Source organism: Elgaria multicarinata, chromosome 5 (genome assembly GCF_023053635.1).
Source record: "Elgaria multicarinata webbii isolate HBS135686 ecotype San Diego chromosome 5, rElgMul1.1.pri, whole genome shotgun sequence".
In the NCBI taxonomy this organism is placed as follows: Eukaryota; Metazoa; Chordata; class Lepidosauria; order Squamata; family Anguidae; genus Elgaria; species Elgaria multicarinata.
In genome coordinates this window covers 50,470,211-50,614,389 of record NC_086175.1, presented here as the reverse complement: position 1 = coordinate 50,614,389, position 144,179 = coordinate 50,470,211, and the positions used below count along the sequence as shown (strand labels likewise).

The 144,179-nt window shown below is 41.1% G+C and overlaps 1 protein-coding gene across 2 annotated transcripts; it reads left to right on the top strand.

Moving 5' to 3' along the window:
• The first annotated feature begins 50,940 nt into the window (after positions 1 to 50,940).
• On the top strand, positions 50,941 to 126,007 carry PRKX (protein kinase cAMP-dependent X-linked catalytic subunit). 2 transcript variants are annotated; one of them, XM_063127518.1, is made up of 9 exons: positions 50,941 to 51,180; positions 90,065 to 90,233; positions 95,027 to 95,290; positions 110,003 to 110,122; positions 117,494 to 117,589; positions 121,950 to 122,007; positions 123,956 to 124,033; positions 124,721 to 124,870; positions 125,332 to 126,007. In XM_063127518.1, exons 1-8 carry the CDS (start codon positions 51,000 to 51,002, stop codon positions 124,844 to 124,846), a joined length of 1,092 nt encoding a protein of 363 aa, XP_062983588.1. In that variant the 5' UTR covers positions 50,941 to 50,999; the 3' UTR covers positions 124,847 to 124,870; positions 125,332 to 126,007. The 2 variants fall into 2 exon arrangements, with proteins under 2 accessions (XP_062983588.1, XP_062983589.1); XM_063127519.1 differs by lacking the exon at positions 50,941 to 51,180 and adding an exon at positions 81,455 to 81,511.
• The last annotated feature ends 18,172 nt before the right edge of the window (positions 126,008 to 144,179 follow it).

The following is a 144,179-nucleotide window of genomic DNA, read 5'->3' as shown; positions in this document are numbered from 1 at the left end:
GCATGCCAGAGGCTTGTGGGGTTGAACCACAAAGCCCATCATCTAGTACATCTCCCAGGCACCAGTTGGGCAGAGAGGCAGGCAGAGAGGCAGGCAGAGATGTACAACTATGCCATAGATCTATGGGGAAGTAAGTCCCAGCAGATACCCCACAACAACAGCACCCAGGTGGAGGCGGGAAGGCAGGCATGCAGCAGACATTTCTGGGGGCACAAGGAAGTGAGCCAAGGATTGTTTCAAAGCCAGTAATGCAAACCATCCCTGTGAGGCAAGAGCAGCACAGAGATATGCCTTTTCTTTTGCATACCATAACTAGGGGTCTAGGAGGATAAGAGTAAAACTTTGTGATCCTTGCTTCAGAGTTGATTGACTGCACTGTGATCAAATAGCCATTAGTAAACAACAACAACAATACTAATGTTAATAATAGCAGTACTAGTAATAATAATAATAATCAACAATAAGTTTGTGAACCGCCCAGAGAGCTCCGGCTATTGGGCGGTATAGAGATGTAATAAATAAATAAATAAATAAATAAATAAGAAGTTAAACCACAATGAAAGCCTGCCTGACTTCACTGAAGAGGGAAAGCCAGGAGAGTTTTGGCTATGGGGTGGTATATAAATTTAATAAATAAATATAAATAAACACAGCAGGGGTGGAATTAAAAGCACTGCAGCAGTGTTGCTGAATCACAACAAGAAGATTTTTTTTTAAAAGGCTATGTCTGTCTTTTACCAATAAGAGGAAAGTGGACGTGCCCAGCGGGAGGGGGAACTGTACCAATTTGACTGCTCCTGTCTAGGTACCAGTCTTTCAGAAGCTACTGCACACTTCAACTCATGACAGGCATAGTAGCTTCACTGGCTAACCTTTGGAGGGTTCTGATGACCCTCCAAGGGCAGGAGTGTGCACTGGGCATGTCCCACATGCCCTAGGGGACCTCATCCCCTTGCACCACATCTATTCAGTTGTTCACCAAGGTTAGGGTGGGTAGCAGTGCTGTGTTTCCTATCTGTTATTTATTTGCTTAGTATATGATTTAAGGCTGTGTTTGTGCGTTTGGTGGGGCTACTGTTTAAAAAAACACTGGGAAAAGTCCGTTCAGAGACTAAGAAAGAAAAGTTTCCCACTATCCCAAGTTACTAAGTATCCCGTTTTGCTTATCCCACCCCCCTCCAACTTTGGGATTGGAGGATGCTTCATCAGGTGATCATGATTGGGAGTTGAATCTGCCTCTCATTGCTTCAAAAAAAGATATCCCCTCCCGCTTTTTTTACCCTATTTTAAAAAAAAATATAGCAAGCAAACCGCAGCACGAAAACTGCTGAAAATAGGCACAAATGACCCCCACCCACTACAAGGATGTAGCTTGAAAAACAAAAAAAGTTATACACTAATCTTTTCCGCAACGCAATCCTATGTGGAAAATATCCAAAATGGCGGGTGGAGCGCTCCGCGTAAAAGCGAATTATTCACTTTTGGTCGCTTCTCTTTGCTATGCTTCACTAGCCACCCGATCCACTTCTCCTCCACCTGTAATGGAGGTGAATCAGGCTGCTCTGCTATCACTTCTAAGAACCAAAGAGAAGCAGAGCACATCCCTAATAACTAGCCCTCTGAATTGTGCCTTGGAAATAGATAGGTAGCCTGGAAAACTCTTGTAAAAAGGAGTTGTGTGTTCTTGGTAAAAGCCCCCAGTTAACAGTTTTGCTGCAGCATTCTGGACCAGCTGAAATTTTGTGAACCCTTTTCAAAGGCAGCTCAAAGGAAAATCCATTACAGTGGTCCAAATGGGATGCAACTAAGGTATGTGTCAACATTGCCAGAATCAGCAACTCCAGGAACAGGTGCCATTGGCACATTAGCCTTAGGGGTGAAAACTAGGGCTGTGCAATAGGGCTGTGCTCCGCTTCGCTTCAGCTCTTAGAACCGATAGCAGAGCGGCCTGATTCACCTCCGATAAAGGCGGAGACAGGTCAGGTTGGGGGAGCTGCGGATCGAGACCAAGCGGATCGAGACCAAGCAGATCCTTTGCCTCAATCCGGAGCTCTGAAAAAAGGTAAGTATGGCAGGAGGGAGGCTTACCTGGCAGCGCCGCAGTCCATGCGGCAATGGCGGCAGAGCCAGGTAAGGAGGCAGGAAGGGAGGGGGGCTTACCTGCCTCTGTTGTGGTCCAGCGGCAGCTTCAATTGAGGCCCAGGCCTCAATCTGGAAGACCAGACCACAGCTTACATGTATAAGCTCTCATGGTGCTGACTTTGAGGTTTCTAACGTTAAAAGTAAAAATGTTATAGGTGTTTAATTTTCAATGCAAGGCTATGGGGGGGGGCACACAGTGCTCTACTCCAGATCCGGATCCCCAGAGTGAAGCAGAGCAGAGCAGAGGTGGATCAATGCTGGGCGGAGCAGACCTGATCTGGAAGTTGCGGATCGGGATACAGAGCAGATCGGGGATCTGTGCACAGCCCTACTGTGCAATGCTTTGGCTCTGGATCTGAATTCTTATATGAAGTGGGACAATTCAGACCTAACCAGTCCAGATCCAGAGTAGGCTGGATCCAGGCTGAAGTGACCTGATGGTTGGATGGGGTCCAAAGTGTTTCAGATTGCAGCAGCCCAGCCTGGACAGATGGGCGCCTGGCTTTCCTGGATGCCTGCTCAGCAGCTTCCCCCACCCGCACCTCCCCGCAAATGCCCTTCCCTCCATTCATGCCCACTAAGCTGCACGAGACCCCTTCTCCTTACCTGGACCTGTCACAAGCACTCACAGCTGTCCGTGCCTCTTCAAGGGAGTCTGTCCAGGCTGTCAGGTGTCTGAATAATTCTGAATCTCACTTCGGATCCGGATCTGAAGTGGGGTGGATCTGTGCCAAAGCAGACCAAGGCAGATCCGGGCCAATTCAGTAGCTCTGCATCAGCCTCCAAAGCAGGTTGCAAGGTCCATGCACAGCTCTACTGAAAACATACTACTGCAGCTACCAAAATTTGGGCTTCCAGGTTCAAAGCTGAATCCAGGACTACACTCAAACTGTGAACCTGAGTCGTCAACGAGAGTGTGACCTCATCCAGCACAGCTTGAAATTGAACACACTTAACCACAAAATGGTTAATGGAATGGATTAACATTAATGCATTCCATTAACCATTTTGTGGTTAAGCAGCATGGTTTAGTGTGTTGTCTGAACGGGGTTCTCAGCATTGGTTAGAAGAACTAGATTCAATAGATTCAATATACTATTTACTAGTAGCAAAAGTGTTCAGTGATACGTAAACTTATTATGGGGAAATAAACACATTAATCCAGCATTTTTTAAAAAATATGCTAGAGGGAACACAGCCCAAGTAATTTAATGTAAGAATTATTCTGATCCCCACAGTAATTTGAAACTGTGGATCAAATCCTTCCTTTGTCTCTGGGTGAATTCTCCACCAAGTCAATTAATTTGCGAGTTGAAGACGTTCAACTTTTAAGCCTTTGGGGATGCTAGGCACTCTAAGACTACACTGAAGAGGGACGACAGCTTTCCAAAATAAGCATGCTGACGTCAGAAGCTTTTGTGTTGCTAAGAGAAAGAATGAGCATGGCTTGGGAAAAGCATGCCGTTTCAATAAATCCATTCGATTTGCAGCCAACACTGGCTAAAGAGAATGGAAGGAGTTCACAGCAATACACATCAGATTCTTACATCAGCCTCAGTTACATGAGCTAGCAACAAGCACAAGGTTATTGACAATGGTACCAATGAAGATTATCATCCTCTCATTGATGCTGATTTCAGGATTATTATTGTTATTGTTATTTTTGTAGTTATTAAATCTATCCATTGCTCAGGCAGCACAGGAGGGGGTGTCTTATCAAAGAGTATTACTCTGTGAAGGTTATTTAACAAAAGCGAAGGAATTTCCAGATCGCTTGCTTTTAATCAGCAAGTGTTCCATGTATCCATGCTCCATTAACTTTTAAGAAGTGATCATTAGATAGCCCTTGGCTTGATTTTTCTAATTCTTTCTAATGGTTATATGTTATATGAGTTCCATATTACCATTTAAATAGCATCATGGTTCACGGAGCGATATGCATCTCATCTCTTCTGCTCCTAACTCTCTAGTTATTTCACCTCCTTTCCTTTAACAAACAAACAAAAAAACGTCCATAGATTACCCTGTGCTGCATCCTTTTTACAAAATATTGTTAAACAGCACCATATACTGAAAAGAGAGCAAAATGCAGCTTTTGGGGGCAATACAACCAGCTGAGATACTGAGGATCTGAGTGGAAATTGAGGCTGTAATCCTGTACAAATATATCTGGGAGAAAACCAGGTTGAATTTGGTAGGTGGTCTGAGAAGGCATGGATTTCACTGTAAAAAGTCGGGCTCTGCACTGCCCCACAATTTGCCTTGGAATCTGATTTGGAGCTCTTTCGAGTTGGGACACTTTGGAACTCTCCAGACCCATTTCGGATTCGGTTCCAAATCCAAAGCAGGTTGGCTGTTGCAATTTCCCAGGAAAGCTGGGCATGAAGGTGACTGGGAGTCCATGGGATTTCCCTCTTCTCCTGCTTGCCCCCTGAACCTGGCGAGCTGCTGCACCCCACCTGTGGGACTTACCTGAAGCCTCTAATCCTGCTGGTGAGCTGCCCATGCTCTAAGTTAGCCACTCTGACCTGCCATAGATCAACTTTTGTAAACTACAGTGACCAGAAAAGGGGTTCAGCTGCTTTGGGCCAAGGTGGTCCAATCTGCTCCTGAACCATTTTTGGGTGAAGGTGGGCCAAATCGGCCTGCTTCGACTCAGATTCAGGATTCGGGACTGAGGCGGTGCACACCCCTAGTAAAAAGCAAATTTGGGCAATTTCAGGAGCTTCATATAAAATTATAGATTCTCTCTCTCTCTCTCTCTCTCTCTCTCTCTCTCTCTCTCTCTCTCTCTCTCACACACACACACACACACACACACACATTCTGATTTAGGTAGCTAAAATGGCACCATCCACTAAGAATGGAGGAAACTGAGTGAAATTCAGTTTTTCTTTGTTTCTTCTTTTTTTAATCTTAAGATTCTTCTATCCTCTGTTTCCACATCAGTTTGTAACTTTAAAAAAGAGTCCAAACAAAAATTTGTATGCATTTTTGTGCATGTTTTCCTAATATACGCACTCTTGTATGCAATTCTGGCTAATATACAGATTTTTGAAAACAATTTCTTGTAGTATGTTGTTTGTGATTCCACCCCCATCCACCAATATACATATTTTATGCACACTTTCTCCCAATACAGTTCCCTGCTAAGTCATGAAAGAAGGCACAGACTGTTAGGTTAGAAGATCCAAGTGATTAAGAATATGTATCCCCTTCTTGGTTTAGTAAATGAGGATAAACTGTGCTTAATTGCATAGTATATAATATTTAGATCCCTGAAAGTGACTGTGTAGATTGTAAGACAGCAAAGAACTGTGTATTTTAACTTTATTTTGAGCCTCTGGATATGCCACATAGAAGCAAAAGTTGGACTGTCCCTTGATTTCCATTTATGATTACACAGAACATCTGTGCAGTTTGTATTCACCGGCAACCTGATTAATGCCTTGTAATGTGCTATCCCATGGTAGGTTTGTACACTTGGCAAAGAATCACAGGCAAGCTCAACTCCCTGATGAATGTATCTATATAATTTACAAGTGCAAGCACACACTTGTCGCATCCAAACGTTGCACTTTTACACATATATTCACACATTTGTAAGGGTATACCTCAAAATGTAATGTGTGAAGAAGCCTTTAGACTACAGCCTCATCTACACCAAACAAGATATTGCACTTTGAAAGTGATATATAAAGGGCAGGAGCCACACTACTGCTTTTTAGTGGTATTGAAGTGCACTGACAACAGTTGGGGCCATTGACACATACCATATACTGTTTCGTAGTGTTATATCATGCTTGGTGTGACTCCTGTCTTTTATATACCGCATTCATACCACTTTCATAGTGCAATGTTCTGCTTGGTGTAGATGAGGCCTACTTTTAACTTAATGACTGCAATCTAGCCATTAACAGTGCAATCTTATGCACAGCTACTCAGAAATAAGTTCAATTAGGTTATTCCCAGGAAAGTGTGTATATTATTATTTATTTGAGTTATTTATTATTATTTATTTTGAGAACCACCCAGAGAGCTTCGGCTATTGGGCGGTATAAAAATGTAATAAATAAATAAATAAATAAATAAATATCCTGCCTTTCCTCACAGGGAGCCCAAGGGGCTAAAAACCCATATAAAATAATACACCATATAAACATCAGTCTAATCATAACCCTTAAGTTGCAAACATAATAAAATACAATAAAATCATCATTAAAACAAATTTGCCTATACTCCAAAAGTTTGTACAAATAAATACACCTTTAGCAGGTGCCTCCATGGAAACATTGGCTGAGTTCGGACAACACACTAATCAACTTGGGGGGGGGGGGGGTAATAGGAACAGAATGTTAAACAACCATTGATTAGCGTGTCATCTGAATTCAGCCAATGTTGGGGACAGCCAAATCTCTGCTGGAAGGGAGTGCCACCACTAAGAAGGTGTGGTAATGCCTGGAGCCATATTAATCAAGGGCTCCACAAGCAGAGCTTTGGTATGATGCAGCAGGGCCCTTTGTATGTTCTTGTGCAATTTAGGTGTCATCTAAAACAAAAGAAAGATAATATTGACTACCTTATCTGCAGCGACTATATAAACTTCATTTGTGTTCCCGTTAGCAGTGGGAGTGTGATTGCCTCAACTACTATGGTAGCAACTATAAAAACAAGTTATACTGTATGCAGTTTGATGTGTGGTTTAGATAGAAACATCCATGTCATACTTAAATCAAATGCTCTATATCAACACAGAGACTGCTATGCAAAGTTAGAATTGCTCATTTTTGTCCTCTGAGACAGCTTATGGCTATAGTTCAGACAGATGTGTGAATATAATGCATGCAAGCAACAGTGTAGCAATGATATATTGATGTTATTACCTATTGGACTAATCCAGTGTTTTCCATCCCTATAAAAAACTCAATGATAAATTGCATGCATGTCCCTATTGGTTGTGTGATTACACAGATTTGACTTTACCTTTCTCTTCCATATGGTTAGTATATGTCTTGGTTAAAATAACTCGATGATGATGATTAAAAAAACCAAGAACAGCTGCTTGACCTCTTATAATCAGCACTTAAATTCACTGAAATGAATTTGGAGTCAAGAGCAGTTTGTGTAGCATGAGGACTGCCAACAAAGGAAAACAGTGTTCTGAACATCTTTTTTCCCCAGTAAAAGGTGTGTGCGTGTGGGGGGTGGGAGAGAAATATTGAATTCAATCTAGAAATGCCCAGGTGGCTAGGAGGTTTTTGGATGGAAAGGTGTTTCTCAGAAAAAGAAATCTACATAAGGGAAAACACCTGACCAATATCCCATGCTCCTTTCTCTTCCAACTTGCATAGCATACTACTTTCCAGTGACTGAGCCATGTAACAGACACATCCCTGCACAGCAAAACCAGCCAAGTTATAAGATTTTTCTTTTGTTTTTTTCCCTCCTTTCTGTGAACAAAGAGCACTGAGGTTCATTATTCATAGTAAAGAGGGGGGTTGGTAGTAGGGTGACCATATGTTCAGTTTTTCCCGGATATGTCCGGACATGGGGGGGGCAAAACATGTCTGGGGGAAAATCCCAGTTTCCCCCGTTTTGTCTGGGCAAACGCTGTGGCCAAAAAAAGGGGGGGAGCGGGGTTTAAGGCCCTCCTCAAGGCTTCCATCCAGGCCTCTCCTTTGACTCTGTGATGTCAACTAGCCCCTGGATGAAAGCCTGGAAGGCCTTAAACTGTGCATTTCCAAACTGCAGAAACACACAGGTTAAGGCCTTCCAGGCTTCCAACCAGGGGCTGGTCGACGTTGCAGTAGCAATGGAGGGGCCCGGATAGAAGCCTAGAGGAGGGCTCTAAACTGTGCATTTTGAGGCCCACCCACACTTCCATCCAGGCTCTCGACGGTCATCACTGTGATGTCACAGCAGTGACAATTGAGAACCTGGATGGAAGCATGGGCGGGCCTTAAAACACGCGTTTCCAAAACATGTGGTTTGAGGCTCTCCTCCAGGCTTCCATCCGGGCTCTCGACAATCGCTGCTGTGACATCGCAGCCCTCCCAGAGCCACTCTAGGCTTCAGTTGTGTGGGCACTATCGCACGGTTTGAGGCCCTCCTCCAAGCTTCCATCTGGGCTCTTGACAGCCGCTGCTGTGATGTCACAGCCTTCCCAGAGCTGCTCTAGGCTTCAGTTGGGCGGGTACCATCACTCCTGCCCAGACAAAGCCTAGAGCGACGCTGGGGTGGGGGGCGGTGCACGCATACTCAGACCTCTGGGAACATGTGCAGCAGATTCTGCTCCCCTTGCCCAGGAAAAGAGCAAAATCAGCTTGAGAAGGCAGAGGACATGTTCCATCCACCAGCAACCCACCCCCAGCTCAATCTAGCCGTCTCCTCCTGGGCTGGTGCAATCACCAGCTGAGAAGGAGGAGGAGGAGGAGGAGAAGAAGAAAGAAAAGAAAGGAAGAAGCAAGCAAGAAACAGCAGCAGCAAGAAGAAGAAAGCAGCAGGAGAAGGAGGAGGAGAAGCAGCAACTAGGAGGTAAGACTGAGTTGTGTGTGAGAGCGAGAGAGTGTATGGGTGAATGGGGCGCATGGGGTGTTTGAGTGAATGGATTTATTTATTTATTTATTTATTACACTTATATACCGCTCCCATAGCCAGGGCTCTCTGGGCGGTTTACAGAAATTCTAAAATTGAGATAAAAACAAGTATTTTTATCTCAATGGATGTGTGTGTGTGTGCATATGTTTTGGAGTGGGGGATCCTGAATGTGTGTGTGTGTGTTCACGTGCACACGTGTGTTGGCGGTGTATAAGTGTATTGATGTCTGAATGGGATGCCTGGTTGTTTGACTATGAATTGATGCATGTGCATGTTTGCAGTGGGGGGGAGGGCTGTAGTTTTCTGTGAGTTTGGGGAATGATTTAGAGGTGATATTCCTATTAAATAATGCATTTTAGACCATAGACCTTCCTTTCCAATTTGTTTGATATAATTGGCATGATGTATATTTTGTAACAATGGCTGATAATTGTTCATCCTTCTTAAAAACCTTTTAAAAAATTAACAGGGTTGCCGTTATCATCATCATCTTTCTCTCTTTTCTTGCTTGTGGTGGTTTTTCTCGATGAACATGATGGGCTTTTCCAAGTCATGCTGTCTTTTACTGATTCATAAATTTCTTGACTATTGAATATGTCTTAAGTATGACTGCTTTCTGGATGTTGGCATACATGTATTTTGGTAGGCCTAATTTCTGAAGGGTTCATGTAGAAAAAAAATGATGTGATGCTGGTGACTGATGTGATAACAGAATAATTGCAGCTTTTTCCTGTTGCCATAGTTCTTTAACTTCCATAGCCAGTGGTGATATTTTTCTCTCTTGTCCTCTTCCTTTTCTGCAACATTTTTGTCATTAGGGATTTCTATGTCAATTAGGTAGGTGTGTTTTTCTTGGTTGTTTTTGACTGTTATGTCTGGTTGAAGTTGAAACAAGCTAAGAGGTGCTAGCCTTTAATCCATTTTGTTCCATGGCTAATGTTTGCAGGGGAATAGTAGTTTATACACTTTCTGAATGTTTGGTTGCTGGTTCGTTGTACTAAATTTTTCTGTACTTGTCAACTGCTTTATTTGTTCAGTGGTAGCAGTATGCTGAATGTGTGAGTATGGATATGAGAAAGGTGATGGGGAAAAAGTGTTAAATGTTAGGAAAGGTGAGACTATGGTCATCCAGTAAAGGACTTTCAGTCAGAAAATATATTTGAGGGAAGGGGAGACTGTATCATACAGAGTATAGCAATAGCTTCAAAGTACAGCAAAAGCTACAAAAGTAGGAATGAGTGAAGTTAATTTCAGATACATTGAATGTCTCACTTGTTCTTTATTCCAGTGATTTTAACATTAAAATTTTATGTAGAAAAGTTTTGTCTTGTGTGCTGTGAAATCAGACATGTGACCATGGCCATGTTTGGGTGGGCATGACATTTTGGGGGCTGGACATGTTGGTGGGCACCCCCCTTGGGGGCGGACATGTTGTCCTCCTTTTTGGTTTCCAAAATATGGTCATCCTAGTAGGTAGTCAAACTTTGGAGTAGGGTGTTCATCTGCAAAAGACAAGGGGGTGCCTTGAATAATCATCTAGGAGAGGCATATCATATTTTGCATCTGGCCACCGTATTTTAGAGCTAAGTTTTAGTTATTGCAAACCGAGGCCAGATCTACACCAAGCAGGATACAACACTTTAAAAACGGTTTGAAAACAGTATATGTAATGTGTCCTGGGCCTGAGCAGTTGTCAAAACCATTATAAACCATTATAAGCAGTAGTGTAGATCCTGCCTGAGATTCAGAACATGTTTAGAATAATAAATAGCAGTATGGGATGAACTGTAATCGTGGATTATGTAGGCTCACCATATGAAAAGGAGGACAGGGCTGCTGTATCTTTAACAGTTGTATAGACAAGGGAATTTCAGCAGGTGTCATTTGTATATATGGAGAACCTGGCGAAATTCCCTCTTCATCACCAGTTAAAGCTGCAGGAGCTATACTAGAGTGACCGGATTTAAAAGAGGGCAGGGCACCTGCAGCTTTAACTGTTGTGACTAAGAGGAAATTTCACCAGGTTCTCCATATATACAAATGACACCAGCTGAAATTGCCTTGTCTATACAACTATTAAAGATACAGGAGCCCTGTCCTCCTTTTCATATGGTCACACTAGATTATGGATGGTCCTACCATATTCGCTTAGAGACCTGCTAGAGCTGAAGGTGGAGTTGAACGACTTTTATTATGTCCACTGAAGAAAGCAGCCTCATCCCCCCTCCAAATATATGATGCAAAATATGTGATAATGGCCTTGCTGTGCCATTTTCCTCATCCTACTTCATGGCTTTCAGGGGAAAAGAAAGAAACCCCCTGGTGGGTGATGATGTCATATCATGTGCTTTGCCTTCCTAAGTATTAGATCTATGGGAAGGAGGAAGAGGAGGAGGAGGAGACTTGGGTATTTGCTTTTGTTGCCTATGCTAAGCAGCATACTCATTCCCCTACCAGGTCTATTCACAAGTTTGGCAGGCCACTGTAACACTTCCAAAATGTGCAAGGGTTGTTGGCCAGAGATGACAGTGAAATGATCACATGAGTAAAGCACACCACAGGAAACTAGGTCTCTGTTAAAATACACACACACACACACACACACACTATTGTCTGTCTATAGCAGGTTGGGGGACGTGTGGCTCTCCATATATCATCCCTAGCCAGCATAGCCAATGGTGAGGGATAATGAGAGTTACAGTCCAACAATATGCAGTCCTAACATGTTCCCAAACTCTGGTCTATAGACTCTGGCTCAAAACAGTACATGAGTTGCCACAAAGAAGCTGAGAATAATCAGTGCTCTGAAGAACCTGAGGTAAACCTAAAAACTCCCATGTTCATTTTTGACTGTTCCCTTGTTCTTTGCAATTGATGTTTGAATACTGTGCCGTCATCCAATGTTAGGCTGCTCATACAAGACTCTAAGAGCACAATCCTATCCATGTTTGGACTGAAGTCCTATAACTCCCAGAATTCCCCAGCCAGATTCTGGGAGCAGAAGGACTTTTTTCTGTCTAAATATGCATAGGATTGTGCCTTAAACTGGTTAATGCTCAAATAAGCAATGGAGATTAAAATGTACAAACCGTTTCAGATGTTTTTAACATGTGCTGAATTAGGATGACCATATGAAAAGGAGTACAGGGCTCCTGTATCTTTAACAGTTGTATAGAAAAGGAGATTTCAGCACGTATCATTTGTATGTATACAGTACCTGGTGAAATTACCTGTTCATCACAACAGCTGTAACTGTTGTGCTGACGAGGGAATTTCACCAGGTACTGTGTGCATACAAATGACACATACTAAAATTCCCTTTATTATACAACTGTTAAAGGTACAGGAGCCCTTTCCTCCTTTCCGTATGGTCACCCTAGCTGAATAGCAATAGTCACTCTAGAGGTTGTGAAGTTCCAAGTGACCCCAACATTCCACTCTAAACTCTATATTGCATTCTAGAGGTGCCACAGATAATTAGTTCTAAGTTGTAGCATGGGAAATATAAATTTTAAAATCACATGTGAATCACATTCCAATAATAATGATAATAATAATATGATGATGATGATGCTGACATGCTCACAAACACAAAAGCAGGCCCATCCTATAGCCAAATAAACACATTTATAATAAATATACAATCACAGCAGAACTATGACTCAGAGACATGTCTCACAGCACATTTTAGGGTCAAATGTCATTGGGCTGATAGGGGATGTATTTCCGCAAACCTCAGGATTCCCTTCAGCATACTAATACGTCCCTCTTGTTTCACTGTGGCCCTCTTTTAGCTACACTTCTACTGGCACACACCAGATGACTTTGCTATTAAAAGAAGTGATGCCTCTTTTTCAAATGGGGGAAAAAACTTACAAAGATTGCAGCAACTTCCAGAACTTTACTGGGTATGCATCTCCTCAAGAGATAGAATTGGAAAACCAGACTACGGATGGCTGTGTCATGTTCTTCTGGCGTGTGTGAGAGAGAGAGTGTAAAAAGAGACTCATTAGAGAGCACCTGCATGTATTAGTAAGCAATGTAAGAAGCAAATCTGAATCCCAGTAGATTTCAGGAAATACTCAAAGTATTCCACTGGTAAAAATCCAGCTGAAATGGCTGGCGCTTGAGATACTGAACCACTTTTCAGGGTCAGGCTGGTCATCAAACAGGGGAAGGAAAGATAAACCCTATGCACTTTGTTATTTTATTTCCCTCATTGTTTCTTCTTCCTTTCAGTCAATAATGTTATACGCTGTAGACATTTTAAAAAAAACACATATAAGTAAAATGGATCACTTTTTGTAAGGCAATTTTATTTGTTTGTTTTCTGAACTTCCTTAAGCACAATCTATTGCAAGAGTCATTTGTACAATTCTGCTTCTGAACTAGCAACAGCAGAAGCCTGGTTAGAAACACACACATTGAAATTTGAGCCCAGTGTTAGTATCTGCTATGCTCTAAGGGGGACTACAACTTTCCCTATTTTATCCATCCTGTTTTATCCACGCTGATGACACACAGCTCTACTTCTTTTCATCTTTATCAGGTGAAGCTGTAGATATGCTGAACCGACTGGATGAGGGTTAATAAACTGAAACTCAATCCAGACAAGACTGAGATGCTGCTGGTGGGTGGTTCTTCTGAGCGGATGGGGGGTGTTCAACCGGTTCTGGATGGGGTTGTACTCCCCCTGAAGGAGCAGGTTCATAGCTTGGGGTTCTCCTAGAACCATCTCTGTCACCCTTGGTGCCATGGAGTGCTTTTTTCCAACTCCGGTTGGTGGACCAGCTACGCCCCTATCTGGACAGGGATAACCTAGCTTCAGTTGTCCATACTCTGGTAACCTCCAAATTAGATTACTGCAATGCCCTCTACATGGGGCAGCCTTTGAAGACAGTTCGGAAGCTGCAGCTTGTGCAAAATGCGGCAGCCAGATTGATAGCTGGTGCAGGGAGGTCTGAGCATATAACACCGATTCTGGCCCGCTTGCATTGGCTGCCTATACGTTTCCGAGCCTAATTCAAGGCGCTGGTTTTAACCTATAAAGCCCTACATGGATTGGGACCGCAATACCTGATGGAACGCCTCTCCCGACATGAACCTACCCGTATACTGCACTCAACAGGGAAGCTCAGAGGATGGTAACAAGGGAGAGGGCCTTCTCGGTGGTGGCCCCCCGACTGTGAAATGATCTCCCTGATGAGGCTCGCCCGGTGCCAACACTGTTATCTTTAAGGTGCCAGGTCAAGACTTTTCTCTTCTCCAAGGCATTTAACAGCATTTAACAACGCTAAGTTTGTTTTCTAACGGACCCCAGAACTGTTGTTTTTTAAATGGATACTGTTGTTTTTATACTGTTGTTTTTATGTTTCTGATGTTTTTTGAATTTTGTATACTTTCTGATGTTTACTGTTTTGGCTTTTGTGAACCACCCAGGGAGCTTCAGCTGTGGGGCAGTATATAAATGTAATGAATAAATAAATAAATAAATAAATAAATCATGTAGTGTTTCTTTCTCATTACTCTAAGGCCATAGCTAGACAGTGCTTTATCCCGGGGCAATCCTCGGGATCATCCCTGTGCATTCACATGATGCACAGGGGATTCCTGGATCAGGGAGGGATGATCCTTCACTTGCCCTGGGATATGACCCTACACTTTAGGGGGTGGGGTGGGGGGGAGCAGGACTTTTTTTAAAAAAAACACTTACCTTTTGCACACAAGCGTTCATGCGCTGCTTCCTCTTTAAAAAAAAATGGTGGGTGCGACGTCCTCTCCCTCCGAGGTCATCGTGGCCATGTGTAAACAGAGGGGGAGATCTCGCAATAAAAATATCACAAGGTCTTCATCGGTAGGTCTAGCTAAGGCCTTTGTATTACTCTGATTTCTAGAATCGGCCAGGGTTAGTATATATGTTACTAGCATAGAAGTGCCTTCAGCACTTCCCCTTGGCCACATCTCAGTTGCTCCAGAAATGCTACTGATCTACATTCTCATTACACTGGGGCCAAATCTGGATCCATTTCAGTCGGATTATCTGGATCCATTTCAGTCGGGCTTCAGGCCTGGTTTTGGCACGGAAACAGCCTTGGTCACCCTGTATGATGACCTATGTCGGGAGAAAGACAGGAGAGGGAGTGTGACTCTGTTGATTCTCCTCAACCTCTCAGCGGCTTTTGATACCATTGACCATGGTATCCTTCTGGGACGACTCGCTGAGCTGGGAGTGGGAGGTACTGCTCTGCAGTGGTTCCGCTCTTACTTGGCGGGTCGGTTACAGAAGGTGGTGCTTGGGGAACATTACTCGGCCCCGTGGACTCTCAAGTATGGGGTCCCACAGGGGTCGGTTTGGTCCCCCATGTTGTTTAATATTTACATGAAGCCGCTGGGGGCGGTCATCTGGAGCTTTGGAGTGTGCTGTCATCAGTATGCTGATGACACGCAGCTCTATTTCTCCTTTTCATCTTCAGCAGGAGAGGCTGTGGATGTGTTGAATCCGTGCCTGGCTGCGACAATGGACTGGATGAGGGCTAATAAACTGAGACTCAATCCAGACAAGACTGAGAAGCTGTTAGTAGGTGATTCCGCTGACAGGATGGGGGGTGTTCTACTGGTTCTGGATGGGATTGCACTCACCCTGAAGGAGCAGGTTCATAGATTGGGGGTTCTTTTAGACCCATCATTGTCACTTGAGGCTCAGGTGACCTCAGTGGCACCGAGTGCCTTCTACAAACTCCGGTTGGTGGCCCAGCTACGCCCCTATCTAGACAGGGATAACCTGGCTTCAGTTGTCCATGCTCTGGTAACCTCCAAGTTAGATTACTGCAATGTGCTCTACGTAGGGCTGCCTTTGAAGACAGTTCGGAAGCTGCAGCTCGTGCAAAATGCAGCGGCCAGACTGATTTCAGGAACCAGAAGGTTTGACCATATAACACCTGCTCTGGTCCGCTAGCACTGGCTGCCTGTATGTTTCCAAGCCCAATTCAAGGTGCTGGTTTTGACCTATAAAGCCTTACACGGCTTGGGACCACAAAACCTGACGGAACGTCTCTCCCGACATGAATATACCCGGTCACTACGTTCAACATCTAAGGTCCTCCTCCGGGTGCCTACTCCGAGAGAGGCTCGGAGTGTGGCAACGAGGGATAGGGCCTTTTCGGTGGTGGCCCCCAGACTGTGGAATGATCTCCCTGATGAGGCTCACCTGGCACCAACACTACTATCTTCCTGGTGCCAGGTTAAGACTTTCCTCTTTGCCCGGGCATATGGCGGCACATCCTAATTACCCACATGTTTAGTTTTTAATTGGTTTTTAATGCTCTATGTGTGTATGTACTGTGTTTTAGAGTTTTAAATTTTGTATTCTTGTTTTTATCTCAATTTTAGAATTTCTGTAAACCGCCTAGAGAGCCCTGGCTATGGGAGCGGTATATAAGTATAATAAATAAATAAATAAAATGTGCAACAGCCCAGGAACATTTTAAATAAAAATATAACTATCAAACTTTTTTTATAAAAATGATTATTTTGGTTTCTGTGCAGCAAAATCCCCACCACTAAAAAAAATAAAAATTCAACACCAAGTGTTCACTTTCAATATATTTCGGTTCTCAAAAAGCCAAGGTTCAAATGAACCCTGAGAAACAGTTTTAACTGGATGCCTGGCTTGAGGCATTTGATGAAGTAATTCATGAAGTAATTCATGCACCCCATATATGAAAATCATTAGGTGGAATGTTGCCAGTCTCAGGCTGAACTCATTTGTCTTCATGAGAAGGCGGTAATGTTTCTTCAGTTACCTGGTCCAAAGATATATACATATATCCAAGACTTGTGAACATACAAAGAGATGCTATGATTTCAGTCTGATCCATATTTCAAGCAATTTTAGAAGGAATGCATTATTTTAGATCTGCAAATATTACTGCTTTTCATTTTTGCAAATTTGCATTCAATATAAACAACAAAATTAAACAAGCAGCCTACCTCATTTCACCTACCCGAACTAGGGCTATAACTCCCATCATTTCTTAGCATTGCCTATGCTAACTAAGTATGATGGGAATTGTAAGGCAAAGCATCTAGGCAGCCATAAGTTGCCCACCCCTGGGCTAAACAGTGGTTTGACAAACTGAGCCAGTTGGCACAATCATCACAGCACACCATGGCTTATTTAAGCCACAATGGGTTGCGGCATGTGCCAGCTGCCCTTTTGAATATTCAAGCCTTGGCAGGCAATCTCTGTAGCTTATTGTGTCATGCAAACCCAGCAAGGATGGCTTATGTGAGGGTTAAACAATAGGGGTGTGTACGGACCCCCCCCCCCCGCTCCACTTCTCTTCCAGATCTATGATTTGCGGATCGGGCCGCTTCGCTCTGCCCCTGCTCTGCCTATATCCGCTCCGCTGCGGAGCTCCGGATCCAGATCGGAGCTTCGTTTTTTCCCCCATAGGCTTGCATTGAAAGCTAAAAAAGCATACAACTTTTTTTCGGTTAAAGTTAGAAACCTCAAGGTTGGCACCATGACACCTCATGGAGGTATACACACGCATGCCAAGTTTCAAGCCAATCCCATTATCCCCTGATTTTTGGGGAATTTTTGAAAATCAGGCACCCCATTCACACCCCTTTCGATAGCTCCGTCAATTTGCACGTTAGAAACCTCAAACTCGGCACCAGGGTTACACATGCATGCCAAGACTCAAGGCAATACCATCATCCCCTGATTTTTGGCGGGGCTTAAACCTTTTAACTCACCCCAAATCAAGTCCCATTTTACAACTACGTCAATTTGCATGTCAGAAACCTCTCCTTCGGTCCCATGACAGCTTACCCATGTGTACACATGCACGCCAAGACTCAAGGCAATCTCATCATCCCCTGATTTTTGGCGGGGCTCTAACCTTTTAACTCACCCCAAATCAAGTCCCATTTTACAACTACGTCAATTTGCACATCAGAAACCTCACCTTCGGTTTCATGAGAGCTTATCCATGTGCCCACATGGACGCCAAGTTTCAAGCCAATCCCATCATCCCCTGATTTTTGGAGAATTTATGAAAGTCGGATACCCCAGTATCTCAGGGATTTAAAGCTGCAGACAGCTCAATGGGCCCATTTCAAAGGAAATCCCAACATGCCATGAATTGGGGAGTAGAGATAAACCTAAAAATGAATCTTCTTCCACACTTGAAAAATTGATTTGGAATTTGAGCACAGGAAGGACTTCTCCCCTGAGTCAAAGCAAGACACACAAAAACCATCCCTGCGAGGTGGGCAGGGGAGGAGGGAGGGAAGGCAGGCAGGCAGCAGACATTTCTGGGGGCACAAGGAAGTGAGCCAAGGATAGTTTCAAAGCCAGAAATGCAAATAAAATGGAATAAATAAATAAATAAATAAATAAACAAACAAAGGAGGGGTGGAATTAAAAGCAGCAGTGTTGCTGAATAAACAACAAGAAGATTTTTTTTAAAAAAAGGCTATATCTGTCTTTTACCAGTAAGAGGGGAGTGGACGTGCCCAAGGGGAGGGGGAATCATCTGCCAATTTGACTGGTCCTGTCTAGGCAAAGAAGCAAACGCTCACTTCAACTCATGATAGGCATTCTCTCCAGTGATTTACCTTTGGCGGACTCTGATGATCCTCCAAGGGCAGGACAGTGCACTGGGCATGTCCTCATGCCGTAGGGGAGCTCATCCCCTTGCACCACATCTATTCAGTTGTTCCCCAAAGTTAGGGTGGGTAGTAGTGCTGTGTTTCCTATCTGTTAGTATATGATTTCAGGTTGTGTTTGTGCATTTGGTGGGGCTACTGTTTTAAAAAACACTGGGAAAAGTACCTTCAGACTAAGAAAGAGAAGTTCCCAGAATCCCAAGTTACCCATTTTGCCTATCCCCTCCTCCAACTTTGGGATCATGTGATCATGACAGGGAGTTGACTCTGCCCCCTCAGCCCTTCGAAAAAGGTACATTTTCCCGCTGTTTTACCCGATTTTTCCAAAAATTCTAGCAAGCGAACCGCAGCACGCAGAGAGCCTAGAGTAGGCTCAAAATGACCCCCCGCCACAACTCTCTACGCACAAGAAGTTTCAGAAAGATAGCTTAAAAACAACACAGTTATCCCCTATTCTTTTCCACAATGCAATCCTATAGGCAAATTTTTTCAAAATGGCCATCGGATCGGTCCGCAAAAAGAGAAGCGCTCCGCGTATGGGCGCTTCTCTTCGCCGTGCTTCTACAGGTCCCTGGTCCACTTCTACTCCGCCTCTGGGCAAGGCGGAGCAGGCCAATTCGCTTCTGATTCTCCGATTCTAATCGGAGCGGAGCACATCCCTATTAAACAACCCATGGGTTATGTGAATCCTAATCAGGTTTGCATGACTTAGACCTTAGCTAGACCTAAGGTTTATCCCGGGATCGTCCCAGGGTTGTTGCTGCCTGCTCCCAGGATCCCCTGTGTGTCATTTACATGAACAGGGATGACCTCGGGATTTTTAGTAGAATGTAAGCCTATGCGGCAGGGTCTTGCTATTTACTGTTTTACGCTGTACAGCACCATGTACATTGATGGTGCTATATAAATAAATAAATAATAATAATAATCCTGGGATAAACCTTAGGTCTAGCTAAAGCCATAGTAAACCATGGTGACTGACCACCATGGCTTGAATATTCAAAATCACTGCTGGCATGCACTGCAACCCAACATGACTTAAATAAGCCATGGAGGGCTGTGATGTTCATGTGAACCAGCCCAGTATGTCAAACCATGGTTTAACCAAGGGTTGGGCAACTTGTGGCCATCCAGTTGTTTTCCCCTATAACTCCCATCATCCCTCATTATTGGCTATGCAATAGCTAGGGCTGATGAGAGTTGTAAGCCAAAACATGTAAAGGACAATTTGCCCACCCTGGTTTAGCCTTACGTAAGAACTATTAGGAGCCTCTGGCTTGCACACTCCACCATCGCTCTCATCTCATGCTTTTTTTCTTCTTCTGTTGTATCAGAGAGAGTCTGTTGTGCCATATATAATATCGTAAGGAATTTAGCTTTATAGCTAAAGGGCACTATAAAAAGGATGGGAAACCTCCACCACAGTTTGTCATCATGACAATAAAAAAATCTGATGCCTGGGAAAGGCCATGTACCGACTAAAGAGTGTTACTGAATGACCTTTTTCGCACATGCACACAAACTCGCATCTGTACCTGCATGTCCCACAAACCTGGAAATATGGTCTACATCAAGCAGGATATTTCACTATGAAAGTGGTATGAAAATGGTATATAAAAGGCAGGAGCCACACTACTGCTTTATAGCGGTATTGAAGTGCACTGAGAACTGTTGGGGCCCATTGACACATACCATATACTGCTTTCATAGTGCAATATCCTGGTTGGTGTAGATTAGGCCATGGAGACCTTTTGAAAATATGTGGCACACAGTAGATTATACACTGTTACTTCAACAAAATGGGGAAACTATTTTGAGAACACTGACAGTTGAAACAAAGATTTTTATTTCACCAGCTATGTTTACAGAAAGAAAAGGAATTGAGAACTGTGGTTAGCCAAATAAGGAGCAGGGAGAGTGCCAGGGAAATGGGAGCTTGCTGCAACAAGGGAACTTGAGGGGCAAAATGAAGGACAATTTCAAGGAAAGGAGGGAGAAATAAATCAAAGTGGGTATATTTACCTTATTTTAGAGGCAACACACAGCATTGTAAGAAGGTGCATGATGAGACAGAAAGGAGCTGAGGGAACAGAAGGACAGATAAGAGGAAGTTGGAGCAAGGAGAGTTCCATGTTTCAAAGATCTGAAACAGTTCTCATAGGGTGTTAGGACAGAAGCACTATATCGTTGACAGATACTGGGATAGAGGAGAAACAAGAGGGTTGGGCAGCCAGGGAGGTTAGCTGGGAGTCAGAGAGCCTAAAGGAAATGGAACAAAGAGAGTTGACTGGGAACCAGGAGCTGATGAAATTATAATTGTGGAAATATGAGGTGAAAGAAAGAAGTCCCAAGAAGAAAATGGGGCTGCTAGGGGGAAAGCCCAACACAGGGTCTAAGGACCAGCAGAGCAGTGAGTTATTGCAAAAAAGGGAGAGAATAGGCAAGGATGAATGAGGACTATGGGCAAGGGAGCCATGGGCGGAATTGCTGCAGCCTCATCCTGAGAAATCTCTTGTACCTTCTAAGAGCTGCATACAAAGGAGAATTCCACCAGGTTTGCTTCCACCCAACTTCACAGGACTTCACAGAGCTGCAAACCTTAAGAGTGGCAGCAAGAGCTAAGAGGCCATGGAATGCAAATAGGGTTAAATTTCATAGATTGTAGCAATCATTTAAAACAATAGCAATAGTGTAAGATAGCAGCACAGTGCAATGGAAATGCTGCATATGCCTGCCAGAATGCATTTTAATTCTGAGAATTAATCTTTTATGGTTCCAAATGGCTTTCGAGTTTAAAGTCACTGACGACACCAGAGACCATAGGAGCCGCTTCGTTTCTGCTGTTGCACATCAGCAGAGGCTCTAATCTGTGGATTACTTACATGATTAAAGATATCCTCATCTCAATAGGATTTTAAGTGTCTTTTTGAAAGAAGTATAATCTGTGTGCTGTAATTACAATAATGCAAAATCCTAAAGCTAAAAGCAGATATTGCCTACACAATCTAGTGAAGGTAATTTTAAATTAGAAACAAAAACTATTGCAGCTTTGTTTTTGGGTTTTGTTAATTATTCTGAAAGTGTGATGCCTACTGAATTTCTTGTTCAGTCCTAATCCCATATCCATTTACCTGGATGTAAACCCCATTTATCTCAGTGGAGCTTACTCCTTAGTAGAGATGTAAAGGATTGTAATGTAAAATTGCAATCCCATACACACATTGTTTGGAGTAAATTTCATTCAGTTTCTTGGGACTTAGTAGGCATGCATATGATTGCACAATCAGGCTATAGCCCAATCCCATTTAACTAGTAATAAATAAGCCCCGTTAAACATGACTTACTTCTGAGCAGACATGTATAGGATTGTACTGTAGGGATTCTCCCAAACGTGCTTTTCTTAAACAGGAGTGCTCCACACTGCTGTAGTGAAATTTGGATGTAAATTTTAAGGCTGTTAAGAATGTATTGTATTTTATATGAGTGGTTATTTCTATATATGCTATGAGCTAGCTATGAGTGCAAAATGTGGTCTTTGAAGGGTTTGAAGGGTTTTTAAAATCATCATCCTCATCATCCTCATCAATAAATAGAAATTAATGCTTATTCTATTTATAAGAATGCTTATTCACTTTCTTCCTAGACATAGGAGTGAGGCGTCTTTCACTTTCCTGGTATCCTAAATTCATGAAATAAGTAAGAGGGGGAGACCAACCTCACCTATCCATCGGCAAGAGAAGGAGCAAATTCAGAGTGCTCACTTGCCCCTCACTGTCAGAAAGAACACTTGGCTCCAATTGGCAGTTGCCCTGGGCCTGCAGAAGGAAGGGGGTAAACACTCTGGCTCTTTCCTTTGGTCAGAAGAACAAGAGCCATCAACTGCTATGCATGCAGGACCACCAACAAGGGAGCTTGCCTCAAAGTGCATGTATCCCTGTTGCCTACTTATAAGTCATCAGTTTGTTCTGGCCTTGAAGAACTGATCTCCCTACACTATGTTTTCCCTACACTCCATTTCTCTTGTGTATCTTGTCTTTTCAGTTTGTAAGACTGACAGCGGGGCCTGTTTCTCCCTTTTTTTATTGTTGTGAGCTGCTCTGGGAGACAACCATTGCATGAAAAATGGAATAAAAATACAGCGAACAAATAAATAAATATTATGCAAATATAGAGCTGAGCTAGAATTCCTTTCAAGAAGAATTTTCAGTGGGAAGGCAAGAGCAGGTGGGAGGGAGAAAGGTCTCACACAGCCATGGGCACTCATTGCTTTCACTGCTGTTTGCGTGCATGAGTATCACAATGCTCCCCAGTGTTACTGGCTTACTTTTTTTTTAATGTTTACAGAGTGAGGGCAGGAAGCATTGCTGCCTACTTCTGTCCTCGCTCTGATTTGGCTTCTCAGCAATGCCCCTATTCAAACTATCTGTCAAGACTAGGCTTGCTTCCCTTAGGCTGGGGGAAGGAGTTTCAGGCAATCAATCAGAATCAGATTCTGAAGCAGAAGAGATGGCACCGGAAATATACCAGCCTATATGGGGAGTGGAGGAGGTCACTCTCATGGGCTCTTCACCAGCTGGGAATGAACTTTCTCCAGACCTTTTCTCTGAAAATGTTAACAACACACAGTCTGTGAGGAATCAGTATTCTTCTGGGTGGGAGGGCACTGCAAGGCAAGCTGATCCTAGAGTATGCTGCAGACTCAAACAGGAGGAGCTAAAGGAAGGCAATTGAAGGTCAGCCTGGCTAGCTTATCGCCAAAGGCTTCTTCAGAACCAGTCTCCCTGAAGTTAAAGCATTTGGGGGAAAGTCTTTCCGTTCTTCTTGAAAGGACAATTGTCTCACTTAGTTTGCATAGTTTTGCCTAGAGTAAAGTTTATTTATTTATTATTTATTTATTTAAAACATTTATATCCTGCCCTATACCATTAAGATCTCAGAGCAGCGTACAGATAAAAACATACAGTATAAAACAATAAATATGCACAGTTAAAAACAAATTAAACCTAGAGGTTGCACTCTCTTCAGGTCGGAAGAGACGTTTATTGCCTGAATAAAGCTTTGTGGATTATGTGGCAGACCTCTTTATTGTCTCCCAATAAGGCGGGAGGTTTTGAGAAACACAACACTACCATCTAAATCACCAAAATTCCTCCCAACTTCACAGCCTGTGAACATTGTGGTAAAATGGTGTATAGAGGGGTGGGGGAGATTTCAGCTCAGTTCTAATATAAATTTTGAAAACCTTTAAATAATCATGTCACAGTTAGAATGTAGCACATATGCTATTTACCTGAAGCTTTACCAGAGCTAGTGCATATCCACAGTTCAGATTCACACATTCACTCACCCACTCTTTTGAAATTAAGAAGAAAACAAAGTGGAATTGCTAGGGCACATCCCGATATCACATCTAATAATATTCACACCAGAATGTCAAGGCAGGCACAAATACAATGGTCTAGATAAAGCATACAACATAAGAAATTAGGGGAGAAAGTGCATTCTTGGATGGCATAGAATTGGTTTTTCCTTAAAAAAAACAAAAACCCAACCTTCTTTGTGAATAGAAATATATATTGTCTCGCCATTAGGGGAAATAAGGAAATATTAAATTTAAAAGAGAATTCCCATTATTTTAACCAGGAGGACTTTAGTGTTCAGGCTGAAATCCACCCTAGCCACCTCAGACTCCATGTATAATAAAGAAGCTATCTAATTTACCTCAAAGGCAGGAAGCTCCCCACCCCGTCCCCCTCGTGGACATGCTGCATTAAATTGTTATTTACTAGCACGACCATTTTCCAAATCTTCTTCTATGGGTGAGTTTTATAATTTCAGCTCTCCAAAGATTACTTGGATTCATAAGATCTGCATTATATCATGGGTTAGCTACATATACTGCATGCAACTGGGGTGTCATGTAATATTGCCTGGCTCTGAAGAAGCCCCCCCAACCCTCAAAGCCAGGCATTTGGGCCTGGCCTGATCTCTGAAGAGCTATGTTGGGTGCTTTTTTTAGTGGCTGTGGCTCTTTTGAGAGCAAACTAGAAGGCAGGCGGTAGCAGAGGTGGTAGGGGTTGATGGGAAAGGTGAGGGATGGTGGGTATGACAAGTGGTAGCCTATTTGAGTTCTCCCACTTCAAACAGTGGAAAAGTTTGCACTGGGGTATGTTGGGAGTTGTAGGACATTTTTTTCTGTCTAAACATGCATATGATTACACCTTCGGTAACTATTGTAATAAACAATTAATAGAATCTCCATACAACAAAAAGCTTCACTTACTGATTTCTACATATCAGACCTCTGTTAAAGGTATAGGCCTTATTTAGACAACACGCTAAAACATGATAGTTAAGTGTTTTGAGCTAAACATTAGGGCTTAGTGTGTCATGTGAACCATGATTTAGCATGTTATGTGAACCATTCCTACCCATGGTGACTACATAACCATGGTTTAAACATGCTCACTACTTGTTGCAAAAGGGTTGGCAGCCTAACCAGGAGAGGATCTACAGAGTACTGAAGGCGCTTGCATGCGCCCCCAGTGCACCCCCAAAGCGATTGTGTAGATACCGCCCTGGAAGAGACGGAGGAAGAGGTGAAGGAGGAGGCGGCTGGGGAATTCGGCCGCGTCCTTGCCGCCGCCGCCCACCTCCCTGCCGGCCTCCTGCTGCCGGCGAAAGAGCCAGCCGGGTCGGAGAGCTTCTTCCGCTCTCCGCCCCGCCTTCTTCCGCTGAGCTCTCTGACCTGGCCGGCGGGGAAGTGGACGGTGGCGGCAAGGACGCGGCCGGATTCCCCAGCCTCCTCCTCCTCCGCCTCTTCCTCTGTCTCTTCCAGGGCGGTATCTACACAATCGCTTTGGGGGCGCACTGGGGGCACATGCAAGCGCCTTCAGTACTCTGTGTAGATTTGCCCCAGGTCTTAGCGTATTGTCTGAACAGTCCCATAGAAGAAAGCCAGGCTGGGTGTTCGTTTGTTTGTTTTTCTGGCCAGTTAGCAACCATAACAAACTTTTCACACTTTAAATTACTGAATGATCCTCATAGGGATTACATGGCCTATGTTAAGCAGTGAATATTTAAAGAGTTAAATAGGTTCAGCTGTCTGACTCTGATGTGATTTGCTGGGTTTTGTTAGCTGATTCAGACAAACATGTGGCTTATGTGACTGTGAAGTTTGCAATTGCTGCTGCGAACCCATTAGCAAGAGTTATGTTCTGGCTTTCTGTAGTACCTTGGGATAATCACCTTATGCAAGTGTTTGACACCTCTGCTGATGCATTTTACCTGTTAATTGGACCTGTAAATTTTATGCAGCTTTGCACTCACCGTTGGTTATAAGCAAACAAATGACTGTCTGACTTTGCTGAAATGTCTAACATAAGGCTGTTTGAACATAAGAGATGAGAAGAACAATATGCATAGGTAGAACGTTCTCAATTTGGCATCTGTAAGCCAAAGTACTCAGGGCCCATCCCTGCAGAGTGGGAAAGAAAACTACAGTGCTCTTGAGGATTTCTTTGTTGAATAGCCATGACAAGGTATTAGGCCTAGAGATGGGCAAGCACAGCTATGGATTCCTTTTGTGATCCGGTGGCCTGGATTGTTGTACAGATAATCCTGAGAAAGAAAAAACACACCCAGAAACAAAAAACGAAACAAGCACTCTGGCCTGGCTTTGCCAAATGCCACATTACAGCCTCATCACTCAGGGCATTCTGGCTTGCCTGAATGGAGGCCAGTCAGTGACTAATGCGATTACATATCCAGGATCCTTTTAAGAGGAAAATGGTTTAGAAACCTGCAATTGGATTGAACTCATAATCCCCCTGAAAGCAAGGTGGCATTTCAAATCCTGATGCTGAACTAATATGTTTCTAGGGAAGGCGGCTGCAGAAGCCACAAGCCCCAGTGTAAAGCTGTTCCTTTATTTTTCTTACAAGGTTATAATATCTTTAAATGCTTTATGTGTTTGGCTCAAATCAAGCCAGTGTTCACCTTGCAGTGTTCACAGGCATCTCTCTGAGGAAAGAGAAAGGAACCATTCGATGCGGTGGACAGCATCTCTTGAAGAGCTCACAGATAGGCTGGGGCCCTTTAGAATCGGTGTAAGCTCCAGTCCATTTAGTTATGTTAGAAAGCAACCATTGGCACAAAGTGCTTCCATCCAGCAGTGTGTCTTCTATACAGCCCAGTTGGAATTATGTGTATTGGAAAACTATTATCTCTGCGTGAAGATACAAAATATTGGAACCTGTTTACTCAAACCTGCACAGTTTAATCAAGCCACTTATGCTCACTTCATGTGAAACAGAAGCTTGAGTGGATTGGATTTTGCTACTTTTCTTACTGGCCATCCCCACCCCTGACTCACACTTTAACAATACTCTCTCTCTCTCTCTCTCTCTCTCTCTCTCTCTCTCTCTCTCTCTCTCACACACACACACACACACACACACACACACCAAGTGAAGTTTTCCCTGGCATGGAGAGAACTGGAAGGGGAAGTTTCACCTACTAATTCCTGTATGACTGACACAATTATATATATAGACCCTGAAAATTGCGTATGTGGAGAGGCGGGTAAGAAATTGATGATGATGATGATGATGATGATGATGATGTTTGCTTGGTGCTCCTTGAGGTGATAGTTTCACTCCATTGGCTCTTCAGTCAACTGCTTATGCCAAATATCTGAACCTGAGGTTGGCTGAGGAACCAATGGGTGAAGCCACCATCTGTGGAGATTATGATTTTGCTCCTTGAGGTGAGCTGTTTTTGTTCAGCAGTTTGCCACACGATTGTTCTGTGTGGTTTGCCTGAATTATGGCACCACAAATCATTTCTGTTGAGAATGTGTGTGCGGTAGCACCGGCAAAGTTTGGTGGCAGCTGCCAATCCATACATACTAATGACAAGAGTGGAGCAGCCACTATGTGGATGCCATTTCAAGTGACTTCCAGCTGGTGAGCAAAGGCAGCCTTCAGTTACAGCAGGATAAACTCTAGAGAAACATGTGGCTAAGTCCCTGTTGACTCCCAAGGGATTTCTGTTTCATGAATTTGGTGTTTGAAACACATCACGTTTTTCAGCTCAGAGAATTAGATATTCATTCAGCTTGTGACTGGAATCAACCAGCCACCTTCAGGAATGTAGTCAAATGCCTATACAGCTGGGTCATGCCTACTTAAATCCCCTAACAAACACTATCTAATTTTCATTGGAGTATTTTGTGTAATGTAATCATAATATTGTGATTTTCTGTAGTTTGTCGTGGTCATGCTAGAGCATCATACCATTAAAAAAAAGATTATATTAACAAAGAACTGTGTTAGTCACTAAAAATTCCATAGTATTTGACTCAAGAGTATAGTAGCTAGCCAAACTGGAATGTGGCCAGAACTCTGGAGCTATTTTTACACACTGCCCACGTACATTCCTCTTACGGTGTCAGTCAGTTTGGGGATGTGTCATTTCTTGCCCTGGATATCTTGTCAGATGCAAGCCTGTGCAGTGTGAAAAAGACACTGACATGATCCCTACTGCAGCAATGGCTGGTATGGAAGGAAACAATGGTGCAATGGTTCAGCTCTGCTGAAAGGTCACCAACGTAAAGGCTCCTCCTTCCTCAGTTGTCACCACCACCAGCCCTCCCACCAGGCTGTGCTATAGGGATGTGACGAGAGGAAGCAGGGCTGTTCTACCAGCCTTGCTGAAAGATTACTTCATTTGTTCCTTTTCCGTTCCCATCCCGTTTTGCTTGTGTGTCATGTCTTTTCAGTCTGTAAGTCTGTAGGCTGGGACTGTCTTGCCCGAATGATTGCAGATAAACTGTTCTGGAAGACTTTTGGCTGCGGAGCAGGATAAAAATACTTTAAATAAATAAATACATTTCAGCAGGTGGGGCAGGGTGGAGTGATCCGTAACAGCTTAACCTAGAGAACTGGTTTGCCAGCAGTAGCACTGGCCCCCACTACTACTGAGCAGCTGCTGAAGGGGAGGGCGGTCCTTACCAAGAGAGACACCACATCATGGCAGCTTTGGGGGCACTGTCGGGGCTGGGGCAGGGGGAATGACTACCAAATGGTTAGCAGCACCATGCAGAGCTATGGATTCTGGCATTAGCAGCTGAACAAGACGAACAAGACGCTGCTGGCCATTTGGGACGCAATGTGCCTGCATGGTGCTGACAATGCCAGTTCCTCTCTCGGCCACTGCCTTGCATCTCTTTCTAGTCTGGATCATCCTTCCCTTCTGCTGTGGTGCTCAGGGGCAGTGGCAAAAAGCTGCCACCCAGATTGGGTTTCAAGGCAAAGCAGTTTTTTGCATTGCCAGCATGGCAACTCTAGGGCTAATATCCAACATGAGTCTTAATTAGAATCGAAATGAATGCATCTTAAGTTAAGTTTCAATGGGTCTACTCTAAGTAGGACTTATGTTGGATTTCACTTTTTGTTAAAGAATCTCAGTGCTGAAATTAACACACAGGCTGCAATGTGGAATGAACCATAAGTTGTTGATATTTTTGTTTATTATTTATTTATTTATTTATTTATTTCACTTATATACTGCTCCCATAGCCGGGGCTCTCTGGGCAGTTCACAGAAATTCTAAAATCAAGATAAAAATGAGTATACAAAATTAAAAATTCTAAAACGCAGAACATACACACATAAAGCATTAAAAACCGATTTAAAACTAAACATGTGGGTGATTAAGATGTGCCGCCATATGCCTGGGCAAAGAGGAAAGTCTTAACCTGGCGCCGGAAAGATAGCAGTGTTGGTGACAGGCAAGCCTCGTCAGGGAGATCATTCCATAGTCTGGGGGCCACCACCGATATTTTAAACAGTATGAGGTTGTGAAACCACCCAGTTCCCTACATTCTTGGCATCAAGATGTCCACTAGGCATCCAGTGCGGGGAATCATAGCATAAACCCCTAACCTGGCCTTCCCCAACCTGGTGCTGTCCTGATGTTTTGGACTACAGATCCCAAGATCTCTGAACATTGGTCATGCTGGCTGGGGCTGATGGGAATTGAAGTCCAAAATAGCTGGAGGGCATCATGTTGGAGAAGGCTGCCTTATCTGTTCTGGATCACCAACCTCCATATCCCTGTAGCTATCTATTCCCATCTTGTTTTTCTTCATTCATTGACTGTAATTCTGAGTGTGAAAATGGCTTGATGATACTAGAGCCTTTCCCAATACAAGTATGGCTTTGTAATCCTCTACCTACTTGCATAGAGGGAAGCCCCATTGAACTCGATGGGACATACGTTTGAGTAGACCAAATTGTAAATTGACTAAATAAATGTGGCTGGCAAAGCAATGAGAGGAGTAAGTTTGGTGTTCTGCAAAATTATTTCATTTATTTATTTATTGCATTTTTATACCGCCCAATAGCCAAAGCTCTCTGGGCAGTTTACAAATGAAGTGACATCTCTGGCAGGCCAGTTTTGGCCCCTGGGCCTGAGGTTCTGCACCCCTGCAGTAGGGCAAGATGAATACTAGAAGGGTAATGCATTATTCTGCAGCATTCACAGCTGACTCAAATACGAGCCCCTCTTCTCCCTAGGATCTGGGGGCTGTCTATACATGCTCAAAGTCCCACAGTGGCTGTGAATTGGTACTGTAGCAGTTATATGACGCAACCACAAATTTGCAGCCACCGCAGGGCTTTTCCATGAAGCTGCATGGTAAAAAAATATTCAATTATTTTTTTCGGTGGGAAGGTCACCCCAGCTTTTCCACTGTCTGATCTCGCTCCATGGCCAATCCAGGCAATGGGTCACAAGAAACCAGGAAGGGGCTGCAGGGGGGGGGCTCCAGTATCCACTGGAAATCTCGTGCTCCCTTCTTGCCATGGGGATTACCCAATGCCACCCCGGAGGAGTGAAACCGCGGGGTTTACGGGGAATGTGGTGCCAAATCAACACTATGAAGACAGCCCCGTGGAGGGAAAAGAGGCCTGTTCCAATACGTTTGCAGAAAGACAGGAGCTCAGTCCTGCCCCACCCCCATCCCTAAAGGAGAAAATATGAGAGAGAGAGAGAGAGAGAGAGAGAGAGAGAGAGAGAGAGAGAGAGAGAAAGAAGTGGAACAATCTATAGTAGGATATTGCACTGTGCTTACTTTAAGTTGAAGCACATGAACAATAGTTGAAAATGTGTAAATGGAAGAAATGGTAGTGCTCACGTATACATACTTCACATGCCATCTCTTGTAAGACTTGCCTTTCAACAAGGTACATGGTTTTCAATCACTTGAGCACCCACCCCACCCTCAATCTTCATGCAAATTAAGCAGAACACATTGTAAATGGTGGCAGGAGTAGCCATGTTCACTTGCAAAAACATGATTATTCTACACATGTCATCCCAAGTGTAGATGTTGATCAGACTGTACGGTGCTTGAGGGACAGCAGTGTTTGGGCAAACCAACAATTATCCATGGGCAACCTAAAGTTATTATCATCTGGCAAACTCTTACCAAGGGCACTGAGTGCTAAAAATATCTCTCATGCACATCCCTAGGTTCTACTCTTAGGGTTTGTGCCAGATGCTATTATGAACATAAACTGGAACCCAGCTTTAGCAGATGTTAAAAATGCTGCTTATAATTGCATCACACAGAGACATACACAAACACAGAGACAATCAAGATTTTGTTTAGGTCACTGTCTGTAGAGTTGCAAGAACATTGCTCTGAACGAAGACACTTTATTTTTGGCTGATAAATCTTCATGCTGAATAAGTCTTCAGACCTATTCTCAATGGCATATTTCTCTCCACCTCTGAGGAAGAGCTTTGTTCTGGCCATTCTATTCTAACAGTTTTGTTACAGTTTGATACTTGAGAAATACCAAACCAACATCATAATTTCTCATGACAGAATATAATTGCAGGTACTGAAAAGGGCAATCTATGAACTGTCTTGCTGAGTGAAATTTTAAAAAGAAGTTTAAAACACCCTGAAAGGGAATGGAACCCTCCTGATAGATATTCATTTTGTGCAATTTCACCTGGCATTGTTCTAGCAGATTTGAACATTGAACATGGTATCACAGAGAACTGGTACTTTCCCAGAGCTCCATCACACCTACTCACCCCCCTCCCCAGGTACGATGGTGATTTCCACCTCTGATTCATTAGCGTGACAACCGCTGATCCTGTCCACGTGCTTTCATTGTTGTGTTATTTAACCATTGTTTATCTTTCCACCTGTGCTGGCTCGCACTTCCTTGTATCGCCAGTGTCCCAGCGAAATGCCTTTTCACTTGTTTGTTCTCCCGCTATTGCACCTGCCCCATCCCACCCCTTCTCCTTCCCCCTGCAGTTCATCAGCCGTCGTGGTTGTGATAGACATTGTGATGGATGTGGGAGGCACCTCTCACTCTGGTTGAAATAAGTGGATGAGAGAGCAATGAGAGTGGGGTTGGAGCAGCAAAAATCTGTTCAACTGAGTCAGCACAAGTCTGTTCATTCAATTGACTCAGCACATGTCTCCAAGCAGAATGAGAGAAGGAATTCAAATGGTACTCTGGAGGAGAACCAACCCCGCCCTCCCTTTTCATCAACAAGACATGCCCCCACAAAAGCAGGATATTCTGATATAGTGCGAGGAGGGCAATACATGGGGATGGAATACTGGTTTTATCCCGCATGGAGAAAAAATACTGCACTTTCCCCACCCTAGAAAAACACAGAAAATGGAGGGGAAGAGGCGAGATGACTTCAGGACAGGGACAACATCATGTGGGGGTCACGGGACAAAATGGTAAACAAGGCAGGATGAAAGTGCAATAAAACACTGGTGTGATGGAGCTCCCAGTGTCTCATGAAAATTAGTGTCTAGACATGACCAACAGAGAGGCAAACAATGTCCTATCTGCAGTTACCTTTACAAGAGTCTTCACCACTTCCACTTTTCCTTTCTTTGCATACAAGCACAGATTTTAGTCTCATCTTGTTGGTTGGAGCCAATACTGTACATTCACATAGCCTTAGATCATATTTTTGGATTTTGGATCCCCTTGGGTCCAGCGTGCATATGAAACTCCTAATGATCAATGGTGTGTATGAGTGTATACACACATGGATGTTTTGTATGTATCCAGGTTTGGGAAGAAGTAGGCAAGGCCTGCTCATTTAAGTGGGGCAGGTAGCCACTGTGCAGCTGATCTACCTGATTCCTAACTCTCTCTCTCTCTCTCTCTCTTTCTTCAGCCTTTGGGATACATCCTTGGATGGGTTCCTGGAACTTCTCCACAGCATGGGATTCCTGCCAATGGGCTGCAAAAGGCATTCAGGATGGGACACACAGCTGTGCACTTATATTTCTTGGCCCATGGACAATAGGAATGGCTGAGAGACTGAATTCCCTCATTTGAGTGTCTCCTCAGCCATGAACTCACTAGCTAGACAAGCTAGTTCCTAGCTTACAGGGTTGTCATAAGGATACCACATTTGTATATTTCTCCATGGCAACCTTTCCCAACCTGGTGTCTTTCAGATGTTCTGAACTTCAGCTCCTATCAGCCCCAGCTAACATGATAAATGGTTAGAAATGCTTGGAGTCAGACATCAGAACATCTGTAGTTGTTGAAGTTGGAGAAGGCTGGTTCATGGCTTCATAATCCATATTTTTGAAGCTGTGGATGTGTGCCTCTCCTTTGCCCTTCCCTTCTTCCTCTTGCACACCATCGTCAGTGTAGACATCCTGACTTGTATGAGACAGGTTTCCCTGGAATTCCCCATTACATCTGAACCAGAGAACACTGGTTTAATGTCAGTAACAAACCAGTATAATTAAACAGGATCAGATCATGGTTTATGAAGCCAAGGATGAATGTCCAAACATGGTCAGTGCGTAAGTAGCACTTTGAATCAGAAGGCTATTTCTAATTAATATTCATGAAACGTACAGTAAATATCCCCCTCCTTCTCACATTGCTTGTGTGGAAATAATCAAGAGAGTGAAGATGCTGAAAGGTGATCAACAAATGTGTTCTTGGCAGCAAAGAAGAAAGGGGCAAGATTTATCTAGCTGTGGAGACAAGAGGACTCAGCAAGAGCAGAGTGCTTATGGCTTGTTTTGGAATCTAGCCTAAAATACCATAATAGAAACAATATTGTCTTTCAATAGTTTCAGAAGAGTAAGTGTCTTCATCACTATGAGATAATCGAGAGATGTAGTAAACAATTTAAAATGAAATGCTGAGTGAAGGGGTGGGGGAAAAGCAACAGACTGTAAAGATTAAAACAATATCTAACACTTGTCATGAAGAAAAGGAATCTCTAAAAGGACAAATCATAGTTGCATGGGATAGAAATGCACATTAAATAGCTAAGAGCCCTGGAATGTGTGAAGGCAGATCAGGGCAAAAGCTGGTTTGATAGTCTGGATAAATGCCTGGCTTATATCTGTAATGCATACAATCAATTCTATAATACCTTTGAGCCACATCTCAAAATTGAATAGGGGAATAAATAGTTGTAATGAGTTACTAAAAAATAAGAGTTTTGCACGTGACGAAGTTGAAAGTATTACCATCAGCTCATGGGTTTGACTCAGCTAGAACTGCAAGCAGGGGTCCCCAACCTTTTTGGACCTGTGGACACATTTGGGAATTCGAGAAACTGCTGTGGTCATCACCACAAATTGTTTTCATGAAGGGTGTGGCTAGTCACAAAATGGCTGTCTTGGAAGCCTGGCTAGTCAAAAGAGGTGTAGGGGAGACTAGAGGGTGGGAGGAACAGGGAAATAGCAAGGGAACAGGGTAAAGGGGAGAAAAAGAGCAAGGCTAGAAGCTAGGAGGGGGAGGAACTGCAAGGTAAAGAGGTGGAGGGAGAGGCTAGAAGCTGCAAGATAAAGCAGTGAGTGGGAAAGAAAGGGCAAGGCTACAGACTAGGGATGGGAAAGAGAGAGAAATAGCATTGAAAGAGGTTCAATGGGGGAAATAGCAAGAGTAGGAGTGGAGCAAAGGTGAAAGGTCTGTGTGGATGGAAGAAGATTAGGTGGGGAAAGGAGCTAACTACTTCTCGCTGAACAATTTATCAGTGGTAGGTTCATGAACAGGAAGAAGAACCTGGTGGCCTAATGGTTTTCAAGTTTGTTTGTTTTAAATTAAAGATAATGTTTTGAAGGGGGCAGGGGATGGAAAACTCCATGGGCACTGTTGGAGGTGACTGTGGAAACCAAGGTGACCACAGCCATTATGGGGACCTATTGTAAGTAGATCATCTGCACAGGAAGTTTCTTATCACTACCATGAAAGAGGCTCCAGCATGACTCAATAGAATGATCAGTTCCATATGCACATTCCTTAATGTGGCACAAATAAAGATGGAACCCAACATGTAGGAACAATGTCACATTTCTCACAAAGGCTGTCAAGTTCCATCAAGCAAATACTGCATTTGTTTTATTTTGTGTTGGGAAACAAGTGCTTTCAAATTGCATGATGCAGGCCAAGATAAACTTTTTTTATTGTTAGTCATTTACTTTGATCAATTTTGCCATTTTAAAAAAAACACTATCTAAATTTAAACCAGATATGTGGCGTTGTAAATATTCGTGTTGTGAAGAATTTGCAAGGGGCTTATACGTGTCTGCTCACCACTGTAAAAGGTAGGCTGGATATACGGCAAATAAGTACAGCCCGAGACTTGTATCCAGAAGAACAGAAGGTAATAGCTTCCAAACATGATGATGCAAAATACTAGTTGACAAGATGATGTCCTCTTCTTTGAGTAAGTTACAAAAGGAATGTAGATTGATATTAAAATTCTGAGCAATTCCTTCCAGTTGAAAACATTTTCCCGGCATCATGTTACAGAACTGAAGTTTTAAAAGCTCTTATCGTTCTTAGAAAATGCAAATACTCTTGCAAATAACACTTGCTCAAAACAGATGTCTTGTGTGAAGAAATGTGGGAAAGAAAACACAAGCAGACATTTTTGAGAACTAGTCTAAGTAAATAAAAAATGTTCTATGATGGAGCATTGTTTTTAAAGAAAAGTATGTATAGGAGTCATGGATAATAGTATATGATGAATTCTTTGGTAAAGAAAATAACTGGTTTTATTAGTTAAATTTGTTACTCCCACTACCAACCCCAGGTGGGACTTTTGTGCCTTTTTAGTTTTATGACAGGCAGAATTCAACATGTGCAAATTTTATTGTAACTGCAACTCTTTGTGATGGGAAAAGTAGCACCTACTGGTTTCTGTCCCTTAAGCAGCTAGGGACCAGAGTATCTAAAGGAACATCTCTTCCTGTGTCTACTTGCTTGACTCTTAGATCATCTCCAAAGGCCCTCTAGGCCCCATGCTGAAGGAAGTTAAGTGGGTGACTTCCAGAGAGAGGGCCGCCTCAATTGTGGCAACCCATTTATGGAATGCCTTCCCCGAGGAAGCTTGTCTGATGCCGACACTGAGATGACCCAGCAACCACCATGGGCAGATGGCCACTGTGGTTCTTGTATCATCACTTTGTGAACAAGTGATGCTGAGAACTCAGGCTTGTTGTAGGGTTGGTTGTGCCCATGGTGGGTCATTGTGTCATCTGAAACTGGGAGACCGATTTGATCATGAGTTGCTGGGATCAGCTACAGAACCGCTCAGCAAAAGCGGGGGGGGGGGAGTCCATGCTGCTCTTTGTGATCTCATCAGTGCAGCCTCCAGCCTCCCTTGCCAGTGACTGGCCTTCCACCAATGCTGAAACAGCATTTGAATGTCAATCACTCATTCTCTGTTTTTGTTTCCTCTTTCAGTGCCTCAAAATATGCAAATAGGGTGGGGTGGTTGTTGTTGTTTTCAAAGTTGGTCTTTTACAAGTGTGCACTTATGGCTATCAGATCTATGTTGCCTGATCAATTTCCATGTATGTTTCAGCTGTCAAAAGGAGCACTGAAATGAAATAGGTAACATACAAGAAAACTGATAAGACAAGGATGCATATGCTAATTTGCACACCATTTATTTATTTATTTATTTATTTATTACATTTATATCCTGCTTTTTTTTTCTCCAAGGAATGCACAATCACATACATAATCTTCCTCCTTGCTCCGTTTTATCCTCACAACAACAACCCTGTGAGATAGGTTGGGCTGAGAGTCTGTGACTGGCCCAAAGTCACCCAGTGAGCTTCCACGGCTGAGTGGAGACAAGAAACTAGATCTCCTGACTCCACTACATCACACTTGCTCACAGTTCCAAAGGCTGGGGAGAGAAATCATAATTAAAAGAAAGGAGGGACCCAGTAGCACAATTCAGAAGCTCCGAAAATGGTGGGAAATGGTGAATGGACCAAGGCCAACAAAAGAGGGCAATAATATCTCTCCCTTGACAATGTAATCCTCTCACTTTTAAATGCTTAACCAATGTTTCTCAGTTTCCTCCACCTTCTAAACATTTCCCGCAGTTTCCAGCTACTCCAAAAAGAGGAGATATTAACTGGTTTTGCTGTTGTTGTTGTTTGGTTTGTTGGTTTGGTTTGGTTTTGGAGCAGTTACCGCTGGAGTTACTGCACTTCAGTGGATGTGTGCAAATCTCCCTGGAGTTAAAAAACAAACAAACAGAGGAAGTGGCTGTATGGGATGGAGTGAATGGGGCCCCAATTGGGGCGGGGGGTAAATACTGCTGGCGTGGGCACCCCATTTGCTCTTCTAAGGGTTTTTTTTAAAAAAAAATGGGAATATTTGTGCAAATTTAAGAGCTGGGAAGTAAATGGAGAAGGAATTTGTGCACCTGCATTAAGTGCTCTGTCACTGCAGGTGCACAAATTTCCCCTTCATTTACTGTTAGGGAGATTTGCACATATCCATTGAAGTGCAGTAATGGCATCAGTAACTACTCTGCAAAGCGCTGTAGCTGTTAAAAATGCAGGAGCGAAAAACCAAAAAACAAAGAAGGAAAACATCCAAGTCAGGTGAAAAGAAGGGGAAAATGGGTTCTCAGGATGCAAAGGATTTATTGCTACAAAGCTCAACACATTTCAGCCTGTGTCCTTTCAAAAGGCCTTCTTCAGGGGATTGTAAGAAGAAGTCTGCAGATTTTCCTCTAACACTGGGCAACCCATTTATGGAATGCCCTCCCCAAGGAATCAATAAATCCTTTGCATCCTGAGAACCTGTTTCTCCCTTCTTTTCACCTAAAAATGCAGGAGACCTGTCATGAAAAGGCCACTGTATTGTGTTATTCTTAGCAACCTGCTATCCTATATACTTCCTGGAAACAGTTCAGGTTGGCAATAATAGCAGATGCTTTGGGAAGGCAGGATGTGGCCTGATTATATGGGATTACGAAAACCATCATTGGTCTAGCAAAGCATTAGCTGAGGAGTGGAGAATGTGTGCAGGTTCCATCAGCCCTAGTCAGCACAGCCCAAAGTGAGGCATGATGTGATCTGCAATTCAACACTGGAAGGCCACACGTTCCCCATCCTTGCTTTAGCCTGGGGAATCCCTGCTTGCCTCATCCAGCCTCTACACTACACTTGCCTGAATGAGACTTCTGGAGAGGCGAGGTCTTCAGTTGTTGGCTGCCATATTAACAACGTTCCATGTTTTAGTTAACCAAACACTTCTTTCACATGATAATAGATGGACTAACCTAAAATAAAAGTTGGCTTAAAACTTTAAGCAAGATCAGATATTTCAAACTAATTTTTCCATTGTACAATTTCCATCTCACATTTCTCCTTCTGTTTACCCAGCTTAATCCTTCCTAATTTTATCCACTGTTTTTAAATAGCAGTAAAGATTCAAGATTTTTTTTTTAAAAAAAATGGGTCTAGATTCTAATTAGACAGCTTTACAGAACCTATGAGGTTATAACACTAAACTAGCTAAAGATCCATGTCAGTACCCCCATAAACTCTCTATTCACTGCCATAATAATAATAATAATAATAATAATAATAATAATAATAATATCAATAGACTTGAAAAATGTTAGGGTGCCAGATTCTTGTTGTTCCTGAACCTTCCTGTTCCTGAACCTTTCACTGCTCAGTTGTTCAGCAAGCAGAAAGAGAAGAAGAGAGTTGTTTCCTGGCTCCACCGAATCTTTTCCCATCCAAACACATTTCCCCTTTGCTCTCTCTCGATCTCTCACCACTCCTAGCCTTTTACCCCACCCAACCCCTTTCCACACTATTTCTCTCCCTTCTCCCTCCCTAAGCTTCTTCTTTCATTTCCTAACCCTAGTCTTGCTCTTTCATGCATCTTACTGTTTTCTCTATGCTCAGCCTATAGTCTCTAGCCTTTAGTCTTGCTATTTCTCCCCCCAACCTCTTTAACTTGCTGTTTCTCCTTCCTCCTAGCTTCTGGTCTTGCTCTTTTTTACCTCCTACCCCTTTGCCTTGCTATTTCCCCCTCCCTCTCAGCCTTGCTATTTCTTCCCCTCTTGTTCTTTTGGATAGCTGCCCCAACCCCACCCCACCCCACCAGCCACATCCTCCATGGAAGCCATTTTATGGTGGTGGACCCAGCAGTTCCTCAAATTCCCATATGTGTCCACAGGTCCAAAAAGGTTGGGGACCCCTGCTGTAATGCACAGGTGGGGAGATCTCCAGGTGCTTTAGACTTCAACTCGCAGCATTCCTGACCATCGGTCATGCTGGCAGAGGCTTACTGGAGTTGAAGTCCAAAACATCTGGAGATCTACCTTTTGTCCATCCCTCCAGATGTTTTGGACTGAAACTCCCATCAGCCCCAGCCAGCATGGCCAGTGGCAAGGATTGCTGGGAGTTGGACTCTAACAAATCTGGAGGGTTCCAGGTTGGGGAAGCTGCTGTAGTGTAAGACAGGCTAGAGCTGGCTTTTCAGAAGATTTTCTATCTGAAAATTTGGGTTAAGTAGGATGCTAGCAGCAAATGACCAGGCTAGGATACCCCAGCTCATCGGTGCTGAAGTAGGGGCCTCTTCATTGGCACCATTGCACATATTTAACATCATACTTTCGTTCAAAACCCAATGACTTCTAAACTGAATCTAAGTAAAAATACAGTAACATAGCAGCAATGAGATGCTTTCAAACATAGTCGTACATTGTCACAACTAGGAAGGCAATCAACCTCGGCTTTCTAAAGAAATGACACTGATGCAAAAGTAAATATTTAATGTGCAATGCAGAAATGGGTGCTTAAATGTTAAGAGCTATGTACATTACTAAATCTGCAAGGGCAATTAACTTTTGGTCTGTTTACATGTTACTGGAGCTGTCTACATTAATAGCCTGATTTACAGAGTATACGTTCTAAGCTTTTGTACTAATGCCTATTTGATTGTACAATTATTGGAATTATTTACACTTGCCAGAACAATAAAATTTCAAAGACTGGTCTTTAAAGTATAGAATTTCCTTCTTGTGATATTCAGATTGGATTATACAGATTCACTGACTGACCCAGAAATTAGTTCCTTTTGCTGGGGTGGGATCACATTTCTGTTCTAGGTGATCATGCTAGATACAAGGCTTAATTACATGCTACATCATAATTAATCTCATATCTTAAAAAGAACCTGTTTTGCAAACACTTAAAACATGACTCATTGTCATCAAGAGCAAAGGATGTTGGCTTTGATGTTGAAAGACGAACAGGATTGACTGTATCATTAGCATACAACTCACATTGTGAGCATTTACTTCTAGAACTAAAAGGTGGAAATTTGTACCATAGAAAGGCAATAGGTGAATGGCCATGCAAGTCCCAGTCAACCTTGCTCTTGCTAGCTCAGTTTAAAGTATTGGCATACATAGCCCTATACAACTCGGGACCAGGATACCTCAAGGAACTTCTCCCCATATACCAAGCTCCTAGGCCACTACAATTGTCTAGGAAAGCCCTGGGGTCCACACCAGCCATATTTTTACTGTTCTTTCAGAGCTCTGCCACCTCCCCTTTCCTCCTTTTATATTGGTCTTAGTTTATGCATGGTTTGGAGAGTGTGGATAGGGAGACATTTTTCTCCTCCTCTTAATATACTAGAATGGGGAGTCAACCCATGAAACTGATTGGTGGAAGACTCAGGCAGATAAAAGGAATTGTTTCTTCACACAGTATATATTATATAGTCAAACTATGGAATTTGCTACCACAAGATGTAGTAATGTCCACCAATTTGGATGGCTTTAAAGGGAGTTAAATAAATTCCTGGAAGAGAAGGCTATCAATGGCTACTAATCCTGATGCTATGTGCTACCTCCATAATCAGAGGCAGTAAGCTTATGTACACCAGTTACTGGGGTGGGGTGGGTGGGTGGGAGAGTGCTGTTGCATTCATGTCCTGCATGTGGGTTCCTGGTCAACAGCTGGTTGGCCACTGTGTGAACAAAATGTTGGACTATGTGGACCGTTGGTCTGATCCAACATAGCTCTTACTTGTTCCTGCCCCACCTTCCCATTCCTTGGCCTTTGCCCCCCCCCCCCCCCCATACTTCTTTTCCTACAATACCTGCTTTCTTCATCTCTCTTTCTTCTTCATTTGGATTCCTTTCCTCTATCCTCTTATTTGTCTGGTCTAAAACCAGACCTCTCATTCCTCCTCAGCTATTGCCAATAAGAGTTAAATGTTTTGTAATCCTGCAAAGAAGTGTTGGTAGAAGAAGTGTATACATCTAATGCCTGCTCTTGTCACAAAGGCACTTAGGCCTGCTTACTTTGTCAGTAATACTTTGATTTTCAGTTTCTTAAAGGAAGGGGGATTTAAAAGCATCTTTCCTTCATCCCTGAAGGATAACCCCAGACTATTAACATTACCTGCCTTTTAGCTTTCTGAATAGATTACCTTTTATTAGCTGTAGTGCCTCACCTGTGGAGCTCCCGCCTTAGCAAAGCTAGCCTGGTGCCTACCCTGAAATCATTTAAGTGCTAGATAAAATAAAATAAAATAAATAAATAAATAAATGTTTGTGAACCGCCCAGAGAGCTTCAGCTATTGGGCGGTATAAAAATTCAATAAATAAATAAATAATAAATCCCAGGCCACCCAAATAGTTTTGTGAAATGCACCTTCTGTTCTTATATGATTTGATTTGTTATTGTTGATCATTGTTTTGATATGTTGTATACCTCCTTCGAATTGAAGATGAGAAGCAGTATAGAAATGTATCAAATTCTTAAATAAATGTTACTATTACCTGCAAAGTGGATGAACATATAAACACAGTTATGGGGAACATTATATAAATATAAGTAACTCAATCCACAAAAAAATTAAAATGGATGTCTTCTATTAAAGCTAAATTTTGACATAGGTAAATATCAAGTTGCCTATGCCCAAACAAATATGCCACTGGTTTTATATTATTCCATGCTTTACTACTTCCCCCCCCAACACACACACAATTCAGACATAATTCACAAACCTGATACTTTAAATATGATAGAAAATAAGGAAATATTTCAAAGAAGTGTAATAAAATGTCTTCATCTTTTGTCAGCATGTAATCGGTGTTAAGAAAAATGAACATTCAATTAGAAGATAAAACATTAACTGAAAACACATGTAAATTCTGAACTAGCACAATTGCCATCTGCAGAAGAAACTCTGACTCATTAATTTTATGTGTATGTTTGAACAAGGTCCAGAGTCTAGTGGTTGTGTTTATATGATAAATTGGATGGTAACTTGACCTACGTCATGAATCACAGAAGTCAAACAATGCAGTGTCACAAATAGTAACACGCTCCACACTCCACTCCCCATCCTTCTTCCTTATACATGAAAAGGAACTTGACCATGGTCCCTACATTTCATAATCACATGAACTTCATCAGTTTCCAAGCAAGTAACCACCGATTTGTGAAAGGGATCAAATGTCAAGCCTACGCACCTTGATTGTTGTCCTTTACTGTTCAGTTAGGCACATAGTTTGAAGAGGATCGAGCAATTATTTATTTATTTAAATAAATAATTGCTTTTCCTTACTTCTTTTCTTCCATCCTTCCAGAAAGAAAGATTTTGAAAGAAAGGATTGAGAGACTGGGTTTGCATGTTCAGCATAGCTTATTGTGCTTATTTAAGCCATGATGAGCCATGGCACTCAGGCCCTGCCCATGCCTTGTCATGTAGGGTGTGATCCCAATGGGGATGAGTTGTTGGCATAGTTAACACAAACCACTTGCAAACCTAAAACAGCCCATGGGTTCTGGGTAGTTTGTTAACCACCCAGACAACCCACCCTCATCAGGATCACATGACACAACAACACGTCATGGCTTGGGACCAAGTTACTTGAAGCACCACCTTCACCCATATCAGCCTGCCCACACTTTAAGATCAGAAAGAGAGGCCTTTCTCATTTGCCCACCTGTGAGGGCAATCAGGTGGGTGTCCACATGGGCCAGGGCCTTCTCTGCAGTGGCCCCAAACCTCTGGAACAAACTCCTGTTGGAGGTCCACCACGCACCATCCTTCCAGGCTTTCAAGAAGGCCTTAAAAACATTTTATTTGAACATGGCCTTCCCATGGTGAGTATTTTTATTGTTATTATTGCTGCTATTGTTGTTCCTGCTGGTTTTATTGTTGGTTTTATTGTTTTAATTGCTGTTTAATTGCTTTTAAATTTTATATATTTTTAATGTATTTTATTGCTGTAAGCAGCCTTGGGAGGGCCTCTGCCCTGGAAAATGTTATAAATAAAAAAGTCTTGAATATTCAAAATGACCACTCACATAAGCCCCAGGGGTTAATTAGCCAACAGCAGCTTAGTGTGACATACAAACAGGCCCAGAATGAGCAAAGGTACATCCCAAAGCCTTCTGAGAACATTGTTGTGTGTATTCTCACCTATAGGGTAGCCACTTATGAAATGCCAAAAAAAGAGGGCAAAAGAGGACACATGTTTGCGTAAAATAATTGCGTAAAATTAATTTGCATATGCTAAATTAAATGTGAACATGCAAATTTAGAAATAATTATTACAGTGTGAATGCAGATACAGTGAATTTCACCATAGTGTGGAAGACTGTAACCAGGTGGGCCATGGGCCTGCCTGTTCAGCCTGCTGTCCAGGTGCTAAATGTTGATGGGGAACAGTCCTTGTGGTTCTTTAGTTTAAAACTGGAATTGAACAGGACATTTGTTGAAGTAGAGGACATTTTCAAATGGAAATCAGTCCTCTGGCAACCCTTCAAACAGAGGACTGCTCTCTGTAAAAGAGGATATATGGCCACCCTAACAGCTACAAAGTCACAGCACTGCTAAAAGTGTTGGCACAGGTAAGCAGGAAATGTACAGATTGAATAATTTATCAATTTCTTAAACTATTTGAATTGTGTGCGGGCCAAATCCAAATGTAAACAGAAAAATGATGAACCATAACTACTGTAATGCCCATTAAATTGTCAGTGGGGAATCAAGCTGCTGGAGAAGCTCACCCCACCCCCACCCCCCACCCACACACCCATCACCTTCTAGACTCTTCTTCCCTTTCAACTTCCTGAATCAAGACCAGCCATGAAGAAGAATAAGCAAGGGATCACGTGGATTGGACATTGTGACAACAACAGTCAAGGGATGCTTTCAGGCATATTTTTTTAGATTCGTTCCACCTAACAGTGGAGCATCCCAGAACTTTGTGGGAACATTTGTTTGGTGCATTCTCATCTAGTATGAAAATCCTGTCAGGCTATGACAATTTGGTTGGAAACTCATATGAACTACGAGGCTGCATCACACCTTTGATTTTTAAAAGACATGTACACCTAAAAATGTAAAGCCTGAATAAGGAAAAGCCATTCTGGAATTACTTGCATCATACACTGCTTAGGGTTCTGGAATTCACTTCAGCTTCTGTCCCTGTTGAGTAGGTTTGGGCATTTGACTAGTCAAAAAAGACGTTGCGCATCAGCCAGATACGTTCATGGCAGCAAACTGATTCGATATGTAAGTAGCCCTGAAGATGCGCTCCAGAATGCAGCCAAAGCATTCTGGGTTTTTCTAATATTCTCTTTTAGTTTGTATGAGACACAAACCACATTAAATGGAAAATGAACTTTACTCCCAGTACTGAAGCATTGCCAAATAATGCCCACCATAGGTACAATCTTCATCATTTTGGTATGGCTGGGGAGGAGCGTGAGGAACAGAACTGGTCTTGAAGAACCGGCTTGCTTTGTACACCTTTTTCAAATGCATGCAAATTGTCATTTTTTCCCTTTCTTCCACAGAATGCTTCACAAGCATCCTGAAATGTATAGATTTCGAGCTGGAAACTGAATCTCTTTCTGCATTCAGTTCTTCAGGTGCAGATTGGGTAAACCCTCAACAGAAGGCATTTCTCATCTATCGTTTTATAAAAAGCCAGTCACACACATATTTATTTGGTCTCACTGAGCTTATCGGGGCTTACTCATAAGTAAAAATGCTTAGGATTGCGTCCATACAGCCATTGCTATGCATGTTTATGCAGAAGTAAGTTCCATTTTGTTCAATGGAGCTTACTCTGTATGTATTTATGGGATTGCAGCCTTAGTTTTGTAGTTAATTATCTACCTGGGACAACTGACAATTCCTTCTGGGCAACTAGCTTGCCATACCTGCAGACCAAGCTTCCATAGGCTACGACACATAAGAGCACATGACTGGTATGTTATTAGTTCTTGTTGGTTTTATGAAAATGAGACTCTGGCAAGATGCTTGGGCTTCTTTCTCCAGGTCAGGAAAGTAGGCAATGTCTGTGTCATGTCAGGAGAACTTGCATAAACATTAACCCTCCTGAGAAACAATGACATATGAATATATATATTTAGAAATATTCAACTTAAAAGCAAGATGTCAGGCTTCACAGCAAATCCTCCCCAAACGAAGCACTGGGTGGTTGAAGCAACTTGAGAGGGGAATCCCCACAGGAATTTTCAATCTCTTGCCAGAGGTTACAATACTGATTCTTCTCCCATCTCCTTTCTCAAGCCCTCATTAACCAGGAGGCAGGGCTTCAGGAAGGGATACAGCTTTGGGTAGGGGGTGCAGAGCCTCACCTGAGGCCCTGCAGGCTGGGTGGGCCAGCATGGTGGGCCAAACTGTCCCAGGGGCTGAAGGTTCCCCATCCCTGAGATAAGGGAATAGCTTTTGTGACCTGAAAGACCTAAAAGAGGGCTGGCATTTTAAACTGGGTTTATGGCATTTGGGGCAAGAATGTCCCCTTGGTTGTCTTGGGGATGGTTGTACACATAGCTTCTGAAAAACATGGAACATGTAAACTGAGCTAATGCTCCAGAGTCCTCAGAGACATTACTTGGTGCAGGTGTGCCCAGCCAGATCAAAAGCAGTGCACAAATAAATGAATGCAACCTCCTAGGCTACCTGTGCCATTACAGAGGATTCTGTGGTTGCAGTGCAGAGGCTAGCAATAGGAGTCAGCAAATACTACCTTCAATTAGGTTGGCTAGATGACTTCCTGAACTAGGAGCTTCCAGAACTCTTGATGTGCTCGAAAACTTATTTAACTGCTGTTTTTATTGTCACTTGGTATGAGCAAGGTTAGAAGAAGCATACTATGTACCTTACCTGACCAGGTTCCACCTAAACTCAGAGCAGACACCAAAGACTTCTGCACCATTCTGTCTGGAAAGTGCAAATACTGAATTTATATATTTGCCAGCTCAAAATGCAATTCATCAGGAACCAGCAGGGATATTTCATAGTCACTTTAGTCCTTTTCTTGTCTAGTATTATGCAGATGGGATCACAGGATTCAACATAACAAGTCTATGGGAAGTAAAGGAAAAACAATTGCTACTTAACTAAAATAAATACAAGTACTGTTGCTTGACTAAAACCTAACTAAAGCATTAAATGTATCATGTCTTGTTACTTGATTTATGATTGGTTTTAAAATAAAGTTTTATTTACCTATTTAACACGTATCCTGTGCTGTAATTCAGGCACCACTTCCTGATCACTTGTTTGCTAACATCCTGATTCCATCCTATTATTTGCCATGGTATGTACAATGACCCTTGCTCATTAGGTACCTCAGTCAATTACTAGGGTGAGAGGCATCTTCAAATATTTATGAACATTTGCATTATCAAGATTACTGCTCCTCATGAAAACTGCATTAGTACACAACAACAGTTCATAACATTGTTTTTAAATAAAATAAAATAAAAAGCAGACTGTATAATACACAGTGATTCAAGGTTAAAGATCTCCTTTTGTTTTGCAACATGGCAGTTTAGATGAATCTAGGGATGTTTTTTTATATAAAAAAATTCCAGGCTACAAGCTTACCCTAGGTCAGGTATGACTGGACACAATTTTATTTATGTATTAATTTGCAACATTCATATACCGCTCCATGTTTGAAATGGATTTTGCAGTAGTGAACAATAAAAGATAAAAGAATAAAACACATTTTTTTAAAAAATAAAATATATCAGGATACCAATAAGAATTATGAAGATGTTTTCAGGCGGCACCAAAAGCAACACAATGGTGGCACCTGCCTGACCTTCAGAGGCAGGGACTTCCATAGAAAGGGGACAGCCACACTGAAGGACCTTCTGCAGGTAGACTCCAATCAGGCGATAGGTCCATGACAAACCACTAGAAGTATGCCATCTGATGACCTCACTGACTGGGCAGGTTGATAAGGGAGAAGGCACTCTCTCAGTTATCCTTGTCCCAAGTTGTTTAGGGCTTTATACACTAGCACCAAAGCCTGAGACCTGGCCTGGTAGCTGGCAGGCAGCCAGTGCAGTTCCCTCAGCAAAGGAGTTGCATGCTTAAAAGGGACAACTGCTGAGCTGTTGCATTCTGCACTAGTTCCACCTTCCAGACCAGCCTTAAGGCCAGCCCAACACAGAGCACATTGCAGTCATCCAGTCCTGAGGTTACTAGCACCTGTACCACTGTGGCTAAGCTATCCCTGTGAGGCTGTAGCTGGTGAAGCAGCTGAAGCTGGTAAAAGGCACTCTGAGCTGCCGCAGCCACTTGGACCTCCAGCAACAATGATGGGTCTAAGAGTACCCACCAAGTCTGTAGGTGTACTCTACAGACCTGATCTTTCAAAGGGAGTGCAACCCCATCCAGAACAGGCAATAAGCCAATCTCTGGGTCTTGGGAACATCTGACCTATAGGGCTTCCATCTTGCCAGGATTCTAGGCACTGATCCAGGACTTGCACAGCCTCATCTGGTTCAGATGTCACAGGGAGATAAAGCTGTGTGTCATCAGCATACTGCTGGCACTTGGCTCCATATAGATTTTGAACAACATTGGGGACAAGATGGTACCCTGCAAAACCCAGAAGCTCAATTGCCAAGGACAAGGGGTGGTCCACCGATTTTACTTTCTGAAATCAGCTCCGTAGGTAAGACCAAACCACTGTAATGAGTGCTTCCAATACCCAGCCCACAGAGTGGATCCAGGAAGATACTATGGTTGGTGGTATCAAAAGCCAATAAGAGATTGAGCAGAATTAACAGGATTGCACTCTCTGTTCCTGTCCTGGTAAAGGTCATCCATCAGGGTGACCAAGGCTGATTTGGTCCCATAACCAGGTCAAATCCCAGACTGGAATGGGTCTAAATAATCTTCCAAGAGAAGCTGCAGTTGCTCTGCCACAACCTTCTCACATACCTTGCCAAAGAAAGGGGTATCTGCGATTGGGAGGTGGTCTTCAAATTCCATTGGATCCAGAGTGGGTTTCTTCAGGAGTGGTCGCACAACTGCTTCCCTAAGGATAGTAATGCCCTTAATATAGGATTGTGCAATAGGAGTAAACTTGCATACAGGTGTGTATTTTAAGACTCACACATTTTTGTTCTTATCTTTTATCATCTACAATAACATACCAAGAAAGCTCATTTTTATTGAGAGTGTCACAAAATTACAGTTCACGCTTTGGCCCTTTTAAAAATAGTTGCTTGTAACAATAGCTTCCTTTCCTTTCCTTCCCCTCCATTGCATTCATGTTTGCTTTCTATGCTTTTGAATATTTTAATTCCAAGAACTGTCATTCCCCAAAGATCAGGGGGAAAGTGCATATTGAAACATTTATGACTATTAGTCAAGGAAAGATGGGATCAGTTCTATATTCCTTTTGTTAGTTTCCTTGTTAATCAGTGGCTTTGGTTCAAATCTTCACTAATAATAATTTCTTGATTGACAGTTGCAATTCAGACCTGATTCCCAGGGTCCATAGAAGTCTCATGATTCCCCTCCTCTCCACAGGCAGAAAGGAAGGCCTGCTGCAGAAGTTTTCCCTTGCCTAGTGGCTGAAATCTCTGTCATGGTGGCTGCACTGCTGTTGGTGCTCTGAGGGCAGCAATGGCAAAATGGGGATTTCTGGTGGTATGTCAGGGCGGATCAGGAGAGGTTTTGGTTTTTTGTTTCATTTCCCACTTGTATGCTGGACATGCTCTGGAACAGCGGTGGAAGGATCTATACCAATACTGCAGCTGGCATATTTTCCCTACATTTAGAACTAATGGGAGGGGGGGGATTAAAAATAGTGAGAAAAGAAGGGGGAGGAATAAAAAGTCCCCTCCCAAAAAAAACCTTCTGCCTTCTCTGGCATTAGCCCCACATAGCCTAGGAAATGGCAGTTCCTCTGCTGCCCCCACCCATCACTATAGGATTCCTCTGTAAATGTAAGTAGCAGCGTTTGGGGGCATTTTGTTCTTAATTTTATCTTTCTCCTTTCCCATTGTTAACAGTTAACACAAGGACTCTGTAGGTTTTGTAGGCTCCCCCCCCCAAAAAAAAGGATACAGTGTCAGGAGGGCCGTCTCTCTCTCTCTCTCTCTCTCTCTCTCTCTCTCTCTCTCTCTCTCTCTCTCTCGCTATGTGGATCTGACTGAAAAGTTTTGCAGTTGCAGAAATCACAGCAGCCATGTGTAGATTGCTCCATGTGATAACTGCGCGTGAATGTATGTCACTGTATGCATACATTGCACAGGTACTGAGAGCTGTGGCCAACTATGCTTTTTTTAGTGTATACAAACACAATATATTTGCCTGTGCAATCACAGCACATTGCAATCTACCTGCAGGTTTCACTATGACAGTTTCCTATGGGGACATACAGTGCTGGAAGCTGATAGTTGATGGCTATGAGAATGTCAATGCCGCCCCCTTCTCCAAAGCAAAACTCACTTAACTAGGAGCAATCCCAATTGAACTCAATGGGGTTTACTTCTGGGTAGATATATAGAATTTTATTGGAAGTAAACTAGTGTAACCATCTTTGAACCGCTTTCTCCTAGTTCCTTGGCCCATTCCAGTTTCCAAACCATTTTCTTCTACCTCTTCCTACTGCCAATGTGATCATTGCCCCATTCTATGGAGCATTCGAGGTGATGCAATCTGAGACTTCACACGATTTTCACAACACTGTTGTTCTTGTTTGTTTTTCTTACACTACATTTGTCCCAGTTTCTTGTCCATCAAGATGGCATCAGCAACGGTGACAGGGGCATTTGACACACTGCGAACACCTGGTGAAAGCAGGTGGTGCGACCTGTGCCTTAAACACGCTACTAGGACAGAGGAGAGGGAGAGGCGCAGCGGACGTTCTGTTCCAAAACCTTCACCACGTTGTCGTCGTTTTGAGAGGGTTTTACCCTTCACGGGAAGAAATAAACACGGCAATTTCAAGCCTCTCCCCAGCGACTTCCCGCCCCTTGGCGTATGTGTGTGGTCCCTTCCCTCTTTGTATCCTCACTTATAAGAGAGGGAATTCGTAGTGGAATGGGGTGGGGGCGAAATCGAGCGCCGCAGGAACAAAACAAAACAGACATCGAAGAACTGAACATCAGCGCAGAGACTCTGGAATGACCCCAGTGCGTACAGCAGGGGAGGGCTCATCTCTGTCCAGGCAAGCCCTGCCGCGTCGGCACGTAGCTCCCTCAAAGCCCCCCCCCCCGCCTCCAAGCACCGAGAAAGGTGCATAGGTGTGCGTGTGAATGAGAGTCTGAAAGAAAGAGAAAGCCACAGGAGAGCCCCTCAACTACAGGCCAAAGGGGAGCCTGAACGGCTGCAGCAATCAAATCCATCTCTCCATTTAACCGGCAGTAGTGGCTTTATTTATTTATTTTCGAGGGGACCACAGCAGGTTTTCCCAGCCGCTTGGCTCTTGCCCCTCCCTCCCGCCTTTCTTTCTCCCCCGCTGCCCGCCCCGCCCTCTCAAGGGTTCTGCCGCAGCTGCAGGAAGCCAAACCCCGCCCTATTGTCCCCGCGTGCGACCGGCTGGCTGGCTGGCGAGCGAGCGAGCGAGACTGGGCGCTCTCTCTCGGCAAGCCCATTGTCTGCACGGAGGCGCCGGCGGGAAGCGCGCGAGGAGCGAGGGCGCACGACCTATCTCCAGAGGCGCGCCTGCGCGCGCGCACGCACCCACATACACACACACACACACCCAGGCGAGCGAGCACAGCCGGGCAAGGAAGCGGCGCCCGGGCACGATGCAGGGCGCCAACAGCCGCTTTGCAGCTGCTGAGAGGCTCAGCCAAGCCCTGGCCCGGGTTCGGGACAGCTGTAGCTGCTGAACTGGGGGGGAAAGAGGCCGGGCCGGCTCTGGCGACTCCAACGCTGCCCTTTGGCCTGACAGGACGAGTATTTCCCCACATGGAGACGCTGAGCGCCGTGAGGGCGAAAGTCGGGGCCAGAAGCCCCGGGGGTTGCGAGGCGGCAGGAACCGGCGAGCCCCAACCCGCTCCTTCTTCGAGCCCTGCTGGCCGAGGTTCTCCCGCACCGCCGGATTCGCCGGCTTATAGACTCGAGGATCTGGAGACCCTGGCCACTGTGGGTGAGTGAGGCTGGGCTTCAGCCAATGAAAAACAAAGGAAGCGGTAGTAGAACGTACTCTGTCTCTCCCCCCACCCCACCGCCGCGCGCCGCCCCATGACCACCCACTCGGCTCGCGAGGCGTCTCTTATTTGAAAGGGACACCCTTTATTTTGGCGCCCCCCCTTCCCCGCAGCACACAGTGACGGATGGGTCTTCGTTCCGAGTGCCAAAGACCCCCTCCCCTCCCACCGCTCCCCTTCACAGTCCAGGTAGTGAAATCTATTCCTGCGGTGTCCCTTGCTTTTGGAAATCATGATCTGAGAGCCAAGGTAACAGGAGAACGGTTGCTACCGCTTGTCTTCCCCTGGGCACAGCCCCAAAGGATGTTGCCAGCTGCTAACACTGTGAAAGTGCAATCTCGTTATTTAGACCTGGCTTTTTTGATCTTCACACAAGTGTGTGCACCTTTACACTCTGGAATAATTGTTTGTGGATGCCTAGGCTCCCTCTCTGCCCTTAACGTTATTTAGCCTTGGTGTCTTCCTTCCTGTTTTGTTTTGTTTTTAAATTCAGAAAACTCCTGCTATACTTTTATCAGAGTGAACAGAATAAGTTTTTACAGATGTCAGTTGAAAAACTGACAGGTGCCTGCTGTGGCTTGAGAACCGCCAACCCCAATGTGAAAAAGCCTGATAATGTCTCTCTGTGTGTATGCAAGTGATCCAGAGTTTGCTTTTTTCCTTCTCCATGTTGGCATAAAGCTAAACCAGTTTTGTAAACAGTGTGTGGTCCTGTTTATCCTGGAGTACTACAAACTACTCTGAGTTTGCAGCCCACAAACGCTTTGAACAAAAATATTTGCATGTAAATTGCTTAGCGTCCTGGCGACTTCAGTGGGTGTTCAGCCTATTTAACTTAATAATAAGCTGTTTAAGCAGCTCATGAATCGCAGCCTTGTGTTGCAAAGAATTTTCGTACTTGTTCTCATCAGAGCTCCGTGAGAAGTCATTGTATTATTACTGTTAAGTTATCATAATGCTCATTGCTCTTCAGGTTTATTGGGAGTATTTGCTAAATGTGTGTGCTCTTCGTACAGTTCACATACAAATTCCATCCCAGCTCTTGTTAATATTAAACATGGTTTGTAATTGTGGGCTTGCTGTTCTGCTTAGCTACTCAGGTTTCATTATATCTTAAGCACTTTAGCATTGCTCACATGATGAGCTGGAATGTGTTTATATATTCCTTTAAAAATGCAGGTAATCTGTGGAATTTTAAATAGCGCCAGTGATAGGGGAGCCCTCCTCTTGGATATAGCCTTCTTTCCCAGAGGGATGTTTGTTTCTGATCTGCGTAGATGATGGTATTAACAGGTCTTGGCTGCAATGGAAGAGGAAGGAGAAAAGACAGAAAAGTAAATGGAATTATGGAAGTGCCATATGACACATGGGAAAATCAGACGTGGAATAGTTTTCAAGACAGGGCACATAATGAAATTGAGCTCTCCTTTTGGTTGGGTTCAAACCTTTTCAGACATGATCTTGTGCAGAAATATGAATTTACGAAGGCAAGGCTAGAGAGCCCCTGCTAAAAGTGAGCAGCTACTGTGGAAAAAGAGAGAAAGAGTGAATGAGAGGGAGGGATAGAGAACATATGATTGGGAATTGCCACTAGGCCTTGGGCCCTGCACTGAAGAACACTGCCCTATATGTACATAGGCTCACTTCAGTTAATTAGTGGCCATTAAGTCGGAGGCAGAGCCTACCATGTTGTTGACACTCTTCCCCCCCCCCCCCGTCCTATCCCGCCTACAGATGTTAATATCTGTATAGAATAATTTCTTAAAAGGGCTATATCAGCCTAGCATTTAATAACTAACCTGGTCAACATAGAGGACAAGTATTTTCTTGTAAGTGAGTGAGCAGGCTGGTAGCAAAGGCATGGATCTGTCCATCTCTCTTCTGTCCGTCCACTATATTACCAAATAGCTAAGAGGCTAATGCCTGTGTTTCCAGAGAAGAGAGCTTCCTGTTCTCTATGGCCAACATGGAAGCACAGGCTAGTCACTCTTGTGGGCTTATTTACAATGCTGGGCTAAAATTGTCCACCTATAGCTTTTGGGAAGTTATTTTGGGTTTTGCACATTCAGAAAAAAAAAGGCTTCGGACAAAAATGGAAAAAATATGTTTCTTTCTGAATTTTTCTGGGGTTTTTTTTGGGCCATCACATCTCTAGTTACAAATCCTTGAGTCAAGGGATAAGAATTTAACCATCAGCAAAACCAGAGTTGGTCAGAGTAATTGTTTATTCGTTCAGTCGTTTCCGACTCTTCGTGACTTCATGGACCAGCCCACGCCAGAGCTTTCTGTCGGCTGTTTTTTTTTTCCCCTGATTTTTTTTTTAAAAAATGAAGGAAAAAATGTATTATGGAATGTTTTATTTTAGTATGATGAATAAAATGTTTAAGAAAAGGTGTTCATATATTTACTTCTCCAAATGATTTCCGAAAACTATGTACAATATCAGATTATTACAATTTCTGTGCACCAAGGACTAGCAAATCCTAAATTGCAAACTGAGACTGCAACTCTCAAATGCAAGAGTGAGATGCATTTCTGCCCCTAGGGGACACTGCCATTGAAGCAGAGACTGAAACTGATAGTGATAGCTATAGCTCAGAAAATGAGACTGCTTAAATTTCATGCATATTCATTGAACCTTGGTTCCCTCCCCCTTTTTCTCAGTTCTTTTTTTTCAGAATAGGTGCTTTATGTCTGCTGGACACTGTGGAGGACTAGTGGATACATAAATATTTTTTTAAATTTTTCTGAAAATTTCCATCCGTCCATCTCCCGGAAATGTTACATCTCTATTTGTGACCTGACTTGGTTTGCCTACAAGTATAAATTTCAAACTAAGATGAACCTGAGTGGTTGGTATGGAGGTGTGAGCTGTTCTGTGTTGCCTCCTCTTGTATCTCTTTTTCCATATGTGTTGAACAATAAGCCAAGAGGCAAACATGTTTCTGGTTCCTACAGACAGTGCTGTGGGTTCACGTCCCATTAATTTATTTTGTCACCAGATGAGGAAAGAATGAGCAGTATTAGTGGAACTGCCTGTCTTTTCTTATTAATCTTGAGGAAATTTAGAATGGGTTAATTACATTGTTTGATAATTTCCTGTGTAAGAGCTGGGTTGATATTTCAGTTGGAGCAGTAATGCTGAACATTGCAAAAAGTTATTCAAAAAAATTGTAATGACAACAGTCCCCTTTCACATGCTATATTTAAGAAAGGAATACACACACTGAAAGGAGTCCCCAGCGTCATGTGGCTTCCCTGGCCCAATCCCTTGATGCCCACTTATGAGACCTGGACATCTCAGCTCAGTTGCTTGTGCCTAACGTGTGGACATTGTGGGGTGAGGCTGATGAAGCTGACCATGTTGAAGATGAGATAGCAGTATGGTCTCACAGCCCTTATCAATGCCTAGAGCGCCTTCACGTGTATAATGTATGAATGGGCTTATGCATTTATATTCCCTTGTTAAAAATGCTGTCATGTTCTCCCCCCCCCCCGACCCAAATAGTTTAATTTAATGTTTCAGCATAGAGTGAGAGCTAATATTGATACTTAAAAATAAATACATAGACACAATCAGCTCTTTGAATGTAAATGAAAAACAACGAATACATTTTTGGAGAAGGGGTGCAAAATGAGTATTTTTCTGACAAACTTTTACAATTCTGTATGCTTGTTTATGCTGGAAAGGATATGAATTCAATTCTTTTTCAATATGGTTCTGCCTGCATTTGAAGCTGCTCATGTTTGCAACCATGTCTTAAGTTTTGGTTTATTAATACCTATTTTTTCTTTAAATACATCAGACAAGTTCTTTTGTCTATTGTTTTGAATGAATACGTGAGTAAATGTCTGCAATTGTATCCCTTTCACTGTACAACTGGGGAACCATTCTTTTGAATTAGAGTTTTCATCTTTGATTCTGCGAACACCTGGGGTTTCTTTCATTGATATTAAAAACATTGAATTCTCCCAAAAAATTGAATTCTGCTTGCATTCAGTATAGCGTACGCCATAGGTGCATTCATTTTAATGCTCTAGATTCTAATGTTTGAATCTAACATTCTAGCAATCATTCATTTGCTAATTAGGCTCTGGGCCAGTTTGCACAACATGGCTGGCTGAAGCTGGACATCTGTGGCTGCAGTTTTGATTGTGCAATTCTCGATTGGCCCGATTGGAGTAGCACTGTGTCATCTGAACTTATCATCTTGGGTTATTTGAAGGTTAAGCAACCCTTGTTTAACACATAGTGCAAATTGTGTGTTAAGTAAGTGTTATTTAACCCTTGAATAACCCTTGATACAGGGTTCGGATGACATGGCACAATCCCTGATCGGTGGTTGCACAATCAAAAAGATTGCAGCATGCACCTGGCATATTGCAGCATGCACCTGGGTCTATATGTATTTGTGAATGTATAAGAGGTTTTTTAAAAAGGCATACTAAAATTAATCTGCACAAAAATTCTAATCCCTTTTAAGTGACTATTTTCATCTAAAGTTCGGGATTTATCTTCAAATATTGTCATTGTTTACATTTCTTTCTAATCGGTGTAACACTTGAACTGAATACAAATGGTGTGTGTGTGCTTTCCTCAGTTTCTGAGAAAACCGATATCAGGAAGGGGTGCCTTTGAGCATGTCCAGAGTTTGGCCTCTCAAAGACATTCTGTTGTAACTAGTTATGATTTTAAAACCACACATGGCAGGTGGGAGGAGGCACCGCAAATGGATGCAGCCCATTTATGTGGGTTGTTTCCTTTTATGTGGAATTGGGTTGACTGACTTTAGGGATCACAATGGCCACCAAAGGCCAGTAAGTTTGGCCTCCTATGCAAGGTATGCTGGGAGTTCTGCCCAAGGCATGCTGAAAATTGTAGGCGTAAACCTAGGTTTTTTAATTAAATTCTTAAAAAATACTTACATCCCAAACTTAATGTTTTTAGATTTTTTCTGATCCATTTACACAAAGACCTCTCTGGGTGAACAGCATTAAAGTAGCACCATATGTGGAAGTGGGTAGACATTTCCGGACATACGTGACACACACACACACTCTTTCCGTTTTATAGGTAAAATGCTTCCCTGGGGGTAAGCCCTGTTGAACAAGGTGGGATTTATTTCTGAGTAAAAATGTGTAGGATTGCACTATAAATCTGTGACATCACCAGTAGCTGTCATGGTGATAGCAGAATGTTCTTTTAATATAGGTTAATATAAGAATAGAGAGAGGCAGCCACATCTAGGCATCATGTTAAGCTGATTCTGAATGAGCAAGCATACCGATGTACACTGCTCAATTTCTCTCCCTCTTGGCTCCTACTGTCAGCAGGAGTCACTAAACAAGTGAGATACTCTTCCATTCATGGTTTGTTTAGTGGTGAAGTCCCAACAAGCCAGAGTCATAAGCTTAGGTTAGGACTTCCCAGTTCAGAGTTCACACTAAACAAACCATTGGCAAAGAGTTCCTGGTGTTTTTAGCTGCTCCTGCTGGTAGGAAGAACCAACTGGGAAGTAATCAAGTAGCATGCACCAGCACACTTGTTCATTCACAATGAACCAGACATGGCATCTCAATGTGGCCCATGGATTGGCCACTCCTAGAGGCAGTTTGTTGATATCCCATAGACTTTACTGGGTTTGAACCAGCCTAAGTGTGCTAGATTTCAGACTTTATCTCAAGAAATAAAGACTCAATTGTCATGCAGGCATTCCTGTGAATAACAAGGAAATTAAAATTTGGCTGCTACAATACTTCTTAAGGATACTTTTAAATTATGAATTGGGTGATTGTTTCAGCTTTAGCAATAAGACAGATAGATTGAATCTCCACATCATACTGCATAGTGTACTATACTAAAAAGTGCTGTAGAAAGTGGAAGGGAGAGAGTACAAGGATAGATGAGTTGAAAATGAATTCCTATAGCTTTTTGTTTGCCCATCCATTTCCAATGTAGTTAACGTTTCAGTTAATAGAAATAGCTCCTTTTGGTTTGTACTGAGCGGAGTCCTCTAGCACATAAGGATAGGCTGTGCCATGTCTCACTTTGCAACAGGAATTGCGGAAGGTGAGACACTTGCTGCTGATTACCTTTTCCTAAGCCTTCTGTGAAGTGGGAGAAAGATCTGGCCCTCCTCTGATAATCCTACATCAGAGATGGGGAATGTGTTTTAGACTGCAACTCCCATTATCCCTCCCTATTGGCTATGCTTGCTAGAGTTGCAGTCCAGCACATCTAGAGGGACACATTTTCCCAACTCTGCCCCTATACCCACTGGCAGTGGTCTTGTATGACGTCTCATTGAGCTTTTGGAGAAGCTAGAAGCAACATAAGTTTCTCACGCCAGTCTTAAGCCGAGTGCAAAATAAGAGAAGACCTTGCTCCAGGTCTCCCCTGGTGGCCATAATTAAGGTCTGGTATAAAGTTACTGACTAAATGCATGTATTGGCATAGTACAATTTAGACGACCATTTTTTCTCCTGCAAGGTAGGGAAAATGGGTCTTTTCAATGGGTCATAGATGTGGCTGAACCTTGTTTCCTTTGATGTCCTTCAGTGTCTGCTGTCCTCCTCAAATTCCAGCCTCAGTGCAAGCTCTCCTGCTGCCTGAGGTGGGAGAGCACACATGCTGCCATATCATGCTCCCTTTCCTTCACTGTGTGTGGCTGCCCACTACCTCCTTCCCTTGTTGGGTGCCTCCAACCCCTTCTGCTGGTCTTGTTGCACTTTTTCCACCCATTGCCTTGTCATGTGATCCCTTGCCCCACCCATTCCCCATCACATGCATCCTTGCCCTTCCCTCGTTGCATGCACCCCTTCCCTCATTGTGACCCCCTTCTTCTTGACACCCCCACCCTACCTTTACTGCTGCTACATCAACTCTCAGAAGAAGTGGCTGGTGTAGCTCTCAGAAGAGCCTTCCCACTTGCCATCTGGATCCTGCTAAGGGGATCCCCTCAATGAAACAGAGGGTTGGGAAGCTGCTCCAGACAGCCCTGCTGGCCTTGCTGTCCCACTGTGGCCAATGCTGTGGCAGGAGAGCAGCTGGCTTAGCTCTCTGGAGTGCCCGTTGGAGGAGGAGGGGACAGTGACAGCAGGTCCTCCTGGCCGAGGCTGGAAGTGGGAGGAGCAGCATAATTCTGTCTATTTTCTGTGCTTGGTCCAACTTTCTTGATACTATTAGCTAATGCTTTGTGTGTTTGTTTTTAGATTTGCCTGTCCCTATGTTTGCAAAGTGCATTGTAATATTACGTTTAAGGTGTCATGACCCCTTTCCACCTGCATTGCTTTGCTGTACTGACATTATGAAGGGCATTGTAAGAGTTGGATCAGGTTGCTGACTGCTTAGATGCATAAGCCAAACCTTTGATTCTCAGACACAAAACTATGCATTTCTTTGAAGATGTGTGTTGTCTTTAAATACATTTGTGTAAGTGATCCTTTAAAACAAATAGTTCACTTTTTTAAAAAGAAGTGCCACCTTCCCCAAATTGGATCAGGCCCAAAGCAGTGACAAAGGATTAACCCCACCACCTATCAACCTCTTACACTGGGTCTTGATCAGGATTAGGCCTCCTGTACTTACTTTAGAGTGAAAAATAGTAAGTCCAAATGAAAAGGTGTTGGAATGTGTTTACATCACATACTTCTTAATAACACCTTTTGGATGCAATGGTCTTGGAGCTGTAGTGTTACAGGTTTTTTTAGTCTTTTTTTTTAAAAAAAAAAAGACTGCATTTTTAGTTGATGGTACTTTTAAGCAAGTACTTTTGAGAGTGAAGAGTTATTGCAAAGGAGACTCAAGGGAGAAAAATGATTACTAACCAAATAACTTTGTTCCTTGGGAAAAACATAATTGCATAGCATGTGTATAAGATAGAGGAGTGAAGAGTTTCTAATACTGTGGGGATGTAACTTTTCTTCAACAGGAAGCTGGCTTATTTATAGCCTCATCCTATTTTTGATAGTTGAGATAGTGAGTTGTATCCTTCCCTTTTTCTCTTTCTGTCTTAAAATCTGCAGAGTCATATTAAAAATTCTGAAATTAGTTTTATTTCTTAATGTCACTTGTCACAGTTTCATGATTCAAAAAATGGAAACATAATTTTCTCTCTCGATACTTATTTGGAAAACTCATGTATAAATTAGAACCCAAGTATTTGAATTGAACTGGATATTTGAGAAATTACTGGAATTTTCATGGGTGGAATATAAATGTTGAAAAACTTTATTTTTACTTTTGTAAAAAACCAGATGTTACAAGTAAATTAAGTGCTTTAATTCTGATGCCTCTCTGGTGGTGATGATGATGATGCAAGACTGGGGTTGTGCTAATTTTTATCAACAGTGAAATCCTGTGCATGTCTACTCAGAAGTAAGCTCTGTTATGGTTAAAGAAACCTATTATGGTCTGTAGGATTGCAGGCTAAGGGTATTTGCTTGAAATTAGTTCTCCTTCATTGCCTATGTAGTTGATACTGCTCAAGGCACCTATGCTTTATAAAGAGTTTTTGGCTGTATGGCATACTTTCCCTTGAAGTATACCCAAAACAATGAAAGGTGAAAAGATTTGAATTAGGTAAGCAGGACACCACTTTCAGTGTATGAAAATTAGAATATTGTAAAATGTTTTATTATTCCTAACCTGATTTTTTTAAAAGGAAACTTCAACTGTTAATTCTTTTAAATATTCTGTGTACAGTGGTGTGGACAATATACAGAATAGTTGTTAAGATATTAGGAATTATTATTTTTATCATTAAATAAAATTGGTACAGATGTTGAAATGATAATTTAAAATGGAATAGTCTCACTGTGCATTGGTAGTAGAAATAGATGAGGCTACAGTGTCATATTGCTTTCTGAGCCAATACTCCTTAACTTAGTAAAAAGGTGACCCGGGAGACATGATAGAGTTGTATAAAATTATGCATGGACATGGAGACATTTTCATCCAATCCTCCTAATACTAGAAGCCAGAGTCTTCCAGTGAAGCTGAATTGAGGACAAATAAAAGGAAATACTTCTTTACACCATGAGAAGCATCTATAGAATTTACTGCCATTTAGGTTTGTAGTAATGGCCATAAACCTGAATGATTTAAAGGGGGATTAGACGTTATTATTATTATTATTATTATTATTATTATTATTATTTCCTGCCTTTTGCCCAATGCTGGGCCTCAAGGTGGCATCACAAAATTTAAAACATATACATTAAAAACCTATAAATAGAGATTTTAAAAAGTTAAAAGTATATTAAACATATTCCAATATTTAAAGATTTAAAATGACAATTTTTAAAAGTCCGTGATATGAACAACATGTCTGTCAACAGGAGGTATTCATGATGGCTAGATATTACCTCCCATATCAGAAGCAGTATGCCTCACAATACCAGTTGTTGTGTGGAAAAGAAAAGGGAAGATACTGTTGAGCTCTTGCCCTGCCTGTGGTCTTCCCATGGGCATCTGGCTGGCTGTTGTGTGAACAGAATGCTGGACTAGATAGGCCCTTGGTTTGATCAAGCATAGCTTTTCTTATATTCTTATGCCATAGTTAGAATCAACCTGTAATTCTCATTTATTTCAATAAATGTCCTGGCCCGCCGCTCTGACCATGTCACTCCGCTTCTGAAATCTCTTCATTGGCTTCCAATTCACTCCAGAATCCAATATAAACTTCTCCTGTTGACCTTCAAAGCTTTTCACGGTCTAGCTCCTGCCTATCTCTCCTCTCTCATCTCACACTATTGCCCCGCTCGTGCTCTTCGCTCCTCTGATGCCATGCTTCTCACCTGCCCAAGGACCTCCACGTCCCTTACTCGGCTTCGTCCTTTTTCCTCTGCTGCCCCTCATGCCTGGAACGCTCTTCCAGAACACTTGAGAACTACCAACTCAATCACAGCTTTTAAAACTCAGCTAAAAACTTTTCTTTTCCCTATAGCTTTTAAACATTGAGTTTGTTCTGACTCTATACTGTTAGCTTCACCCTACCCGGTGCCTGTTTACACTTCCCTGTGCCTGTTTGCATTCTCTTTCCCTCCTTATTGTTTACTACAACTTTATTAGATTGTAAGCCTATGTGGCAGGGTCTTGCTATTTACTGTGTGGTCTGTGCAGCACCTTGTACATCGATAGTGCTATATAAATAAATAAATAATAATAATAATAATAATAATAATAATAATAATAATAATAATGGTCCAATTCATCCATAACTAAACCAATAGTGGGCAATTTGTGGTCCTCCAGATGTTTTGATCTACAACTCTAATCATCCCTCACCATTGGCTAAGCTGGCTAGGACTGATGAGAGTTGCAGGCAAAAACATCTGGAGGCTGCAAGTTGCCCATCCCTGTGATAAACCATGGTTTTAATGCTATGTCCACGAGCTGCAATTAACCCAAGCAAGACTCTACTTACCCCCACCCCATCCCCGAACTGCAGAAGAGTTTAGTTTCTCTTTCCCTGAATCAGTTTGTGTTGAACAGACAAGGGATTATCATTTATAACAAATTCTGGTTAGTTTAACAAGAAAGCTGCAGGAAAAATGGGACTCATCTACACCAAGCAGGATATTCCACAATGAAAGTAGTATATAAAAGTCAGGAGCCTTTTATATACCTGCAGTACTGCTTTATAGTGGTACTGAAGTGCACAGAATACGGTTGGGACCCATGACACATCTACAGCAAGCAGGATATAACACTATGAAAGTGGTGTATGGTATGTGTCATGGTCCCTAACAGTTGTCAGTGCACTTCAGTCCTGCTATAAAGCAGTAGTGTGGCTCCTGCCTTTCATATACCGCTTTCATATTGGAATATCCTGCTTGGTGTAGATGAGCCCATAGTTTGAGTTTGGCTTGTTCTAAAATTGACCAACATTTGTAATAAACTTTGATTCTTGGTCTGGATGATATCACAAGTTGATATTCAGGGAAATTAAAAGTAAGCACTGCAGAAGTTCTTCTTCCAGTACAGCTGAGGGAGGAGGGCATGAACCCAAATCTCATTTGTGCTCATTCCAGCTTGTGTATGTAGCACTATACTGTAGTTTAGCATGATGAATCAATGCCATTGTATTGTAGTGATGTTGATCTGCTGTGTCATTTCTAGCAAATGCTGGTTCCTTTTGTTTTATGTCTCCCCCCCCCCCTTTAAAGTTGGCACAATTATCTTCCACCATGGTCCTATCTTTGGCTTTTAAAATGCCCTCCCAGTGATAATTGGGAGGGCACCGTTCTTTATAACTGGATAACACCGTTCTTGTTCAGGAGGGACAAGTAGCCAGGCAGGCATCAACAGAGGTGTCTGCAGATACATTGTTGAGGACCCCAGCTTTAGGAGGTATCCTTGAAATATGAGCTTGGGCATTTCAGAAAGCTAAATAAGATTTTAAACAAAGAAAGAAAGAAGGAAATAAACAAGCAAAGCTTCCTGTTTTCAATGTCTATGAATAAATTCAGGAAAATTCTCTTTGTGCATATACAATGTATTATTTAGACAAGTCTTTTAATATCCAGCCTGATCCAAAGTATTAAGCAGGGGTAGAAATAACATTCATAATAGCATCTTGCTTCTCTAGAAATGTGAGTTAACACAATTTCATCCCTCTACTCCTTTATAGCTGTCTCAGTGCTAAAATGATATGACTGCTACATGTCTTTGTTTTCTTTCTTCGCTAGTTCTTCCTTTACTAGTTTCATCTGAAGGTCTTGCAGTGAGCTAATACACATGTAATGCCAAATCATGGTTAGTGCTGTAGGAACTAGTCCTGTGCTTATTGATTAGTAATTAACATGCCAGTAATGTGAGAGAGGAAGATATTATTTTTGTGATTACGGAACAGAAACAAAAACTAAAGCAAGAATACTTGTCACCTTTTCTGGTGGCACATATCTTTTTACTAATAGGAAGTTGCTCCACACGTGGCTCTTCTTCTAATGAAACTGGTAAGAAATCAGAAGGTTGCTCATCCAAAGTCTTGATAAGAGCATTCACAGTGCAGTCCTGTATATCTATTTAGAAGTAAGCCCCATTTAGTTCAGTGGAACTTACTGTCAAGTAATTGTGTATAGGGCTGGAGCATTTGAGAAATAAGAATAGTCTTGATCTCACATTGAAAATTAGGGTAGATAGTTAAGTAAGTTGATTGTTTTTTGTGAGCATGGAAAATATTCAGATTTCTGTTTCCTATTATTGAAGGAATTACTGTTGTTTGATGTTTTAATTGCCAAGGATCATGTATGGTGCACTGTATCTTGAACTTGAGAATAGACACAGACTGGGCAGGGGCTGTTGCACTCATGTCCTGTTTGTGAGTTTCCCATAAGCAGCTGGTTGGCCACTGTGTGTGACTAGAATGCTGTACTAGATGGATCCATGGCTGGATCCAGCATGGCTCTTATGTTCTGAAATAAAGGCTTCAGTGGGCTGTGATGATAATGAGAACTGGCCCGTTTCATCAAACCTTAAAGCCAAGTTCTAGGATTACCGATAAAGTAATGACTAGCTGAAGTAGTTTCAGATAGCCTTTTAAAAATCAATGGGGCAGCTATAGCGAAGTTGTGTGGTTATTTATTTTTAAGTGTTGGAATGGAATATTTTCACAATTGCGCCATGATTTATTTATTTATTTTTAAAAAGTAGTCACTTTCAATGCTCTCCAAGATCAAATATTCATATGCCCTCTCAGACAAACTATAAATATCATTTGTTACACTTCAGAAAGATGGTGCAAACACGCAAGTTGGAAGAACTTTCTTCCCCACCTCCTACTTAGAAGCTTTTTCTAGAAGAAAAGTGTATTATAAGAACTGGAGATGTTTTTAATTGTTTTTTTTATTATATTTGAATGTTGTAATATTAAAAATACAGGGTTTGTTAATAAAGTCTGCATTTATATGCTTAACAATTTCAGTCAAGGTGAGTGTGTGACAATTTCCTTGATGCATCTTTCCAGTTGAGGTTTCTACTTTGGGAAATCTGTAGTTCACCCCTGTTCAAAGAGGTTTGGCTTTGAAACATGGAGTTAACATTTCTGAAGCGTACATGGTTAGCATTTCTGGGCCCGGTTTTAAACTGCTGGTTTTAACCTCTAAATAGTTTGGGACAAGGTGACCTGAAAGACCACCACCTCACATATGTATCAACCTAAATCTTAAGATCTTTGGTGTTCTTGTTCTGAGTGCCCTAACTTAATGAAGTGAAGTGGGTAACCATTAGGTAGAGGGCCTTTTCAGTAGTGGCACCCAGAGAAGTTAGCCTGGTGCCATGTTTATAGTCTTTTTTTGGTCCCAAGTGACTTTTTTTTCCCTACTTGGACCTTTTCATACTTTATGTTTTATTGTCTAGGCCGCTCACCTTAAAATTTATATTTTAGTTTTAATTATTTTTTAATGTTTTATATGGTATTTTAATGTTGTAAATTATGTGAGCCACTAAAGTACTTGTGATGTGGGGCAGCTATATGAATATACTAAGTTAATACATAAAATGTAATGACTGTGTCTAATATCTGTTGATAGGCTTATCCTGCATGAATTCATCAAAGCTTTTTAAAAAGCCTTTGAATGTTGTAACCACCACCACATTTTGTGCAGCTCAATTCCATCAGTTGATTATACTTTAACCTCAAACTAGTCCTGGAATAGATCTTGAAATTGGTGAGATTTACTGCGATGTGGTGTGAGGATTGCATCTTATGGCTGTATATCTTCAGTTTCAAGGCTAATGATATGGAAAGGGTGCTGTGTTGACAACTCTTCCCCTGTACTATCAATAAAGATTTGATAGGTCAAGGGTCACAATTCTTGCATACCTGCCTGCAATTAGAAAGGTATGGATGGGTGAACATCCTGGCGAAAGACAAGAAAAAACACTTCACTGAAAGGAATGGTAGAACTGCTTCCCCTTTCCCTGGCAATTGGCCATGAGCACTTGGGTGGCTCACATCACTCTACAAGAATTCTAGAGGAAATGTGGCATCTTCTATCTTTTCCAGCCTCTTTTGCAGTGTGTCTCCTTAATCATCTACTGACTTGTGTTAATAAGTAAGCTTGTATAATGTTAAATACTATAGTGCTGAACTGCAAATGATCTTGTTAACTATGTTTATTTTTATTAATCTCTGTGTAATGACTTGCCAATATATGTACCTGAATTGAGTTGGAGTTTTGAACTTTGTTGCCAACTGTTCCCTTACTCCAAGTAAAAACACGTTTAAAATAAGCGTTCAGTTTGAAGTGGTGTTCATTCAAGTTTTCCACAGGTGAAATGTTCTCCATGATATTTAGTTAAAGTGGCTATGAATTAATGTGTAACCTAGCCCATATGTATACACATATGTATGCATGCCACGCTGAAATCTTAATGGTATAGGATTGGATACAAATGTTTTAAATAAATAAATAAGCTCTAGTACTTTTTGCGCAGGATTGTAGCTTTAAACTATGCTTTGTTTTGCCAAAAACTTGTAATTTCAATAACTGATGGACTCTAAGTGGATAAATTGCTGTGTAATTTTATACTACTTCTTGGCATAAGAAAACATAACTATCCCTTACCTTCTCTTGAAATGTCTGCTTGAGCTTGCAATACCGTGTGCCAAATTTTATACTCTGAAGACCAGTGCAAATCAGATTTTTGCTTGCAAACTCCTATATTTAAAGAAGTAAGTAGCTTGGCAACTTACAATCTACGTACATGAAGACTACCAAACCACCTCAGCAGCATTTTATCTGAGATCATTTTCTACAATGTTCAAAGTGTGGCTACTGTTGCATGTTGGTGATTTCAGTGATACCACTACAATGTTTCCTTAATGTTTGTTATTAAGTAGAGTTCTTGTACAATTTTTGGATCATTCTCCATATGCTTTCAGATGCAAGTGTAGAACTGAATTTGCAAAGCATGTACTTCATAGAAGCAAAAATACATATAGGTAAGCCTTGTGAATCACACCACAAAAATTACTAGCCCAAAAACATTTTTAATAACCCATGAATTTACATGTACCAAACTAAGCAATTTGTTGTTAACCAAGAGTGTAAAGGGGAAAACAATACATCCACTATGTCTGGTTGTCTGGAGGCAGTTCCTACTCAACTTAGGCTAATGGCTGTTTACAAGCTTGATATAGGCCAAAACTCTGCACTAGAGGACCCATTTCTTTGAGATCAGTTTCACATTAAACCTAAAAAGTAATACAATGCTATTTTGAGTGTTTCTGATCTAGATGCAGCTATGACTAAAGCCCTGTTCAGGTATTCGGTACCTGAACAGGGCAAACACATGACGAGAGGGAGCATGCTAGCCCTGCCCCTATCCTTTGTTGCACCCATTGCCTCTACTTGTGGAGGGTGACTCTCTCAAGAGGAAAGCCTCCTGTATTTATGGAGGCTCTCTCCATGTGAACTAGAATGCAGATTTTCTAAGAAATGGGTTGGTTCTGATGAAATCATGACTTGTGGTGAGTGAATTTAAGAGAACAGCAGAGTTGGTTAAACACCTGTTAGAACGTTTCTGCCTTCTTTGCTGCAAAAATGCTGCCCTGTTCGCTGGGAGAAAAGCATTATTATATCTTGCTCTGATCTGTACTGCATTTATATTGATGTGAGCCAGGAAGTCCTGATGGTCATGTGCTATCTCCAGTATCAGAGGCAGTAAGCCTGTGTACACCAGTTGCTGAGGAACATGGGCGGGAGGGTGCTGTTGCACTCATGTTCTGCTTGTGGGTATCCCATCGACAGCTGGATGGCAACCGTGTGAACAGAAGGATGGACTGGATGGACCAGCAGGGCTCTTTTGTTCTTAAATTATGGTTTTACTTTGATTTAGAAGTAAATGGGGTCAGGGAGGGGGAGTATATGTTAAATACTTGCGATCTTTATTTTAATACACTTTTATTTCTTTATGCTAAAGATGTGAGGCCCAGATAACAAACATGAAAATAATATTCTTAATAAAGACTTCAGCCTCTCCAATGATGCTTCAGGGAATATGATCCATGCAGTTCTGACTCTACTGGAGAACAGGATGGTGTTCTTCCAACTTGAATATCTAACCAGTTCTTGTAGTATCGCGTCAGGAATTTTAATTTGATTTAAGAGCAATGATATCTCCAGTAATTTAGGAGTCTCTTTAAAATGCATGGGAGTCTTGTTTTGGAGTTAGCAAAACTTGTTTAGTCACATTTAAATTAGGGAAGAAGGGTGGAAAATAAGATGCAAGTTGAGAAGACTCATCCACGTGATCCTACAATTGATGACAGCCACTTTTATTTTATTTTTATTTTTTGCTTTATCTAGTTGAATAACTATATAATATCCTCATTGGATCTAGATGGATAAAGTGTGGCACGTCTTCCTTCACAAGAGACATTGGCTAGTTTCACACCATGGGTTATTGTGTTGTCTGAACACAGTGCATCTAGGCAGTGTGATTTATTTTTCTTGAGCAAGCCTTCTTGAGAACCAATGGCTTGTTGTTGGGTTGTTCAGGGTGGTTAACAAGCCATACTGCTTGGTTAACAAACACCCTCATAGAAAATGTGCTGCATTCAGACAACACGATAACTCACCCTGCAGAAAACTGCTGCATTCACCCAATGGTTCAACAACAACCCACACTGGGCAGGTTAGCATGTTGGAGCATGAAGGTGTACCTTACAGTTAGGGATATATTATTTTTGTTTAATCTGTGTTCTATAGATTCCCTGGTGTCTTTGTTTCATCATCTGCTCATTGATAGAATAATATATTCTTTATCATAATTTTGTTGTACTTGCATTAATTCACATTAGTGCTAATGCTACTTAATGCAAATTTTTCCCCCAGAGTGAAAAACCAGTTTGCCAGTCCATGGTATTCATATAACCAGTTCACTGCAGAATCCATAGGTCAGATTCATCAAAATCCAAACTCATTTGGATCTGTTGCGGATTTCTCCGTCAACCCTACTCTCAGTGTTCTTCTAATTCCTGTTCTGAGCAGCTTGAATAAGACCTGTCAATTTCACTTCCACTGTCAAAACTGGGAAGTGAGACTGACAAGGTTTGACTTCCCCATAATACAAAGGAAAATTTGCAACCCCTCAGCAACTGCTGTGAGAGTGCAGTTTCCAGATTAAATTTGTCCATGCTAATATGAAACCAAAGCATGCCTGGCCACAATTATCTGCGTTGCCATTCATCACTTCTTGTTTTGCTTTAGGTTTTTTTTTAATAAAAGCTAAAGTTTCTAGATGAATGCTCCCATGCTAGGGATATATGAAAAGGAGAATACAGACCTTTCAAACAACAGCAAGAACTTCACAACATTTAAGCCTGCTTGCAAAAAACAGTAATATTTGCATGTTTTATTCTTAAAAAGAAAGAAAAAGCAGCTGGCAAAGTATTGTGTTCTATTCCTTTTAATTAATTAATTAGTGGGTGGGTTAATTTGACATTAGAAAGAACTTAGTCATATAATGACACTTGATAAGGCAGAAAGACGAAAGAAAGAAAGAAAGAAAGAAAGAAAGAAAGAAAGAAAAGTGTGGGGGTAGGGAGTATCACAGCATAAAATATGGTTCTGGTACTGTGTCAGAGGCACAGTGGTATGGTGTTGTAGGTAATTTCCAGTTCTTGGTGATGATAGCATCTGAAATACTTTACCTAGAGGGAATGTATTCGTTGGTATGCAAGATAAATAAAAATGTAATAAATAATAAATAATAATAAATAAATGTATACAGAGGTGCATACATTCTAGGAAAGGCAACCAGATATAGGGGTTTAAAAACACTTACTTGTTAATAGAGCATAACAGTAATGGGATGGAGTCTCTCATCATAGAGCAGCCTTTCCCAGGTTGGTGTTCTCCAAATGTGTTGGACTGCTTCATTGACCATGCTTGCTGGGGATGATGGGAGTTGTAGTACAACAGATTTAGAAGGCACCAGGCTAAGGAAGGCTCTCAGAGCCATTCGTAACCCGCCTCCTTCCCCAATTGCTGTGCGTGTTTGAAAGTGCATTTCAGATAATTGTACTGATTTGGCATATGGCGGCACATCTTAATCACCCACATGTTTAGTTTTTTAATGGTTTTTAAAGCTTTATGTGTGTATGTTCTGTGTTTTAGAATTTTAAATTTTGTATAATTGTTTTTATCTCAATTTTAGAATTTCTGTAAACCGCCCAGAGAGCCCTGGCTATGGGAGCAGTATATAAGTGTAATAAATAAATAAATAAATAAATTTGTAGTCCTTAGTATGAATTGCAAGCAATCCAGAGGCTCTACTTTTATGTAAGGAATATGTGGTTTATATGGTGTATACAATCATTCATCTGCCTGGAGGTGGCTACTAAAGTTTCCCCCCTCACCTTTTATATCCTGGATAACATACCAAATGAAGCAAGAGAGATTGGATAAGACAACCCAGAGAGGTGTCGATGTCAATATGTATGCATCCTTTGTGCACTTAATTCTAGAATAAACTGCAGTGTTTTCCTTTGAATTTTGTAGCAGAATATTATAAACTGTCTTCTCTCATAGTAAATGTTACACATATTCATAGTGCAGATGTTGTATGAAGGGCTTCATGAAAAAAAAAAAAAAAAAACCTCGCTGTGCTTCATAATACAAATTTAGTGCTAGGGAAGTCTAAATCCTGTAATAGCAGGTTTTGTAGCCGGGATGAATTATGCAAAATTCCATATATTTTCTTGTCTAATTTATCCTGCTTCTAAGATTCAAGTAGCATTTGAAAACTGTTGACAAGGATAGTGGGAAATGGGAAGAGTTAAGGGGATGAAGATTGTAATATTTGAGCTGCAGGGACCAGAAAGTAGTAATACCTGGTTAACATGTTATAAGAGAGGTTGGGAACTTTAAATTGTGAATTTAAAATATAGAAACACCTTAATTTTACTAAAAGTGATTATTAAATGAAACACTGTAATGCCACTATGCAGATTGGTTCTTAACTCATTCTTCCTTGTAAATAACCCTTTCAGTTAGCTTAATTATTTTTCAGGCAAAGTCTAATATCACACACCGAAGACCAGCCAGAGCTGGGAATTAACATATAATAAAACCAGGTTTCCCAGACTACATGGTGCATTGTATTACTTATAAGGAATGCAAATTTTGAAATGACAAATGCTGCTAAATTCTGAAACCACCTAGGGACATTTCAAGTCATCATTATGTTAAATATATCAGAATTTGGAGAATAACAAATATTTAATAGTATGACAAATATTTAATAGTATGACAACTTTAGAACTCTCAAGACCGGAAGCCATGGTAGGTGGGCCCATTATGCATCAAAAAGTGTATCTTCCATGGAAACTTATTGGATAGTGCATGTGGCATAGGGAATAAGAGAAGAAACCCACAAAACCCAAACCTCTTCCAGGCTCAATATGCCAAATACCCTGGCTCTGCCCCAGCTTGAGGAGTGGGAAAGAGGCAGGGGCTTGTCTCCATAGCTGCTCTGGGCCTCAGAGTTGCTTTGAGCACCATTTGAAATTTTGATGTCACAGTTGAGGTTCTCCCTTCTTGGATGAGAGGCACAATTTGTGAGAAGCAGAAATTTTGACTTGCTACTAGCATCATCTGAAATACTGTGGCCCACTGGATGAGAGATGCTGACTGGGTTCAGAAGTCATGATAACTAGGGATGTGCTCCGCTTCTCCTCGAACCGGAGAAGAAGGAGCGGAGCGGGGGGCTTCGCCTACCCTTAAGGCGGAGGCGAAGAGGATTGGGGGGGCGGTGGATCGAGGCGAAGAGGATCGCCTCAATCCGGAGCTTCGCCTGAAGATAAGTGGGAGGAGGGGGACTAATCTGGTGCTGCCGGCGGGCGGCGGCAGCACCAGGTAAGGGAGCAGGGAGGAGGGACGCTTACCTTCCTCCGTCGCTGGCTTCAATTGAGGTCCCGGTTGAAGCTGGAAGTGACCAGCTTCAACCGGGGCCTCAATTGAATCCCGCGACAGAGGAAGGTAAGGGGGCGGCGGCTGGGCTGGGGGCCGGGCCGGGGGTCTGGCCTACCTGGTGCCGCCGGCGCTGCCATCTGTGCAATGGCGGCAGCGCCGCCGCCAGGTAAGGGAGCAGGGAGGAGGGACGCTTACCTTCCTCCATCGCCGGCTTCAATTGAGGTCCCGGTTGAAGCTGGAAGTGAAGGCCGAGGCCTCTTCCGGCTTCAACTGGGGCCTCAATTGAATCCCGCGACGGAGGAAGGTAAGGGGGCGGGGTGGGTGGGTGATTTCTCTGGTGCCGCCAGCGCTGCCGCCGTCGATACAGTGACAGCGGCAAAGCCGGATCTCGCTCTGCGGAGCGGAGCGGGAGACGGGCGGAGCGGCACAAAGAGGATCAGGCCTGATCCAGATTTTCCAGATCGGGCCACGAAGCAGATTGGGGGGGTCCGTGCACACCCCTAATGATAACCCATGATGAGTTAAATAAGCCATGGGGATGCTGTGTATGAAGTTTGGTTCCTATCCTGCAAACTTCCAAAGGTTTATTTGTGCTGTCCTCTTTTTGGTGTACCCAGGGTTTCGCTCCTTTGTGTGTAATCATGCAGGCTTTTGATGGTGCATCGGATGCCTCCTGACTAGGGGAGGCTGTGTATAATGTTTTGTCCCAATCTTGCAAACCTCTAGAACTTTAAGTCACCATCCCCTTGTTGGGGTGATGCTAAAAGTACTGAATTAAGCCCCGGTATTTTACCCCACACCTCTTCCCTCTCATTGGGATATTGTGGAAGGTTAAAACAGGCTGCTGTGAAGTTATCAATGGGTGAACTGCACCACTGCTGGGGCAGGAGGATTGCAACAGGACAGGAGGTAGGGGGATGACTCAGATTATGTACAGTAGCTTATTAAACTATGCACAATAGATTATTTGTGTAATGGTGGGAGGGATAACCTATTAACCCAACATGACTTCTAAACACATCATGGCTTAAAGTGACATCTGAATGCAGTCATCTCTTCTCCCAATGACCATACTATTTTTGGCATTTAAAAGGATTTATTCCTCCCCCACCCCCCGGCACCATGGTGAATGCTTCTCTACTGAATCATATGTAAGCATTCATGTAGTTCTTTTAAATGGGTAAAAATGCTGAACGTAAGAAAGACTGCTCTGTTTTACCTCTCCAGATCACATCTTGCATTTGTTTAAGTAACGGGGGCAAAAGAGGAGTGGTTAAACACAATTATCTCTGCAGTAAGGCTGTGTCCCTCCACCACCAATTAAATTTTATGACTCTTCTGCTATTGTTACAGAATCAGGACTACACACTAATCTTGAACTTCCCTTCCACAAGTTGTAACATTTGATAAATCTGTTCAGAGTTTTATGACCTTGGCACTGTATGAGCATTTTATGACATCACATCACTTTGGCCAATGGCTAGATAGCTTTCAGTACCACTACACCACCATTGCATTATAGTTTGTGAAGAAGTCCTTGTAGAGAAATAAAATGGCACTTCTATATTTGTGTTTGGGGGTTTAATATCCAAACAGATTGCTAGGATATTGGTTCATATGCTGCTGTTCCATGTTTTTGTAAGCCATTTACTTAAATGTAAAGAGCAGGGAGATGACTCATTGGGAATTAAGTTTACTTTGAAGAACATGTGATTGCTTGATGAGCTTTCCCTGTAATATAAAGGAAAATGCTTCTCAGATAATTCAGAACTGGAAAGACGTCTTATTAAAAAATGCCCATTTTTAATTATATGAAGCAAATTCTAATAATATAAAAACAATACAAAATAACTTAACAAAAATTGCATCTCAAATATAACAAATTTGGGGTGTGAGCTAGATGAGTTAGTTTGGATTTATAGCATACCTCTGAAATACTTAGGATGCTTTCACACAGGGCTTTGATCCAGTTCTGGTGATATTCACATTGCAGTGTATGTGTGCAAAAGAGAGAAACTGGGTTCAGACATCACGATAACCAACAGTGGCTTAAATATTCAACAGTTGGTTATTTAACCCACTGTGGGTTAGAGTTGTGTGGAGTGCCTTTTTAAACCAACAGTTGGTTATTTGGCTGAAATAATCCATGCAAAGAACCAACGCTGTGCAGAGTTGGCTATTTGAACCACTGTTGGTTATTGTGTTGTGTGGCGGGCAGTGTTGGTTATTTCATTGCCAGTGTTGGTTACTTTGTCAGCCACTGAGTTGCAAGGCAAGGGTGGTCAAAGCGGCAACTGCTGCTCTAGTCCAGCCAGCAGGATTTTTTTTTGGCAGCAATGGCTGATGGGATACTAGTAGGAGGACTGAGGGGGGAGAGAGAGGGCGGGAGATGATTGAATCAACTCACCATGGGCTAATAGTCAATCCACACCATGGTTGACTATTGTCATGTTGTGTGGGGACCACTGTCGAGTTGATTATTGCCCCACTGTTGACTATCATGTTGTCTGGACATGAGCATAAACACAAACTGGCTGATTTCAGAGTTGGTGGACTAACCTAATGTGGTCCTGCTATAGGATGCCTTGTACTGAGTCAGACCATTGGCCCATCTAAGTCAGTGTTTTTGACACTGACTGGCAGCAGCTCTTCCAGGTATTGGACAGGATACTTTTCAAGCCCCACTACCTGGAGATCCCAGGGATTGAATTTGGAACCTTAAGCCTGCAAAGCATGTGCTCTACTGCCGAGCTATGGTATCTCTCCACCTTGGTGGGCAGGTTGCAGAAGATCCTAGAGACTTGCTGTTCCACTTCTTGCCCTGGGTTCTATCCTTTTTCCTGTATTGTGTAACATCTCCAAGAAAATGTTGGGGTGATTGTATTAGAATGTAGGGTGTTATCTCTCAGCTATGTTTCTTTTTTTAATTACCTTGGATGAAGTGGATAATACCTTTGCTAAGTATGTGCTTGAGCACATATTTTCATGGCAAAAGCAAAATAATTCTATCTGTGCAACCAGATATCATTGGAAAATGATGACTTCTCTGCCTAGGTCAGAATTACTTATTTGTAAAGACTAGGACTCTAGGGTTAGGTTCTGTCTACAAATTATAGGGACTTGTAATCAGGAAAACATTGCATGTAAATGTTGTTTTATTATTATTATTATTATTATTATTATTATTATTTATTTATATAGCACCATCGATGTACATGGTGCTGCACAGACCACACAGTAAATAGCAAGACCCTGCCGCATAGGCTTACAATCTAATAAAGTTGTAGTAAACAATAAGGAGGGAAAGAGAATGCAAACAGGCACAGGGAAGTGTAAACAGGCACCGGGTAGGGTGAAGCTAACAGTATAGAGTCAGAACAAACTCAAAGTTTAAAAGCTATAGGGAAAAGAAAAGTTTTTAGCTGAGTTTTAAAAGCTGTGATTGAGTTGGTAGTTCTCAAGTGTTCTGGAAGAGCGTTCCAGGCATGAGGGGCAGCAGAGGAAAAAGGACGAAGCCAAGTAAGGGAAGTGGAGGTCCTTGGGCAGGCGAGAAGCATGGCATCAGAGGAGCGAAGAGCACGAGCGGGGCAATAGTGTGAGATGAGAGAGGAGAGATAGGCAGGAGCTAGACCGTGAAAAGCTTTGAAGGTCAACAGGAGAAGTTTATATTGGATTCTGGAGTGAATTGGAAGCCAATGAAGAGATTTCAGAAGCGGAGTGACATGGTCAGAGCGGCGGGCCAGGAAGATGATCTTAGCGGCAGAGTGGTGGACAGAGACCAGCGGACTGATGTGAGATGAGGGGAGGCCAGAGAGAAGGAGGTTGCAGTAGTCCAACCGAGAGATAACCAGTGCGTGAACGAGAGTCTTGGCAGAAGAGACAGACAAAAATGGTCGAATCCTGGCAATATTATACAGGAAGAAACGACAAGATTTAGCTACTGCCTCGATATGAGGAATAAAGGAGAGCGAGGAATCAAATATAAAGCCAAGACTACAAGCTTCCTTGACCGGAGTAAGCGTGACATCGTTGACAGTAAGAGAGAATGAGAGGTGAGGAGAAGGTTTAGGAGGAAAAACAAGCAGTTCAGTTTTTGCCATATTGAGTTTCAAATGGCGATGAAGCAGCCAGGCTGAGATATCTGAAAGACATGCCGAGATACGATCGTGGACATCAGGAGAAAATTCCGGAGATGAGAGATATAGTTGTGTGTCATCGGCATACAGGTGATATTGGAGGCCATGAGATTGAATAAATTTACCCAAGGGCAGCATGTATAGAGAAAACAGCAGCGGGCCAAGCACCGAGCCTTGCGGAACCCCTACTGAGTTCTAAAGTTCTAAAAAAATGTAGAGGAAGAAAGGCCAGTTGGACTGTGGCAATCTTGTAGTCAGACTATCCTGAAAAAGAAATGATTCCTTCCAAGGCAAATACACTGCTAGTTTATTGTTTATGTTGCCCTATAATACAAAACAGTGAGGGGTTTGTATTTAACTACAAGGCTCATTACAACAAAAAGTTAAATTTAAAGAGTCCTGCTCAGTGTTGCTGTTTTTGGTTAAAAATTGTATTTTTTTTTTCATTCTAATCCAAGGAGTATGTTTCTAAACATTTTTGAGATCTATAAGCAGCCAGAAGATTGTATCTATCTGCTATTTAGTTTTGTTCAATATGTTGGATAAGTATATTACAAAGTAGAATAATACACTATGGCAATGTGGAAAACTAGTGAGAAGCCAGGTTCTACAAATGTTGATTGGGCTTGGTAGCCAACCGTTGTTTTGAATAAGTGGAGAGGCTTAGCTTCCTCGCTTCCTGTTCCACAGAGGCAAAATAGGTGCACCCGTTTTATACCTGCTGCTCAACAAATGGATTTTTCATGAAAAGAAGAGTGGGTGGGATGTGTGATTGTATAAACCTCACCCTTCCACCCATGACATTGATTTGCTGTCTTAGCCCATGATGCAGTCTGATGCCTGTTTGAAAGAGGTAGTTTATCCCTCTGGTAGGGCCTTGCTAGACAAGGGTTTAGCCCAGTGCAAGGCCCGGGCTCCCTGCTGTGCATCCAGATGATGCACAGGGGATCCCGGGCTCAGGCAGGGCTCAAACCTCCCTGGCACCGGGGTAACCAGCACCACTTTTGGCCCGGTTTTTCTGAGGCCGGGGCCACGGAAGGTCTAGCCATTTCCGCAGCTTTTCCTGGCTACGCCGCTTACACGTGAGTAGCCGGGAGAAGCCGCGCACCCATCGGGCCGGGGGGGGGAGGGAGATCGGGGCCAGGGAAGGAAATTGCGGACCCAGTGGGAGAGATGGGGGGAAGAGTGGAGCCAGGGTGGGGAGATCGCGGCCAGGGGGGAGGGAGATTGGGGGCAGGAGAAGCGGGGAAACCTTTTAAAAAACAAAACCACTTACCTGAGTGCTCCTGCTGCAGTCCCTTTAAAACATTTTTAAAAAATGGCGGATGCAACGGGGCTTCCTTAACTCCGTCGCGTCTGACATCTAGCTAGGACCGACAGCTCACTCTAGCTGCAGCACGAGCTGGCCCCTCTACACACCCGGATACACAGGTACAGTAGGTCTAGCAAAGCCCGTGGCTTTTTATAAAAAAGTAATTACTTATAGTGATGAGTTTCTAGAAACAAATTTATGGGTACTTCTAGTGAATTGGCAAGCATATTTTTGAACTCCTGGAGAACACTGTGTAGAAGTAAATATTTTTCAGTGCATTTCAGGTGATTCTGTTTTGTAAAACTTTGGACTGATCGGTTGTTTTAATGGCTAATTTTCTTCTTCTTTGGCTTTGACAGAATAAAAGCAATACTAAAAACAATTCACCACCATATTGCCAATAGCAATATCATTCAAATAGATGGAGGACTCACGTTGTATGAATGGGTGTGTGACATGATGAGCAAATTTCAGTGATTAAAAAATAATGCAGTAAGAATGCTTTGTGTTGACATTATTCTTCCAGGAATTGTAATTAGAACTAAGCCCAAGCGTCACACATGCTTGTCATATCTCATGTCATGTTTTGCTAATGTTTGATATCCTGTTTTCATATCCACTTGTCTCTTCAGGGAGAATCAGAGTTTATTTGTCCTGAGAGCCATTTTCCACATCTCAGCTGTTGTGAAATCAGGTATTAAGGTACAATCAGATGGCATTCAACTTGTCACTATTTCACTAACTTTGAACTTGTGACTTCTAGGGATGGAAATTTCTATAGCATCAGGTCTGTAGTCCAGGCAAGAAATATAATTGTCGTTGGAGATTATAGCAGTGGGACAAGTGATTATGTTCTGGTCCCAAGAAATGAAGAGTGGTCATAAATCAGGATATCAAATGTAAATAAAATCTGATGAACAATATGGCAGCTATACATGATGCTTGAGAGTTCAGTTCTAATTAAAATTCTAACAATATTGAAGCCAGATAAATGGACTGTGTAAGCAAATGGGTAGCAAAGACAATGAATTCTAGAAAAGGCTGGCGTGGAGAATAAACTATGTCCAGAGGCGCCTGGTGACTTACTTGAAGTAGAGAATTGATAAGATCAAAAAAAAAAAAAAAATCTGAAGGAGAATGGAATGTTTTTCTAACCTGTTGGTCATCTGACACGCTGGCTCAGCATGCTTTCTAGTTTTCTAGAGGCAGCTTTGCTTTGTCTGAAATACCTTGTTTTATCTTATGGCTAATGCCCTGTGGGGTAGGGAATAGCAAATGAGTGTCTGTTCCCCCACAGGGTAGGATTTGTGACATGTAAGCACATCTGACATTTGTCTGGAAATGTAGGATGTGCAGCAGAGCAAAGTGGAGAATCGTGTTAGGAAAGAATTATAAGGAAAATATTAAAAGTCAATTGGACACCCTGAGTTTATTTTCAGAGCTGAACCACACCAATGCGAGACAAGCACAAGTAGGAACACTAAGAGCCTGAATCCAAAGCAACTGTAGGGGTTGCAGAATAGGAAACAAAACGCTTGATGGCCCACAAGTTGGACTTATGATGAATTAAAGCATAGGGTACAATAGTTTGGGTTTGCAGAATGAATAGAAAGCTCAGGGAGGTTCCCTTCCTCTTGATTAATATTTCATCTAGCTTGCTATACAGAGTAGGATAGACCAATATTTAAAACAAAAGGATGCCATTAAGGATAGGGCTTGACCTGGCAGGGAGGTGGAATGCTTCAGGCCTGGAACATTTTTTCCACCAGGCCTTTAGATTGGTTAATTCAAAGATACCCTTCAGTGTTAGTCAGCTGGGTAAGTGGCACTGCAGTTATTGCATGTTTTCTCCAGACTCAGGAAACAATCTCCTTTAATTTAATCAAGGAGGAAGCGTGTACATTCTATGGCTCCTTTCTCCCTGTGGTAGTTTCACAGCCTTAGCAGCATTCCTTCCAGTGCCTTCCAGAACAAAATAGATTCCTGAATCAAGGTATCAAGGTAATGCCAATTAAGTGCATAATGCACAATACATGTGCCAGAGAACAAGCATGTCGAATTCTTCTGTAACACAGTGGAACATTTCAGCTGGCTATCTATACCATTCTCCCTGAGGTGCTCTTCTGGAGGGGGTAGTTGATAATGCTGTATGCCATGTTCTTTCAATAAAGTTGTAACTTCTTTTAATCCCAGGTATTAGTGTATGACATTTTGTTCTCCTGTCATCTGCAAAAGGAACTTTGATTAACAGAAAATGTTTTGCAAGGTTGTGCAAGGACCATTGTCCATGATGTGACTTTAGTCAGACAGGTTACGTTCTGCATGCTGTTGTGTGTCTGAAAACCCATAACATGGAAGTGGTCTTGACTTAATCATGAAACCCTCCTACCAATGTTCCCCAGCAACTGGTGTACATAGGCAACTGCCTCTGACAATGGAGGTAGCGCATAGCCATTGATAGCCTTCTCATCCATGAATTTCTCCACTCTCCTTTTAAAGCTACCCAAATTGGTGGCTATCACTACATCTGTGGTAGTGAATTCCATAGTTTAACTCTGCCCTGTGTGAAGAAGTATTTCCTTTTATTTGTCCTGAAGCTCCCACCAATCCCATTGCCCTCGAACTTGATAGCAACATAGTTACACTCATGCTAGAGTGTGAGTGGACTATGTGATCACATTTGAACATGTGGTTGTATCTGTATTCTAATGAGTATAGCAGATGCACTCAGTGAAGGCCACAAAACACTATTTCTTAAATTTGTAGAATTTGTGTTCCTGTTCCATGCAGAAGCCTCTTGTGTTCAGACAATTTCCTTTCTCTTCAATGAAAAGCTGAACAAAACTGTCCTCCATTCACTGCCTTTCACTGGCCATTTTGGTAATATCAGTGGGGGTTGCAAAATTTGGGGCTACATATGGTGTTACAGGAGTGGTTCTGTGTAGGCTGCCACAATGCTATCCCCCAACTACAAATATAAAAAACAGATCCAATCACAGATCTCCCCCAGTCACATGTAGTTTGGCCTTCGGGGCAGTCCAGTTAGCAAAAATCTGATTTGTAGTCTAGGAAACGACAGTGTTTCATATTTTCCAAAGAAAATAGTAAAACTAAATCAGTTGCAAACAACTTAGTGCCATCTCCTTCCAAAGGACCCTGAAACTAGTAGACTAGACAGTAGTTTGTTTTTAAGTGTTCCCTTGATTTTTGTCATAATACACTTACCAGAGGTTCTCATTGATTAAGCACACTTGAACTGAAGTAGAAAAACTGAATGTTAATCTAATGCAAATCTGCTATGACAAAGTTTCAATTTTGTTAAGAAAAGGCATCAGTTACACTTGTTCAACTAAAGTGTCTTTTTCAGAGGTACTTCATGTTTATTTCAGTTCATATCAATATAAATATTCTCCATGTTTTTCAAAGGTGTTTTAGTATCTAAATAACCTTGAACCACTTGATAGTTTTACATCAAGTATTGATTATATTATGTTTGTGACACTTTGCTTTCTAATTTCTACTTTCAGCCAAATTGTGGGTCTATTCGTTTTTTTGTCATATCTTTACTCATATAAACTGCAAGTTCTGTATATAAAGACTGAATACATCGTAACAAGCTAATTCTGAACGTTGAAATGTAAACAGTGCTTGCTATTCATGTATCTGAAGTGTTTGAACAATGAAGGGAGAAGGTTTCAAGTACGTAATTAAATGGTTAGATATCATCGAAATGTATAAGGACTGTCAACATTCAGCAGTTTGCAAAGCAACTTGAAATGCCAGTAGTTCCTCATTAAGTGTTGAGTTAAAGTTATTGTTTGTGACAGAATTTAGTTCCTGTGCTAGTGCTTGATTTAAAATGAAGATAAATTTGTGTAATATTTTAAGCTTTTCTATAGATAAGCTTCTATATAAAAGGGCAAAGCGGGACATTGTTCCAATATAATACAAAGTGGCTTTTTATTGCACTCCAAGAGTAATGAAAAACCTTTGTACCTGCCAAGATTTCTGTTTGCTTCTTTTAAAGGACCCAGTTAAGATTATTAGGTCAGATATTCTTGCATTAAAAATGACTATTATAATGTAAGATTTTGCCTTCTATTCAAATGAGTTCACCTGGCTTCAAAGTTTAGCAAATTTAGCAAATTTTCTGTCCATTTATTTACTGTGGAAAATGTCCAATGGGGTTAATAGTACCCACTTCCCAAACTAAGGTGCTGTTTTCTCCAGGGTTTTCACATACAACCATCACATCAGAATTACATATTTTGAAAGCTTTGATTTGACGGCATTTACAAACCCCGACTTAGCTGATTCTACACTATGCCCAGCAATAAGACCCATTATTCTTTTCCTGGTCTTTGGAAATTGAGAGGAAGTAGATAATCCTGGATGCTTAGTTAAACAAACATCTAGGAATGTGAAACTTTGGCCATGGCTAGACCAGGCCTATATCCCAGGATTGTCCCGAGATCATCTCTGTGCATCCAAATGACACACAGGGGATCCCAGTAGCAGGCAGGGATGAGTCGACCCCTCCATTTGCCTGGGATAATCCTTAGGTTTAGCTAAGGCCTTTGTTTGATCCTGCCTCTCAGTATAGCAGTGTAGCACTGTAATTAACTTTAGATATGGGAGACCCAAGTTCAAATTCCTTTGGGCCCTGAAGCTTGGATGGGTCTAGGATGGGTCTTTGCCTAATGCACCTTGCAAGGCTTTGTGAGTTTAAAATTGGAGAAGACTAGGTTGTAATCTGTCCTTACGATAGGATGGGAAACAAATCCAGCCCCACTCAGAAAAAAATGAAGGGAAGCTCCCCTTGTTTAAAAGTTCTTGGGTTATATCTTCTATATCTGAATGGGAGATTGTGAGGTCTTTGGGAGGTGATGCAAAGTCAGCGTAAGCTGATGTTGCCTGAATGGAAGGGAGTTATGGCTGTCCTTCTAAACTAAACCTGCACATGCCCAACATTTATTGTTGACTCTGTATGATCTAGGGGCACTTCTAGTGATGTGGGATTTCTGGGAAACTTTGAATTGGATTTCCCCCCCAATATACATTAGGCTAATTTGCATAGAATAATTTGCATCAGAACATTTTCTGGTTCCCTAGAGCAGCTTTCCCTAATTTGGTGCCTTCCAGATGTTTTGTACTTCAACACCCCTCAACTCCAGCCTACATGGCCAATAGTTGGCAATGCTTGGAGTTGGAGTTGAAAACATCTGGAGGGCATCAGGTTGGGGAAGGCTGCCTTAGAGAGTGATCTAAATTAGCATATTTATTTTACTTGTATTTAGTAAATAAGAACACTTTAAAATGTACTCCACATTAATTTTTAATTCGTGTCCCAGTACAGTGCAATTATATGTTTGAAGAACAAAATTAAAGCACACTTAATGTGATTTAAATGATATATTATGTAGTTTTTTATTGTAATACTTGTAGAACTGTAAAAACAATGTACTTCCCTTACATTGTTTACATTTGGGGGGGGGATGATGACAATAGTACTGAAAACTTTTGACACACTATTAAATTTTAGCAACAACTCATTTATTTCAACAGAGTTCAACTCTTTCCACTGAGGTTGTTGGGGCACCTTTAGTTTCACTGTCACTACTTATTGGTTCTGTTTTACACTGAGACATCTTTTTGTTTCAATGATGTCTAAGTATTCTTTCACATATTCACCTGAAAGACATTAATTAAAATCTTGAAATTGCCAAGTTTTCCCAATATTGTATTTGTAATTGACATCCATTCACTGCTGCTAGTGAACTTATGAAATGGAATGTTTTCTGTGAAAAAATAAAGCACTGAAAAAAATTCAGGGAATTTTTCCTATCTCACATCACTGAGCTGCTCACTTTTTTATTCTCATTGTGAAAGTGAATACTTCTCCACATGTGGGCAGAGTACTGCCTGTACTGGCATCAAACCCCACATTTTTTAATCATTCAACCACTGTATTTATACATGAGGTGACAGACCAGGGCTCAGGTAACTGCTGTGTGGAACATATGCTCCCGGGAGATAGGCTCATTATCATTGAGCCAGATATCTTGCAAGTCCTTACTTGTATGACCACATTGGACAGGGTTGGTTTTTTTGTTTTTGTTTTATTATTTAAGAACCTTTAATAATCAGTCCAAGCTTCCTCAGCAGAAAGACAAAGAGACAGGGCTTATTCTTGCCTTTTCGGGCTAGTATGTATTTTGGGACTGGTAAAGGCCTTAGGAACAGGCTAGGAGATTTCTTGAAGCCCTTGGGTTAAAAAACAATGACAACACAAATGAAACTTTCACAATAAGCCATCCTATAGATATACTGTTTTTCCCATTTGATATAAACACTTTGATATAAATAAAGAGGTATTTATACAAACTGGCTGCATACACGCAGAAATGTGTTATGCAAAAGATTCATTCATTCATTCATTCATTTAAAACGTTTGTATTCACCTATATCACCAGGATCTCAGGGCGGCGTTCTACTCACCAAAGATCCCTTTGGTAAGTAGAACTTGGAGTGTTGGGTGAAGGCAGGGTGGAGAAGAGTAGCCATACTAAAAGCTTACTGCATTGTTGTCTTACACGTTCCTGTGAGTACCAACGCTGTCCACTCATCTTTAATTGTTGCAGTATGTTTAAAGATCTTCAGTGCAGTAGCTTCCGTAAACATAAATATGAGTTTCATGCCTGAGGCATTCACCAAGCATATAATTAAGAGGACAAGTTCTGAAAGGTGTTTGAGTGACCATTGTTGTCTGCCTCTTTGTCGTTATAATGGCAACTTTGCCTTTGGCATATTTAATAACTCTTTGCATGCATTTTCCTCAAAGAAAAATAGGTTTGAGTGTAATTAGCTGAATTCCTCAATATCCTGGACTGGTCCTGGACCGATGCCAGGATTCAGTAATGGGCTGGATGAGGGCCAATAAACTGAAACTGAATCCTGGCAAGTCGGAAGCCCTGTGGGTGAGCGGTTCCCAAGTCCGGGAGATAGGCTCATTGCCTGTTCTGGATGGGGTTGCACTCCCTCTTAAAGATCAGGTTCATAGTTTGGGAGTATTCTTAGATCCATCTCTGTTACTGGAGGCTCAAATGGCCACGGCGACTCAGAGTGCCTTTTACCAGATTTGCCTGGTTCGCCAACTACAGCCTCTCTTGACCACGGTGGTACAGGCATTGGTAACCTCAAGATTGGATTACTGCAATGCACTGTATGTGGGGCTTCCTTTAAAGCTGCTCCGGAAGCTGGAGCTAGTGCAGAATGCTGCAGCTCGGCTGTTGTCTGGAGCTGCCCCTTTCCAGCATGTAACTCCTCTGCTGAGGGAACTACACTGGCTGCCTATTCGCTACCGGGCCAGGTTTAAGGTACTTGTGTAAAAAGCCCTAAACAACTTGGAACCAGGATACCTCAAAGAGCGCCTTCTCCCCTACCAACCTGCCTGGTCAATGAGGTCATCCAAGGGCATGCTCCTGGTGGTTCCACCTAGACCCATCCTCCGACTGGAGTCCACCAAGGGAAGAGCCTTCAGGGTGGTGGCCCCTCTCCTATGGAATTCCCTGCCTCTGGAGGTCAGGCTGGCACCAACTTTGTATTCCTTTCAGCGCCTCCTGAAAATGTCATTATTCCAGGAAGCCTTTCCTTGATGACCAGCCATGGTTCACTGTACATTTTGCTTCTTTAAAAACCTATTTTAAAGTGTTTATTCTGTTTTAATTTTATTTTATCTTGTACACCACTTCAAAATTTTGAATGGGGAGTGGTATATAAATATTGTAAATAAATAAATAATAAATTAGATAAAACTGAATTCTGTACACATGGCCTTGCTTGTTATATGTCTTTCTGTGTTAATATTGGCTCAGACATTTCTCTGTAGTCATTATAGCAGTGATAGGTTTGTTTTCAAGACCATGACCTTGTTTGGTCTCTCATGTTGAGCAGAAAGCTGCTTGGGAAGGTTGTGCATTCTTTCATGGTTATGGGCGGCTCCATTTTTCCCTGGAGCACTGGAAACAAAATGTGTGCCACATGACTGGAATAACCTGTCAAGTTGTTTCTAGAGCATTATAAATAGCAATACCAGTTTTATTTGTTGGCATGGTATTATAGCTTTGCTTGGACCAAGTCTATCAGTAACCATCATTTGGAAAGTTCCATTGAGAGATGACATATAAACTAGTACCAAATACAAAAATCCATGCCCTGGGACTTGTCGCAAACAAGGTGACTCCAGATGAGGCATTATTGTGCAGTCACATAGCCACATTCATTAAATATTCCTGGGAGATGAGTGGGTGTCCAGATGATGTATTCTTCCATGTTTTTCCACCCCCCTGTACCATCTTTTCTTTTACCATGAAAAAAGTGGTTAAGAAAATATGGAATAGCTGCATAATGCCTATTAATAGTTAGTGCTAAGAGTTCTCCATCTGGAAGCACCCTTACCCCATCATGGAGAGAGTAAGATCTGACATTTACTAGGGCGATAAAAAGGGATCTCACTTTGTAAGGGGTATCAGAGAAGACTATAGTCCATATGAGACATTTCTTGGTTTGTGCGTCCTGCCTTTTTCAAGTCAAGGGTGCTGGTTAAGGTGACTTGCCTAAGGGTATCCCAAATCTTGATGTCCCATAATGACTATTCCAGTTAGATATGGGAAAACTGCTTTTCATTTACGCATGGGAAAGCAGCTTGCACTAATGCTCCTTAATTCTTGATGAACACCTCTAGAAATAAATTTGTGGGCTTCCATTTTATGTCTCCTATAACTCTATTTTCAACTGCTTTGTTGATGTTTCTGATATTATTATTATTATTTTTTAAAAAATTCATAATTGCCAGCAGAAAAAAATTGAATAGTCTTCCAGTGTTAATCTATAAGTGACTATAAGTGATCTATAAAGCCTTAGCTAGACCTAAGGTTTATCCCGGGGTCGTCCCGGAGTCATCCCTGTTCATGTAAATGACACACAGGGGATCCCGGGAGCAGGCAGGATAAACCTTAGGTCTAGCTAAGGCCTAAGATTTACAGAGATTACTGTTGTAGTTAAGTTACCAAGGTACCGTGTTCACCAAGATAGTCTTGAATTGCAAGCCCACCATGAAAACAAAGTTGTTTGCTGGTATGTTGATGCAACCTGACAACAGTGTTCATGGATTTAATCACATGTTAAATTTCCCAGGGTGGATAGATAACATGGTTGAATATGTTAATAGGGCTTTTCTGAACAGTGTTTACCATTTTATGTTTAAATCAATGCACTGTAGGTCCAGCAAATTGTGATTTATTTATTTATTACATTTTATACTGCCCAGTAGCCGAAGCTCTCTGCTGTCAAATTAGGTTGCTTTTAGAAGGCTTTTGAGTATTTTATGACTTTGCTCGGCTTTTTTTTTTTTTTTTGATAAGTGAGTTAAATACTTCTTTAGCAGTCCTGCATAAAGGTATATACACTGAAATGGGCATAGTTTAAAGCAACTACCATTATTCTTCTTTGCTAACTTGCTTCTACTGTTTTTATCATACATGCATTGTAGTTTATAAAAAACAAACAAACCTTTTGTTAAAAGGATAGCTGTGAAATGAGTCAAAGATTTTAATCCAGTGAATACATGCAACAAATCTAGCTGTGGGCCTGTTCAGGCTCTGTGGTTAGCAAAACTAGGGTTAGCACTAACCACAAGCTGTGTTGTCGCACACAACATTTTAAGCCAGGGTTAGAGCCACTAACCCTGCTATAGACAGTCTGACTGTGGTTCATGGGTGAGCAGGGTTTAGCAAAACACATCACACAAGATACTGACTCTCTTCAGAAGACACCTTAAACCACTTCTTTAACCATGGTGAATAAGGCTTTTTGCCTTTTTCACCGTGGTTAAAGCTGTGGTTTAAGGTGTCTTCTGAACAGGCCCCTTGAGTTGTGTGTGGGGAAATCTTCATCTCAAGATCAACCTGTAGCCAGATGTGTTTGATTCCAACTCTCATCATTCCCAGCCAGCATAGCCATTGATATTTGGGAATGATGGAAGTTGGAAACTAAGGCCATGGCTAGACCAGACCTATATCCCAGGATCATCCCGGGATCATCCCTGTACATCCAAATGACACACAGGGGATACCAGGAGCAGGCAGGGACGACCCCTCCATTTGCCTGGGATAATCCTTAGGTCTAGCTAAGGCACAAGACACCTAGGAGGCATTGAACTGAGGAAGGCTGCTGCAGAGCTTTGGTTTAATCTTTAAGTTGGAAGAGCCTTTATCAGATTCTTAGTGTGTATTTACAGGGTGGAGCTTTCTGTAGACGGATAAAAATGCCATTAGAATTCAGGTCTTATCTGTGTTGTTTGTACAGTTTCGCTTACATGTGCCCTTTTTGTACTTGCATTAAAGCTAAGGTTAACTAATGATTCTGTATTCTTAAGAATTAATGTCTGGGTGGAGTGGAAGATGAATGTGCCCTTTTTAACCTTGCCATGTCTGCCTCAGGAAAGCTTCTGCCTTCAGCTTCTGCCCTCGTTAATTTGAGCTACCTTATTTTAGAGTACTGTGTTTTGATATCCTTCAGATGATTATAATCACTGGCTTAAATCTTGCATTTAAAGGTCTTATTTTGTATATTAAAAAATCCTACAAGTAATACTTTGAATTGGAGAAAGTATAAAGCCAGGAAACTTCCTAACAATGCCAACAATGGTATAGTAACTTGTTGCTAAGCTCTCAGCTATCGGAGGGAGGATTGCGGGATTTACATTACTGTACAATACTGTAAATGCCTTTAGCATTGCTGGGGGTGGGGGTGGGAAACCTTGCAGTTAGCTATTGTGTATGCTTTTCTGTTGGGTCCCTCATTAATTTTTGTGGTTTAAATTGCTGCAAAATGTTGATGGGACTGTGAAGTAAGGAAGACTGATCAAAGCTCACATCTTAAAATTACATTCACAGATTTGTGCATAATTAAAATCCTGTTATAAAAAGAGTCATCTTTTGTAATATTCTGCCAAATGAAGAGGTGCTTACTATCCATCCCATTAAAGGTGTGAGTCATGCAAATCATCACCCAGTGTTCTGTAAAAGTTGCTAGCTGGTAATACAAATGGATGTGCATACTATAAGTGGTAAAGTTCAAGAGAAGCATGTAATTTCCCCTCTCCTGTGTTATGTTGGTCACTGCAGGTGTAGAGAACAACCATAATTTCCTGTGAATTAAATTTCATACTAGGATTGTTATCCTCTGTCTGATCCATCTAGGTGCTTATTTTTCATGCAAAAAGAATGGAGGTTGCTTATACTGCAGGGGTGGAGAGCAAGCTGTTAGTGAAACAGCTCCATGTGTGGCTGTGAAGACTCTTTGCATCACTAAAATCCATGAAAAGTTGTTATAGTACTGCATCAGAACTGCGTGTTGAACTGGCTCACATGAACTGCTTGCTCCTCCATGGTTTCACTATATACTGCCATTTTGTTGCTGTTTATATGAATCAAATCTTACTCTTGTCAGAATAAGCAAACATCACTTGATGATATGGACTCCCAAATGCTTTCATAACAGTATTAAACCTTGATTGCTTTGTAGGCAAGACACTATAACGTGTTTAAGTCCGGATATAAAACAGGTACAGTTTGCTACCATGGTAATTACATAGCATGTAACTGAGCCCTTATTTCTTTTTACTCCAGTGTAAATCTCTATAGATTTGGATTGGGTCCACTATGCAGTGGGAGGGGAGGATTAAACCTCCCTACCCACACCAATTACTTCCAGAAATTCCCTACCATGGCAGTTCGAAAAAGAAAAAGGCTGCTTTCACACTAATGGAGGCTTTCCCCACTCCAAACCCCCATGGTGAAGAGGGAATTTCAGGAAGGAAATAACTATGAGGAAGAAGGTTTAATCTTCCTCTGCTGGTGCACAGTGGTTCTGATCCAAACTGGGGCCACAAGCACTTACTGTGGAGTAAAAGGAAAATGCAGCTACATGCTACTTAATTAACATAATGGGCCTGTTCAAATGTCACTTCAGGCTCTGTGGTTAGTAAAATGGGGTTTTCTGGGGTTAGCACTAACCACAAGCCATGCTGTCACACACAATACTTTAAGCCATGTTTAGATCCACTAACCCTGCTGCAGATGGTCCAACTGTGGTTGGTGAGTGAGCAGGGTTAAACAAAACACATTGCACAAGATACCTTAAACCCTGCTGCTTAACCAAAAGCCTTAACCAGCAGGGTTTAAGGTGTCTTCTGAACAGGCCCAACATGTAGTTTGACCCTAAGTCACCAGCTGCAGCAGCACCATTTAATACAAAATGTGTCAATACTTATGATTACCTGAGCAGAGAGACTGTCAAAGAATTTTCTTAATTTTCACACCATGGAAATATGGTTAAGAAAGTTTTTAGCAGAGCCATTATTATGTACAGTGTCAGCTCCATGGTTTTGAGGACCCTGAATGCCCCCCCTTTCTCAGTGGACCCACCTTCTCACTGTCATTGTCACCAGCTACTATGGCTTATCTTCTTCTTTCTCATTATTGCTATCATTTGCGTACTTGACAGGCCAGTGAGCAAGTTAGGCAGTGGCATCTACTACTACTCCTTCTGACCACCACTGTTGTTTGTGGGCCAGAGTGAGAGGAAATGAATTATCAGGTTGCAGTGGTGAAGAAGAGGAAGAAGTTCAGGGGGTTCTTGTCAGTGGGCCCCTGCTGGGGTGTGGGCCTTTGGCAGGTGCCCAACCATTCCTACTTCTGATGCCAGCCTTGATTATCTATCTCATCTGCACACTCCCATGAACAAATGAAGGGAAAGCAAATACCTAAAGCAGTTCCCCAACCTGGGGGAGATCTACACTACTGCTTTAAAGTGCTTTATAACAGTTTTGACAACTGTTGGGGCCCAGGACACACTGCATATACAGTTTTCAAAACGTTTTCAAAGTGCTTTAAAGCACTTTAAAAGCAGTAGTGTAGATCCCCCTGGTGTCCTCTATACGCATTAGGACAGCAATTCCCACCATTTCTGGGCTGTGTTGCCCCTAAAGGAAGCGCTCTAGTCTCTCTTTGTTACTATCCTCACTGGAGAAGAACACTTTAGATCCCCTTCCTTTGATAGATGTAAGAGTGAGTGAGGAAGCAGAGCTGATGTTAATTAATTTTAATTAATTTTATGATTCTGATTTATACTGTGTTGTTGTACTAATGTTGTTCCCCGCCTCAATCCAAAGGGAGAGGCGGTTAAGAAATAATAATAATAATAATAATAATAATAATAATAATAGCCACCAAGTAATTTAATATTTGAAAGGCCCAAGCAATATAGGAATGTATAATGTCTACCAATTGGATTTTTGCTTTGATTTTCATTTGTTGCTTTTACATTCCTTATACCTCTCAACTACAAGATGTTCTTTCCAACTGATGTATTCTTCTCTTTAATTTTTAGGGACAGGTACATTTGGGCGGGTTCATCTGGTGAAAGAGAAATCGGCCAAGTGCTACTTCGCGTTGAAAGTAATGAGCATTCCAGATGTCATTCGACTAAAACAAGAACAGCATGTGCACAATGAGAAATCGGTTTTGAAAGAAGTGAATCATCCATTTCTGATCAGATTGTAAGCATCTCCCCACTTTCAGGTTTTGTGTTATAATGTTCATTCTGGCGTTCATTCAGTCTCATGTCGGTTTGGATTAATCCAAAGTCTTTTTTGGTGGCAAATGTTACATTTGCTTTTTTGTTTTCTTTTGTTAGAAATTGGCTCATAAGGAATGTTACAGAAAATCTATATGAAGAGCTGCTCTTTGGATTGTGTGCAACATGATGTAGAGTTGTGTCTTTGTGTGCGTTTTCACTCCAAAGTGCATCTTTGTCTGTTTCCTAATGGGTGTTCACAAACTGCTCCACAACTTAAATGTGTGTATTTCCCCCCCACCCCCAGCCATAACAGGAATGAAATATGTGGTTTATGCCATTCCTAGTGGCATATTGATGGAAATTATTAATAATATGAGTCTCATGCTCCAATGATTCGAGCATGCCCTTCAATCTTTTAAAAATTTATATTCAATTTGGAGATGTGTAAATCTGGTCAAGATGTCTCATTGGCCCAGTTTGCACATAACGACAGCACAGATTGGGCTTTAAAAATAAAAAAATATGATGGGTTGTCATGAATGAGCCAGTGTGCTATTTTTCACTGCTCAATTGTTCCTGCTTGGCTTCCCTTGCCAGCTGGAGTGGCTGAACAACTCAGGGATGTGCCATCCCTTGGTAGTTTAGCATGACAGTCTAACTCAGAATTCCGGCTTGTCTTTCCCCTAACAAGCAAGAGTTGGAACCCAGGGAGCGTCCCTGGGTTGTTTAGCCAGTTGAGGATGAAGGAAGAGCAAAATGGGGACAACCAAGCAGCATGAACTAGCATGCTGGCTCATTCACAACAACTCAGAGTTTTTAAAAAAATCTGAATGGTGGTTATGTCTGAACTGGGCCAGAATAATTAATATGTCATTGGATTCCATTTTCTTCAACTTTCTTTTTTCTCTCTCACCTTTTTTTCTGTGTCTGTCTCGTGATGTTAGGCTTGAATCCTGAGATAGCATTCCATGAATGGAAGAACTCCTTTTATTCATGGCAGAGATTCCAATCCAGCAGAGGGTCTTTATTGGGAAGAATGGGTTTAGGATATTTTCCCCCACAGAAATAATATGGTATCCTTCCTTGAAGGGCATTAAGATTAATTATAGCACTTGCTGGTGAATATAGTGTGTTGAAAGATCATATATTCCAATTCCCTTTGAAACTGAATGTTATCTGTTCTTATATGTTCTTTATTGCTTGTTTTGAATATCTTGTGGCAATGGGTGGAGTAATGTACACCACCGGAAATGTCAGCATTTCACAAGTTAAGAGAGAGAGAGAGAGGTGGTGGGTATATATTGCAAAAGTAATTTCAACATAACAAGATTGCATCCTGATAAGTTGAAATGGAGGAAGAGAACAAAGACAAGCAAGTTCAGTAAAAAAAAATCAGCACTTCCTGTTCAGTAAATTAATACTTGCACAAAAAATGAGAAAACCCTGGGAGAATGAATATATATATATATATATATATATATATATATATATATATATATAATTTTAAATCACTTTGAGGCACCTTTAAGAGTAAAAAAACAAAAACCATTCATACATGTATAAGTAATATTTTTGAACTCTCCTCAACCAGTTTGTCATGGTAACTTGTTCAAGAATTACAGGTTAAATCATTCTGAAATTGTACAGAGAAAGTATAGCAGAGAAGCTCTGCAAAAAGAAAGAGTTATTCACTAGAGTTATAGAATTGTATCCAGTGGTTGCTTTATGCTATTGCAAGGGTGGGTAACCTCCGTCCTGCTCCCCCCCCCCCGAGGTTGAAAGAGAACTCGCTTCATCCCTGACTCTTAGAGCATGTCTACACCATGCCTATACTCCAGGGTCATCCCTGGATCGACCAGAGACTTTCCCTGGGATATCATGAACCGCAGAAAACCCAATTTTTCTGTGGTCCCAAGACTATCCCAAGGAGCATGGGCTGTGTGGCTGCTACTCCAGGGTTGTCCCTCCCTGTGAGTAGTGGGGCTCTTAAAAATGGGCACAGAGCTGTGTGGGGTTAAGTCTGTGCCCATCAGGGGTAGGGTGTGGGGAGCGGTTTCGGGAGTTGTTTTTTAACTCACTTTTGCAGAGGAGCACAATCGCACTTCTTCTCCTCCTGTAGGAAAAAAAATGGCGGCTGTGATGTCCCTCTTTTCTTCCAGCACCGCGTGGCCGTCAAGACACTAGGGGAGGATCGCAGAAGCAGTTAAGTCTCCGATCCTCCCCTTTCCCTCCCTCTACACCCTTAGGTGTAATCATGCCCTTGGTCACACTGGCTCAGAGTGAAGAGAGTTGGGAGTCCAGTAACAGGATGGTTTATAAGATAAAACCAATACAACAAAATAATAATAAAGAGACAACAAATATTCAGAACTCACTAAAGCCATTACTAAGAATCATATTTTGTTTTATTAGCATTATTTCATAATTATATCACCTTAGAATTAAGAAAATTAACTTACTCTAACCATACCTTCTGTAAGGTGCTGTTTTGCACCCTGTCTTGTGTTCCTGCTGACAAGTTTTAAATATATTTCTTTTGTTATTTAATTATTTGTATGACATGTGTTGATGGTGGCTTAATATTAAAAGCAATTGTTTGGGATTTAGCTATTAATGACAAACTGACTTGTAATATTAAATTGAGAAGAGGTATAGCTAAAACAAATGATTTTGAAGGAAACAGTTCCTAATATTTGTGTTTTTTAAGGGAAGTGGGAAGCCACCAGCAGAAGAAAGTATGAGATTTTGGAATCAGGAATGAGATCCCGAGGTGGGGGGAGCACTTATATGTTATGTTTGATTATGTTATATAGATATTATATTATTGTTATTCAACATTTATTCAACATTTATGTAGTATGTTGTTTCTTTAATTGTATTGGTGTATGTTTAAGTATTGTAGAAAAATAAAAATACTAAAAAAAAATTAAAAGCAATTAAAAGATATTCCATAAAAGAGTTTAGTAGTAAAACATACAAAAGCAGCATGTAGCATAGATAAAACAAGTAAGAGCTGGAGCAGTGGAGCAGATTAAAGGTTTTAAAATAAAAAAGCGAATTTGGGCACTGAAATGACATCACTGTAAAAGGACAACCGTGGGTAAACTTCAGACTTACAGGATTTTCTGTTTTGTTTTGTTTTTAATAGTTAACCATACTCAGATTTAATGGAGTGTGGGTTGTTTAACCATGGGCTAGCGTATTGTCTGAACCCAGAACATTTTCCGCAGGGTGGCTTGTTAACCATGCACTGTGGTTTGCCAACTACACTGAACAATCCAACAACAAACCATAAGTTTTCAAGGTGGCTTGTTTCAGAAAAATAAGCCACTCTGCATGGTCAGCAAGTCACCCTGCAGAAAATGTCCTGGGTTTAGACACATGCTAACCCATGGTTCAACAAGCAGCCCATAGTTAACAGCAACCCATACTCAACCACTGATAGTGGGTTAGTGTGTTGTGTGAACCCAGTCTGGAACTCCAAAGTTCTACCAACCAGAGCCTGGTGCAAATAAGATAAACTTAAGGACAAACAGAAGCTCTATTCAGGCATTCTTCTTACTGCCTTCATTGAATGGGTGAGAAGAAGAGTGGATAGCAGGGTAGCTTTCTGGCATGAAAAACTTGCTTGCTCTTTCCTAGAGTAAAATGCAACAGTTTAGCCTGTAAATAACATTTAGTTGTGCTAAACTCCACATAAGACAATATTATATGCTGATGAAAATTGGGTCCAATGGCTCTTGCATCATGTCAAGAGGTGAACTGGATGACCCTTATGATCTAGCACATTCTACAGACCTATGTAACTGAAATTATATAAATGGTCCAATATTTTGTTTCTTCTTCTTTACAATCTTTTTATTACAACAGAAACATCAAAAAAGCAAAAAAAAAAAGAGGTGTGTGTGGGGAAACATAGCATAAAATATATTCAATGGGATATTCAGGGAACCACATACTGGAAATGTTTAACATCTTTAAAATGATATGATGTCAAATGATGTGGACACATGTGGCTGACTAGGTAAGAGCACTTCTGGGTCCTCAGCTTGGACCAATTCTACCAGGCATACTCCCCTGCTCAACAGCCTCCTAGTTCTTCTGCCTGTTTTCTCTGGTAGTCTCTAGGGATAAGTGATCCTCAAAACCCACAGTTCCCAGTGGAGGGGTCTGCCACAAGGAAATATGGCGTGCAATTTATGTAGAAGTAAGTTCTTTATGCCAACAGCAGCCGCAATCTCACAATAGATTGGGGGAGGGTGCGGTCCACGGTGGACTCCAGAGGTAGGCTTCTTGGGGATCTGGCTTCATTGGAGTCCACAGTGGATTACGCCAGGATCCTTTGAGGTGACAGATTGCTCAGCAGAATTCACCCACTCCACCCAATGGCTGACATTTATCCCTGTTTAGACCTCTCTGAAAGATTCACAGAGCTCCTATGCATGGCAGTTCACCCAAAACTCCCTTGTTCCTTCTGCTGTAGTTATATGAAGCTCCTCTTCCCTTTCAAGCTGTGATGTTTCTGTCAACCCTCAGCCATTCCATGAATATACCTAGATCTGCTGCTGAAGCCTCCACAAATCGATAAATTATTTTAAGGTCTCTTAAGCCTGTGGTATGTGTTGAAAGTATGCTACGCTATACATTCTTTTTGAACACTTTAAGTTTTATTGCATGTTTGTATTTGAGGCCCTTAAATTATGAAATAATTTGTTTATGCTTTACTAATAAGTTCTCTTAGTATTTTCAATTTGTATATCTCTTTTATTACAGATTTTGGACTTACCATGATGAACGCTTTCTATATATGTTGATGGAATATGTACCTGGCGGTGAACTTTTTAGTTATCTGCGCAACATGGGACGCTTTAATAATAGCACTGGATTATTTTACTCTGCAGAGATTATTTGTGCAATAGAATATCTCCATTCGAAAGAAATTGTTTACAGAGACTTGAAGCCTGAAAATATTTTATTAGACAAAGAGGGACATATCAAGCTCACGGACTTTGGATTTGCTAAAAAGCTTGTTGATAGGTAAGCGCTTTCATACTGACTTTTGGGGAAGATGAGAAGAGGGCAGAAGATGGAACTTCATATAAAACTACTGGTATCAACTATGAAGCTGATTAACATGCTTAGTTTTAACAGATTGGTATAAGTATCCTCCCCATTGTGGAGAGAGTCAGGATAAGACATTCCCTCATATACACAAAACCACGCATCCAAGTAATGTGGTCAGGAAGTTCAAATTGGAAAAGGAGAATGATTATATTCATCATAGCTAATCGGCTGCCATCCTCCTTTCAGGCACCTTCAAGGATGTTGGCATGAACTGTTACCTTCTCCTCACAATGAGCAAACTTGTTCCTCTATTATTATTATTATTATTATTATTATTATTATTATTATTATTATTAGTGTTGTTAGGACCTGCAGATTACAAAATATTCTATTCCTGCCTAAAATTGCCTAATGTGCATGCTAAGCATTCCTGTTTACAAAAACAATATTTATTATAATTTGATTGTAGTTGTGAAGTTGTTGTTTTGGACAAATGATGATAGATCATAGCCTGTTTAAGTTTAAGGCAAGGTAAAAACATACAAGCTGTATTGCTATTTTAATTGCAAATGAAGCAAAGTGTTATATCATGGGGGGGGGGTGAATATCTGTACAATATGCTGTATAGATTAATTTCCTACAAATCTGGGAACTACAGACCAGTCAGTCTGAAATCCATCCCTAGGAAAATTTTGGAACAGATTATAAGGAAGCCAATCTGTAAGCATCTTGAAAATAATGCAGTGATTACTAGAAGCCAACATGGATTTGTCAAGAACAAATCCTGTCAGACTAAGCTGATCTCATTTTTTGACCGGGTAACCTCCCTTGTGGACTGTGGGAATGCTGTGGACGTAATATATCTTGACTTCAGCAACGCTTTTGACAAAGTGCTCCATGATATTCTGCTTAACAAACTAGCTAAAAGTGGGCTAGATGGAACAACTATTGGGTGGATTCACAGTTGGCTACAGAATCGAACTCAAAGAGTGCTTGTCAACGGTACCTTCTCAAACTGGGGGGAGGTAACAAGTGGGGTACCGCAGGGCTCAGTCCTGGGCCCAGTGCTCTTCAACATTTTTATTAATGATTTGGATGAGGAGGTGCAGGGAACACTTACCAAATTTGCAGATGACACAAAATTGGGTGGGATAGCTAATACCCTGGAAGACAGAAACAAACTTCAAAGTGATCATGATAGGCTGGAGTGCTGGGCTGCAAACAACAGAATGAAATTTAATTGGGATAAATGCCAAGTTCTACATCTAGGAAAAAGAAACCAAATGAACAGTTACAAGATGGGGGATACTTGGCTCAACAATACTACAAATGAGAAGTATCTTGGAATTGTTGTAGATCACAAGCTGAATATGAGCCAACAGTGTGATGTGGCTGCAAAAAAAGCAAATGCTATTTTGGGCTGCATTGATAGAAATATAGCTTCCAAATCGTGTGAGGTACTGGTTCCCCTCTATTCGGCTCTGGTAGGCCTCATCTTGAGTATTGTGTTCAGTTCTGGGCACTACCCTTCAAGAAGGACGCAGACATGCTGGAGCGTGTTCAGAGGAGGGCAACGAGATTAAGCAGGGCTCTGGAAACAATGCCTTATGAGGAGAGATTGAACTGGGCATGCTTTGTCTAGAGAAGAGAAGATTGAGGAGAGACATTATAGCAGCCTTCAACTGCTATACTTTACTTTAACTACTTGAAAGGTTGTCACACAGAGGAGGGCCAGGGTCTCTTTGATCATCCCAGAGTGCAGGACATGGAATAATGGGCTCAAGGTAGAGGAAGCCAGGTTTCGGCTGGACGTTAGGAAAAACTTCCTGACTGTTAGAGCAGTATGACAATGGAACCAGTTACCTAGGGAATTTGTGGGCTCTCCCACCCTAGAGGTATTCAAGAGGCAGCTGGACAACCATCTGTCAGGGATGCTTTACAGTGGATTCCTGCATTGAGCAGGGGGTTGGACTCAATGGCCTTATAGGCCCCTTCCAACTCTACTGTTCTATGATTCTGTGATTCCTTCTATTTTGATGGTTACTCTGTCCTTTCATGTGCACTGGCCAAGTCACCACTGGTGAGTCCGTATAGTTTTTTTCATACTAGCAAGAGCATCCCCCAACCTTTTTCCATTGGACTTCAAGAAAAGCAAGAGCTCTCCTTGACTTGTGAAGCCCATCTGTGAGACCTAGGAAAATATCAAAATATTCGCTGGTTTCTGAGCCCCTTTTAAGACTAAGCCCAACAGATATGGGCTCTCCTTTCCAGCTCAGAGCTGGGGAGTGGGGTGGCACTTCTCCTGCAGTTAATGCTGGATTTTAAAAGTGTATCCAAAGCCCAGAAAAAAGTCAGAAAAGATCAACACCAATCCCTTTCATCAGTGGAGTGCAGGGTTGGGGAAAAGCACAACCGATGGCCAGCCAAAATTGGTGTACTCCTTCCTTACTTAAATTTTATAGGTACCTCTTAAAACTACTAATTGACCAACAGTTATGATCAAAGCTTAGTAAACTTAGTCTACCTGGTTTAACATATTTTTAGGTATGCAGCACAGTTAAAGTTGAGCATTTTTAGTCTTATTGCTTGTTCATCTGTTACTGAAATCAGTTGAAAGTGCTTTCTTTCATGTGTGTGTTTTTATTCTTTCTTTCTTTTTTAAGGGCCACACTTTATCTAGAAAGCTAAGGCAGCCTGCATATGTGTTCATATGCAGTTTGTCTTCTATCCAGGCAATAAGATGCTTAACTTTGGCTGGATCTTGCTGAAAGACACAAAATAAAATGCCAGGTTGAAAATCCAGGCATGTTATTCAGTCTAATTTGTTAAACAGAAATGGTCTTTCTCAAGATTTTAAATAGCATATATATATTTCCAGAAGGAATTATTTGAATGGCTGTGCTAAACTGGGTGGGGAAATAGATGAAGGTTTACCTTTTGTGAATTACTGAAAGGCTTTCCTGGTTGTTTCAGGAAATATATATTGCGATGGTGTGGTTTGATCTCTGTTTTGCTATTTCTATCTCTGAAGTTAGCCTTGCTATTACAGATAATTTAAACGTTTGCTTTTAAGATTAAATTTTGACATCTGTACAGCAATTTACTACTTAGCACTATCTGGAATGTTTGCATTTGGTCTTTTTATTTATTTATGTGTTTTGACGGGAACATATACTTCCTTTTATAGTAAAATGTCTTAGTGTTGATTACAAGGTTTGTTTCAGTAGTAATAACAAGATTACCCCTTCATTAGAAAGTCAGCTTTGCTGTTGCCTTCTTTGAGAACCACACAACTATTGTAAAAGGTAACTTTGGGTTGCACAAGTAATCCAGTTCTCTAGCAATTTGTACCCCAGACATTGATGATGATCCTCTGTATGTCCTAAGAAGGAGGAGGCAGCAAACCTTCATTACATGTAATCCAATTTTTACTTTTAAAGTAAATTACTGTGTGGCTATTAATTTACACCTACGCACATTGGGAGGGAAAACATTGTTTACAAAAAGGCTTGTCTAGAAATAGGGGACATGAAGACTTTGATTGGCTTTGATGTATCCAGAGTTAAGTATTTCAATGAGAGGTATGCATGTTCTTTAATCAATGGAACTTGAAAGGGGTTAACATGTGGCTGGATCATGGCTTATATGGGAAATGATGTTGGCAATGCATCTAGATTTCTGTGTCATGCTTGTTGAAAATGAAAACAGCCCATAACCCCCACCCTATCTCCACAGAGTGATATCTCTCCAAAGGCGCTACAGTAGGGTGACCATATGAAAAGGAGGACAGGGCTCCTGTATCTTTTACAGTTATATTTATTTATTTATTTTACTTATTACATTTATATACTGCCCCATAGCCGAAGCTCTCTGAGCGGTTTACAAAAATTAAAAACAGTAAACATTAAAAATATTCAAAATTTAAAACCATCAAAAACACAAAACCAACAGTATAAAAACAACAGTATCCAGTTGTATTGAAAAGGGAATTTCAGCAGATGTCATTTGTATATATGGAGAACCTGGTGAAATTTCTTCTTCATCACAACAGTTAAAGTTGCAAGTGCACTGCCCTCTTTTAAATCTGGTCACTTGCAAGTATAGAGTCTCACAAGGGGAAACATACAAGTAAATACTCCACTGAAAGGAGTAGTAGGTCCCTAGTGACCACAAATTTTAGGTTGGGCACTGAGGAATATGTGAATCTGTTCTAAGGAGGGATGCTGGAGAAATTCAAGATGGACTAAAATGATTTTTGATTTCTAAGAACCCAACCTGTGGAATCTGCTATGGACTGGTCTCCCCAGGCCGCATGGAGTCCGCAGACTTCTAGATTTTTTTAAAAAATACATATTTTACTTTCCTGAATTTTACATAACTTAATTTGCAGGAAAATACACATGTTTTTGCAGGAAAATATATGGGGGAATGTTGAATGGAATGGGGGACAATATGCTATTTGTAACATACTGATGTGAAGTATGTACATTTTACAAACTTTCTTATATTTTTCTATACATAAAAAAAAAAAATTGAATCCCATCTGTGAACGGACTCCAGAATGAACAACACTGCAGAATCCACGAAACACAGACAGAATGGATTTTATACAATCCGTACATCCATCCCTAGCTCTAAGTACAGAATAAGTTCTGAATTTCCAATTATAGTTACTATACTACTCTCTTAGTATGTTACTTTACATTAATAGTATGCAGATATTGGTATTTTTTTATAGTTAAAGACTAGATTCAGTATGTGCTAGCAACCAGTTTTCTATGGCAGACTTCTCCAACCTCTGCCCTCCAGATGTTTTGGACTACAACTCCAATCAGATGCAGCTAGCATAACCAGTGGTCAGGAATCCAGGGAGTTGTAGTTCAAAATATTAGGGAGTCACCAGGTTAGGGGAAGGCTGTTCTATGCTGCCCTTTTCTTCTGTGATAGAACTAGAGGCATGCTGTAATACAACTGAATATAGAGAAGAAAGTCCATATTTTAGCCATATAGGATAAAAGAGAACTGCTAGGTTTCCATAACCCTTTACTACAAAGTCAAAGCCCCTGACTGTTATCTGTCCATTGAAGAATAGCCATTGACTCAGATATCCTTTCCTCCTGCATGGTATCTGCAGGTTTGTGTGCTTCTCTGGGGAGCTGAGCAATATGAAGTGGGAGGAAAAATGACTAAAGAGCAGTTGGTGTTTGACTCATGCTGATGACAACAGATTGGGCACCACGTGTATTTGTTTCTAAAGGGTCTGAATGCCTCTGTGTTTACAGAAGCAAAGAAGGCTAGCCCCTCTGCTGCTGTTAAGCCTGTGAAATATCATACAGCAGATCTGTTCTAGGTTATGAATGGCCAGAGAAACCTGGCCTGTCTCTATTTGAAGGTTAAATCATCATCAGCCTGTTGTAATATTTGCCAGCAGCTTTGTAGACTGCAGCTGCAATCCTATTTTATTTATTTATTTATTTATTGCACTTATATACCGCTCCCATAGCCAGGGCTCTCTGGGCAGTTTACAGAAATTCTAAAATTAAGATTGAAACGAGTATACAAAATTTAAAATCCTAAAACACAGAACATACACACATAAATCATTAAAAACTGTTAAAAAACTAAACATGTGGGTGATTAACAATCCTACACAGCCCTGCTGATGACAGTGTAACCAACTCCAAATTGAGCAAGTGTAGAGTTGCTCTATGAATCACTTATATGTGGCTTGGCTTGAGATTGCTGATTGAGACATTGGTAGAAGGGTAATTTTTTTAAAAAAAAAAAAAGTTTCTAACACATTTACAGCACTGCGAGCCCACCTTTGCAACTGTCTCAGCTGAGTCTTGCATCTCTCCCTCTCACTTGCTCAATGCTGCCACCTCCACATGGGGAAAGTTCACAAAGTTCCTTGCAGCTAAGTGCCTGAGATGGAAGCAGCATAGCCTCCCCCACAGCTTGTGCACCTGATTGCTGAGCATGTTAGCTTTAGCCAGATGGAAGCACCAGCAGTAAAGGACAAGATCTATCTGTACTTGTGACGATGGGCTCACAATGCTGTGAAGCCTCTGATATTATGTCTGTCTCCAACAGACGTAGGCTCTGAATTGAATACATTTAATTTGGTATGACCTTCTGAGGCTGTACCTGTGTTGCTATAGGTGATATTAAATGTTTGTTGGTGACCAATTCTTGTTGAAAGGCATGGTAGAAAATAGATTGCTTTTCTAGTTGAATGCAAGCTGGGGAAAACTATTATTTTCTGATTGTGGAAATCAGTTCGTCTTTAGATAGGGAAGAATGCCAGATGTCTTCAATTCTGTATTAGTTTAGCCCTATTTAAAGCAAAAACAAAATCAACTCTGAATGCTAATTCCCTTGCCTATTGCAAGCTGATCTACAAACCTCACTCTTGGGAAAAAGTTGTTGGGGGAGTGGTTGTTTATGTGGCTGCAGACACACCTGGATACATGAGGCAACATGAATGCTATTAGGATGCTGGTGATGCATAGCTGTACATCTTAATTTCTTATGATCTCAGTCCTACAGTCTTGGTTACCCAGTGTCTGCCCATGGTAGTGGATTGTGTACAGGTTAACCAATTAAATCTGAGATAATGCTGTTTGGCTGATTTAATGGTCTTTGTTAGGTCATGTGATTGAAGTAGTGGCTTCAGTTGATGAAGAATGTAGTGGCCTGCCTCCTGATGGATTACAGAAACATGTTACACTAGCATCTGTACTGGCTCTCAGTCAAACGTTGGCCTTTTTTCTTTTCTTTTTTAAACAAACATAACCTGCTTGGACCCTGTGTACATTAGAGATTGCTGCGTCGATTATGTATTTTTAAGATCTGTGACAAAAATACTTGACCATAGTAAGACAAAGATGGCCCCACATTCCACTTGCCACCCTTGACATGGTGTTTAAGCACCTCCTGGCAAGCAGGATGAGCAGAGTCCCAGCTCTCCCTCTCTAGCTTAGAGTTGGGTAGGAAGTGGGGTTTGTCCCCACAGTTGTGCTTAGCTTCAGAGGATCCCCACCCTTCTCTAGATACCAGCTAGAGAAGAATGTTTCCCTGACAGTTCTAGTAGTGGGTGGTTTAGGCACTTAGAGCATCTTGATTGGTCATCACCAAAACAAGGCCCTATTCTTTTTCATAATTCCAAAAGATTGGAGCTGCACAGGGGAGAGGGGGATTTTTCCCCCTAACTTTCCGAGGAGGTCCAGCATGAGCAAGCTTAGGGTTGAAGTCTGCATATTTACCTGGGTTACCCATTGAACACAGGTAGACTTACTTTTGAATGAAATTGCATGTGACAAGAGGTAGTATACAATACTGTCACTCTTCTTACTCAGTTGACATAGCGTTGGAATAAGCGACCTCTAGTGCTATACCAATAGCATATGAAGAACACCCATATCACTACTTTATGCAATTGGCATAGTGCTAGAGGTCGCTTACACTAATGCCACATCAGTAGCGTAACTGGAGTGGTAGCACTGGATGCTGCTCAACGTGTAGAACTGCACTGATTTCCCATTTCTGTCTTAGAGACTGAGTTCAAGGTTATTTTAGTGTTAAGTATTTCAGTGATTGTGCTGATGTTTGATTTCGTTGCTACTTTTCTTGGGCTCTTAGCATGGAAGAGGATAGAAATCCAGTAAGAAAAAGTTTGGCTTAAAAAAGGTAGTAGCATGAGGAAACAACCGAATTTCTTCGATTCTAAGACACACTTTTTTCCCATATAAACATCTCTAAAAATGGGGTGCATCTTAAAATCGTGGGTGCATTTATTATTTCTTAGAATCAACGCTTTTTTTCTGTTGGTGGTACTGAAATTAGTGTGCGTCTTACAATCGATGGCATATTAGAATCAAAGAAATACGAAATATATCCCACTCAAAACATTTCAACCTTCTGATTTGAATCTGCACTTTCCAGGGTGGATTGATTTTAAGTCAAAGTGATTTCTACCATGATTTGAACTGCTAAGCAAAAATGCCAATCTAAATAATTGATTTTTTTTTCATTTTGAAATTCTTATATATATTTTTAAGCATGTATACTAGCTATGAAAACATATTGGTTTGTAGGGGTGTGCTCTCCATCCCTAAATTATCTGGCAACTGTGAACATGTGCGGAGCATTCGATCTTCCAGAGTGGCAATTGGCCACTTCTAAACCCATCTAATAATATCAGAGCGGAGACGTGCCCAATCGAAACGCCTAATGTCTCTGAAATTATTCTACCATTTTGCGTGTGTGGTGTGTAATCAAAAACCTCCCAATAAGGAGCATGACCATTTTGTGTGTGTGGTGTGTCTAATTGAAAACCTCCCAATAAGGAACATGGAGTGATGGGTTGGGATAGTTTTGATAACTGATATTATTGACATCTGTGGCTAACCAATTAGGAATTGTCACAGTGTTCTCCCTCCCTGTTCTGTTCTCCAGTCGCAGTGTTTCGGGGAGGGAATTCCAATTAGTGAGATTAGGGGACATTTGTTTGCAAAGTGAGATTTAGAGAAGGAGAAGAGAGACAGAGAGAGATCTACAAGATCTGGTTGTGCCTTTCTGCTTGGACTCATAGAAGTGAGCCACAGTGTGAAAGTGCTGCTGGGCTGAGTTAGTAAGCTTCTACACCTGAGTGAGGTAGGCTGTTTTTCAGTTAAATGATTACTCCATTGGCTGGTTGGGCTTCCAGTGCAGGAGAGGGGGTCCTTGGCATCCTCCTCTTCCAAGCCATGCATTGCCTCCTATGGGGAAGCTGTTGTTGCTTTGACTCGACTCAATCCAGTGCCCGACTGACAGTGGGGGAGGGGTGCCTCGTCCTGTAAGCCTCCTGTCCTATTTGAGGATGGGCAACCTGTGTGCTGCTGTTTTGGCATTTTATTCATATATACTTACTTAATTATTATTGTGCTAAGTGCTTCCTGCTGCTTCGTTTCTCTCTCCCTTGCCATACAGATCAAGACACAAGAGGTGCCTGAGAGGTCATTTGGGGTTAGACTTCAAAAATTCCCTATAAAGCACTGCATGCAGGGAACTGCTCCACAGTTAGCATGCTTAAAGCCCTCTTTAAATGCTGTCATGCTGCCAATTCTCATGTGTTACCTTTAAAACTGAGGGAGCTGTGAGCATTTCTATTAATTCCCATTGATGAGAATGTACCTGTTACCTGAAAAGAGTGGTTTTTCATTGAACTATCCAGCAGAGCTGAGAGGGACCCGCTCTGGAAATCAGGGCAGAGAAACACCTCTATGGAGCTCTGGCTCGAATTTCAAGGTGGAGAAAACCCACTTTGCACACCCGTATTGGTTTGTCTAAGTACAGAGTCTGTACAGCACCATGTACACTGATGGTGCTATATAAATAAATAATAATAATAATAAGTACAAATGTAATAATGTCCCAACTCTGAAATGTCCTTTCCAAAGAGATAGGACTGACACTGGCATTACAATTTTTCCAGCACCTGATTATAATTTTTCTATTTGCTATGATATTTTAAAGGCTTATGTTTGAGTCTATGTTTAGCTCTAAAGTCTTTTGTTGCCTTTCACTTTGTAATTGTTATTAAGGAGCTTGCTTTATTGTATTTGTGCATTGTTTAAATAATTTTATGCCTATTGTACACCACCATGAAATCCATTCGATGGATGGCAATTTGAAATGTTTTAAATTAATCATTAATCCTTTGGTCAGGCAGCCTAAATGCACTGAGAATTATATGCTTTTAGAAGATACAGATTTCTATGTGTGTGATTCTGGTGACATGCCTAATGGTATCTTCTGGAACTTAGCATGTGTCACAATCTGCTAGTACCATGTGCAAGCTTCCATACCATCATCATCTTTGTATATAATTACTTACTGTTATGGACTGCTGCCAAATTAGAAGTAAATGTTGCTTTTCCACAGCCGTGGTGACCAGCTGTTGCTTCCCTAGCCCTACTTATGAGAACCTTCATGTTATAGAGGGATACAAGTAAAGAGGCAGACACAAATAACAGGAATTACACAGGTTGTAACTTTAATAAAGGAACATGGGAATACCATGCTAGAAATTAAGGCTGGGGGGAGGGGGTAAAACCCATCCTGTTAATAACCTGCCCATGCCAGCCAAGGGAGACCGCATGGACAGCTAGGCAAGATGTCCCTCTGGCACAATTCAGGTGATCCTGAAGCTACACCTTGCAGGGAAAGATCATTGTAAGGCAGATTCCCTGTTAATCTCTCCTGCAGATTCTGTTGAACATGCCATATCTTCACAGCCAGTCTTAAGTAATGTGACACCCCTTCTGAGCTCCAATGGGCCATCCCAGTCATCTTCATGTACTCATTTTGCTACAATCTCTTTAACACCTCCCTCCATAGTGAGTGAAGCTAGATTGGCATCTTCACTCCTCCTAGTAAGGTACCATTATATCTTCATTCCTTAATCAAGTCTTCCCCAACCTGATGCCTGCTAGATGTGTTGGACTACAACTCCCATCAGCTCCAGCTGGCATGACCAATGGTCAGGCCTGGTGGGAGTTGTAATCCAAAAAATCTGGAGGGTTCCAGGTTGGAGAAGTCTGCTGTAATCCCTGCTGACAGCTAATGCATCTCCTTTCCTGCTGTTATTCACCACAAGTCCATGGGAGTAGTTGTACCTGTTGTAATTGTGGGCCTGCCCTTGATCAAGGCAATCAAACCTGTTCCAATCCTTGTGAAGAAGAAAAATCCTCAACCTATTCTAGATCATTTGTAATCCTTAATTGGGGGTCGGGCAGCAATGCCATAGAATCCCCAGTGTGGATAGGGCAACCTGAAAGTACAAATCCTCTAACAGGGAGTTGCTGCTAACCATTCCAGCAAAGGAGCTGTTGTCTCAGGCACCTAGAGAGGTTGCCTTGCCCACAAAATGGAGCCCACTTACAATTCACACACAGACATGACTGACTGTTCTAGAGCATCCCTTTCCCTCTGAACAAGGCCAGGCATAGAGATTCACCATATCCTCATAGGCTATGTCCTTGCCTCCCTGTATCTGAACCACAAACACTGCACTAGGCAGTGTGCTTAATCAGGCCCTGCGAAAAGAGCTCTAAAGGACTAGATAAAAGTGCTCAATAGCTTAAAATGCTAGAAGGTCCCTCCCTAGACAGTGCAGTTCCTCTCCCACTGCTTAGCTTCCCCAACTAGTATATCGTTTGGGCATCAAGAGTGAAACTGGTGTTATTTCTGCCATTTGCCTGAGGTCTGAGAAGACCCCAGGTCCCACAATAAGTTGGATGATGTAGGCTCACAACAACCTTGCAGAACCCCAGCAACCTGTTATTTTTTTCCTTGTTCTTTTTGTTGTTGTTGTTAAATCTTTTTTATTTGCAACACAACACTATCAGCATGAAAAAAATGAAAAGAAACAGGGGGAAGGGGGAATCATTTCATGGAACATATCAATATACAATCATCATTAACATCTTCCTTAATATAAGAAAAAGAAGGGGGAAATGCAAAGGGCGGCAGGCGTAGGGGAAGGTTTAACATTTCCATTTCAAATATATACCACATAAGCAGTCCATATATCTAAATAAGCATCCATATACAATTGAAGTTAAAGGAGATGCGCTCAAATGTAGCAAGAGCAGTAAGACTTTCAGTCCATTGAGTGATATCAGTGGTGGATGTTTTTCCTTCCAAGCTGGGTGCAGAAGCCTCTGTTCTTTCCGCCCAGCAGCTCTCCTCTCCTGGATGGCTTATTCATGGTGAACCGAGGAGAGGGGGGGAGGGGTTCCTATCATTTCCGCAAAACAAAATTGAGTATAGCAGCAGCTAGTAGTCCTTTGCACCATGTGGAATACTTAGAAAGGGGTGGCAAGAGCACAATGAAAAACTGGCACTGCTATTTAGCTATGATGGTTAACAGTGGACGTCTTACAGGATCATTTTTGCCTTTCTTTAAATCTGTACAGCTGTACCCAGGCAAACATAGCTTTCAGTAGTACTCCATAGATTCCCACATGTCTCCAGTTACAGTATTACAGGTTAATTACCTGGTGATTTAAGTCAGCTTTAACTCTGTATTAATCTTGGATAAACTTCTGCAGATGAGCTTGGAATGGTAGAGTGCATTTCGCTGTGAAACCTATAATGTTCCTTCTTCCCCTTTTCAGTCTGTAAAACTTGTTGGCTAGTGCCTAACATATAAGTGAATATTAAATCCCAGGCTGTTCCTGGCTTGACACAATTTTAAAGGAAGTAGCTGTTGGTCTTTGAGTATTTATTTATTTCATTTCTATACTGCTCAATAGCCAAAGTTCTCTAAGTTGTTCACAAAAATTAAAACCACAAGGTACAGCATAAAATATGAAGCATGGAAGCTTAAAACCACTGTACAAAAGTACAACCAGAATAAAGCCTAGCAGTAATACTGTTTTAAAATTCAGTGTTAAAACAACTTTTGCCATTTTATTTTACTGTTTACTTTTGTAACATAAAAAAGTTTTTTGTGCAGTTACTATAGATACATTTAATATCTAAAAAGCTTTTTGAAAAAAAAGAAAAAGAAAAAAGAAACCCATCTTGTGTTTACGGAGAATATCTCACCAACCGCATTGTGAGTCAGTTCAGATGACCAGCTTACAACGTGACAAATCCCTGTATGCAGTGTTGTAAAGTGGCTTCCATTTGGCAGCTGTAATCAGTAGATCGGTCTTGGAGATGGTAGAATTGAATATAATAATGACTACAATTTTGTTAAAGCATCCTTACTCAGTGCACAAGCATGAGTGCTGCTAAGATCTCATGTTTCAAATGTCCATTGCACGTTCATGTTGAAGGATGCAATTGAATCCAAAGCTGATAAATAGGAGTTGACATTGTGGCTTAAAAAAAAAAGGGCTTGATCATCATCCTTGCTGCTAGATGGCACTAGAGTACAGTATTTTTGTTACAGGGACAAAACAAAAACAAAATACTTTCCCCAAAGTTAAAAATATGCCTCAGGTTTCAGGAAACAGAAATTTAAACAGCTAGCTTCTTGGGTTATTTTCCTTTTTGAATGTGTATTGATTTCTGTTTGACAAAAGTCTTAACCCTTTTTATATACTTCTAAAACTGTGAACCCTTTAAATTAAAATGCAACTGTAGTGCTGCCAACTCAGCTCCTGCAATGTGAAGATGACGGTGCTTAGACAACTTAGCCATATTTCTCTCATTACTAAACTTAAAAGGAAATGAGGGTATTTGGTTCAGATTAGTAACTGTTATCTGATAGTAAGTGGAGAAATGCATATCCTGGACCTTAAGCCGTTACATAAGAATACTTCCATGCAATACATCCTGCCACACATGTTCAAGCACAAATCTTGGCAATTGGATCTACATTTGTTATGTACTTTGGTTACAACTATAGTGAGGCACCATACTGTAAACATGAAGTATTATTCGGGGAATAACTGATTTGAAATGGAGAGGATTGTGTATGGGGAGCGATATGACCACTTTGATATTGATAAAACCTAATTTTCATCTAGTGCTGACACTTTCTAGAGGAAAGCCTTTTGGGGTTTCTTCCTAAGTTATAAAGGCTATTAATATAGAGGGAAGGGAGAGACCTAGCCTAAAAGGATCTCTTCAAACTGGGGAAATGGTTCGTACAATGGCAAATACTTATTAATTAATTAATTACATTTCTATGCCGCCCAATAGCCGGAGCTCTCATATAGAACTAAATAGTCAAGTGTAAAGTGATGCTCATTGTGGCAAAATATGTGATTTCACATATACGCTGATGGGGTATGAGCTGGTAGTGACTGACTCACAAAGGGATCTTGGCAGTGTGATGGATAGCTCAGTCAAGATGTTGACCCAATGTGTGGCTGCTGGGGAAAAAGGCAAATTCTGTGTTGTAGGTCATTAGGACTTCCCATAGGCATCTGGTTGACTACTGTGGGAACAGAATGCTGGACTAGATAGGCCTTTGGTCTGATCCAGCAGGAGTATTCTAATATAAAGAACCTTTACATAACTTGAAGGTTATCTCCGGTCTTATTATTAAGCAATTTGTTACCATAGATAGGGCTCATCTACACCAAGCAGGATATTGCACTATGAAAGCAGCATGAAAGCTGTATATAAAAGGAAGGAGCCACACTACTGACAACTGTTGGGGCCCATTGGCACATACCATATTCCGCTTTCATACTGCTATATCCTGCTTGGTGTGGCTCCTGCCTTTTATATACCACTTTCATAGTGCAATATCCTGCTTGGTGTAGATGAGCCCATAGTTAAATCTTTAGATAGATACTTGTGCCTCCTCCTTCAGATAATACAGTGGGTCCTTTAAAGTCAGTGCTTGTCTTAATCTGTGTTTACAAATGTTCATTTTCAAGTTATGTAGAGCATGAATTCCATGCATCCAGGAGCTTCCAATTGTCTTATAGTAAACGGAATCATATTTGCATGCACTATGCATTCCTCTCATCCTTTTACAAGAGATCAAAACAGCACCTACATGTACCAGAGTGCTATCATGTGGTTGTAATATTCATAAATATTTAAAACTTACTGAGCTATTTCTGCGTATTAGTCTTTCCTTTATACCTTGGAATTAGCCCAGTTTCTATGGAAACCTAATATGTAACCAGTATGAAACTTTATTCTAGTTTAATGTTCCTTATTATTTTTTCTTAGGACATGGACGCTGTGTGGAACCCCAGAGTACCTTGCCCCAGAAGTCATACAGAGTAAAGGTCATGGAAGAGCAGTAGACTGGTGGGCCCTGGGCATTCTGATATTTGAGATGTTGTCTGGGTAAGTTATTGGGCAATGTGGAATTAAATGAAGTACAAGTAATTCTACCTTTTCTCACAAATATGGAAAATCTAATTCTGTAACTTAATTGTCTTAAAATATTCCTTTCGTGAGGAAAATAAATTTGGAGACGGAGAATGAGACTGTTCTGCACAATATCAAAACACATAACCATGCAGAATGCCTATCTTCTAAAGATGAGAAGAGAATTTAAACCTTTGCTTTCTTGTGAGAAAATGATAACCTTTAAACATTCTCCTGGCCTCAAGGAAGTGTAGATCCATGAGTAGCTCCTATCCAACATCTAAATCACCCAATTTTGTGGTTGGGTTAATTGTGTGGGTCTTTCGCTTAAAACTAATACCTCTTTCCAAGCAAGGTGTCATTAGAAAAGGTCCATGCAATCAACTCCTCTACGTAGTTGGGTCATTTAGATAACAGCCCCCAACCACATGGTAGCCAGTGATGGATAAGTGGGAAAATACATTTCAACTGGGAGAACACTTCAAGGGCACCAATATTCACTTGGAATCCTAAGAAAATTCCTTGCTCAACAGCTTAACTGTTTTCCTAGAATTCAGTTGCATATTGTTTACCTCTGAAACATTTTGTTGAAACAATAAACCTTCAAGAGGCTCTGATGTTTATCCTAAAAGCTTTACTTAGTCAGGAATGTTTCCTGTGAACAAAAACTGTATTGAAGAAAAGAGAGACGACCCCATATATTGTTCTCAATTTGCCCTAGTCTAGATTCTCAGTGAAGGAATTTGTAGGCATTACGTCGATTCAGCTTATTGGCAACCTAGAAAGAGATTACCGGGGTCGCAAAGAGTGTTTTGCCCAAGCTGTGAAAGTTATACTCAGATTTGTTCTCGAGTTGTGATTCATCATGTCCTACCACCACAACATCCATGGTGTGGAGGGAAGTCAGGGTGCAGTGGATATGAAGGCACATTTAATGTTTGTAATAGGACTTATATCATGTTCACTAGATAATAGAAGCTTGTTATTTGCTTTTGCTGGACCTTCCTGTTGAATGTGGCACCAATTTTAACATAAAGCTGACGTGTGTGTGAGAGGGGGTGGGATGGGGTGGAGAGAGAAGAGAAGATTCAATATCCAATAAACCCAAGAATGTTTTGATTCCACTAGATGGCAGCATCCCCAGAATAATATATAAATGATTTAACTTGCTTTGTTGCAGGAAGGGTTTCTTAAAGGATAAATTGTGCAAACAAATGTTCAAATGCAAAACGCAAATATGTTTGTTTTTAAACTGAGCTTTGCAATTGAATGTTTTCTTATTACATCTTCTCGACAGTTGACATGAGTATGAGTAGAGTTGCTTGTGTGCTATCTTCCAAAGCTCTGAAGTATATGCTTTACCTTATCCTGTCTCCAATTCATTGTGTACGCTGGCACAATAAAATGGAATGTATGAATTATTCTACAGTTGAGTAAATGTCATTGCAAAAGAACAAATATTGAATCCAGTTTGCTATTATAGCAGTGTACAAAGTTTTTGTGTTTTACAATAGTCCACCGCATCTTCTTTTATCTGCCATTTGAATTATTTCATTGTTTTATTCTGTCTTTTAGTGACTTCTTTGTAAACCACCTTAGAAATATTTTTATTGCATAATGGCATATACATCATCAAAATAAATATATAAATAAATCTTCCCTACAATATCAAGGATTTTCTACCACAGAAAACTGTTTACAACTTCTTAGACCTCGTATAGGTAGCCCATCCCTGTGGCTGCTCATACCCCCACCAGTTTTTGCTGCAGTCATGCTGGAGAAGACGGGTGCAGGAAAGTCATTGCCACATGCCATCTTTCCCATTGAGTTTGCCTCCTCTACCCCACCATCCATCTGATTGGCATGGTGGGGGAAGCACAGTGTTATCTCAGTGTACAGGGGTAGCAGTGAGAGGTTTAAACTAGTGCTGTGCCAAAAATTCCTCTCACTTTTTTTTTTTTTTTTACTTTTCTCATTCAATTTGATAGAAAAGAAATTGCTTTCAAATAGAAATTTAAAGGAGAAGAAATTTTTGGATAAATTCTCCTTGGTTGGGTTCAGGGATCTTGGGTTAACCTTACTAATGATGTGGCTGAGGAGTGTGTGCAAGTGATCTGTTCTCCACTGTGCAATCATCTCTCTGACAGCCTGTACCCACCCACTGCAGGGCATGAAGTAACTGCTCCATAGGGCTTTTTCAGATCAGGAAGTGCAGGCAGCCTGGGAGGCTGCCGAGCAATGGAAAGATGGGTTGTACAAAGGAAAACGCAGAAACTGTGCCATCAATCACCCCAGCGATTACGTAAGATCAAAACCACAATAAAATACATTCAAAATGCGAGCACCCTGAGAATGAGGCAGAAAAATGGAATCCTCTTTCATGGGGGAGCGGGGGGAGGGCTTTCAGGAAATTGGAGATCAGATTTTGGCCCAGTACTAGCTCAGCCTCATCGTTGATTTTTTCCCCTGAATGCCTCCTTTCACATCTGCTACAGGGCTTGTGGAGAAGGAGTGGTATTAGCAGCAGCTGCACTAGAAACAAGATGAATCCACAATCAGATATTTAATATTTGGAGGACCCTGGGGAAGGTGCTAAACTTCAAAGACTGACAACTAGAGCTGGGACAAAAATTTCTTAGAAGACATTTTTTTTTATTTTTGTACCCCCTCCCTCAAAGTAAAAGGCAACTTTGAACAACTTTCTTCAACATTATTTTTGTGGTGACTACATTCCCCCACCTCCATGCCCTGTAATGATGCCAGGAATAGTGTACTATGGAGGATGTAAAATGGGGCCGGGCTGTCAACACAGTTGATGCTGTTCACACTTGCAGTGGCAGTGCAAAAAAACCAAAAAGCCCTTTGGGAAAAAATAAAGCAGCTGTTCTTCAGCCCTCTCAAATGCAAGCCTTACCTGTGAGAAATTGTTGAAGAATTTCTCTTCCACCTGACCACAAACAGAATGGAGAATTTCTAGAGGCCATTTGCTCTAGTTTAAACTTGCCTGCTCCCATACACTGAAATGGAGGGAAGAGATGAGGCTGGGGAAAAGGTGTGTATGTACGTAAGGGGCATGCTGTCCTTGGCCATGCCCATTGCGAGCCCCGGACTCAACCAGAACCGCCTTTGGCCATGCCCTTTACCAGCATATGCCTCCTGATTGCCACATGCAGCCTTTGGAGTCAAAATGGTTGCCCTGCTTTAAATGGAGGCCAAATGTTTACACAAACGTACAGAGACTATCTGCTTGCTCCTTCTTCCCCCTTTAAAACTGGGTTTTTGGCAAACTGTGTAATGATATCCTTATCACATAAAGAGAAATTATACATACCACCACTAATATGCTTCAGTGCTGAGATGACAATGGCATGCTCAGAGCCTGAACTACTTCCTTTCCTCTGATTTAAAAATAGTGATAGACTAGTGTAAATTCAATTTTTCTAGACTTGCAAAAAGCAGCTTGGCAAATTCATACTGAGGTCAAAGGGATCCCAGTGAAGTCATAGCATTAAATGTTAATAGGAGTTAATGTTACTTGCCATGATTTCAGTGGGACAGAACATCAACTAACCTTGTCTGAATCCAGCCCATTTTGGATTTAAAAAATGAGGTGTAGTTGACAATGACTCCAGCTGAACAAAAAAAAATGTATTAAGAATTATTGTATAATATCACAGCAGCACTACTATACAGACTATGTACTCCATAATGACCCTCTGTGTAAATCCCTCTGAACTCTCACAGATCCTCAGAACTTTTAAATGCATTTTTCTCCCTTGACCTAGTAAGGCACTTGTAATGTAGAACGGTGTCCTGAATGTTTACACCACATTTTATTCCAACACTTTAATGTTCAAAGGAGAGATTTGTCTTACAAATATGCAAGTTTAAAAGGGAAGTTAAACTGAAGGCATTGCTTCACTCAACAAACTACAAACAATGAACTTTCAGAAATCGGACAAAACACTGGTCTTAAATATTAATAGTCCTGGCCTTGAATAATATATATTCAGTATGTTTCCAATAGAATCATATGCTTTAATCATCAGTCTAAAATTGAGGGCCTGGGAACATAAGACTAAACTGATGGACTGTGGTCATAGATTGAGGTTGTTGTTTTTTTGCTGTCTTTGTCTTTCCTGTAGAACCCTCTTTAAAAAGATAAAACGAAAACTGACCAACATGTGGTCTGGTACTATCAAAGTCCTTCCTGCACAAACATCCCTATGAAACTGCTATAAAAATCAGTTAGACAAGTTTTTAAAGACAGAAGCAATTTCCTAAGAGGTACACAAACTCGCAAGATGTTGCTTGAGAAAACATACATTCAGAATAATGTTTTTTTAAAGCTGGTTTGAGCTATATTTTCCTATGAATTCTGATTAATGAATCTGAAAAGCTTGTTTAATGGAAGCTTACATTTAAGAGAATTCCACTTCTGCTTTGACTCACATGGCTGCAGTCAGAAGTTTGCACATTACAAAACCAAGCCCTAAATCCAGCTGTGCTTGTTTGATACCAAACTTGTATGACAAAGGAAATAATCACTTAAAGGAAGGACAGACCAGAGGGACTTGTTATTTTCTGGAGAACTTCATTACTTTTCTCAAAAACAAAAAAGGTTACTTGGTTGCATCAGAATGTTTAAGATGTGACCGCAAAAACTTTGCATGTTATGATCTGGACTGAACAAGTTAACTGTGAACTGGAAGAATACCTTCTGATAACCATGTTTGTACATGCAGACAGGTGCTGGGAGTCATATTTGGAAGCAAAAACGTGAAGACCTAGTAACATTCTGTATCCCGCAATTAATAATTTGCTCTTCCTGTTTTATGGAAGAGCCCTTTAATCAAATTTGGCAACTTGTTTCAAGCTTTTTAGGCATAGCAATCTAGTCTTACTCAATTATCCATTATGCATTTTTTTACACTTGTGGGAAATGGGCATTTGTGGGAAATGGGCATATCTTAAGTGGATGAGAACTGTCCAGTGCCTAACATCCTAAATCATCCGATGTCACCAGGGGCACTGGGGGCTGCACATGTATGCACACATACATCCCAGCTACGCATCCGCACACATACAGTATACACACTGGGGTGGAAGAGGCTTTCAACTTGGCCCATCTCAGTGATACTGCAGCAAGATTGCACTTTTAAATTGATAACTTTCTACCATTCATCCCAATAAGCAATTTATGCTTCCCTCAGATCCCACTTTTTTCTGCCTCCTGGCAGCAACAGCAGAGACAGCATGTATAACAAGATTGGGGTGGGTGAGCAGGGAGGAGTTTGTCTGGGGTATGTGGTTCAGCATCAGGGTAGGCTTGAGAGCTGCATTCTATAGGAGTTGCATCTTCAGGCTCCCTGTTCATCTGATTACTGGTCTGGAGTTTTTGCACCTTATGTTGGGTCAGCAGAATAGATTGGGGATTCTGTTAGTGTAAAAAAACAAAAAACAAGCGCTCCCAACAGACTCCCTAACTGGTGGCCTCAGGTTTGTTGTTCAGATCCCCCAAACTGTTGGTCAAGGGTGTCTCAGGATTTTGTGGTCTCCATGACAACCATGGGACTGTCCCAACATATGTAGGAGGGCATATGCTAGACTTGGGTTTCTCAGCTGTACATGGGTATGGTGATTTGAAGGTGGGTTTTTTTGAATCAGTCTCTTTGTCATGGTCAATTCCTTGCCTGTTGAGGTTTGGTATTACGACAGCTTTTCCCCTCTGCAAGGGTGGGGGACCAAGAGTGCCCTGCTTAAGTGTTCACCACCACCCCTTTGAGTTGTCCACTTTTTTGTGCTACGGCCAGTAATAAAAATGGAATTAATTGGCATTTTTACCATTTGATTTACTAAACACACTTAATACTTTGAGGGTGTAAAATAAAAGTTAAGTAAACAAAAATAATGTGGCATTTCCATGGACTCTCCAGTATGGGGTTCCACAGGGGTCAGTTTTGTCTCCAATGCTGTTCAACAACTACATGAAACTGTTCCTGAATCTGCCACCAATGCAGCTGTTCAGAAGGCAGGAAAAGAACGTTATGTGAAGGGGTAGAGGAGACAGAAAGATCAAGGCTAGGAAGGGGGAGAAAGTGTGGTAAAGATGTGGAGCTGAGATGAAGCTAGAGGCGGTGAGTGGAGAGAAAGAGGAAGATAAAGGGGTGAGTGGGAGAGAAATAATAACACCTCAGGCTAGTAAGACACAGAAAGCTAGTGATGGGGGAAGAGAGAAAAATAGCAAGGCTAGGAGCTGAGAATGGAAAGAGAGAAAGAACAAAGGAAAAAGGACTGTGTGGATGGAAAACCTCCTCCCCATTCCTCTTGACTAACCAAGCCCCATGGCAGCCATAATATGACTTGCCACATCCTCCATGAGACTCACTTTGTGGTGGTTCCCACAGCAGCTTTTTTCAAACTCTTTGATTTGACCACCGGTCTAAAAAGGTTGGGGACTCTTGGTTTAAGAGGAAAAAAATGAGTGAGGGGAGACATGATAGAGGGGTCAAGACTATCAGTAACTGCTAGCTATGGTGGTTTATACTACCTTCATTACCAGAGGCAGTATATCTTTGGCAGGAACTACACTACTGCTTTATAATGATATTGAAGTGCGCTGACAACTGTTGAGGCCCATGACACATTTCCATATACCATTTTCAAACCGCTTTCGAAGTGTTATATCCTGCTTGGCGTAGATCTGGCCTATGTATACCTGTTGCTGGGAAACATAAGTGGGAGGCTGCTATTGGACTAATTTCCTACTTATGGGTGTCCCACAGGCAGGTAGTTGGCTATTATATGAACAGAATGCTGGACTAGATGGGCCTTTGATCTGATCCAGCATGGCTCTTCATATGTTCTTACATTACTTTTTAAGAGACAATATTCATGGATATTTTTGAATGCTAGCAGTAGTTAGTAATTCAGACACTTCAGTGATTGGAGATGTTGACTCCAGGCTATTAGCTCTCACAATTTTAAGTCTAGTTATTGAAAAAATGCTGAAGTTAAAGCAAAAACAGAGGACCTGATTTGGCAAGAGGGTTTCTAATTGTTGCAGATATGGCTATTAGTTTTACAGAAGAATTATATGTATACAGCATTCTAGAAAGTGTATTCCATGGGGCCCAGGGGGAGCACAAGTAGTCAATATGTTTGTCCAAAACCACTTATCTTGTACAGCTTCATGCAAAAAAAATTGCAATGTAACATTTTCGTAGCAGACAATAGGTTAATGTTTTTATTATATGGTACGTTAATGCCTTTATTATATGTTCTTGTGTACATTTTCATTCTTTCTAAACTGATAGCTGTGTGGTGTTGTGTGTTCCCCACAAATAGGTTTCCTCCATTCTTTGATGACAACCCATTTGGAATATATCAGAAGATTCTTGCTGGTAAAATAGATTTTCCCAGACATTTGGATTTATATGTAAAGTAAGTGCATTGACTTTAATCATGGGCTTGTTTTCAAACTATACTGCAATGCATCATGTGCCAAATGTAGCCATGATTCAGTGATTTAGCATGCACTGATTCTTTCTGGATTCTAGGGAGATTTCTCCCCTCTCTGTTTTTAGAGTGTTATAGCTCTATAAATTCACTTGTAGCTATGTAAGACACATCCATGCACAATTTATCATTTTTAAATGCTCTTTTTGTCTTCTTTTTAAAAAATGGTTAGAGGGCTTTCTATTTATTATTTATGGAAAACAAACAATGCATTGGGAAAATGCACAGCATGGATGAAGGAAACAATCTGCTTAATAAGTCAAATCAATAGAATAGCTTTGCATCATCATGGATGCTTGTTTAAAAACAGTGTTTTGTTGAACATAGTCCTCTATGGATTGTAGCTCTAGGCCCAATCACACTTAGCAGTGATGTGACTTAACTTTCCTATGACTTTCCCCCATAAGTGTCTGTGAACATTTAGATATAGAAATCATTTGGGCAAGGTCAATTGTGTGATTCATCCCCATGCTGTCCAGAACGAAAAATGTTTGTAATGCAGACCTGTCCATACTAGTCTGTCTCCTCAAGAAAACTACAATAGAGCAGCTATACCTGTGCCTAGTCTACTACACATCTTTCCTATTTCCAAAAAAGGAACCCAGAGCAATCTCCTGGCTAATTAGCTCTTTCTTCTTCAATTAGCCCATTCTTTTTCATTATCACTTCCTAGTCTAAAAGTTATTGAGGGGGTCTTCCTGTTGAGTTATGGCTTTAGAAGCTGTTTAGTTATTGCACAGACTGGGTTTCTGGCACATAACCTTTTGTGTTAAGTCTCTGTCTGGGCCTTCCAGAGACTAGCAGAGACAGCGGTTCTCAGCCAAGTCAGCAAAGACGTGAATTAAGACAGAGATTTATGTAGGTTAAAACAAACCTTTTTACTGGCAAATAAATATATAATTTAGTTATGGCAGTACAGATACAAATACTTACAAACGGTCAGTCAATACAGCTCACATGAGGGACATGGAAGTTATACAGGAACTTGAAAATACATTTACTTTTATAGACAACCTGTACAATGATGCAACTCCTTGCAACCCTTAATTGAAGACAATCAGTTAGACAATTATTCAATTATGACACTCAATGTCCAGGTGTAGAGTTGACCTTTAAGTTTCTGCTGAGTCTTCTGTTCCTCCAGATCCTCAGCAATTAACAAATCAATGGAAAACATAACCAGGATCCATTCCAGGATCCAACACTTCCTGCCCATGTCCAATGTTTATGATTGGTGAAGCAGGTTAGGCAGTTCCCCGCTTTCCCCAAATAAATCATAACAAAAAGGGACTAGGCTCACTTTAATTTTTTGTCACCAAGGCCGGATCTACACTACTGCTTTAAAGCGCTTTATAACAGTTTTGACAACTGTATTTGGAGTGTGTCCTGGGCCTCAACATTTGTCAAAACTGTTATAAAGCCCTCTGAAGCAGTTTAAAGCAGTAGCGTAAATCCTGCCCATATCACCTCTCTGACTATCTAAGGATATGTTGTATGTTGACTTGTATTTTCCTTTAAGTGGTTAATGGAATTTATCAAAGTACTTACCTTGTACCATTATTATGTTGCTTATGAATACTTACCTCAAAGTCAAATAATTGGGCTTTAAGTCCCAGGAAAGTGAAAAGGGAGGGGATGAGTTGAAGCATGACTAGCTGGAGACTGGGAGCTTGAGCAGCAGTCCCCTTTCCTTTCAAGTACAGCAGCCTTACTTCAGGAGAAGCATACTCACGCTTGTCTCAACTGCCAAAGGATCCAAGGTGGCAGCTTTTTAAAAAAATAAAAATTAAGTGTTGGTGCTAGAACAGATTGCCCCAGTACTGTTCAGTAGGGGTGTGCAGAGTGTGTCAGATTACCCAGCAGAAAACTGCTCTGTTTTTGGAGAACCGCTCTATTATCTTCAATGGGAATTAACAAAAATGCATCTCCACCATTTTTAAAGATGAGATGAAACTTGGCACCTTGGTAGCTCTTAAGTAGGGCTTTTGTCATGCCAAGTTGGATGCAGATTCCTTCATCCCTTGATTATTAGGATTTTTTTAAAAAAAATACCTCCAACCATTCCCCACTCCATACACACACATATACACACTCACTCATGTTTCAGATGCACTTCATCTTCTCTCAAGAGAGCTTGCAAAAGTTTCAGAAACTAGAAACCTCCTACAAAAATTGAAGTCCCCTATCTCCATGTATGGAACAAGAACACACACACACCCAACCCAAAATTAGGTGCACCCTTTTCTCTGCTGCTGCTGCTCCTTCTGAAGTGCAGGAGAAGAAGTCAGGTGTGGGTGGTTTTGAGGCTCCATCCACACCCTCTGCTTCAAAACACAAGCCTAGTGCCTGGGATCATTTTTTATTTATTTTTTGGTGATGGAGTATCTGAGGTATGCTAGATCTTAAGAGGCTGCACTCCTTCAAGCCAGCGGTCAGTCTCAGGCTGGCAATAGCAGCAGCAGTGCTGTGGACATGGCTCCTGCCCCCCATGCCCAGAGAAAGGCCCTTGGTCCTGCTGGACCAGTGGGACAAGGGCAGAGGGGGCTTCAAAATCCCCCCAGATAAGTCCTCGGGAAAGCTGATGGAGCTTTCCCATTTCTGGGATGTTCAGTCAGCTTCAGCCACATTGTGAAAGAGCAGTGCTACGGGTTTTCTTTTATAATTTGCAATTCCTCCCCCTAAGCAACATGATTGGAGGGGAGACAGGGAGGAGACAGTGACTATGGTTATCCACAGGTGTCAGTCTCAGAACTATCCCTCCCTCACCCCTCAGCATCTTCCTAATATGGAAGTGTTCAGTTAGCCATCTGTCAACATGAAATGAGTCCTCACATCACCTAAAAAAACTTCAGATACCTATGGATCCATTCGGGGCTCTGAACAATCTTCTAACCACACCGTGATTTCGGAGGTCTGTTGGAATTCTGTCAGGGCCCCAGATTTTTGGTGCAGAGTGCACATCCCTAATGTTCGGATGATGCCATTGACCCAGTCCAGGTGTATTTTTACTCAAATATTCTCATAAAGATGTAAGAAGAAGCAATGGGAAAAGGGTTTTCCCACTCATACTGTCAGCTTGAATTGAATCTTAGTGGCTAGTTCAGGGCCAATGTTTAATTTCCCTACTTCTAACATATATTAAATTCCAAGGGACTCGAATGTATTCAGTATGCTAAGACTTTTAAATACTTAATTTTAATTAGAGCGGAGCCGAGCTTTCATTAAGTCTATTTTTTTTATTGGCAGTTGCATGTTCAACATTGGGGAACCTTTCATGCAACAGCTACGCAACTCACATTAAAATTGAAATTTTATCTGCTTTCTCTCCAAGTCTTGGACAGTAATTATAGTTCAAAGCTGTACAAAGGCTCTGCAGTCTTTTCCCCCCTCAAAAATGCAATCCCTATGGGCTAGCTCAGGGAATCTCCCAAACGCAGGAAGCAAGGGAGATGTACAATCTCTGAGCTCCTCTGAAGCTTGGGGGGCTTCCAATGTAATCTTAAACTTGGGTAATATCCCTTTAGCTGACTGATGAACATCTGCCTTAGGTTTAGCTCAGTCAGGTTAGGGAGCTTTCCCATGCATGGCCAGACCAGAGAAGTTTGCAGCTTGCACGGACTGTAGAGCTTCCTTATACATTAGCTCAGAGACTACAAAATTTCTTGGAGTCGTAAAAAAGCCATCTCTGGTACTCTTATGCACTTCTGCTAGTGTCCAGAACTTAGGGGGGAAGAATAGTTGCAATTTTTAGGGGTCAATTGAAGTGCACTGAAGAAGACTTTCTTCTTGGTTATTATGAAAACAAAACTCAGAAGACGATTTTGACTCTGCTCTAATTTTACTTTTTATTTTGATTTATTTTTTTAAAGAGGAGCAACAGCAAAGACGGAGAAAGGAGGAAATATGGTGTGTGGCTGAGAAATGATAAAACCACACAGCCAGTGGCTGTGGAATATTTATTATATATTTTTGAAAGGCCAATTATTCAAACTGGATGTTGACAAAATGATTTGAGTGGATGCATGAAGAATTCAGTACTTGGTGAAACATGTACTTGTCTCTCTACATGTTTGCTTTGCTACTCAGTTTACAGTTACTGTGCCATTGCATCACTGTCCCAAAGCATGCTGAAGGGTGGATTTATTGCTCACACAGCTTCCCCCAACTCCAGTTACCTGTATTGGAAGTGTCTTCCTATACTTGCCATTTCTTTTCAATCAAACGATAATGGCTATATGAAAAGTATATGCTTTGAACAACAACAAATCTTTTCTCACTTATCCAGGGACCTTATTAAAAAGCTTCTTGTGGTTGACAGAACAAGACGGCTAGGGAACATGAAGGTATGTTTTAAATATTTAAAAGATATTTTAATCTCTGCACATTCAAACCACTGCATAAATGTATTGCTTGGCTTTAAGGAAATGTGTTTTTTTGGCTCAAAAGCCAATTCTAATATATTAGAATATATTATACTAGAATATAATATATTAGAATACATTAGAATCTGAGGGCAAAAGAGAGAGAAAAAACTTAGTAACATTTCCATAATTCTGGGAAAGCTGCAAGAGTCTTCATTTGAGCTTAGGTAAATTACTTTCTGCATCTCATAATCATCTAGCAATGCAGTATTTCCAGTTTAAATGTAAAAAAATGAGATCTGTGTTCAGGTTTATATGGAGCCAGATGCTATTACATGGCCTCAAAGGCTGGCATGTTGTTGTTTCTGGAAGTATTTTCACTGGGCTACCAAAATAGCTTTATATATTAAGCTATAGGTGGGTGGGTGTTTTTTCCTGGAAGGAAGCCGTTCCTTTACTTCTTAATCCTAGGGGATCTCTGGGTGAGCATCTCAAGGTTCATAGGACAGCTTGGAAAACGCTTCTGAGGTCGGAGACAGAGCTCTCACCTAGGAAGGGGGAGTCGGAGGTCTGATCCCAGCCCCTCCCCCTTGCAGCTGGTGTGGAAAGAACTGCTCCAGCTGCCACTCCATAGTCCAAAAACAACCTTGGAGGAGGAGGAAAGGTGCATTCCAGTGGACAGGGATGGGAGGAGAGCAGAGTTGCCAGGATACAAGGTGAAGATTGCCTCCACTGCTCCTCCCTCTTTGCCAGCTTCAGCCTGGAAGGGCACAGGAAACTCAAAAGCCTTTGGGTTCAGGGGATTCCAAGTAGTGAGGGCACAATTGATACGATTGCACCTTTAATCACATTGTTTCTGTTCACAACAAGACAGCAACACCAATCACAATAAATAAAACAGTGACAACAAAACTAGAGTAGCTTAATAGTGCCATTTCTTGTAGAAAGGCAGGATACAAGTCAAATAAATAAATAAATAAATAAAGTATTAATGCTCCTGTAATAATGATATGCATCTGTCAGCCTTTCAGTTGCCATGATAGATGCCTACAAAATTGTATGGATGTGAACAATTCAAGAACTTGGTCTTCTTGTCTTGTGTTGAGAGGGAATAAGTGATATTCAAAATAAATTTAACAATATTTCATGTTGTTGCTGTTGTTTTTTTAAAAAACCAATTAGCAAAGCATTTATTTATTAAAGCACTTAGTGTGTCACTGTAGTACACTAGGTAGAGTGGTGGAAATTTTGATCCTTGATGAGCCATGAACCTTTTAAATTTTCTTCAGATTTTACAGCAAGCACTGAAAAGGTCACATGTGTTATTCATTCTTCTCATATAATGCCAAAAGGCGATATCATGTAGATGCATAAGTTGTCTCTCTTGGGGAAAGGGTTAGGATATCCCACAAACAATCCCTTCTGAATGCTTTCTTCTGCTGGATCCAGATAGTTCTGGGAGCCCAGTAAGACTCTGGGTTTCTCAAAAAGCAATGCTCCCATAGTTAACTATTTTAAAATTTGAGACAAGTTTCAAATGCTTGTAATATAGCATGTGGAATGGACTGCTAGTTTAAAAACCTCAATCGGAATACACTGCCCTTGGCCATATCTAGCGTAGCTTTTTAGCTCTCAACTCTGAACTAGCAATGTTACTTGTTTTTTTTAGAAAAACTAGATTGTGCCTAATATGTAAATGAATGATTTGTGAATAATAGAATCAAAATTTGGTATGAAAGACATTGCTATGAAATCCAATATTTGAGACCCAGAAAAATTGGTCAACTTATAGGATGCACATTAGATACATGGAATGTGCCCTTAAAATACAGGTGGAGAAAACCATACTGGATCACTGCAGCTTACTGAGTTTGTGCTATAATGTATTTTGGCACTTCCTGGCACTAAATTCAAATTAATTTTTCAAAAGAATGGAGCTGATGATGTGAAGAGGCACCGATGGTTCAGGTCCATAGACTGGGATGCTGTACCACAGAGAAAATTAAAGGTAAAGTGGACAAAAACACCAAATTCCGCTTTGGGGAGAATAAATTTATGATGCACTTATTTAATTTGAATCATTTGTACTTTTAAAAGTTCAGTTTGAAAGGTAAACATAGAATTATGTTATACAGTGAATGTCATTCAGTCCAGTTTCTTATGTTAAAGCTCAGAGTTTTCACACAACATCTTTCAAAATCCTATGTTAGGGTTATAATATGCAACAAATGAAAGGGCTGATCAACCAAGTAATTCTGCCAGCCTTCCTCAACCTGGTTCTCTCTAGATATGTTGGACTAAAACTCCCTCTCAGTTTAACTTCCGCCAGCAGGCAAAGACAGTTTTATCCAAGAAGGCCTTTGGCCTGTAAGGGGGTCTGCTGCGTTGGGTGCTATAGTTATTTTTGATTCTGGAGTTGTTATGTTTTGATTATATTTTAATGTATTTATTATAATCACTTTAATTATGCCTATAAGCCACATGGAATGCCATTTTAGGGTAGAAATGTGGGGTAGAAATCAAATAAATAAATATATTTTTAGATATCTAAAACCGAAGTCAGCAACTTGAGCTATTGTTATAGCTTGTAAATAAGGGTGAATCGAGGGAGGGGGGGACTTTAGATTCAGCTTCACTTGACCTGGGATTAAATTTATTAACTGAAGATAAATATTTTTTTCCTTTTTTCATTCAGCCTCCTATAGTGCCGAAGGTATCAAATGATGGTGATACATCTAATTTTGAAGCTTATCCTGAAGATGACTGGAACAAAACACCTCCTGTACCGCCTAAAGATTTAGAAATTTTCAAAAACTTTTAAGTCTTGGTATTGGATATTACTAAGGTATTGGATATTCGGCTCTCATTACTGTTATGTTTATAAATACATATAAGATCATTTTTATTGTTGTGTTAAAGGACAAACGTGTTATAGCAGATAGCATTTCTGAATACTTCCTCTGGTACTTTATAAAATTGCATTCTAATTTATTATCTTTGGAACCCCAAAGTCTTGGGACCCCTTTTGACTGAAAGGCGGTAAAAAAACTTAAACAATACTAATAATTTTCTTGCGTTATTTTGACTACTGTGAACAAAGAAAGGGTGAATACAATACACTAGATTGTGGGGTTTTCTGATAGTATAAATTATTTATAAATTATATGATTATAGGGATTATACATTTCTGCAGTTGGCAATTAAATTTGAAGTCAATTTTCCAGAACTTTAAATAATGAGGTGAGTCAAATATTTATTACACTTAAATACTAATAAATCAAATACTTATTTTTATTTATTTGCTAGAAACTGGAAGAAGATTGTGAAAGCTGGGAACTGGAAAAGAAGATCTGAAAATCTTACTGAAGAATTACTTTGAAATGAATGAAAGAATATTACTGTGTTATGCATAGGCTTTAAAGAAATATGTCAAAAGTTGGGGAAGGGACAATACATGTGTTTAGTTGTACAGATTTGGCATTAATTCAGTAAACTAAAATACAGAATTGCCTACACTGAGGTGTAGACATTCGAAATTGTTATGGGTTTTTTTTTAATTAAAAGTTATTTTTAGTTTTGTTTCTTGCTATGCCCAAATATCTTTTGCATAGTTATCTCATAGACTAACTTTATAAGTTTATACTAAGATTGTCATTTAAAGCACAAATTAGTATATATGTATATAATGAAATCGATACAGTTAAAGCACAGAAACTGTGCAGAATTGTAAATTTTGTACTTTACAGAGTCTATGGTTTTTATTCTTAAGTGTTTTTCAAGATGCTCTCTAGAAGTAAAAATATCTTGAAATGATAAATAGGTTTTTCAGCATCTTCTATACATTTTATAATTCTTTGTAAAAAGAAGTATACACATAATTTTTGAGAAAATGTTAACATTTCCAGTGCGTTACACCTTCAGCCATACTACTTGAAACTGAAAGATAAAAGGCCTTGTTATGTCTTACTTTTTTTCCTTTAGATTGCACCATGTTTTCTTTAAGAAGTTAGCTAAAATGATGTGTTTGCACATCATAATTCTTTTGTGACTACAGTCTTTGTAACATGTGTCTTTGTTGTTTTATTTCGTAAATATGAAATCCTGGCAAAGTATACTTTGCAACACATGTTGCTATTAGGGGTAAGATCTATTGTGTGACTCTAGATTTACTTAGAATTGTTGCACTTGCAGGGACTTTAAGATCATCTAAATCAACCCCCTACCATAAGAGTAGTTTCTCACATATATGTCCATCTTGGAATAACTGTGACTTCAAGTGATGGCTTGATGTGTGAAACAGTCAGCAATCAAGCACCACAATCAGAGATTTCATGTTAACTGAGATCACTTCAGAGATGCTGTTATGCATTCTGCTATGATATGCAAATGTGAAGTACCTTTGAAGCAGGAACATCTCCATATTAACCTCCCAGCCCTAAAAAAGTAGAAATATTCACACAATTTGCAAGAATAAGCCAGAAAAATGTAGAATGTAAGAGCTGTGAGAGGGAATGTACATTTATCAGATACCAGGCTTAAGCTAGAGATTGTTGATCTCTGCTGTTCAAGTTTAGGACCACTACTAGAGTTTGAACTTATCCGGGGTTACAGATATTCCGTCTGTGTACTTCTTAAAAATGTAATTTAAATTTCTCATGATTGTCCCCCTGTTCTCTAAGGCCTTGCCACTAATGGTCCCATACATGCTTGCTTTATCAATATAAAAGTTTGTCCACTTTTCTGTTCTATTCTGATCAACTTTCTCCAGAAAGTGAAACATGGATGTGATCAGTTGAACCCCCAAAATTCCAAGAATTGTAGATTTAACTTTTTGTAGAGACGAGGATGTGTTTCCACGCTGCGTTGTGGAAACCATGAGCAGTAAATCATGGAAAAGGTGTGTAGTGGTGGATGAACTGCCAGTGGATGAAACTTTTCACAGCAGCTTAATTTCATCTATCCAGTATCAAACAAGTTCTGGTCTATCTTCTTCTGTAATTTTATGCTATTTTCAATTAGTACAAATTATCTATCAGAGAACTTGTGTTCCTCCAGATGTTGCTGTTCAGCTGTTGCTACTTCTTCTGATTCTGGACACAGAGCATTTGCATGACTTACAAAACTCTTCCCAGAATGAACCTGCCAAATTGGGCTTTAGTGAAGAATCTTGACGTTTTGACTTGCTATAAAGCAGGGGTGAGAAACTTGTGGCCCTGCAAATGTTTCAGCCCTAGCCAGCATAGGCAATGGTGAAGGATGATGGAAGCTATAGGCCAAAACATCTGCAGGGACACAAGTTACCCACCACTGCTGTAAAGGAAGGTCCCTGCCAATAGAGTACTTCTGCTGTCTGTTCCCAATCTGTGCAGTTTGAATTACTGGAACCAGTCTAAACATCAGAATGGATAAACTACGCTGGACTATGTAATATGTGGTGATCTCTTCCATAAATTTATATACTCTGAACTCCATTATGTTATCATTGGCCTTTTTAAAATTCCAAAATATTGCTTCCAATAAGTGTTGTAGGCAACATCCTGGAACATGAACTATTTAGATTAGAAGTAAGGGTCTATTCAATCACTAGACTTCTCGTGTGGTTGATAGCTGATTTTAATTAAATGCAGTGGTCCACCCATCAGAGGAACAGAAACTACTGGCAGAATGCTGCACTCAATGGATTTCCCCTCTCCTGGATGCTATCCTTTCTGTTCTACAGCTATCAACTCTACCATTTCTATTTCCATTGAGAAGGATTGATGACTTCAGTAAAGGCTGCTAAAAATTACAAAGTTGATTATTATATGTACTATAAGTTCAGAAATTCACTTGGTTTCCAAGTCATTGAAACTGAACTACTTCTAACTTCAGTTAATATCCAGTTGTTGAAAAGGCTATCAGTTTTTCTTTCATTCTGCTATAAAAGTTGAACCACAGAGTTTTGGCTCTCATTTGGCAAGTTAATGATCCATAGAAATCAATGATGTGCTGTAAATTAAATTCATTGCAGGAAGAAACTTAACCTTCAATTGGATGAGTGACAGGTACATTTTAGATTATAGTTTACCCTAACATAATGTAAAAATATAGAGAAGCTTATGTGATCCATCTGTTCACAAGTCACTTATCATAATAAGCAACTTGTGTGCCCTGAAGTTAGATGATTCATCTACAGTTATTTTAGCAGTATACTACTAACCAGGAAATTGGGGTGTGGTGGTGGTGGTGAGGTACCTTAAGGGAGGGAACTGTCAACTAGTGTTATCATCCTCTGGGTTGGATCCAGACTAAGTTAGTCAAGCTTAGGTCTCATTGAAGCAAGTGGTACAAGTCAGTCATGACTTGACCTAGTTACCAATGAGATCAATATGTGTTAAGTTTAGTGAACTGAACTGGTCTTGCTGCCTCAATTGGCATGTGACTTGGCATTTTCCCTGTGTGGCTTTAAAGTGTCAAGTCATATAATAATACATCTAGATTTTTTGCCCAATTTTGTACTCCTATCTTGTTTGCAAGCAACAGGCACCCTGCTTAAAATTCTTATGTCAGAGTCTGACAAAAATACATTTAATTACTCAGGGGGGAAATTAAGCCTTTGTACCATTTCTGAAATAATTTAAGAACAGTTAACTGCTGGAGTTCCTTGTCATCAATTTTTACTAATTATTTTAGTAAAGAATATACCTTTGCTGTATGACATTCTCAATTTCAAGCTCCTGTAATTATAGTTTTAATAACTATTGCCTTTTGGAATTATATTTCCGTACCACCGCATTGAACAAAAGGCGTAACTGCACCAATCTCATTCACTATTGCAGTCTCGTGTTGTTTTCTTTTAAATTCTTTAGATTATTTTAGTGCAACTAACAGACTTTTAGCCCACTAGCAATGGGCTTTGCATGGTAGAATAGTACAGGTGCCCCTTTCTACAACCTTGCAGTTAATGTCACTCACTGGGTGGTCCACATGAACCCTTTATCTGTATGATCCTTCAGAAAGCAGGCATGACATCATGCAAATAGTCATCACGGCATTTGCCATTAAACACACAACTGTGCATTTGAGAACAGGCATTCACAAACTTCATTATGAAGTTAATTTGTTCTTGCATTTCTGCTATATCATACAAGCTGAGTATAAGACCAACATTTTATTGGGAATCTATAGAATAAGGCACAAAGTAAACCCTCTCAAAAATTGACAGTGCATATCAGTCTCTTAAACACAGATTCAAATACCAAAAATTGAATGCCCCAGCTCCGTATTGATATATTTTGTTAGAACTCATCCTTCATTGCTACCATAATTGTTTTATAATAGTTCGATACCATTTTTTCACAACAGAAAAAAGCTGTTGTGATGACCAATGGATGAAAACAAAATAAATCTTCTCTATGATGTATCTTCCCAAGGACCTTTCTAAACTCCCCTCTATAATGTGGATCATTGGCATAATGTAACTAAATATGATGCAGTATAATTTAAGTGGGGCACAAGCCATAGATTGTCCTGTAAATTTGCTTAATTGAATGAAAGCTTGTGCTGTTGAGTTTTAACCAAGGTGATCTGCTGTAGAAGAGCAATTTTAATTTATCAAAATGTAGGTACTAAACTATGTTTAATTGGATGAACAGATCTTGAAAAGCAAATAAGAGGTGGAATATAGCAAGCCACTCATCTTGCCATACAGGAGAATTAAGGTTCAGTGCTTCCTATATTACAGAATTTTTCCGCTTTCAAGAACTGTAGCATGATTCCTTTGTACTGTACTGTGTACAGATTTCCTATGTTTTGCACTTTTCTATGGCAAACATGACAGCTTTATAAATATTCTGTTGTATAGTAAGTAAGGGGTGGTTACATATGTACAAAACCAAATTGAGCAGATATGACTTCCAAGGCAGACTTGGACTGATGTCAGAGAAATTGCTTGCTAGTTCTATCTCATATGTGTATAATAAGTACTGTACAAATACATGTCAGTCCTCATTGCACAATGAAAATCACTGTGATCTGTAAATAAAACTTAGTCCAAAAATACTTCTGTTTAATTTTATGTCATCAAATAGCTTATGAGTTCTGAAATAATTACATTGCACCTTTAACCCTTTTTGTTGATACATAAATTTGAATCAATGAATGAGGGATTTCTGTCCCAGTTTCCAGTGGAGGAAAATGTCTTCAAGTGTTTTAAATCTCAACCCTTTTAGAAAGTTGGTGATTTACTTCTTTGCACAAGATGAAGGTGTACCTTCTATTGCGAAGATTTACTTAAACATTTCTGCTTAGCCAGATAGATAGCAGTGTGCTTTTTCTATTGGACTGTTCATATTGCTTGTGCTTGACACAATGAAAGGTCCCAGAAGCAGGCACCTGGCATGGCAACAACATACAGTGGAAAGCAGTGCTGCTGTTTGTGCTGGATAATGAATCCTTTCCAGACCTCAGGGAGTTAGCTATTCATATACCAGATCTAAGCATTCCATGTAGATATGTTCACACACCATAATGACTGATCAGGATTCTTAAAATGGCTGATCAGGGTAAATTAATCCTTCTAGAATTGGTAGGCAACATATATGCCAAAAAAAATCTGGAGGGACAGAACTCCCATGATCCCTCACCATTGGCTATGCTGATGGGAATTTTAGGCCAAAACATCTGGAGTGGCACAAGTTGTCCATCCCTGTTCTGCAAGTACCTTCAGTTAGGTCAGGGGCTGGGAACATCCAAATGTTGGTGAACTGCAATTCCCATCAGCATTTCTCAGTATAGCCAATGGTGATGGGAACTGGAGTCCACTAACAACAGGAGGGCCAAATATTCCCATGCCTGTTAGATAAAATATATTGATTCGGTTCCTATTATAAGATCAGATCTGCTGCTCTTTGAAGGCTTATGCATGCGTAGTCCTTTGGTATCACAGATTTTTTAAAAAAGTTTTAAATTAATGTTTATGAAATATCAAGGAACCATTTGAAGTGTAAGAGCTTTGAAAGTAAACGTTAAATTGTTCTTAAATCGAAACAAAGCTAGACAGCATATTTAGTTCATTAGCTACATTTATGTTGCCTTTCATTTCTCTACCTTGTAAATCTCCCACCCTGCCCTGCCCTGGAAGATTATTTGAATAATTGTCATGAAGTGGTAACTGTCAACTAAGTTTGCCTGCTGAAGTAACACGGTTTGTATTAAAGAGTTAGAATTATGATACAATTCTTTAGCAGTCAAGAAGCTCTGATGGCAGTGTGGCTGGAGTGTTTCTTTGGCTAGAAGCAGTGCTGGTTCCAGATTTTTGAGGGGGCTTGGGCAAGACACCCTCAATGGGACCCCTCCCTCACTGGGTTTTACCTTTTCACCACCATTTGCACTAGCTGCTATTGTTCCCCATCCTCTTATTATTGTTACCACTTTCTTGCATGACAGGCAAAGAGCTAGTGAGCAAGAATGCACTGACATCTATTATTCCTCTTTCTCACGTCACCGTTGTCTGAGCCAGAGCAAGAGGCAGTGAACAAGCAAATTCCAATGTGAGAAGAAGGAGGAGAAGGAAAATGAGGGGGCTTTTGTCAATGGACCCCTGCTCCAGGGCCTCTTGTGCTGGGTGGGCTAGGTGGGCGCAAGACAGAGTGGGAGCACACTTGGGGAGCCAAATCAAGCACATGTAAATGGCCAGCCTTCCCCGAACTGGTTTCCTCCAGATGTTTTGGGTGCTGGCTGGGGATGGTGGGAGTTGTTACCAGATATGAAAATATAATTAAGATAGGGGAAGTCAGATATTCCCTCACCAACTGATACAGGCATACTTTTGCAGAGTGGAAACAAATGGAAATTGGGAAGGGGGGGAGCTAAGCTGCAAAAGACACACACACACCACCAAAAAGTGAGGAGGTTCAACCTGAAGGGGATTTTTGAGCTTATTAAAAATATGGGGTGAGGAAATGACAGAGGTTTATAAAATTATTCAAAGTGTGGAGAGAGGGTTTTTTCTTAATCTCCCTTAACACTAGGACTTAAAGTCATTCAATAATATTTATGACAGTAGAACCAAGGAAGAGTTATATATAGAACTTCTTCACACACTAACATGTCACTAACCCATGAATTTTGGTGCCAGGAGAGGATGGTGATGGCCACTGCCCTAGATGTTGGATTGGCGGGAAACAGTTGAGAAGTGGGGAATAGGGGGGCTGTGGAGTTCCACACTCAGCTCAGCAGTGTCTCTTACAGCTCCATTTTCCACATTGCTCAGATGGCTGATCTCCAGCGATCACCTAAGCAGCATTGGGGAACGGATCATGGGGACGGTGAGGTGTAAACTTTACCTTCATTGCAACCTCCCCTTCCCTATGCAGCTTATTTGATTCCAGGAAACAGCTAAGCAGTGGAAGGAAGAGGGGTGTGTGTGTGGGGGTGTGGGTGTGTGTGTGTGTGTGTGTGTGTGTGTGTGAGAGAGAGAGAGAGAGAGAGAGAGAGAGAGAGAGAGAGAGAGAATGTGTGTGTGTGTGTGTGTGTGAATACTCTGTGTGTGAGAGAGAAAGAGAGAGAGAGAAGAGAGAAGGAAGGATGTGCAGATATGTATGTGTATGAATGAAGGGTGCAAGTATGTGTGTTTTTGCCACCCCACTGGCTTTCAGCTCCTGGTTTGCTCCCCGATCATTCCACAGTAATGTGGGCCTTGTCTGAAAAAAGGGAGGCACTGGAGGCCTCGGCACCCCCATGCACGTTGCAGCTGGAAAAACCAAATCAAGTCACACTGCGGCTGGAAAAAAGGGGAGCACAGAGGCCCAGGCAGCCTAAATCAAGCTGTGCCGCAGCTAGAAAAAAGGGCACTGGCCTGGGCAGGGGCCAGGCATTGTGAGCGCTACTGCGGGCTGCTTCATCCTTACCTCCTTCGCCCCTTGTGCTTTTTTTGCTACTGCTGCTGCCGCCATGCCTAGCTGGCCTCGCTAGTTCTGGTATTTCTCCACTGTCAGGGAACGTGCCTCACAGGACTGAGATCCAGCTGGAGGACCCAATCCCGGAAGTCCAGGAAAGCCAGCTCCTCCAGTCTTCCCAGGGGTGAGATCGGCCTTCTGCTGGGCAGGCACAATCGCACCAGCCTAGCAGAAGCCTAGATAGATGCCAGGGGCGGGGCTGGAGGACCCAATCCCGGAAGTCCAGGAACGGCTCCTCCAGCTCTTCCAGGGGCAAGATCGGCCTTCTGCTGGGCCGGCACGATCGCACTGGCCTAGCAGAAGCCTAGATCAATGCTGGGGGAGGGGCTGGAGGACGCATTTCTGGATGCGCTGGAAACACATCCTTCAAGCCCTTCTCCCGCACCAGTCCTGGTATTTTCTTGGCCTGCGCAATGGCGTCAGCCAAGGCAAAAGGCCTGGACTGGCGTGGGGAGATCCTGAACATTTAAATAAAATATTTAATTTCTCCCCAGACACCAGATTTCCTTTCCATTTCCGGACTTGTCCCAGGGGATCCAGATGTATGGTCACCCTAACTATGGCCATCTTGGACGAAAAAAAATGGATATGTGTGTAAGCATGTATTCGGTTTCAAAATGAAAAGGATGTTTTAATAACTGGATGTGCATTTTTCCTTTTTCCACAGCATGTCCCAAACAGCATAGTGTTTGTGATGGATTTTTTTCTCTTATGTAGGCCTCAACACTAAAATTAGAGGTTTATTGGGTTCTTGAAGGCTTCCCCCAGCTGTTACCACCAGCAGCCATTCTAGCAAGCTGTAATGAAGGAGTCGAGAGAAGAAGAACTGCATGGCCATTCCACCAACCCTGTTGAAAGACAATATTTTCCCCCTCAACTTGCTATTCCTTCTCCCATGTGTGTTGTGCCTTTTTAGATTGCAAGCCTGCAGCCAAAGACTGTCTTGTTTAATCAATTGTATGTAAGCCACTCTAGGAGACTTTTTGGCTGAGAAACAGTATAAAAATATTTCAGATAAATAAGATGTCCACTCTCTAATCCAGCCTTGTCCAACCTAGTGCCTTCCAGATGGTTTTGACTACAACTTCCAGCATTCCTGGCCATTGGTCACACTGGATGTAGCTCATGGGAGTTGAAGTCCATACCATTTGGAGGGCACCATTTTGGGAAAGGCTGCTGTAATCGGCCATTCAAACTAAAACATGGAGCACCTTTATTTTTGGTCACAGTGGTGGTAAGTGCAGAGCTGTGAAAGAATTAGATGGATCCCATCCCATTTATATTTGTCTGCTGCACTCAAGATAGTTCAGGAAGAAGAGGGGCCATCCTGCTCCTTCACAAGTCTGTAACTACCACTGCTTTGAAGGAGACAAAGGGACACTCACCATTTTTCCCCCCTAGTTCACCAGTTTGGAGAATCAGCTATGAATTGGGAAGATCCCTGTTCGAATATTGCTTCTGCTATGAACTCCCTAACTGGCCTTAAGCAAGCCACTCTCAGCTACAGACCCCATCTGGAATACGGAGAATAAAAATAATAATCTTCAGGATTGATGAAAGGATTACAGCTAGATAACAGCATAAGAAGAGCCATGATGGATCAGACCAAAGGTCCATCTAGTCCAGCATTCTGTTCACATAGTGGTCAACCAGCTGCCTATGAGAAAAATCACAAGTAGGACATGAATGTAATAGTAACCTCCAGTTCATATTCCCAGAGGCATACTGCTGCTGTTACTGGAGGCAGCATATATTCATCAGGACTAGCAGCCACTGATAGCCTTAGCCTCTGTGAATCTGTGTAATTCCCTTAGACAAGATAATACAGTATATGCGAAGAGCTTTGAACCCTTGAAAAAACTATATAGCTATTAAGTATTATTAATTTAGATAGTAAGATTTAAGTGAAATATAAATTGTTGTGCATTCTTTGGGCATATGTGAAGACATAGGCCATAGCTAGACCTAAGGTTTATCCCTGGATCGTCCAGGGGTCAAACCTGTTCATCTAGGTGACACACAGGGGATCCAGTGCTCAGGCAGGGGCGAACCCTGGATGATCCCAGGATAAACCTTAGGTCTAGCTGTGGCCCATAGAGAAGAATCCTATGTATCTGTGACAATCTGCTCACTAATTTCAGTATCTTTATTATTTGCACAGATAGCTGCTCGCTCTGCTCCATGAATAGGACCCACTTTGAGTAAGCACTGAATTGGGAATGCAAAGTCACATTTCTCAAGGATACGTTTCTTTTCAAAACAGATGCTGAGGGTAAAATCCACCAGTAGAATAGTACCTCATGTGCAGAGAATGAAAATTGATGATTAGATTGGCTGTTCCTCCTGGTATAGTTTAACAGTTGTCCATAAAATATGAAAACATTTTTCCCTTTTCTTATTCCTACTTGATATGCAAAAAGTATTGTTGGACAAAATCTCCAGTGATGGAAAAACTGATTACTGGTAAGATATGGGACAAAATGCTCTCTTGTCAGAATGTCTTTTATCCATTATTTAAAAATTGTGTAGAACAGAAGGGAGAGCCAACTTTTGGCTGCTTTCCTCCCGTGCATTTTTTTTAAAGGTTACATTTCAATGTGAACATCATCAAAATGCCTTACTACAGAATATTTGGCTGGAAACTCTTAGGGCCTTGCCTATTCCTGGAAATGGACCCTGCTCATAATATATTTTGCCCACAGATTAAAATAAATTCAAAGTGAAGTTTTAAATAACTTCCAGAGTTCCTGAGTCAAAGCCATGTGCACTTATCTGGCATCTTTCAGCCAAGTCTTGCAGGGTAAAGCCTTTTGATGTAATTCCACCATTAGGATGGGATGCCCATCATCTCTTATGTTCTCTGGGCTACTGCAGCATGGCTTATTTTAGACTAGAGATGGGAGCCAGATATCTTTAGAAAGCAACTGTGTCCATGCAGTGAACTTGATTATATATTTCTACTAATACAGCAATGAACTAAATCACTAGGCGGGGGGTGGGGGAGGCTAGCAGCATGAGTACCACCAATGGCTTAGGCTTTGTGGCACTTCTGAATGGAAGCAAGAGGGCCAATGGGCTTTGCTAGATTGTAGAGTAAGACTTGTGTCCAGCCTCTCTCCAACACTGCTACCTACACTCTGGCATAGCAGGCAGCGTACGCGCACATGTCATCTTGGAATATTCAGGCTACAACTTCTATGTCCATAAAATCAAATTCTGCTGGTGGGGTGGATAAATGAAACTATAAATTCTCAGAATGTGCATTTCCTTGAGTTTAATTTTTCTCGAGCTGAAGGGGAAATGTTCAGAATGTAGAACTTTGGGGCACAACTGGGGCTTGGATCTGCAATGGAACATAGGAAACATGATTTATACCTGATCTGATTATTTGTCCCTCTAGGCTAGTAATGTCTATTCTACCGGCTACTGGATCACCTGACTCTCAGGTCTTTGACCCCCGCCAGCTATCTGATCCTTTTTACTTTCTTTTTTTAAGTGGAGATGCTATGGATTGAATCTGGCACATCCTACTGCGAAACAATTCTACCACAGAGAAATAATTTGTCCCTTAATGAAAGGGAAGAAACCCCTCAATCCATAATTGTTGTTAAGCCTCTTCCAATTTTTTAATCACTGAGTAGGAACTTCCTTCACATTTTCAGTGAAAAGGTCTAAAAACATACTTTTTAAAAAGTGGGGGAATGAACTCTAAAGTTTCCTTGTTTCGTGATTCCTACTTCCACAAAAAAAAAGATTCCTAACTAACTATATGGTTATATCATTTTTAATGCTTTGTCACATGAAGCAGCAATTGTTCTTGCAATATGTGTATTATATTGTTGCCATCAATGTCATGCTTAGGGGAACTTCTGAAGATAGTTTTTATTCTCCCAGTATTTTAACACTTAATTTTAACTTAAATTTAAATTTTACAGTTTTAACTCTGTATTTTAATTTTATATCAATTTTGCTGCGTGGTTTTTATTCTGGTTGTGCTTTTATATTGTATTGTGTATTTGTGCTTTTAACCTGTTGATTGTCTTGCTATGATTTTAATTTTTGTGAACCACCCAAAGAGCTTCGGCTATTGGGCGGTATAGAAATGTAATAAATAAATAAATAAATAAATAAATACTCTTTAATTAATTAACAAATCCAAAAGGTTTGTGCTTGATAATAAACACAAAAGGAATATAGTCACATGTTGCAAATTGAGGCCTGGATTGTCCCAAAATGGAGATTCTAGGACCAAACAGTGATTAGAGAGGGGGAGGGGGAATAACATTGTAGAAAGATGTTAGAAGGGCGAGTAAAGCTACAATACCCATTCAACTCAATGGGACTTCAAAGTAGACAACCTTGCTGATGTTTGACTTCCCAAGCAAGGTTACTTTCTCAGCCATCTACTGCCCCACCATCTTGTCTGACGGTTAGCTGTAGGCCCTATGTAAGGCAGAATAACCCCAACCCAACTGCTGTTAAACATGACAAAAGTTTCATTGAAAGCAATGGAACTAAAGTTAGCCAAAGCTGCCTTCTGTTAGTTTTTCTATCACTTTAGCTAGCTTGGAGCAAATGTGTACTCTTTTTGTTCCTCTGGGTGTGTTCCCTCCTCTTCTGTTTTCTGTTATATAGTGTATCTTTGGCATGAGAAAGTACAATGCAAAAAATACATTCTATGGCAAAACATGAGTAATCCAATACTTTTGCTATTTAAGGAAAGTGATAGCATACGTGCTTCTGGATAAGTTTTAAATTTTGGAATGCCAGATATCTTGGTTCAAGAGGCTGTTTGGAAATTGAAAAAAAAAGTTAATTATTGGTCAGATACAATTTAAAGCTGGTAAAATATTATCTTAATTTTAAACCCAGCTTTTGTTCATTGTTGTTCATTCCTCACATCTATTTTAATTAATATACAAGTTTGCGAACATCAGTCTTATTTTAAAATAGAAATATGAAAAAATATTTCATATAGAAAAATAGGAAAAATCAGGTACCTATGAAATATAAAGCTGTTTTTCCCCTGTTTTGTTTCTATTAGAAGTTGTAGGAAAATTTAGCCCATTAATAACATCTTTAAAACTTCTTGGCACACTTTGAAACAACTGAAAAGACAAAAGCTTCAAGTCGATGGAAACAATAAGTGATTTTCAAAACATGTGTTGCCTGAAACTTGTTCCCTCTGCATATTTTTATTAACAATAACTTTGTCATAGTCTTTGATACTCTTGAAAAGCCATGCAGGATGGCTTGATAACCAAATTGTCCTGTTTTGCACCTGAAACATATGATCTTCTCTCTTGATGTGGCTTAGTTTACAAAGGTCAATGCTTCATTGTTCTCCTTTCATTTGAGAAACGCTTGTTGCATTTTCATTGTTCCCCTCCAGGCAATGTTCAGTGCTGTTCAGTTCTGCCGTTTTGATCAAGAAATCCTTGATCTGTGCCTCGCTTTGTCAAGACCATTCTTGAAACAAGTTAGGGGCAGGGAACTTCAGAATGAAGTAATACCTCGATAGCATGTACCACATTAAATTTTGCAAACAGGAAACGGGCCATGGCATACAAAAATTAAAACTCTGATCAGGCCAGCAGGGCTGTTCAAACAATTTCCAGTAAGCACCACTTAAGACTTTTAATATTGTTAAGATCTGTCAGGTTTCACTTATTCCACTTGTTTCCTTCCTCCAAGGAGCTGTAAACACCATATAAGGGGTTAAGACATTTTAACTTCACAATATTTCTATGAGATTAATGTTGACTTCTCCAAGCCTACCCAGTGAATGTCACAGCAGAGCAATCCATCCAATCCTTTAGCCTAGTGGGGGGCTAACCTTTTCTGGCTACTTTGCCACAAGTCAAATCCAAGGCTCTGGAAAGGTCTCCAAGGCAATAACTCTACAGCTTAACTTTCAACTAGGGTTGGCAGCAAAGGGACAATTGCACACATTTATGGCTCATCTGCATTGGTTGAATAATGCTCTGAAATGTTTTTTCAAAGCCCAGAGTAGCTTGAGATGTAAACATCATTGGAAGCACCTTCTCCCTTCTGTGACACATCTCAGGAGACAAGGGGGTCATCTACACTAAGCAGGATATTCCACTATGAAAGCGGTGTCTAAAAGGCAGGAGCCACAATACTGCTTTAATTAAATTTGTTGGTTGTTTTTATGCTCTTCATGGTTTTAATTTTTGTGAACCACCCAGAGAGCTTTGGCTATTGGGTGGTATAAAAATGTAATAAATAAATAAAGCAATATTGAAGTGCACTGCAGGTTCCACCCTACTGTTTTATAGTAGTACTGAAGTGCACTGACAACTGAAGTGCATGCCACATCTACACCAAGCAGGATATAACACTATGAGTGGTATGAAAGCAGTATATGGTAAGTGTCAACAGTTGTCAGTGCACTTCAATACTGCTATAAAGCAGTAGTGTGGCTCCTGCCTTTTAGATACCACTTTCATACCACTTTCATAGTGGAATATCCTGCTTGGTGTAGATGAGTCCAGGGAGAAGATACTGCCTTGGTCAGTGTCGCTTTCTTCTCTGAGCTGAGAAGAAAAGTGAGACTGACTCTCTAGCAGCCCTAGCTAGCATAGCTAATGGTGCGGGAAGCTGGGCACTGCAGGCTAAAACATCTGGAGAGCCAAAACTGTCCACCCTTGCTCTAGAGTAAGTGTAACACCCTCTGTAAGTGTAACACTCCCTCCAGGAGCACCACAAAACTCTACTGCTGGAGGCCCATATGCTGCCTGAAGTTCTGGAACCCAGGTTGCCATGTAAGGAGGTGATTCGGGGATTCACCATCAATCCCATGGTGTGGTTAAGTTTGGAAAAACTCTAAATGCCAAATTAAATGTTCAGTCTGTATGCACAGTGGAGCCATGTATGCTAGGAATTACATGTGGCCCTGATTCAGACCATGGTGCTTTGGGGTGGTGATGTTAAACCCTTTCCCCCACGATTTTTCACAAAATTCCAACCTCTCCCCCATGGGTTGGTGTTAAAAGAAAAAGAGAGAGAGAGAGAGAGAGAGAGAGAGAGAGATTGTTTTTGAACCTCTCCCCCCTCCCAGAGTGGTAGTGGTGAATTTTCATGAAAAAGCACTGCAATACTGAGCCAAATTGGGGATGTGTGTATATGCATGGAGGTAAAGAGAACTAGCAGGCATATCTCATCGCTTGATTTTTAGGAATTTTGTTTAAGTTTGAGGTTCTAAAATTATTATTTTTAAAAGCCACTGTCATTTTTAAAGATAAAGAGATGAAACTGGCACCATGATAGCTCCTAAGTAGGGCATTAGGCATGCCAAGTTTGAAGCAGATTGGTTCATCTCTTGATTTTTAGGATTTTGTTCAACTCCTGCCTGAAACCATTCCCCCCTCCATAAACCCACATACACACATACATACATACATACATACATACATACATACATACACACACACACACACACACACACACACACACACACACACCCCTCTGATTCTGCATTAATTCACCCATGTGCATTTATGGAGGGAGCTTTTATCCTTTACTTCACTGATGCACAGCTGTGCATCTTCAATTTATAAAAATAGAGATCAGCTGTGCATTAGCAAAGTAAAGGGTAAGAGCTCCCTACATAAATGTGCAGGGGTGAATTAATGGCAAAATCGGAGAGACGTGTGTGTGTGTGTGTGTGTGTGTGTGTGTGTGTGTTATGGGGAGGGGATTTTTTTTTAAAAAAAATCCTAAAAATCAAGGCATGCACAGATCTGTTTCAAGCTTGGCATGCCTAAAGCCCTACTTAAGAGATATCATAGTGCCAAGTGTCATCTCTTTATCTTTAAAAATGAAAGAGATGTAAGAATTTTGGTTAATCCACATAAGCTATAATGAAGTAGCTGAGCTGCCAGAAATTGACAGCTGTCAAACTTTTTAAAAAATCCTAAAAACCAAGGGATGAAGTGATCTGCTTCAAACTTGGTATGGCTAAAGCCCTACTTAAGAGCTATCACCGTGCCAGGTTATTTTTTATCTTTTTTTTTTTTTTAATCTAACCGATCTTACAGGACTGTTATGAGGATAAAAGAGAGTGGATCCTAAATCATTTGGAGAAATAGCAGGATGAAACAAAAGAATCAAACAACTAATACATGCAGATCAGTAAATGACCTACTGTACACAAAGCCTTTTAAAATTGGACATTTGGTGGATATCCTGTTGGAGTTATGATGGGTCTGTTGCTGTAGATTTTGGAGAAATTGATTCACTTTTTAAAAAGTTTATTTTTATCCCACTTTTCTACCAGGAAGTGGCATTCAAACCAGCTAACAACAATAAAAAACAACATAAACATAATTAAAACATTCATAAAACAAATCCATTAAAAACAGAATTAAAAAAATAAAAACAGCACCCAACCCATTCGAGCAGCTTACATTATTATTATTATTTATTTATATAGCACCATCAATGTACATGGTACTGTACAGAGTAAAACAGTAAATAGCAAGACTCTGCCGCATAGGCTTACAATCTAATAAAATCATAGTAAAACAATAAGGAGGGGAAGAGAATGCAAACAGGCACAGGGTAGGGTAAGCAGGCACAGGGTAGGGTAAAACTAACAGTATAAAGTCTGCACAACATCAAGTTTTAAAAGCTTTAGGAAAAAGAAACATTTTTAGTTGAGCTTTAAAAGCTGCGATTGAACTTGTAGTTCTCAAATGTTCTGGAAGAGCGTTCCAGGCGTAAGGGGCAGAAGAAGAAAATGGACGGAGCCGAGCAAGGGAAGTAGAGGCCCTTGGGCAGGCGAGAAACATGGCATCAGAGGAGCGAAGAGCACGAGCGGGGCAATAGTGTGAGATGAGAGAGGAGAGATAGGAAGGAGCTAGACCGTGAAAAGCTTTGAAGGTTAACAGGAGAAGTTTATATTGGATTCTGAAGTGAATTGGAAGCCAATGAAGAGATTTCAGAAGCGGAGTAACATGGTCAGAGCGGCGAGCCAAGAAGATGATCTTTGCGGCAGAGTGGTGAACAGAAACCAACGGACTGATGTGAGAAGACGGAAGGCCAGAGAGAAGAAGGTTGCAGTAGTCCAACCGTGAAATAACCAGTGCATGCGAAAGGCCTGCTTGAATTAAAATGTCTTGGCCTTCTAGCTCTTGTTCAGTCCTATAAATCCAACTGTCCTGATTCCGTGGCTTTGATGCAATCGACTTTCCCTTCACTTTATGTATCCAAAGGTAATTCGTGTCCTACAACAAATGCTGCTCATTGCATATTTTGGTTTAAATATGAGCTAGATATTGGGGGAAAGATGAAGTTAGAATTTATAGAGAGAAGTATATTTTGTGTTCCCTTTCATCCTAGTTTGGTCAGCCAAGTCAGCCAAATAAATAAGTCTGTTTCTTTGAAGTGTGCCTTTCTAGATCAAAAACACTATCTCCACTTCATCCTTCCACTGTAAAAGGAAATATGTATGGGCTAGACAGAACATCACATTTGTTTTTCTTGAAATGTGAATTAATGTGTGAACACTAAAGCAATATAATCCAGTGCCTAAGTAATGTTCTTTCAAATTCTTGTCGCTTACAAGGTCTCCTGGGGTCTCCAACATGGTGCCCCTGCACACCAATGTGCCTGTTGACCCCTCTCTTGGTGCCTCTCACAGTCCCTGTCCTTTCTGAATTTTATTTTATTTCTTAAGATGTTTTAAAATGTGTTAAACTGAGAGGGTGGCATGCTGCAAGGCAAAGCACTGTCCTGCAGCGCCATCTTTATTTGGGTTCAAATGAGTGGTTTTGTGTTTTGGAATTCAGACTCAACGGCCATAGCTAGACCTAAGGTTTATCCCTGGATCACCCAGGGGTCAAACCTGTTCATCTAGGTGACACACAGGGGATCCAGTGCTCAGGCAGGGGCGAACCCTGGATGATCCCAGGATAAACCTTAGGTCTAGCTGTGGCCAACGTATGACTACAATTAACTTAGATTCTTGGGCAAGGTGCTTTTCTTTTAGTCTCACTAATTTGACATCTGGGAAGTGAGTATTTTGTTAACAGCCATGTCTACCATGGCAGTTATTTTATGAATGGCCAGGCCCCCATGGAAGCCATTTTTTTGAGATTGCTCACAATACTCAAATTTTCAAATTTACCCACTGACCCAAAAAGGCCGGAGACTCTGGTTGTACTCTGTGTTTCTAAGCTCAGGCTTTAGATGGGATGAGTGGGGCCATATTTTCAACTTAGAGGAGTAAGGATGCCATCATACTCTCCCATTCTTTTCTTATACAACCACAAAAAAGCGATCTAGTCTAACCCAGGACTTCAGGGAAGTCCCATTCAGATAAGAGCTCTGGCCACAGAATCTTTACTGGCTAAAAATGGTGTGTTAAATTTCTACATAGTTTTGAAAACATATACGTTGGATCTGCTATATTTCTTAACCAGTTTTCCTTGTACACATTGCTGAACATACCTTACAATTTGGGGATCCAATCTTACCTAAAGCAGGTAAGATGCAATATACTGCTTTTTTGTTTACTGTTTTCCAATGATATTTCTTTTAACAAAAGAATGGGGAGGGGTTTCTATCATGTCAGGCTTACTAGAACCTTTGATTAGGTATTGTAGAGATTTCATGGCACTGTACTCTGTCGCTAGGCAGACTTCATCACTAGATACCTACTACAAACTAGCAACCACAGTACTTGCAATAGAAAATCTTTGCTGGCTTTCATCCTTGCACATTTATGACTCATCTCTTATCCTTTGCCAATTTGAAATGGTAAAATTTTCCCTATGGAATCTAATTCCCAGGGTTCTGATGCCAGTCTACCCTAAGTTGGAAAGTTTTCTGTTCCATTAAGAGGCTGAATTCCATTTGTATTCAGTTTTACATTCCAAATGACAGTTTATGGATTCATGGCATGGTTTTATCTGCCTGATAATAGCTTCCCTTCTCCCTCATTCCAAAAGTGACTCAAAGATGCATTGTTAATTTTCTTTTTTTAGTTCTTTTAACACCAGAGAATTAACTTCTTCTCTAAAGTTAAATCTATTAATAGCTAAGCTAGGTTGCAGTTTAATTGGAGCTGTACTGATGGTTTGCCTGAACACTGTAGTTTCAGAGCCAAAATGTTTTTTTAAAAAAACAACAACCACCCAAAACCTGTCCCCATGCCCGTTATTTGCAGTTGTTTGCAGCCATTGTTTCCCCAGC

What these genes read in the sequence shown, in the direction of transcription:
- PRKX (XM_063127518.1), top strand. Translation starts at nt 51,000, where the DNA reads ATGGAGACGCTGAGCGCCGTGAGGGCGAAAGTCGGGGCCAGAAGCCCC. An exon ending in CATCCATTTCTGATCAGATT is followed by an intron (nt 90,234 to 95,026) that starts GTAAGCATCTCC and finishes CTTTTATTACAG; the next exon opens with ATTTTGGACTTACCATGATG. An exon ending in GACGGCTAGGGAACATGAAG is followed by an intron (nt 122,008 to 123,955) that starts GTATGTTTTAAA and finishes ATTTTTCAAAAG; the next exon opens with AATGGAGCTGATGATGTGAA.